General features: G+C 40.3%; 6 protein-coding genes across 15 annotated transcripts; 2 read left to right on the top strand and 4 right to left on the bottom strand.

Moving 5' to 3' along the window:
* The first annotated feature begins 5,376 nt into the window (after positions 1-5,376).
* zswim6 (zinc finger, SWIM-type containing 6) lies at positions 5,377-41,207 on the top strand. The gene is made up of 14 exons (XM_026355110.1): positions 5,377-6,004; positions 27,548-27,904; positions 29,708-29,856; positions 29,967-30,117; positions 31,228-31,407; positions 31,872-32,048; positions 32,134-32,280; positions 32,440-32,568; positions 34,140-34,400; positions 34,817-34,952; positions 35,472-35,629; positions 35,809-35,972; positions 36,057-36,138; positions 37,178-41,207. The coding sequence occupies exons 1-14, from the start codon at positions 5,578-5,580 to the stop codon at positions 38,038-38,040; spliced, it is 3,381 nt and encodes a 1,126-aa protein (XP_026210895.1). The 5' UTR covers positions 5,377-5,577; the 3' UTR covers positions 38,041-41,207.
* Positions 41,208-62,265: 21,058 nt separating this feature from the next.
* Positions 62,266-70,926, top strand: LOC113159375 (kinesin-like protein KIF2A). Its single transcript, XM_026356024.1, has 21 exons — positions 62,266-62,386; positions 63,306-63,400; positions 64,034-64,153; positions 64,329-64,383; positions 64,479-64,598; positions 65,501-65,601; positions 65,775-65,870; positions 66,248-66,302; positions 66,578-66,740; positions 66,816-66,906; positions 66,986-67,049; positions 67,139-67,230; positions 67,432-67,574; positions 67,672-67,876; positions 68,210-68,320; positions 68,395-68,462; positions 68,580-68,669; positions 68,881-69,025; positions 69,163-69,264; positions 69,445-69,580; positions 70,185-70,926. Exons 1-21 carry the CDS (start codon positions 62,326-62,328, stop codon positions 70,268-70,270), a joined length of 2,199 nt encoding a protein of 732 aa, XP_026211809.1. The 5' UTR covers positions 62,266-62,325; the 3' UTR covers positions 70,271-70,926.
* LOC113159374 (membrane-associated phosphatidylinositol transfer protein 2-like) lies at positions 70,391-106,607 on the bottom strand. 4 transcript variants are annotated; one of them, XM_026356022.1, is made up of 27 exons: positions 106,265-106,607; positions 92,064-92,276; positions 86,765-86,979; positions 85,794-85,915; positions 85,386-85,619; positions 83,857-84,204; positions 83,273-83,368; positions 83,078-83,182; positions 82,918-82,982; positions 82,593-82,683; positions 82,151-82,304; positions 81,869-82,058; positions 81,651-81,770; positions 81,275-81,486; positions 80,731-80,906; positions 80,441-80,611; positions 80,188-80,328; positions 79,867-80,028; positions 78,948-79,096; positions 78,717-78,833; positions 78,332-78,448; positions 78,095-78,243; positions 77,837-77,986; positions 77,544-77,727; positions 77,337-77,465; positions 77,070-77,163; positions 70,391-70,463 (listed from the first exon to the last, which is right to left on the bottom strand). In XM_026356022.1, the coding sequence occupies exons 2-27, from the start codon at positions 92,139-92,141 to the stop codon at positions 70,411-70,413; spliced, it is 3,822 nt and encodes a 1,273-aa protein (XP_026211807.1). In that variant the 5' UTR covers positions 92,142-92,276; positions 106,265-106,607; the 3' UTR covers positions 70,391-70,410. The 4 variants fall into 4 exon arrangements, 3 of the variants coding, with proteins under 3 accessions (XP_026211807.1, XP_026211808.1, XP_026211806.1); XR_003298619.1 differs by lacking the exon at positions 70,391-70,463 and adding an exon at positions 72,385-73,075 and having other exon boundaries at positions 73,874-77,163; XM_026356023.1 differs by lacking the exon at positions 70,391-70,463 and adding an exon at positions 79,513-79,764 and having other exon boundaries at positions 72,385-77,163.
* Positions 106,608-107,332: 725 nt separating this feature from the next.
* On the bottom strand, positions 107,333-122,387 carry LOC113159018 (M-phase phosphoprotein 9). 2 transcript variants are annotated; one of them, XM_026355470.1, is made up of 24 exons: positions 122,297-122,387; positions 120,556-120,818; positions 120,175-120,322; positions 118,579-118,668; positions 117,986-118,491; positions 117,347-117,509; positions 117,119-117,191; positions 116,762-116,865; positions 116,264-116,380; positions 115,707-116,179; positions 115,428-115,577; positions 115,156-115,243; positions 114,614-114,829; positions 114,178-114,225; positions 113,981-114,045; positions 112,057-112,158; positions 111,485-111,718; positions 111,215-111,396; positions 110,697-110,963; positions 110,289-110,409; positions 109,801-109,892; positions 109,257-109,456; positions 108,808-108,876; positions 107,333-108,243 (listed from the first exon to the last, which is right to left on the bottom strand). In XM_026355470.1, exons 2-24 carry the CDS (start codon positions 120,780-120,782, stop codon positions 108,142-108,144), a joined length of 3,837 nt encoding a protein of 1,278 aa, XP_026211255.1. In that variant the 5' UTR covers positions 120,783-120,818; positions 122,297-122,387; the 3' UTR covers positions 107,333-108,141. The 2 variants fall into 2 exon arrangements, with proteins under 2 accessions (XP_026211255.1, XP_026211256.1); XM_026355471.1 differs by having other exon boundaries at positions 111,239-111,396.
* Positions 122,388-125,443: 3,056 nt separating this feature from the next.
* On the bottom strand, positions 125,444-128,583 carry LOC113158122 (cyclin-dependent kinase 2-associated protein 1). Of its 2 annotated transcripts, none has more exons than XM_026353825.1 (4): positions 128,445-128,583; positions 126,456-126,556; positions 125,757-125,883; positions 125,444-125,653 (listed from the first exon to the last, which is right to left on the bottom strand). In XM_026353825.1, the coding sequence occupies exons 1-4, from the start codon at positions 128,470-128,472 to the stop codon at positions 125,586-125,588; spliced, it is 324 nt and encodes a 107-aa protein (XP_026209610.1). In that variant the 5' UTR covers positions 128,473-128,583; the 3' UTR covers positions 125,444-125,585. The 2 variants fall into 2 exon arrangements, with proteins under 2 accessions (XP_026209610.1, XP_026209609.1); XM_026353824.1 differs by lacking the exon at positions 128,445-128,583 and adding an exon at positions 127,783-128,032.
* An 862-nt stretch (positions 128,584-129,445) lies between these two features.
* On the bottom strand, positions 129,446-143,910 carry sbno1 (strawberry notch homolog 1 (Drosophila)). 5 transcript variants are annotated; one of them, XM_026354907.1, is made up of 33 exons: positions 143,608-143,910; positions 141,718-141,837; positions 141,524-141,622; positions 141,195-141,422; positions 140,945-141,080; positions 140,128-140,243; positions 139,910-140,006; positions 139,532-139,692; positions 139,029-139,162; positions 138,796-138,886; positions 138,549-138,710; positions 138,277-138,412; positions 138,090-138,195; positions 137,859-138,012; positions 137,584-137,766; positions 136,590-136,687; positions 136,349-136,500; positions 135,978-136,187; positions 135,714-135,884; positions 135,452-135,621; positions 135,216-135,347; positions 134,783-134,918; positions 134,571-134,683; positions 134,399-134,470; positions 134,212-134,311; positions 134,034-134,108; positions 133,793-133,939; positions 133,502-133,596; positions 133,321-133,407; positions 133,070-133,207; positions 132,909-132,985; positions 132,167-132,360; positions 129,446-131,979 (listed from the first exon to the last, which is right to left on the bottom strand). In XM_026354907.1, exons 2-33 carry the CDS (start codon positions 141,835-141,837, stop codon positions 131,837-131,839), a joined length of 4,233 nt encoding a protein of 1,410 aa, XP_026210692.1. In that variant the 5' UTR covers positions 143,608-143,910; the 3' UTR covers positions 129,446-131,836. The 5 variants fall into 5 exon arrangements, with proteins under 5 accessions (XP_026210692.1, XP_026210695.1, XP_026210694.1 ...); XM_026354910.1 differs by having other exon boundaries at positions 140,128-140,228; XM_026354909.1 differs by having other exon boundaries at positions 140,945-141,077.
* Positions 143,911-144,179: the final 269 nt, after the last annotated feature.

Below are 144,179 nucleotides of genomic sequence, written 5' to 3'. Positions count from 1 at the left end.
AGCTATAATATGTTGGTGCTAACATGATGTGTGGGATCAGTCCACTCTGCCTAGCCCGACTTCTCCCTGCTCTAGTGTGCACATGTTTATGAGCATCTTTCTTTGTTGCATTTGCACAAGCGCACACCTGCGTGACTCGCTGCAGTAGTGGATGATTTATATTGTATTTGCGGGAAAAATCTGAACTATGATTGAAGAACATTTACAACTAAGCTTGTCATTGTCGTTTTGGAGAAAACATTAGAGATGTAAGAAATTTAAATTAGATATGCATGTGTTTCCTTTCAACTAAATATTCATAAAACCCCCCTGTGTCAAAGTATGGAAAGGAGCAGAGTGGGGGAGGAGGTAAAGGTGGAAAAACTGATTTCTTTTTTTATTTTTCTCCCCTCCTCCTTTTTTATGCTCTTCACATCCATTGGCTCCATCCTTTCTTCATTTTTCACTTCAATTTCTTTTCTCTCCCCTCCCATCCTCTCCTGAGTGCCCTTTATCCCCCAGTCCTCTGCACTGTCTCAACACCCTCCCTCTCTTCTCTCTCATCTCATCCCCACGTCCCCACCCCTCAGCGTTTAGTGATTAATGCGAGTTTTAATTGTCATGCTCACTTTTATGCTCATTAAAGTGTATTATGCAGCAGTTAGGGTATTAAAGTTAAGCGAGAAATTTCATGCATACTGATGAGAATGCAAACGAGCCCCAGCTTGAAAGGATACCGTGGCTTGTATTGTGCATGTGTGCGTCTGATTATCCCCAGGAGTGAGCCAGAGTGTCATTATCGCCCGTGCTAGCCATCTTAGCAGAACAGAGACACCATCCATAGAATTCGTGTTAATGGGAGTCTTAAGTGTTCTTTATGCATGAATACAGGAATAGTATATAGCATATGATGCTTTATGTTCCAAGGAATGCTACATGGGCTTTATTTAGTGAGGTACAATATGTTCATGTAGACATCTAAGTCATCTGCATAGGACAAAAAGGCACAAAGCACATAAGTAAAGGTTTAGCACCAAAAATGTGGTCTCAGTCCAAATGATGTAGAGAACTCTGGTGAGAAAGCATACTAAATAAAAAACTGGACCAAAACCAGAAAAATGATTTCAGGGCATCAGATGTTATGTAGTTTTTAATTTATTTCATTTGTACGCCCAAAACTTGCTGCAGGATGAATCACAGACAAACAAGGAGTCCTGACTAAGTGCAGCGCCTCACAGATATCTAGTTGAATGGAGGACGACCAACCCACATTGTGCCAAAGGGGTGCAATTTTAAACACATGCCTGCTGTCATGGGGGCGCTCTTTCAACAAATGCATCAGTGGAATGTACAGTGAGAAAGTTCTCACCTGTTTATGTTTTACAATATTGAGTCACGGTTGATTAAATTTTTTTTTTTTTGACAAGAATATATAATCCCAATTCCAAAAAAAGTTGGACACTATATAAAATGGTAGCGACAGCTTTATTTTATTTTTAATTTTTTGCCTCTTCTCCATGCATTATGCGTGTTGGTGCTTTAATGTGGAGGGAAGGATAGCAGCAGCAGCAGCAGCAGCAGCAGCAGCAGCATCCTGATGAAATGTATATACGCCAAGACCCTTATTACCATAATAAGGTGCTGAAATTTAAATGTAATACAGTGACAGTGAAATACAACTTAATGCTGAAAAAATGAACAGGAACTCAGTTGTTAGAAGGTGGCTCTATCTTACCCAAGACACTGTCATAGAGTGTGTGTGTGTGTGTGTTGCTGTCTCCTTCTCTCAGACCACCTACTGTTACCACCATGCTGAGCGAATAGGCTCAGTCATTACTGCGCTTCTGCTGCGCTGTCTGCAGGGTAAAATGAGACAATGGCAAAGATTTTCAACTGGGGGGCCTGAATCATTTACACAGCATGAAGCGAGTGTGCTGAAATGAGACTGCTGATAACTCTGTCCTGCAGGAGCAGCAGGTGGTGCTGTAACTGGAGAGAAATGGGAATAAAAAAGACAGAAAAACTCATTACAGTGACAAACAGTGTGTTTATGCACGAATAAAACGGTTTAAAATCAGGTTTGAAATGTTCCCCTGGTGCTGATCAAAAAGAGAGCTGAGATTGTTTTTATTGCTAAATGACACATGCGGTATTTCAAGTCTTAGCGTTTGAAAAAAATAAAATGTCATTGTGTGTATGGGATGTTAGAATATCTAAGTTTATATTTGAGCTGTAGTGTTTTCAAACCTCAGTGGTACTGCAACAATATTTTATTATTATTATTAATAAGTTAAACTTTATATGTACAGCACATTTCGTACAGGTTCATGCAATTGAAAGTGGTTTACAGCTGGCTGAAGAGTTGATGATAAAACAGGAAACGATAAAAACAGTCTGAAGACGATAAGCTTAAAGGAAAAATGTACTGTAGAGGAAATAAAAACTAGATTAAGGTAGCACTTAAAAACAAACCCTGACTAGAACACAAAAAATGGATGATACAATAAATAACAAACAAATTAATAAATTTGAAATTGGTAGACAATTTAGAAAAACTAAGATTAAAGCTTAATGCAAAATTCAATTTATTTATTTTTTTTTGTGCAGGTGATTCATATTATTTTTTTTAAGTGACATATATGGTGCTGATTTAAACACCTGATGGAGTAACCTGCCACACATAGGAAGATTTAACTGTAATTCAGATCCAATCTTATCAAGCCACTAACTGGTCGTTATCAGTCATTATCAAGCCCACTGATATGAATTAGTGGACCACCTACTGACCTACCAGTAGGACAGTAGGTGGTTATCATTAATAAGTGTGTTAATTAGGAGACGTCTGTGCTATGGTTATGTCATGTCTTTTAAAACGGAATTACCAGCAGCAATGTAATTGTAATTCAGAATCCGACATCTCTAGAATTTCTGACCATTACGATATCTCCCACTTGGCAGAAAGAAAATGAAAGTGTCAACCAAATTGGTTCCAGAAGAGCTACAATCAATTTTATAGCTCTTATACTTAAATTATTGTTATTGTGCACACATGGCTCATGATTTGTGCATGTATGGTAGTTTGGCACCATAGTATTGTTCACAGTGGAGCTGGATACAAACGTGAACGTAAACCATCAACATAAAAAGACTGAATCTGAGAAAATAATTGAACCAAAAGTCACTTAAAGTTTTCGTCCTGTACTTTACTGAACTGAAAGACTCAAAGTGCTTGAGGACGTACTGGTTCCTAGATGGCACTATGTCAGACAATGAATGTCTAAGGAACATTTAGAGGGTATCCCTTCAAACTTAGCGCAACTGTCAACTTAAACTCAGTGATGAGCTGATTAGAGTTTGGTGGCCACAGGTCAAAGTTACAGGTCACTGTGACCTCATGTATGTCCCAGTCTTGTCAGTTCTATATCTCAATAGCACCTGGAGGGAATTTCATTACATCTTATTAGAATCTGAGTCTGGACAGACATGAATGTAAACTACAATGTCGCTGGTTAGTGGAGACAACCACAGCACAGTTAATATGATGACAAAGTAGCTTTGGGGACAAAACTCACACAAGCTGTACTTTTTACACAATAACCACATAGTGTACTGTGTAGTTCCTGACATGATTCTGAGGTCCTTGTCCAGCTCTCGCCCTCCTGAATCATCCAGCCTCACATTTATGCATCTACTGAACCATATTACACCACATTGGCGTCTGTAATGCATTTCGTCTGTAACTGTCTAGGTCACATTTTTCAATTTAGCTCCCCCTCAGGCAGTGAAACACCAGCGAGACCACATTAGCTTCTCTTTCCTTAGAGCTCCTTAAATAATTATTTTTTATATTAACACAGATCAAGACATTCTTCCCTGGGTCCCCACAGTTTAAAGTGAAATACATACAATTATTGTAAAGAAAACAGTGATTGACAAATCAGTACAAAGAAACAGGTGTTGACAGAATAAACAATAAATGTAACATAAAATTCCCATGGAACGCTTTCACACTATTTTCTTATCGTCTCTTTTACTATTGTCAAAGGTCATCTAATTAGGGACTACAGTAGACCTGAGACTCCAGGTGAATGCAATTAACCAAGGGATAAAACAGAAACCCAGCAGTGGAACCCCCCCCCGAGCAGAACGGGTCAAAAACAACATGACCACAATCCATGGTGAACGCTGTCCAGTTGGCCTGAGGTGAGAAAATAGTCAGGTTAAAAAGAATAACTACAAGTGTGTCAATACTGGTACCACTCTCCCACCATTCTCTTGCATATGGAACAGCAGCTAGTTAGTTTATTTCTTAGCATTAGTTTATTTTTCTTTGTTCATATAGACAATTTTAAGTAGTAACTGGGCAGTACTGTGGGGATCTCCGATGTATAGGTAGGTGGGCATGTACAGAACCAGCATGCACTTGGACAGCATGTGGTTTTCTGCTGAACTTTGTTTGCATGCATTAGCACAAAACGTTTGAAACTTGTGTAAAAAAAACAAAACAAAGCAAGATGAAGTACTAGAAATACTACACTCCGAATATAAGTATATCTTATTTTTCCTTATTTGTTTGACAAACTGTTAAAAGTGAAAATGATGGTAAAATCAGCTGTTTTCTGGACTGTGGATCAAAAACGGCAGTCGGTAACAGTGGGACTGATTTTTAGCAACTATATGTAGTGAGAGAGGATTAATCTATAAATAATACATCAGCATTTTATTAGTTTATAAGGATTTTTATACAAATCTAAACCAGCAAAATGTAACTAATGCTGTAAAATAAATGGAATGAAGTAAAAGTAGTAAAAGTGTATTTAGTTACAATAATAATGTATTTGTTGATTATATTTTGTATTAATGTTAATATGAACAAAGTGTCAGATACTGTAGATGTGCAGTAAAAGTATACAGTAACAGAAAATGTAAATACATGCAACTACCTCCTAATTGTACCTGCAGTACTTGAGTAAATGTACTTCGTTACTGCCCACCTACATAATGAAACATAATCTGCAGTTTCAGCTTTTCTGCTGTACATTTATTTCTATAATGAGCCGCGTTTCCTTTAAACGCTCCCACATTCCTGAAGACCTCTAAACGTCACACAGAGGGGCGGTGCTGCGTTCACTGCCCCCTCCCCCCATAACCACGAGGCTCCGGTGTTGACAGGCCAATCACCGCCCAGAGGCACCCAGCGTACAGCACGGCTTCACCGGCCCTCCGCCTCACAAAGCCTCGCCTCCCCGGCTGTAATATTAATAATCACCCGCCGGTAAAAAAAAACAAAAATCCCGGCTGGAAGCAGCGGCGGTCGTGATTAAAACGACCCCGTTTTAAAGCCCTTCAGCCGGGTCTCAAACGTGGCTCACAAAGGATTAAGGGCCGTGCGGGAATTCCGCCCGGACCGACTCCGCCTCCCCGTAATTTGTCAACAAAGGGGTTTGACAACCCGGGGAAGATCCGCCTCCATGTTCCCTTAAAAGGATGATTTGGCCGGACACGGCCAGCCGTCGAACCGTGGGTAACCTCTTTCCCTTCCCGATCCAGTTCATATGGTGCGTTGACTTCCTCCGTCGCCGTTAAAGCGGAGCTATCATGGCGGAGCGCGCACAGCAGCCCCCGGCCAAGCGGCTCTGCTGTCGACCGGGCTACAGCGCGACGTGTAGACAAGGCCAGCGGGCCGCGGGGGCGCCGTGCGGCGGATCCGCTGCCGCTCAGGGCGAATCGAGCAGGACCCAGAGCCCGGAAACTCTCCTGGACATCGCGGCGAGGAAAGTGGCGGAGAAGTGGCCGTTCCAGCGGGTGGAGGAGCGCTTCGAGCGGATCCCGGAGCCCGTTCAGAGGCGGATCGTGTACTGGTCTTTCCCGAGGAGCGAGCGAGAGATCTGTATGTACTCGTCGTTCAACACCGGCGGGGAGGAGATGGGAAGTAGCGGGGAGAGCGGCGACGAGACGCGGCTGCCTTTCCGACGAGGCATCGGTCTCCTGGAGAGCGGCTGCGTGGACAACGTACTGCAAGTCGGTGAGTGTTGGTGACGGACCCGGGGAGAGGGAGCAAAAATAGAACCGAGGAAACAACAAGAAGACTTAGATTAAATGTAATTTATGTGAATAAGTGGAATAATAGGAGCAGATAAAGTGACAGGCTTTGGCAACAAAGGGGGAAGCAGTGAGGCGACAGACAGCAGCCACAATGGGGGTTTAAATCAACAGGGTGCATTAATGAGAATGTGGGACTGGGGCATTTAAATCCTGTTTTGCTCGGGGGCAGTTTGAATGTGCCTTAATAATAGCTGGGCCTTTTAAAGATTTAACAAAGACTAGTTTTGTTGAAAATCCAGCTGTGTCTTTAACAAAAGAGGAATTCCCACATTTCCACATCTTAACTCCACCAGAGAGAAACTTTAACAAAATAAGGAACGACTTAACTTAAGCTACTTTAAATAACAATATTATATCACATTAATTGATTGGCCTAAAATGTAACTTTGGTGGGATTAAAGCTTAGTTTTCATGCTTAATACCACAATTTATTTATAGATCGCTCACATCAGATACAAGCTGAGCCCCTGAAACGCTGCCTGACCTCTTTTTAAATCAGTTTTAAATGTGCTGTTGAGTAATATGGGAAGTGCTCCGTGTTGGGTTGGGTCTCAACTGTCACAAATTGCGTTTGAATGAATGTTCTGCTGTTCTGATGAATAATTGGTACGTGCACATTGCGTCTTTGGCAACGTGCGTGAGGTTTGATTAGCAGAGGGAAGTGAATGCATGTGAACAACTTGATGTAGTTTTACATTATTGTTGCTAAATAGTGGATTATTTATGTGTTTCAGTGTGGGGTGACTGTTACATACACACGTGCACTTCTTCCTAATGGTAAAATGAGGGTGACCAGCAGCTACTGTGTGTTGGTTTGCTTAAAACTCTCTTAAAGGCAAAATAGGAACAAGCACCTGTGTCTGCGTGTGCTGAAGTGATGGTTCCTTGTGCATGACGACTTTTATCCAGCAACAACATGAATCACACTCAGATTCAGAAATGTGTTGGTTTTTATTTATGGTGTTTAGTTGCTTTTTTACGTGCTTTAGAGAGCGCTGCCCTCTTTGGGATTTTAATTGCCCGGCACACATATCAAATACCCTGCATTCCTATTGTGAGTTTGGCACTTTGTTCCCATTTTCATGTTCATTTGTGTCTTTCAAGCTTCCTGTCTCCTCCAAAAGGGAAGGCAAACAAAAGCATCTTTTCACTCCCTTGTTAAGTAGAAGAGATTTGGAAGGAGGAAGCATATTGAGCACAACGATTCTTTTAAATGGGCAATGATTCACACCACTCTGCAGCCAATTGTTCAGGTTTTTTTTGTGTGTATCTGTAATAAGGAGGGGGTGAAAAAAGAGATGACAGAGAGCTCTTTGCTGTGAGAGAAGCAGACTGAAGAGATGATGATAGTTTTCCGCTTTTATCATTCCATGGTCAGCCAGGAGTCTGTGAATGTGTTGCAGTCTGTCACCTGTGAGTCGGGACACCTTCGCAGGGAGCGTTGAGGACTGTAATCCCATTACTCTGCATGGTTAATTTGAATTGTAATGCAATCTGAACACTTGGGTTGCTGTGTGATATGTCCCTCTCCCCCCACCCTTCTCACTTTTAAATGCAAGAGACTCATTTGGGCTTTGTGTACTCATTGAAGGGCCACAGGGAATACACACACACACACAATCATTCCAGCCTCTGTCCAGCTTCAATGAGAGGCCCATATATTCCCACATTTTGGAGAATGTTTCTGTAGCAAAGAAACAAAATCTGGGTTGTTATTCCACAGAGTGAGGGGAGGGGGCTTGAGCTGCATGCTTAAAAAGAGGAATAACAGTAGTACACACACACACACACACACATACACATACAGATATAGGGAGGGTTTCTTGGCTGATTGCATCCCAGCTTGGAATCTGCCGGAAAAATAGAGCCAAGAAGTGATAAATAAAAGATGTAATCTCCCCACGTGTGGGCTGCACCAGAGCAGGGAGGTTTTCTCACAGCAGACCTTGAGGAAATGAATTGGCACACATTTGCCCCCTCCTCCTCTTACTTATTCCACAACAAACCCTCACTTGTAATCAGGGCAAAGATAGGAAGCCATTTTTTTTCTAAACAGAGAAAATATTGCAGGTTTAAGGAGTTACACTCAAGTTATGCGTTTTTCTCGTATCGCCGTCGTATGTGGAAACTGTGGAATCTTTGGGTTTTGATTAACTACAACTTTAAGTGCTTTTTTTTTCACCACACATTATAAAGGACAGTGACCAATACCATTTTCTCGTTTACTTTTTTTAAACTCTCAGAGAAAGACTGTCATCTGGTGTGAGGTCACTTAAGTGTGAGTTTCATGCCAAGAAGCAGCTGGAAACACGAAAACCTTTCATCTGATGTAGTTTGCACTCGAGGGCTGCAAAGCAAAAATACATCCTGTGTTCAGAAACAGTGACTTGTACTAAGATTTCTCGCATTATTACAATAAAACAATGCTACAAAAAGCAGGAAAATATCACCACTAATGGAAACTATATGATAATTAACAGTCAGGGAAGCGTCATGACTGAAATCTGAGGTGTAGAGAAACACGCTGACATTAAAAGAAGCTTTGATCACCACAAGCACAGCACGACTTTTCTGTTTGCACAGGTGAATATACAGCCTAGGCTTTCATGTATGACTTATTGGCATCTGTTTATAATCCAGAACAAGTTTCAGATGTTTATGAAGCACTTTGTGTATTGTATGGTTAGTTATTAATGTTGACAGTTAAAACAAGGAAGCAGAGCATCACATCACATCAGCTTTATGATGCAAAAGTTCATTAATCATTTACAGCTGCAGCTAATAATCTCTTCATTATCGATTCATCTGATTATCAATTTAACGAGTAATTGTGCGGTCTATAAAGTGGCTAAATGGCAATAGGCATCTGTTGTAATTTTCTAAAGCCCGTGATGATGTCCCTGAGTGTTGCTTCGTCGAATTAATAGTCCAAGCTCTGAAAATGACTGACTTGGAGTCGCATATAAATCAAAGCAAACTGCACTTTTCCAAAGCTGAAGATCGTTTGACGTTTTTGTGCCTAAAATTACCTAAATGTTTTTTAAATCTTGTTCAAAATGAGGGTGATCCATGCAGCCGACTAGGTCATTTGTATTTTGAAAGCATCCAACCCCAAAACACTTAACAAAAATTGAGGCATGAACTGAACTATGGGGTTAGAGCTCTCAGTTCACAGTGCTCTACTTTAGCGCAGTGTTGCACAATGATGCAACACTAAGAGTTTTTGCTGTTTATCCTGAGGGGAATGTGAAAGTCTGCAGAAAATACGATCACAACCCTTGCAGCAGCTGTTGAGACATTGTTAAAAGAAAAAAACAGAACAGAAAAGTCAGATCACCAAATTCATTTGGGTTCATCCTCTGGCGACTGTGAATGTGTTAAATGTTTAATAGCAACAATACAAATGGGTGTCACGCTTGTATGAGGTTGAGAACTGCTGATGCTGACATCAAAAGCTGCTCCTCTCGACACTGGAGGCTTCACCTTAAAGATGACGTGGACGTTCATACACATCAGTTTGTGGGTATGTGTGTGGGGGGGGGTGCTGAAGTATAGGTTTGAGCTGAGGAGTAGGCTTCAGTTACACGTCGAAGTATAGGCTGCAGTGTTTGTGTGTTAGCTGTGCATGGTTATTTCAGTCGGAGAATCTGCACTGTCTGTCAAAACAAGAGGGGAAGAAATTACAGATGTAAACTAATGTACACCACACAAGTAAATATATAGTTTCTATATTTATGTATGGTGGGAAAACATATGCTGTAATATGTTTGTTGCCTGTTTTTTTACAGTTAAGTCACTGTTAAGCTGCTTACACTTTACATGGGGTCAAGTTCATACCATCTCTATTCGGCTGATCCTCTTCCATCTGCTGCATTAGGTCAAAATGTCACTGAAACATCAATGCTGTTAGTATTCAGTTTGTTGTTGATGGGAAAAGGGGAATCCCTTTGTTCTCTCGTTCGTCCTTTTACCTTCTGGATTAGCCAGGAATTAAATTAACTCAAGAAAGGAAGCGAAACGTGCCACAGTTAGCAATTACAATACTTTCATTTGTCATTTATTGATTGAACTGCATCTGATTCATGAGTTTCGGCTTTGAATTTACCATCATCCACCTATCATAGATCATAGGTACAAAATGCACTGTGCATAAAAGGTACTAAGCTGCTGTATTGTGACGAGCTGCACTCATCATCCTACTTTAAACAAATCTGGACATAGACATTACATCCATTCTTAGATTTTGTGGGTCTTGTCTTTGCCAAAGATGTATTATTATCTTGAATGTTCATGATGGATAAAGACCAGTAAATATATCTAATTATTAAACCAGAACCTGCTTAAGAATCTTTATGTTATTCTCTTCGCTTCAGTATCGGAGTCGTGCAGTGATGGTTATCTGGACAGACTTTGTTCCACTGTAAACTGAAGCTGCTGGTGGCTTATTCTGCATAACTCTAATGATGCTAGTTTGACATAGTATGAACAAATATAGGCTAAAACAAATGTGCTTCAAATTGTAACCTACATCTAACTTAGTGACTCCAAGGCTGCATTATACTTTACAGCTGCCAAACACTCAAATTATAGGAGCTGTTGTTCCTCAGAGCATGATTATGTAGCAGCACAAAATCCTTTAATATGAACTTTTTTTGTTGAATGGGGGTGTTACAGGGGTGCAGTTTGTCCACATTTGATCTGAGGGGAGAGTCACAGTGTCAGATCTAAAACCACATTTTTCATTTATAGAAGGAGATCTTGTGCTTTACTGCACCTGAAATAACTGGATCTTCATCAACATTACTGTCATTTTGTACACTGACGTGCAGAATTTGAGACTGAGTCCTCAAGTCTGCCACGGGCCTGTTGCTTCATCCACAGAGAGCTGATAGGGAGTGATGGTCTGCTGTCAGCACAGTCTGTGGAGTGTAGCTGCGTTCTCTCCAAGGTCTTGTGAATCTGTAGTTTTCCTCACATTTCATCATGTGATGTTTCAGAAGTTTGTTTCTGTGGTCAGATGTGAGGTTGGGTTTGGTTCTGCTGCAGTCTCGACACAGTGTCACCACACAGTGAAATCTCACTGAGCCTCTGTGGTGCACTTCTGCATTCACTGGAATGAGACCAACCCGACTCCAGCCAAACCTTTGCCTGTTCTACCCTGAAAAGGACGTTCTGACTCGGTGATCCTTAGACGAGGCGCCGTGTCCCAAGACAAGTGCTACTCCCTCTGCAGTCATCATGACGAAGAAGTGCTCAGACCATTTAAAGTAAAAGTACAAAAACACTTCATTCAGATTCTTCAGAGTCCAAATTTAACAGACTAAAAATACTCTATAACAAATAAACAGAACAACTCTTTTCAGTCCAATCAGTACTTATTTCACTTCCTGTGACTGACTATATTTATATAACATTACTAGACTGTTAGAAGATTGTTATAGTTTGATAGTTTAGTCCAGTGGTTCCCAACATAGGGATCTGTCCCCTCTGAAGAGTCACCAGATAAATCAGTTGTCAGATGGTTAATGTTGAAGGAAAGGGGGGAAAAAACTAAAGTCTCTTCATATTTTTGTATTTTTCTTCAATATCTTTCAGTCGTACAACAATTTTACCTCAAAAAGCACCGATTGACAGTTTAGACTTTTTAATTATGTTGTATGTTTAACAAAACAGCAGTGCTTTGTCTCCTGCTGGTTTTATTTGACTAAAATTAATTTCTTTCCATTTGAGGAAGGAAAAAGCAATGTGAAGACGTCACTTTGGGTATTGGGACAGTTTTGTTTTACTTCTGACAAATGAGTAATCAGGAATATACGGTTTCCAGTTGGCTAAGTGGCAGTGACTGATTACATTTCTGTGAGAAAGGTCCTGTTCATGCAAAAGTTTCATGAGCTGAATTAAATCACAGAGCAGCATTAATTTGTCTTATCTCTCACACACTCGCTGCCCGCTAGCCCTCTCATCTGCAGTTTTATCAAGAATCAATGAATCTCTACACACCTACTGAATGATGCAAAGCTTTGTAAGTATGTTGGGGTGGAGCACACACACACACATGTACAATGTGCTCAGCCTTTTAGGCTGTTGATCAGCATTAATGGTGTATGCATAGCACCTCAATACGCTCCCGCTCTGCAAGATCGATTTTTATTGGAGCTACATCAGGCGCAGGCTTTCAAACCAACGCTTGGCTGGATTTTTCAGAGAACATCTATTGGCAAAACCTGCCATTTTGAAAAATGTTTTTTCACTTCGGTGACCGTACCAAGAACGAATCACACAGATTATAAGAGAGGCTGTTGATGTTGACGTTCTACAGTAGAGTCAGCTTTAGTTTTACCATTGCTGGTTTAAATACCTATTTTCCAGGTATAAATGGACCACAGATGGTTTTGTTGTTGGGAAAAGGACTCAGCAATTTCCTAAAAACAGCTGGAAAATTGTAATCTGGAAACGTCTCAAATAGGACAGAGTGACAGTTCTGGGGACCATTTTCAGTGGCGGATGAATCAACATTTAGTGTTCCGGATTGTATTTCTGCAGTAGGAATGTGCATGAATCAAAAGTGGTTATTCGATAAATTTGTAGACGAGATCAGAAATAATACACTTGAATAATAGGTTCCTGTGAGGAGTTATTTTGCCATAAATTATAATCAGTTGATTAACTTTGGATTTCTTAATGGTTGGACAATTAAAAAAAAAAAGGGAAGTTAACATGGGTAATTTTCTATATTTCTTTTGTGCAAATAATCTGCAGATTAATCAGTAATTAAAATAATTGTTGGCACAGAGGAACAAAACAGAAGGCTACAGTCATTGTTTGCATTGGTGTATAATGGGATTCATTAACAATAACATAAATGCTGAATATCACCACCCTTATTCTTTAAGTGTCAGTACTTAGCAGTTAAAACGTGCTCATAATCTCTTAGCACAGCTGCTCCCAAGCACACTTTCCTCATCCCTCAGTGTCTCCCTGATCTGTATTCCTGTGCTGTATCCCTTCTTCATTAACCTTCAGCTGGAGGAGAAGAGAGGCGGTGGAGCAGAGAGGTGGATGGAGGAGGGGAAGGACTAGTTTACCTTTGTCTGCCCTCAGTCAACTCGATAAATCCTGTTATGTTCTGATTGGCACGTAGAGCACATAACATGTCCTCCAATCCTCATATTGCAGCTGACGTGGACGACTGACTTTATTAATCCGTTTGTTTCTTTGTCACTAAACACGGTGACACACAAGCAGCCAATGAAGTGTGGACGGGGGCGTCTAGCAGAAAGCTAATTTCCTGGCTATGCTTTAAAATGAGATTATAGCACACAGCTAGTGTAAAGACACCCAGGGCTACAACTATTGCAACAGTTACTTTCATTATCAATCATTCGGTGAATTGTTTTCTCAGTTAGGTTTCCATCACTTTAAAAATGCTACACGCAACCAGATTTGCCTTTTTCTTTATATCGTTAAACACAGAAAAGCAGCAAACTCATTACCTGAGATGGAATTAGGGAAGGTTTTGCATCATTTATTAATGATTAATCAGAAGTATTCAACCAACTGATTAACTCCCTAACCGTTTCACCTCTAGATGCCCCCTTTTGTAAAAACAGTGCTCTCTTTTCTTGGGGATGTCTGGGGAGTTTTCTGAAACCCCCTCACTGTTACAACAAGTCAAAACCTGCCACCGTGCTCACCTCATGGGAACCCTGGGCCTCACGGGGTGGTCTCTGCAGAGGAGTGCCCTTCGGACCTCCACTCTGCAAACACAGCACTTTAGTTAATAACAAGTAAAGTGCTGCGAGCATTTTAAACATATTAGCACTGCTCTCATCATCACCGACAGTCGGCGTTGATCATCACCTGTGTTGATTTCTCGATTGTTCTTCTTCTCATGGAAAAGAGGCTGTAACCACACACAAAAAGAGGAAAAACAAAATTAAGTGTTTGCTTAAGGGCCTGTGGTGAGTGGTGCAGACTGAATGAAGAGCCCGAGCTTTTGTCTTTGCAGAGCAGGCAGCTCACCTCCCCCCAGCCTGAGTGTTATTCAGAAGCTGCTTATGAGCAATGCTTACCTTTTAATGGGAACTTAAAGGTGTCATCCATCAGAGGCTGTTACCTTATAGCTCACAGCCAGGGCATGTTTAAAGAAGACTGATGCTCTTCTCCTCTCCTCGGCTCAGACAAAAGAAACACGTCTAGGCAGTTAAAGAAATCCACACAGAACAACCAAGTCGAAGCTGTGGATGGTGAGAGAGTTAAAAATACTTTGCATTCACAGCACAACAACAAATCTGTTAAACCCACATTACAGTGGGGGTGGCTTTTTGCCACAGTTTAGGGAACCACCACGGAAATTGACAACGCTCCTACTTGCGAAAACATCACATGTCAGTCAACTGTTGCAGCGGGAAAAGCCCCTTCAGACAGTTTCCACTATTTTAGTCGCATCATTTTAGGTTGCATGTCTCCTCTCTACTTACTTTTCAGTTCAAGTGCCTACAAAACGGAGCTTTAAGGGTTAATGTCTAGACTAGACTGTCTAGAAAATACAAATATCTGAATCAGCTGGACCAGACTTTAACGTCCAGTTGAGCCCACATATGACTGCAGCAGTTAACTCAGTGATTCATGACGGTTCTATCATGCGACTGTTGCTGCTTTGATATTCTGTAAACAAAACAGTGCAGCATACTTTTTGTGTCATGTCCCACCTCCTGCACATCTGCAATCACCACCCCTCACCCCCTAAACCAGAGTGTTTTACAGTAGGTAGGTGAGAACATGTCTCACGCAGACAATCTGCTGCATGTGTGAAAGTGCAAAGTACAGAGTTCATATGAGAAAACGGCTTTCATAGATAGTTTGGTCAACTAGTTGCTGCCATACATTTTTAATTTCACAACCATCTTCAGATGTGGTGACAGTGAAGACGAGCACTTTGTAGGGAATTTTCTTTGGTTAGGGGATGACGTGTTTTTGGTTAAATTTTAGTATCGGCATTGTTCATCGCGTGTGAAGTGACTGTTGGATTTTTTTTTTTACCTGACCTTAACCCAGGACTGTGAGTGCCTGAATTCAACCATTAGTAATTTTATTAATGTTGGAGTCCCCAAACTGGAAATTCTGCAAGATCCGAAACATATTTGTAATTGCAGTTTAGTTGTATAGAAACGTAATGTGTAGAAGACTGGGCTGCATTTCTCTAACCACTTGGACGCGCCTCTGAAAACTCTCCCCTACCACTTGATCCCAAAGAGAGCTGGGGATACCCTTACTTCTACAAGTGAGCGTGCCAAATAGAGGGTTAATACCAAGAGGAAAGGGGCACGGGGGTTTATTGGGATTGTGGCTTTAAATACATACAGTGCAAGATGTCTGTCTACATGTGAGCCTGCTCTGCCGGATAACACCCCTGCCATCTGCTCCCAGTAACTAAACGCCTGAGCTTGTTAAGCCCAGGCAGAGAAATCATCAAAACGTTTGCTCATCCAAATTCACAAAGTGCCTACACTGTGTCATGCAATGTAAAGCTTCCACTCTGTTTTTACTTGACTGGCTTTCAGCTCATTGCTCAGGGATCTCCTGTCTGCTTTCAGTTTATTATACTCCCTCTTTGCATGCTCATCCCCTCTGTGTTGTATCTGTAATAACAAGCAAATGATCTTGTTTGGCTGGTCCAGTAGTAGCTGCAGGCCTTTCCCCAACCTCCAGCATAGCTCAGCGACTCACAGACCTGTCGCTGCTTCCGGACAAGTGCTTCGACATGTATAGCGTGTTGAAATTTAGACCAGTGAAACCAGCTTTAAAGGCACATGCTGAAACATTTGGATTATGTATCCATGGTATAACGATTTCCAGGCAAACTGTTGCACAATCTTCAGTATAAACAGTTCCTTAATTTCTGCCTGACTTTATAGTTTGTTCAGATTTAATCATTAGAGCTGGAACACTCCACTTTTCCATATGATTTGATTTTATAAAATAGATTTTAATCATTCTACTTGACAGTCACGTTTTAAAGTAGCTCCACGTAACTCATTCACCTCAGATTACACAAGCTCTCACAAGTCCTGAAAATCAGCCGGTATGTTTCTGCACATACAGGTCATGCCTGGCATGCGAGTACAAGTTGAGTCATTGTTTTCATCTGTTAAAGATGAGTAATGTCAGAATGTGAGTGATGGAAACGGGATGCACTTGTATCGACTGGGCTCTGAAGCCTTTTAAAGCAGGGAGGGGCGGCGAGAGAAGGAATGAGTGAGCGAGTGCTGCTGCTGTACGCTGAGTTAAAATGAGGGGAGTAGAAAGCATGAAGGGTGGAGGAAGTTTCAAGTTCTGCAATCAAACTTCGATATGTTCTTAAAGTATCAGAACTACTCAATCTGCATAGAAACCATCTCATCTGCTGCTGCTTTCAGTGTCATAGCTGCTTAGGTGGAGCCAGTATCCAGTAGTTTATCTACAGTGAGATTAGTTCAGTGGGGGAGATGCCACATGGGTCTCATGATAAATCTGGAGGCATCATGAGAGTTTTAAAAAAATTATACTACATGTGCAGTTTTTTTCTTATTTTAGCTGTTCTGTGTGAATTGCTGAATCATTGATGAAATTAAATCATGTGGAGAGTTCAGTCTGTGAAATGAGGTGGCATCATTAAATGTTTTATTTTCTCCAATATGCAAATGTTTGCAACTTTGATCATTTGACAACCTGTCAAATTGGTATTTTTGCTTCAGTGTTGGGGAAGTGCAGAGTTTCCCAGAGCCCATCCCTCTGCTTGTGCTTGATCATCATAGTTGTTGATTAATCTTGTTTCGATCGACTCATCAGCTCACTGATTGTTGCAGCTCTAATCACGGCTCAGTGTGAATAAGCTGTGTCTGTTCGGGTTTGAGGTCATAGAGATAGGTAGAACAGAACAATCCCGGGTTTTATCAGATCATCAACAATCAAATAAAACTTGGAAACGTATGTTCTGTATGTGTATTTGTTGAGCAACTACTCCAGCAACATGCCCTGGGTTTATCTTTGTCTCTGGCTGACTGAGAGCGGCCGTTTAACTGTCAGTGTAACGTCATGCCTTTCACAGAAAAGAATAGTTTCCTACAGCGTCACAGAGGAGGAGGGGCCCGTCACTGTCAAAACAGGATGCAGGTCACATCTTATCGTGGCAGAGCATCAAACCAGATTTACACACCCTCAGCCTCTGTTCTGTTTGGGCCAAACAGACAACGCAGCTTGCTCAACATTTCAGGAAAGGTGTGACTGGGTTGGAAGATAACCGATACTATAATCGTGCTGAATCCTCATTCCACCCTCCTCCACGCCGCGCTGCTCGTTCTTTGTTTGTACACACGGTTATTTTGGTTTCTCTCACATTATCTGGTTAAACCAACCAGCTCCTTCCTCCGTGCATCTCATTTGCCAGCTGGAGCTGCCTTCCTGTTCAGCTGCGGTGTGATTCGTCACTTTACCTCACAGTTGCTATCCATCCTCCCCGTGACTGACTGCTTCACATGTTGAAAACACACCTTCTAACCATGATTGTACTCACTGGCTGCTTTCTTTCTTACTAATTATTAGCACATAATCTGTAAATTTGCTTCAGTACTGCACTTAGGTATAATTTTAATGTATATCTGTATGTCTTCATTAATGCCACATGATATTTTTAGTCCATGTTCAGTTTGGTGGCAGATATTATGCTTTTTACTTGTCTACATTGATTTAAGAGCTACTTTCAGTTCAGCAATCAACTAAAAAAGAAGCTTTATTGACATATGTTCCATATTTTCTGCTCTGAATGTTAAGGGTGTGTATAAATCCTTCTGAAAAACTACAGCTCCCATGAGTGCAGACGCTCATAAGTTAGTTTTCCAGAAAACATCCACAACACTCGACTTTCTAATGTCTTCTGTCTAAAACTAAATGGTCTAACTGACCAATTCAGTACTGCATAGTTCATAGTATATAGTTTAAACTGAATTATCTGGACTGTGAGTCAAACAAAACAAGACACGATGAGACATTTTATTCTTCTAGTAGAAATAGTTGTTATATAATATGTGATAGATACACGTCGTAGTCAGACTGTACAATTTCAGATTTGTATTAAAATAAAAACACATGGTCATCTTATTTTAATATACATTTATGTTTAATTGAATAGAAATGACATCAGTGTCTACATGTTTACTACTTTGGTGCATATTCTTGTGCACTTTAATGATTCTGACATTTGGAGCACGGAGGCCAGTAGACAAATGATTGTGGAGGGCAGTGTAAATTGAAGTACTACAAACTGCAACAAACTACTGTAAAAAAAATGAATGATTTGTGAAATTAATCATTGATAATGGGAAAAATCTTTAGTTACAGCAGCTCTAACCCAGTATAATCAATAAATGTGATGAGTGTTAACAGGATGTTGGTCTGAATGATCAGTCAGATGATCAGATCAGTCTTTTGGTTCTCATTTTATTACCTCTCTGGTCTCACTTTTATATTTATATGTATGCAAACACAGAGCGTGAATAGTGCGATGTGAAAAGACATTTACAGGAAAGAGTAAGCCCAGTCAGATGTGGTCGGTTTTTAATACCATAACTGTCGTAAAGTCATTTCGACCGTGTAGACGCTGTACGTGTGTTTGTTTCAGTGACATTCTTTGGGCTCATTAGGCTGCAAATGTTTTGACAACTTAAAAAGAGATGTTGAAAACATACGGATGCATGTGCCAAGTTTGACAATGCTCGGATGTACTTTGAATTTTCTGCTATCTGCCATCCTGCCCACAGGCAGCTTCAACATCAGTTTCACCACATGCTCTCATAAGCCACACACTCACCACACGTCATGTCATGTCAGGCTGCTTGTGACCTCAAGGAAGAAACGGATGGTAGTTTTGGAGGTCAAAGGTCACTCTGGTGCTCATGAAGAGAAGCCTCTGCTGGCTTGAACTGCAGTGTGCAGCAGGTGTGTGTTGGTTTGGACAGATGCAGAGTAGCAGCCTGCACCGTAAACACTATCCTGCAGGGTTTTCTTTGTCTTTTGTGTCATTTAATTTGCATTAAATGTAAAAACACTGCAGGTTTAGTTAACATTTTATAGCTCAACACCTCCTACGCATTGTATGGCAACATATGAGACAATATTCCATAGCATTGTAGATGAGCGAGGAGCTTTTACTATACCCAACTGCTGTTGGTGCGTCTGGCAGTGACAGATACGTCGGATAACAGCTGAACTACACGTTCACCAGAAACTGACTGCTGCCAGATACTTTATATACTGTACATGTGTGATCACACAGTTCAAATGACAAGCGAAGGGGGTAGCTCAGCAGCCTAAAAAGGCTCTGGGATCACTGAGAAGCAACAGAATATTGAATCTGGGGAAACTAAACTAAATAATATTGTCTTAGTGAGCCTGTCGGTGCAGGGAAGTGGTGACATTCAAGTGAAAACAACATGCAGAAAACAGCTGGAGTTGCACCACCACGGTCCCACTGGGGCTGAAGAAACATTCAGGTTACTCTGAGTTAATTCGATCCACTCGGAGACCAGATCTGTCCCAACGCATTTGTTCCCACAGAGTCCTAAATGAACTTCTCCCATCGGCCTTGTGTTGGCCTGCTGCACCGATGTGCTGCCTTTTCCCACATCGACTCTTCTTTCTGGTTATTTTGGTTTCTCAGCTGATCGTGGGATCAAACATGTGGCGTAAACAATTCACCAGTCACCATGTACCTGCTTGTTTTATTTGAATGCTACGAAGTTATTCAATCACTGTAGCACAAGATAATCTACAATTAATAAAGATTTTGTAGATATTTAAAGGTACAGTTCAACATTTTAGTTAGTTTAGCTTAGCATAAAAACTGGGGGAAACAATTAGCCAAGAAATAGTGCTGCACAGAAACCCATAAAACTACATTTTGACATTTTGAGCATTGTATATAGTTTTTAAATAGCATGTTAATGATCTTTAGAGTGGATGTTAGAGCATTTATTTGTTTTTACCTTTACACGTCCAGGCTAGCTGTTTTTATCCTTTATAATGAGCTAACATATCTTGTAATATTCGTTATTATAATAACGTCATTAAATCGTAATAGAATATTATGACGTATATTTGCCTTTTTCAGGTTTAATTTAAAAGAACAATCTCTTCCACACACTCACATCTGTTTGGTAAAATGAAACTGCAGCGGCTAGCTTCAGTTAGCCTAGCATGAAACATCTCTGTTCTTTTCATGCATATGATTCAGAGGATATTGACAGGTAACGCCGCTGATGTCTTTGAAAATAAGATTGAATAAACTACAATCAGATCAACATGGAGGCACAGACTAAAAGCCTTGGTTTGATTTTATTCGTGTCTGTATGGGATTCCCGAGCTCATTAGCAGCAGCAGCAGCTCTGGAGTGGGAGAGCAGAGGCACTGGTTGGCCTGCTGATGGTCCTCAGAGGATAAACAAATGACTTTCACTGAGCACATTGGGAACACAGCACTCACACAAATGCTTTTAAATATATGGGGAAAAGTCAGAGTGGAGGAAATCCTCTTCTGTCCCTTTAGAAGCTTGTCAAACCTCTGATGGACGTTATTTGTCTTAATGACACGTTGGTGTAAAAATGCTGAGAGGCTGTTTCTGTCTGTGATCCTCCATCGACGAGTTGGTTTTAACAGGGAGTGTGATTTAAACTATTTTCTGACCTATAACAGTGAAGCTTGAGTAGTATTAGGAAAGTCTACTTGAAATATCAAAGTACAAATACACGTTCTGCAGTAAAACGTCTCCTGTGACATTCTTAGATTGTATCGTCAATGTGTAGGTGGATCAGATTTTATAGAAACTACTTTTATAAACAGTTGGTTTAGTCCAGTGGTGCTCAACTCAGGGTCACGACCCTCCAAAGGGTCCCCAGATAAATATCTAGGAGGTTGTGAAATGATGAAGAAATGATGGATTCATGTGTGTGTGTGTGGGGGGGGGGGGTTCTCTTACTTTTGTTTTTAAGTTCTGCCACAAGCATTCAAATTTAGATTTTATCATTATTATTATTTGTATTGTTTTAATACTGTGTGATTTCACTCATTTTGTGTCTCAGATGTATTAAAATTAAACCATATGAGAGGTTTAGAATTAGAAAATGTGTCGTTGCAGACACATTCTGTATTTTACTACAAGTAAACTAAACTACTTTTAATGTAAAATCCTAAATTGACTGCAACGTAGGCAGAAACGTTATATGAAGTATAAAGTAGAATAAAACACAAGTATTCACGTATTCCAACAGTAATACTGTGTAAACTATCAACCAGACAGGACTTGTGAGTGTGAGTACGGTCTGTCCTGGTGTCTGTAATCGCTGTGTACACAGCGTGGTCACGTGTACGTTCTGCATCTGTTTGTTTCAGCAGTCCATTAAAACCAAGGCTGAATTACTAAGAGTAACTTCCCCATGGACTCAGAACAGCTCAGTCAGCAGCAGGAAGTGTCCCGATGCTCTAACCGCTGCTCTTAGACACAAAATGTACACCGTCATCTGTGTGCTACAGATGTCCTGAGTGTCTGTGAATGCACCATCATTGCAAAAATAAAGCTATTTGTCATTTTTCCAAACCTTTGTCAGACAGTTTGTTTAAAAAAGCTTGAGTTTAGCTTTGTAAATATATTTTGCAATATATAATAGTGTAAATAAGTACATTATATACTGTAGTTTACTTCCACGACTCCCTCACATGACACCTGTTTTTATCATCCTCATATCACAGGACATACAAGCAGTAGCATCTCTGAGTGCTTTGATAGCTGTGCTGGTAATCAGTTAATGTACTGTTGCTGCTCTGTCCTCTGATAGAAACCACTGAGAGGTTTCTACTAGTGCACTTCTACTGTTAAGAGACTCATCTCTCTCCTCTCGCTCCAACACTGAGTCACTCTCTGAGTGTTGTGACCAGTTTCCTCCCGGTGCTCGATTCAGACCAGACGGACCTCATTGGAGCCTGAGTGGCAGCAATTAGACACAAATTTCTGCCACGGACACGTTTTTATTAGGTGGTGAACTGAACATTGTAAAACAACAGAGGAGCTGTTTCCCTGTCTGAGTTACGAGGCCGCTTGTGATTTCTCAAGGCAGCCTCTTGATTTTGTGACTGAGCTGAGGAATTTGTGTCCACTTGGACAAAGAGGACTCCTTCCTCCTTGTAGTATTTCAGTGCAGTTTGTTATTTCTGTTTCAAATGCTTGAGATTGTCCCACTAGAAGACACAGATAACGTTTTTTTAAAACGAGTCGCAGTTGTTTTTAGGGAGTGCATTGATTAGTACGTTCATGCTGTAAGAAGCTGTTCCTGATTTCTTAAGGACAAAGATTGACCCAGTTAACTCAATTTCTCAATGACCTCGTTTCGAGTTCACATGGAGCTGCACCAGCAACACTTCCTCTAAACACTCCACATGTTTAGAAGTGACCCTCAGCCTCATTTGACTGTTCAACCCTGAAACATTGTTGTAGTGCAGCCCTGTACTATGGGGTGGTTTTGCATCTCTTGGTGGTACTTTTGTGTCTCTATTTGGTAGAAATGTGTTGGTTTTTTTCTTCTCTTTTTGCTCATTTTGCGTATCGTTGTGTATTTTTTATACATCTCCCGTCTTGTTTATGGCCCATTTAAGTCTCCCTCTGGTAATTTTGCATTTCGCAGTGGTTATTTCCTGTTTCTTTTTGGTTGTTTTTTGGCTTTTGTGGATATTTTACATCTACTTGTGGTGAACGTTTATTTCTTTTTATGTTCGATTTACATCTCCTAGTGGTAACTTTGTATTTGTGATTATTTCATTATGTTTGTGGTCATTCTACATCTTATTTTGGTAAAACTGTGTTTCTTTGTGTTTATCTTGTGTCTCTTCGGGGTTTCTCTGTGAATTTCTCCCTTAAGCTCTGTGATGAGGTATTTTATCCTTTAATTTATTCAGAGACACAAGTCTACTTATATTTCTGATATTTGATTAGAATTAGGTGAACACCAGTAGAAACCCAGTTTTACATAACGAGTTACCATGGGGATGGATTGTCCAATCAATGGCCAGAAACACGTTTCGTCCTGACTATTGTCTCCTTTAAATGGGAATACCCTAAAGTCGCAGGAATCAATCAACATTAGCAACGATACCATAAACTTCTGTAAGTGCAATAAGGAGCTGAAGAGAAACTCGTCCTATGGAGGACAGATGGTTATCAGCACACCATGGCTATTGATTGGTTGTTTACTTCTTCTTCCTACAGCCCCAGAGGTGCCTCTGCATCTCCACGGGTGAGAGATTAGGTCCTCCATTGTCATCAGAAGTGCACACACTCACAAACACAAAGCACACCTTGGCTGAGAAGCTCTCACTATGCCTGACTGGCCACTGGGCTGAATGGCTGACTGGTGTGTAGGCTTGTGTGTAATGTAGTGAGGCTGGGGGGAGGGGAGAGCGGGGGGGGCTGTCTGGCTTTTGTGTGCTGAGAGTGCTGTTAAATAAAGGCTTTGGACACATAGCTGAGAATGACCCCCTGCAGCCACGGTTTCAGTGCACAGAGCCTCTGGCATGAAGGTCTCCTCAGGCCGAACTCTGTAGGGAGCTGAGCTACTGCTCTTTCACAGGCTAACGTCCTGGCCTTGTTCTCAACCACAAACCCCCCCCCCCCCGCCTTTCCCCCTCCTCACTGAGACATCCTCCTCACTGAATCCTACAGAGACGACTTAAGTCGACAACCTCAGGCTTAATTGGGTGAAGTGTTAAATCTCGGTTTCAAGGCGAGCGTATTATCAGGGAATCAGAAAAGGCTCTCGATGTGGCTTCTTCAAAAAAGATGTATTAAAGAGTCTTAAATGTAATTTACAAGCTTCTTTACTTTAGATTTCTTCTGGCTTTGGATGGTGCTGTTGTTGAACATTGTTTATAGTGTTAACGTCCCGGATGCTGGTTATAAAGTTTCTGTATGCGATTGCTCCTGTCTGGTTCTTATGTTATACACCAATAAAATCAAAGCAACAGTGGATCTTACTGCAGGAAGATGGAGAAATAGTAACCATGTCATTGAGGAAATATAAAAAAAAAAATCACACACTCACAACTTTAGCTTTGACAGCACACATTCACCGTGGCATCGTTTCAATCAGCTTCTGCACCGTCACAACATTTATTCCTGTTCAGAGTTGCATTCATTTTTTGCCAAGATCTTGTTTTGATGATGGGAGAGTCGGAGGCTGCACAAAGTCTTCTCCAGCACGTCGGGGTCAATCTGGACCCATCAGACCACATGACTGTCTTCCATTGGACAGTTCTTAACCCAGTTGTAGTAGTTTCATTAGATGTTTCATTTGCTTGATACCAATAATTTGACCTTTCTGAAACAGATTAACCTGACTAACCAGATTAACTTCCACGACCACAGGATGTGTCTTCTGACATTATTGTTATCCTTAGTGCATCAGTTAGTGTTAAATAACTTGTTGCCAACAGAAATATAATCATCCATGCAGTAATTATCCTATCCGATGGTGACTTTTTTGGGATGGGCAGTCTATTATATCACAATTACATAATTCTATAAATTGTTATATGGCCAGTTTATTATGTAAAACTAATAACCCAACAGTCTTCTAATAACTTCTCTTTCTTAAAGGTGATAAGAAATAATTAGATTAAGCTGTGTGATAATTTTGCTGAACTGTGACAGTTTATTTTTATATTTCACACCTCTCTGTTTAATGCAGTACAGTTCAACAACAACACTAATTACATCCTTCTACATGATTATACGAGTGAGTCAGCCTGATAGTATTCATCGTTATACATCATCACATTACGAAGTTTATTACAGCACACGCCTTTATTTTTCGATTTCAGGCTAGGCGTACCTAATAAACTGAAAGTTGGGAACGCATGATGATTAAAGGCTGTTTAACTCGCTGAACCCTGCAGAAACTGTGGGAGGGAAGGAGTTAAGTTAGGTTGCTATGCTGTGCACAGAGCTGTATTATGCAAGCTGTGAAGCAGACACACACACACACAGAGGAAGTGCATTACAGAGTGCTGAGCTCAGGGCTCTGGCTCGCCGCCAAGCACACACTCCTCGCACTCAGCTGAGGGCATACCGATTTTTCCAGCCTCCTCCTCCTCCAGCTACTCTCTCTCTCTCTTTCTGTTACGTCACTGGTTCAGCTGCAGGCCAGGCATGACTGGGGCAGGGCCGCGTAACGGAGAGCACCATGCATTTTTCTGAGACAGGATGTGGACTTGTGGTGATGTGATGTGTGATCCAGTGTGTGTGTGTGCCATGTCTGCTCGGCAGGAAAAGCAACAACAGTAATGACTGCAGCACCGTTTTCGCTATTTCTACACAGGTTTCACTCTCAGATATTGTCTGGTTCTCCTTCCGCCTCTTTTGTTTTTGCTCAGTTCGATATTACACAGCTCCACCACATATGCAGACGAACACCTACTCTGTTTACAACGTTGTTCCACCCAAGCAGAGGTGATATGTGTCAGCTATGTGGCGAGTGCCACATGCGTGAGAACACTTGAACAAAGTGGAAATCAAATGTCCCAGCTAATGTTCCAAGATGAACAGCACCGCTAGTGTTTTGTGCACATGTACAGGTGTTTGCCAAACTTTCAGGCTCTGTGCTGAGCCAGCGCACTTTGGTTGGATATCCCAGCTTAGAAAAGCTTTTTGCAGTCCACACAGATTTGTTCTGTGTTAAAACAATGCAAGCGGCTGCTGTGGTGTTGGGCGTGTTTGTACCAGTGAAACGACAACATGCGAGCTAGGAAATCCAGTTGGAGTAAAAGTATGTTTTTAAAAGGTTATTAGATTAGATTATTAGGCTCTATTCAACTAAACTGCAAACATAAGTTCATTTTGTCGGGAATGTAAAATTGAACATATCAGTAAAATGAACTAAGACTGTATATTTTACAACAGATTATCTGATCTGAACAGCACCGTCCTTCAACTGTGGACAACAGCAGGTTGTGAAAACTGTCATCTGCAAAGTGAACAGTTAAAACGTTGCTTTTATTCTGTTGGGAAAAGTAAACAAGGTAAATGTTCCATCAAAGATGAAAAAACACTTCCTGTAAGACGCATCAACCTCTGCACAAACCCTTGGATTAGCACATGAGCAGAGCTGTGGTAAAAAGCAGAAATACAGTTCTTATGTTCCAAAGTGGTCCACCATGAGCGTGCATGTGCATGCGCGTGATCATCCAATTTGGTGTCCTGCTGGACTAACCAGATCAAACTTTGTGGTGCTGTTACCTACTCTCACCCTTCAAAGTCACTGAGGAAGGTTGTGTCTTTTTATGCAGAGTGAAACTCGCGCTTCTGAACCATGACCACTGTGCATATTCTGTGTTCCATGGTGTTTGTTGTGCATATTAGTGCAAGATTGAACTGAGCACTTGACGGGTGGCAGCAGCATTGGATCGACACAGCAACCTGCTACCTCTTAAAATACTTTTTTATATTTATATTTACAGTGTGTATGTATGTATGTGTGTATATATATATATATATATATATATATATATATATATATATATATATATATATATATATAATCTTGTTGATTGATGAGGTCACTTTTTTTGTACTGTGGTTTGGCCGACTCTTAGACATATTTCGTGTTTTAACGTATTCCTGTTATTGATTTAACGAACTAACATACATGCTCCCTGCAGCGAAACTGAAGCAGACACTGTGAAATTTACAAAGACAGATGATAAACTCACACCGTTTGCATCAGTTTTCTTATCACCGCTAACCCAGTCAGAAACTTCTGATAATTACAGAAGTATTTTAGTCATAACGACTTTGCTGCATACTCATCTTGAGCAAACACACATCTCGTGTAGACTCAAGCAAAATTTAAACCTTGTTCCGTCATTCAGCTGCTGTGTTTTCCAGGGGTGGGAAATCCATTTACTCAAGAACGGTCCTTAAATACAAATGTGAGGTATTTTGTCATAGTTTCCAACGGTAAATACACGTAGAGAACGTTTAATATTTTCCAGCTTCACAAATTGTTTTTCCTTTTAATAAGTTATTGAATCATTTAAAATCCATTATAAATTATATTCAGTCATACATGATACTGTATTATGAATAAGAAATTAGAGTTTATCACTAATAAGTTAATAAAACGCCAGTGTGGTCATTTATCTTGTGAATTATTATTTATTTCCTACACTGAGAACTGTGAGTTCAAGAAGTTTGTATTTTTCTGTGTTTACCTCCACAAACACTCAGACCTGCAGGTTTTAGCTTCAGTTCTCTGTGTTGAGGTCTTTAAGTTCAAGTTGAACCAAACCGACAGAAAACGTCTTCATTGATGTGGAAATTTGCACCAAGATGTTTTCTGATCTAAGCTCAGATGATTAACGCTGATTATTTTCTGTTTCTGTGCAGGTTTTCATCTCAGCGGCACAGTAAGGGAACCTGCAACGTCCTCAGAGCCAGAGCTGCTCTGCAGCGTGAGCGTCAGCTTCGACCGCTGCAAAATCACAGCAGTAACATGCAGCTGCGGCAACAAGGACATTTTCTACTGCGCCCACGTCGTGGCACTCTCGCTGTACCGAATACGAAAGCCAGAGCAGGTCAAACTGCGCTTGCCCATCTCAGAGACTCTTTTCCAGATGAACAGAGATCAGCTGCAGAAGTTTGTCCAGTATCTGATCACAGTGCATCACACCGAGGTGCTGCCGACGGCACAGAAACTGGCAGACGAAATACTGTCCCAGAACTCGGAGATCAACCAGGTCCACGGTGAGTAGGGGAGCGCACACACACACACACACGCACACAAATGCAGGTTCCACTATTAGGTCTCATCGTTTCACATCAGTGGGCGTCCAGCTGACGGGAGAACGTGCTGCTGATGATAAACGTGAAGGAAACACTTTGTTTACACCAACTTTGTAGACTCTTCATTGAAATGATTCATTCTTTACACTCGAGTCACACTTTCTGTCTTTCACGTGCGCATCTGCATAATGTTACATCTGTCCCGGTGAAACTGAGCTTGTATCAGAGGTAAATTACTGTACTGTGCTGTACTTACAGTTCCTTTCTTGTCATCATGTTTTGTAAACGTGTTCGTCTGAGAACTAGTAGAAACCTTGAAATGGCCTAAAGTCCAACTTTAGCTGGATCTTAACCCTCTAACAGAATCAGAGGAGGACGAACAGAACAAAGTACACGATAAGTACAAACTACAAGAAATACTGTATCGTACTAGATGTGAGCAGTTTGTGAATCTCTGTACATGTTTGAGCGTCTTTTCTATTTTCACTGTACAAACAAAGACGTGTTTTACAGAAATACTTTAGGTACACTTTATAGTACATCTAATACACTAAGGAACTTCCTGCTATGGCCTTCTTAGTATACCTTTAAATACACTTTGTAGTACTTAGTTTTTATTTCCATACAGACGTGTATACCCGTTATACTATATCGTACTTGTGATATTTTGACGTGGTTTGTGGTACTTTGGCATTTCAGGTACACATTTAGTCGTACTTGCAGGAAGTTTCTATGAGTCATTATACTTGAGTTTACAGTACATCAGGAACCACCACAAACGTGACTCGAACAGTTAATTAACTACTGAAATTCTTGTTGACATCAGGGTTTTTACCCACTAGTTGTGGTAGTTTGCGTAATCTGATATCACCTCGAATACTTTTTGAAACATGCAAGATACTATGTGTTTTATGACAGGTATTAATACTTTATAGTTCTACAGTACATGTCGTAATTACTAAAAACTATCTAAACTATGTATTACTGAGTTTTCTTTTCACTCTGTGGTATGTATGGATGTGCCTCATTCCATTTTGTGTACATATACACAGTTTTCTTGTAGCATCATAAATATTTCTGCAACTTTAATCTACTTGCATACAGAAGTTTAAATACTGTATACATGTAAATATTTTGTACATTTGAGTCGATATTTGCTTTGCAGCCACTCGATACTTGTGTACTTTGGATTCTAGTTGCAGTTTGTTTTTCTGCTCTCGTGACAGTTCGTAGCTTTCTGTGCAGATCTATTTTTGTGGAGCCTTATGGATGAAATCGTCCCCAACGACGTGTGTTTAGCGTTCAAATGTGGGACGGGCTTTTCACTCATGTAGGCTGGTTATTGTTGCCGATTCTGCAGAGTTGATATTATTGATCAGTGTTTAAGCTTAGCCAGCAGAATATTAATGCATTAATGCAAAAGGTGAATTATATGCTGATGCAGGTGTATTCATGCCTGCTCCTCCCTGAAGACTTTTATCCACTGTATGATACTTTATTACTGATTTAATTTAGTCAAAATTAAGTATATTAGTTGCTGAGTCAGGTGAAAAATAGAATATGTTGAGCAGTTAAAATCAACTTATTTGCTGCAACTTGTTGAATAATGAGTTTTTATTTTCATGCTCATACTTTTACTGGATATTATTTCTGTACTGTAGTTTTGCTTCATCTACTCTACTACTAAGTACTTAATGTAGAAACTAATAAATGAAAATCTATGTAACTTGATTTTGTTGCTGACTTTGTTCCTCTTCGGTGCAGGAGCTCCAGATCCGACGGCGGGGGCCAGCGTGGACGATGAGAACTGTTGGCATCTGGACGAAGAGCAGGTTCAAGAACAGGTGAAAGTCTTTCTCTCCCAGGGCGGGTACCACGGATCGGGGAAGCAGCTCAACTTACTGTTCAGCAAGGTAACGACCCTCCAAAAGTGGTTTCTTCCATATTTTTCTAATAGAAGAAACTGATCTTGTCTCTCAGCTGTTTGTCACCACGTTAACCCACAATGCACCTGTCTCTGCAGGTGAGAGAGATGCTGAAGATGAGGGACTCCAATGGCGCTCGCATGTTGTCGCTGATCACGGACCAGTTCATGGGCGACCCCCGACTGGCGCTGTGGAGGCAACAGGGAACCACCATGACGGACAAGTACCGGCAGCTGTGGGACGAGTTGGGTACGAACACATTGGTCTCATGATGCAGTAGAACGAGTCAGTTATTAAATAACTCACTGGGAAAATATCAAATATAACTAGAACTAAACACACAGGTCTCTAAACGTCCATAAAGTTTGTTTCTTATTTTAAACGTTGACGTTCACGTTCAACTAAGGTGAATTATAATAACCAGGAAACCAGGATTCACAATGTTTCATCATGACTCAAACTTGTGGTGGAAATGAGCTTCCTTAGTTTTTGTTGTCTGAGGAACTGAAAGTCTGACCAGTTCATCCTGTGCCCTCCAATCGTGGGTGTTTAGCCGACTGCTAAACAAAACCAAAATAGTTAAAGTTAAATTCTTTAACTGCAGCACATTACATTACAGCTGAAGTAACTCGGGACAGTCACAGATTATCAGAAACGAGGCCCCCTGTGAAAACATCGACCTCCTTGGTGTTAGACATAAACTACAGCTACTGAAACTGGAAATTCATAATAAGCTGCTGTGATAAATATTTAATTCCCAAACTTCTACTCAGTAAATCACAGATGTGTCCTGCAGGTTCCGTTTCTCCGGTTTCACCGTTGTTCCACGTCTGTTTTTGTTGCTCTGCGTTTCGTCACTCCTCCCTCCTCGTGGTCGTCGTCCTTGCTGCAGCCTTTAACAAAGAGACGGAGGATAAAGCCTCTCGTCCTGTCCCATCCCCCCGTCTTCAGCTTCACCTCCCTCCCCCACACACACACACACTTCCTCCTCACCTCTCCTCACTTCATCTCATTGTTTTCTCCGTCATCCTTTATTTATCCTCTAACATTCATCGTTCCCCTCCTCCGTCTTCGTTCTATCTTTATTCTTCAAACTGTCCCCACTGGAAATTTATGATCTAATTAATTAGTAGTTTGTTTGTTTTTTTAAATTTTAAACACTGCGTGAAGCCAAAAACTTTGATTTCAGATATTTTATGCACGATGCAGCTTTATTTATTCCACACATTTGGTTTTGTAGGAAGGAACAATATGAGACAAAATTTAAATGATATTTAATGTATTTTAGTTATTTTGAAGTTTATATATGTTTGTACGACACACGGCATAATGTGAATGTGTGCATGCGTTTCTGTGCAGGAGCTCTGTGGATGTGCATCGTGCTGAACCCTCACTGTAAACCCGAGCAGAAAGGTTTCTGGCTCCGTCAGCTTCGCAGGTGGAGCAGCGTGGATGTCTGCCCCTTAGAGGATGGTAACCATGGCAGCGAGCTGACCAATCTGACCAACGCTCTGCCCCAGGGCCCCCCGGGCAACCCAGGTGAGATGACACCCATCTGAAGCACAGACATCACCTTCTTTTTAGTTGAAGTCTCCAAATCCTCCATCGGGATGTTTCTTTCTGCATCGTCTCCTCTTCTTTCTCCAACCTCTTCTGGTTATTTTATTTTTTTAAGTTAAGTTTGCCTCCTTCAGTATCGATGCCAACGATACTGCACCTTATTACCTTTTGTAGTGCAGCTAATAGAATGAGCATAAGAACAGAGCTGTTCCAGTCCTCTAATCTTGCATGTGCTTCCACTAAATCAGAAGAAACTGACACATTATTGTTTCTGTCAGGCAGCAATTAAAATGTTTCCAATGAGAAGATTAATTAATTGATGCTGCTTCATCTATAATCACCCAGCATTTGTTTTTACATAGACATGTTCATGTAATACTGAAAGCCACTGTTGTCTCGGGTCCCTCCTCAGTTTAACAACCTCTGTTCTTCTTCTGTCCCAGATTCACTGACCCGTCCTCACCGGACCGTGTTCACGCGAGCGATCGAGGCCTGTGACCTGCACTGGCAGGACCCCCACTTGCAGCACATCATCACTGAGGACCACTACACCAACTACTGTTACCGCCACAACCTCGACAGCTCCCTCTTCGACGGCCGAGGGTGGCCCCTGTGGCACGGTGAGGGAGCGGGTTTGATAAACAACGATTAAGTTGATGAGAAAAGAACAGTGGGACAAATGGAAATGTCTTTTGTTTCACGCAGAGCACGTCCCTACAGCGTGCGCCCGGGTGGACGCCCTCAGATCACACGGTTACGCCAAAGAAGCGCTCAGGCTGGCCATCGCCATAGTCAACACACTGAGGAGGCAGCAGCAGAAACAGCTGGAGTTCTTCCGCACTCACAAAAAAGGTCCGTTGACCGAATCCTCCTCTAGACTTTTTACTTTTCCTGTTTCTGATGTTTGACTAAAACATTGAACTTCTCAGGAACTCAAATGTATTTGATTGAAATACACACATGCAGTATAAATACTTCATTATCAACCTGTGTGTGTATGTTTTACTGCAGAGCTGCTGCATAAAGGTACAACATCTGTCACTAACCTGGAGGGCTGGGTGGGCCACCCTCTGGACCCCATCTGCACACTGTTCAGCACCCTGATGGACTCGGGTCGGGGCAGCGAGGATGGAGCCTCAGGTACACACAGATACACAAACAGTAGCACAGTACTCAGATCATGTTCTGCTGCAGGTAGAGAATAAAAATCACTTGACAGCATGTCAGAAATCGGAAGTGCTCACTTTTTACTAGTGTAAAAGTACCAAGCAAAGTAAAACTACTTAAGTATTATTATATTTTGCAAAGTAAATATAACCCTATGTACTCAAAAGTATCAACGGGCAGTGTATATATATCAAACAAATAGAGCTGGAGCTAGTTTTAACTACTTTAAATACAGTTTGAATAGAAACTAAAGGAAATTAAAGTACAGAGAAATAAATACACAAAAGCAGGATAAACGTTTTAAAATATTTTAATATTTAAAAAATGGTGTTGCAAATAAAAGAATAGAAAATAATAAAATGACTAAATACAGAGCAGTAAAATGTGAATTTCATCATTACTGCAGCTCAAGGCAGAGACAGGTTTTACTACTGTTTACAGTATTAGTATTACAGTTTAGTTGAGTGGTTCCCAACGTAGGGATCAGGAACCTACAGAAGGTCCCAAGACAAATTTGAGGGGTCGCCAGATGATTAAAAGCAAAGTCCTGATACAGAAATTTAAGTTTTGCCCGTTTTTCTTTAAAATACAGAAATCAAAGTAGATACAAATAATAACTAGAAAAAAATTTAAACATTAGTATCTCAAAACTGTACTTTCCACCACTGCAAACACACTGTCTGCAAGCTCACACACACACTTTCCTGCTGCAGTGATTGCGTCTTCCTGTCGGAGAGGCAGGCCCTCAGGTTGCAATCAGCAGCGATGACAGACGTGCTGATTGGCCTCCAGTTTTCCTCCAATAACAGCTCATGAATAAGAAATGCAGCTGGAAAAGCACTGCAATTAAAACACATTAATTATGCAGCTCAGTTAGACGAATTTCAATGTGCAGTAGCCAGGAAGGACGGAGTTCCAGTGTGTTTCTCTGGTGAAGCAGGTGAACTGCACAGAAACAGAAGAAAGTTCAATTAAAACTCTGCTATTTATATCTGAGTGTGTGTGTGAGATCATCAGGGACTGTTTACTCTCCTGGGATAAACTGTGAGGTCTGCCAAGACATCATTAAGCCATTAAAACACATGATTAGCATCCTCAAGAGAACACACGCTGGGAGAAAGGAACACCAGAGTGAACAAACAGATCAATGGATTTATCAATACGCTGCTCGAGCCACAGCCTAAAGGGAACATTTCCCTCCATAAGTCATGTCTCAGTGGGGACGAGCGTTTTATTGAATCAGAATTCAGGTCAGAATCAGCTCGCTGAGTCATTCTCAGTCTCTTATCGGCTTTTTTTAGGCAGTTTGTATAATGAGGACATGATTTGAACTGATTTAAATACGAGAGGTGGGAAACTGACGCTTAAACTTAATTAAAACTATTTGTGAACGACCTGCAAAGACCCACTTAGTCATGCAAACAAACATTTACGAGCGATTTACACTATTTAACAGTATTTTGCTGCCTTCGTCTAAATAGGATCCAAAATGGAACTACTGTTCAGAGCTTATACCCACCACCTCTCTCTGCTTCCTCCTCCAGGCTCATTGGGTGGAGGTAGGAGGATGGAGCATGCCGTTTTCCCAGTGCATCATTTCCTGGAGGAAGGAGAGTCGTTTGTGTCGCTGGCTGTAGAAACAGCCCTGATGGGTTTAGGGCAGCAGAGGGTGATGCCAGACGGACTTTACGCCCAGGAGAAAGTGTGCCGCAATGAAGAGCAGCTACTGGCCAAGCTCCAAGAAGTCAACTTAGACGAATCGTTGGTGAAGATTTTCAGGAAACAAGCAGTTTTCCTGTTAGAGGGTTAGTAAGACGCAGTCATTGAAAAGAGTCTGCTGGTTCATTCAGTTTGTCTAAAATATTGAAACACACTACTACAATCGTTACTACAAACTAAATAAGAGGCAGATCCATCATAAAAGCTTTTTCCCTTTGTCCTACATTCAAGCTCACATGATTTAGGTTTCAGGATGTTCTGTGATGCCTCTGCACATTTCTGCTGGTTGACAAAATGATTGTCATTGTGATGCACAACTGAGTCACAGTTCAGATCAGCAGTATCAGATTAATCAGGCTGGGAAACGATCTCAGACACAAGGACACGGTTTAGTCATATCTCACTGTTACGCTGCTCTTCACTGTAATCTGTGTTTTAACATTGCTCTGTCTTCATGTTGATTGTGTACGGACTGAACGGATCTTTGTGTCATTTCTTACAGCTGGTCCCTACAGCGGTCTGGGGGAACTACTCTACAGAGAGAGCGTCCCCATGCACACGTTTGCCAAGTATCTCTTCACCTCGCTGCTACCTCATGACGCCGAGCTGGCGTACAAAATTGCACTGAGGGCCATGAGGTGAGTAGAAACTCCTGGAAGTCTCATCTGGTTTAGAGGAATTTAACTGGGACGCTGTTTAACGACAAAACCTAATTCTGGTGGAATATTCACTAAATAATTCAACACTGCTGAAACAGTTTTATCTAACGTGTGAATAATAAATACATGCTGCTGGTTTCCTCCCTGACCGCCACAGGTGGCAACAAAACTTTATTTCCTCTCGCCCAACTGAAATCCCTCTGATTGTTATGATATGCAAATCTTCATGTATATATTTTAAATTCCTGACTTCAATTACAAAAGAAGAATATTTAACTCTTGGTGTCACAGCAGGGAGGCTGCTGCTTTTAAACCCCTCACAGTTCTCTGTTCATGCCCTGAGGCAGAGATCCACCTGAGTTTAGGGGCAAATATTGATTGCCTCAATAAAGGAACTGGTCTTTTGATAACAAATTTACCTCTATGAAATGTTCCTCATCCTGGACAGATCACTTCCCGTCTTTCCTCTTGTCTAATAAAGCTGTTCTCTGTGCTCAGGTTGCCGGTCCTCGAGTCCACAACCACCTCTGGAGACTTATCCCGGCCTCACCATATGGTGTCAGTGGTGCCCAGCCGCTACCCTCGCTGGTTCACTCTCAGCCACATAGAAACACAACAGTGCGAACTGGCCTCCACCATGCTCACAGCTGCTAAAGGTACAAAAACACAAGAAAGGTTTTTAGCCCAATGCAAATAATGTGATCATCTTCCAATTAGTGTTTCTTTTCATGTCATGACAGATGGTTCTTGTAACTACATTATTATTTCAGAATGGAGTAACTGTACATTTACAAATGTAGTTTAATTACTTTACCTCCATGTGTTGTATTTCCAGGTGATGCACGTAGGCTACAAACAGTGTTGGAGTCCATCCAGAAGAACATCCACTCCTCATCCCACATCTTCAAACTGGCCCAGGATGCCTTCAAGATCGCCACTCTCATGGACAGCCTGCCGGACATCACGCTGCTCAAAGTCTCCCTAGAGCTGGGCCTTCAGGTAAAAACACACACAACACAGAAAATAAGCAAAACAACCATGTAGCATCATGGAGGCTCTGACATAATCCTGTGTTTCTTCCAGGTGATGAGAATGACCCTGTCTACCTTGAACTGGCGGAGGAGAGAGATGGTGCGATGGCTCGTCACATGTGCTACAGAAGTTGGTGAGTTTTTTTAGTAACGTCTCCAGCTGACTTTTAATTAAAGAACAATGTCTCAGATACTGTGTGGGGGGATGGATTCATAAAAATACATTATGGTTAAAACCACGTCATGTGTAAAATTCATCATCACCACCCAATTTAACACGAAAATAAATTCATGACTATTACATAACTTGTTTTAGCAGCCGCTTAAAAAAGGACTGACGTTTTCAAAACGACGTGAGGAACTTTAAAGACAGTCCAGGTCAGGTTTATGTGGATTTCAGAGGTCTCTCAGCAGGAGGGTATGAATGAATGGCAGGGCAGTAATTATGGAAGACTGTAGGCTGTTGGATGATTAAGTGGAATTTCCCTGAAGTGGACAGGAAGCTGTGTCCAGAAGGGAGAACCCTCCTCCCACATGGTTTGTTCAGAATGTAGGGGAGTGACAAGGAGTCCCTGTTCCTGTGAGCACAGATTGAATTGATTCATTGAGAACAAACCAGTTGGTGCTGAAGTCTGGAGCCAGACCATACAATGTCAGAGACTTAAAAATAGAATAGTCAATTAAAGTAAAAGTAAACTGTAAAAACCCACTGTAACAGACATTTTGGAGACAAAGTAGGGACAAAAATACTGTGGGAGGCAGCTGGCTATGTTTTCTAAAACAAATATATACTGTTTTTTTTATCAGTCAAAAGTTAAAGGAGATTTTTTAACTTTTAACTTTTTAAAAGGAGCATTTAATGACTTACAAAGCTAAATAAAAGATTTTTATTGCCTTTTATTATCTAGACTGTAGTTTGTAAAGGCAGGACGGGCAAAGGTCTATATTCTGTTATTTTCAACAAATTCAATTGAATCCATTTCTTAATAGTCCCAAAACCAAATGGCTCAGAATAAGAAAAAAAAAGTCATGATATATAAATAATTAATAATTATCTTTAACTGCTGTAAACTAGTAGATGGGCCCAGGATGGAACCTTGGGAAACACCATAATCATCTTTTAAACAGGCAGAAGTACTAAATCTTAAACATTTCCCTTTCCTTTTTTTCTAGGTGTGTTTGCACTGGACAGCATCATGCAGAGCTGGTTCACCCTCTTCACCCCCACTGAAGCCACCAGTGTCGTGGCTACCACAGTGATGTCCAACAGCACCATCATCCGTCTGCATTTGGACTGCCATCAGCAAGAGAACCTGGCCAACTCCGCCCGCACCCTCGCCCTGCAGTGTGCCATGAAGGACCCCCAAAACTGTGCCCTTTCTGCTCTAACGCTCTGTGAGAAGGACCATATTGCCTTCGAGACTGCCTATCAGATTGTTCTGGACGCAGCTGCCACAGGAATGAACTACACACAGCTGTTTACAATAGCGCGCTACATGGAACATCGAGGTTATCCAATGAGGGCATACAAACTAGCAACGTTAGCATTGACTCACCTGAATCTCAGCTACAACCAAGACACACACCCGGCCATCAACGACGTGCTCTGGGCGTGCGCTCTCAGCCACTCTCTGGGGAAAAACGAACTGGCAGCAGTCATCCCCCTGGTGGTGAAGAGCGTGAAGTGTGCCACCGTCCTGTCAGACATTTTGCGGCGATGCACAATGTCGACGCCAGGCATGGTGGCGCTGCACAGTCGTAGGAACTCTGGGAAGCTGATGTCTCTGGACAAGGCTCCACTCAGGCAGCTACTGGACGCCACAATTGGGGCCTATATCAATACGACGCACTCTCGGTTGACGCACATCAGCCCACGCCACTACAGCGAGTTCATAGAGTTCCTCAGTAAAGCCAGAGAGACGTTTCTCATGGCTCATGATGGACACATCCAGTTCACACAGTTCATAGACAACCTGAAACAGATATACAAGGGCAAGAAAAAACTCATGATGCTTGTTCGAGAGAGATTTGGTTAAAAAGAGAATATAAAAACAAAACAATTGCCCTTTACTTGAGTGTCCTTTTTATCTTCTATGATTTGAGGTGAAAATCAACCTTAAACATTCATTTAAGTCATATTCCTAGAATTTGGGACTGCTAGGCTAGGCTAAGCATAATGTAATAATCAACTGAAGGAGTATTTACATGCACATCATGTATGGGTGCAAGGCTGTTAAAAAAGCGTCAGTGATGAGGAAAATAATGGCTCCACACCGACTCCAAGTCATAACATATACTCGGCAAGACAAAGTTTCAATGCCGGTCAGTCAAACTGCTTCAGAATGACACCACCCCAACCTTATTGATATACACACACTATAAAATTAAATAGTTTGGATTTTCCATTTGATGTTGAAGGACATTAGAAGATGAGCTAAAGTTACATCAATTTACATAATATATTTCCTGTGCTTGATTTTCTACCTTCTTGGTGTTTAGTGGTTTGGTTTGACTTTAAATTAAGTTTCTGGCTTGGAGTCACTGTGCAGGTTTAAATTTATTTTAAATCGAATCTAAACAAAGTTGGGCCTGTTGAGCTGTAACAACACCTAGCTTTAGCACAGACCCGATTTTAATGGAAAAACAGCCTGAGATTATGGGAAAATGTGTTTTGAGGTAGATTTTCTCCTCAGAATAAGTTTGAAATAGAAGAAAAATAAGTTTGCAGCGGGAGAGAACTGTGTTACCCTTTATATGTATGAACATGAGAGAGTACACGGAGAAGATACTGCATAACCCAGTGGCAAAATGTCCACTATGCACTCCTACGTCCCTCAGTTAATGTTCACAGCCTCAAAGAAAAGACAAACGGCTTTAAACCAAATGGAGAAACTCCATCTGAAGTGACGAGTACCTCTAAGGATCCAGCTTTACTCTCCCTTCCACTCCATGTGTTCAGCGGAGTGAAAGGAAAAAATTTATTTACTGGGTCGATATTTGTTTCAGGCTGATTGTTTTGGTTTCGCAGTGTTGTCTCAAACGTTGGCTATGCTTATTTTACACACATTTGTCACAGAAACAAACTCTCACAGTGCTTGCTCTTGTGGAAACTTGGCAACTGTCAACATACATTCTCAGGGATTTCTCTTTAAAAAGCAAACAAAAAAGAGAACAAAAGCATTTTATTGTCTTGTATATATGAAAGTATATGTCTGAATATTGAAAAAAATGTATATGTTAACTAATTTATGACAGAATATTCTATGTAAGGCACAATACTTGAAGCTGCAGTACTTCTTGGTTTTTGAAACGGGGAAAAAAAACATATCAGAAGGACTTCAAAATGTTCGCCTTGCATTGCAGCAGGGGTCAGTTCAACAGTACGTCCGGGCTCTGCAGACATGTAATGAACTGCAGACGACAGAAGTGGACAAGCAAAGTCTCCCGAACACAGACTGTGTGTTGAGGATCGTACAAACCGGGACAAAGAGAACTGTGGCGGCAGAGCAGAGACAACATTCAGCTGCGTCTCCATCTGCAGTGATCCGATCGCAGAACGACATCTTTTCTGACGGCTCGACTGTGTGTAGGACAGAAAGTTGGGCGACGCTTTATTTTAAGACTTCTGTTTTCAAGCTGATTTTTTTTTTTTTTTTACCTTCCTCATAATTTCATTTTTAAAATTATTCCTATTAACTATTAGAATATTTCCCAAAAAGTCCTTCTTGACTATAAGGAGAAAATTAAAAAAGTGTTATACTTAATTTTGCAGGTCTGTAAATTCCAATTTATTCCTAAATCGTGTCTTATGAGGCGGCAGGATAAACGGCCTTAGAATTTGGTAGTTCTCACTTACAGGTAACATAGTGTGACCAGGTGGTATTCTTAGGACAACAGCTAAGCTACACATGCAAAGCACGAAACAATTCAGCATAAATTAAGTTTCAGTAATAAAGAGTTCCTGGAGTATGAACTGCACATGCAAATATTTCTAGTAACAATTCTGAGGTATAGACTATTTTTACTTTACTTCATCACATTTCAAAAGCAAATATTGTACTTTTCACTCCACATTTATTTGACAGCTATAGTTAATTTTGCTTTAATGAGAATACAGAATATAATAAATTATGTATTAAACTCTGTAAAATACTCAGAATTAAAATTTGAATCCTAGATGTAATTCACAAACCACTGAGCAGTATATAAAGTAGTTAACGTTAGCTCCACCTGTTCCAGCTGCAACATTAAAGTAATGCAAATTAGAAATATAATAATTTACTACACAATACTCTCATCTTTTACTTTTGGTACCTGGTATACTGTATTTGACAGATCATTTTGTAGTTTTACTTAAGTTACACAGGACTTTAACTTGTATTTCTACATAGTAAAGAAATTATTTTGGATTCTTTACACATTATAGATACAACTGATAGTAATTATCTGAATTTATGCTGCATATTGGTTGATGCTGATCCAGCTGCTTTGGAAGTAACTTAGTTTTGCGCATAAACTAACAAATAAAAACACTCCTTCCTGTAAAATTAAAATACGTCTAATTTCTACTGACCTGACCTGTAAAACAAAGTGGATTCTCTGACAGACGGTGTTTAATAATGTCCCAATTTATTTTTTTAAACCACAACAACAAATAAAGCTACTTTAGGAAATTATAAGCAGAGTTTCCAGGAAAAGTAGCTGGAAAATACAGAACTCAAAAGAGTTTTATACTGTAGGTCTGACTGTTCAGCTTTTTTTTTTTTTTAATTATTACTTTTTAATTTCTCCTCTTTAACTCATTTACTTTCTCTAATTCCTCACACAAGAACAGCCTTCTTTCTTGCCTTGTCTTAATGCTTTAAAATAACCAAATGTGAGTTCTAACTACCAAACTTGTTTTCATAAACATCCAACTTGTAGTGTCTTTTATTTTTTAGCTGTGCTCGATCTGTATTCTGTGCTTTAAAAGCTCATTTCATGTGTTTTTCCAGTGTTGTCTCTGTTGGTAGCTCCTTTTTAGAAACAGAAGATGCTCCCTTTTATTTATTATGTTAGGTAAATGATTGTACAACCATGTCAACATGCTCATGAAGTTGAAACTAAGATTTGATACACTGATCGATTTATTTATGTAACTAAATCACTGTTTTATAAACTTGTTAATGAATCAACTTTTTGTTTTGATTAAATTAGTTTTTTGAGAGGATGAAGTCTATGTGTCTTATTATTTAAGCTCATATTTAATATGCTTGTATGTTTCTTTATTTTGTGTAAAAATACCTCAGAAATGTTGAATTAACATGCAAATTGTAAAAATATTTTTGATTCCAGCTTCTCTAGTGTGAGAATTTGTTTTCTTTGTCATACATCTCTCAGAAGCTGAATACTTTCTGCGTTTTGAGTGATGGTGGAACAAAACAACTGAATTAGCTACGCTGACTTTTGCAAATTTGAATTAATTGAACTTTTAACAAGTTGAATAATAGAAATAATTTTGTATCGCCATTTAGAGCAACTAAAAATTCTGAAATAATTTAAGTAAGAAAACACATGTGAATACTTGGTGCTACTCCCTATTGCTGATAACTATCTAATTGAGGATATTATGTAGTACAAACACTTCAGGTGAGTAATAAAAAGTTCAATACTACATAACATACTACTCATTACAAGCATCCGATCATCAAGAAAAACAAACTACTCGAATGCAACGTGACAACAGGACTAAGACATGCTAACGGATCATGTACAATACTGAAGTACATTAAATACTCCACCACATTTCAGAAGGATATTCTGTACTTTTACCTTCACTACATTCATCTGACAGCCGATATTCTGTAGAATAAGATTTTTCCTTCAAACTCACATGGCTTAATCTAAATAATTAACAGGTTGTCATCAATTATCATTCATGGAATCTTAAAAGCGGCAAACCCAAGGAACACAACCGGACTGTTTTTCAGGTTCTAACAGCATTTGTGTAAATCTGCAGGACAAAGGCACAAACATGGACCAAAGTCTTTGTTGGATTTGCCAGAATAGAGCAGGATAGAAAACTCACAGCATGGAGGAAGTCATAATTTCTCTCCTAGTACTCATTTTACTTCCTGAAAAGATAGTTTGGGAATTTTAAGCTTTCCTTATCCTACATCCTGTCTCTTGTCAACACCAAGCAGGGGTCTGTATGAGCAGGAAGCTCTTACAAAAAGGAAGTTTAGTTAAGGAAGCTAAAGCCATCCAAATGATGGAAATATGGTCCAAACTCAAAATAAATTTATTTTATTTTTCACGAGTTATTATTTATTGTGTTATATTAATTCAACCAATAAACTATAGCCATGATTATTGTTTAAGTTAAACGATGAGGATGATTTGGACCCATCCATCCATTTTCTGCTGCTCGTCTGGAGCTGGGCTGCAGTGGCAGCAGGTTAATCAGGGTAGTCCAGACATCCCTCAACATTTTCCAGTTTCTCCTGAGGGACCCTGATGTGTTCCCAGGCGAGATGAGATAATCTCTCCAGAGTGTTATGGTTCTACACAAGGGTTTCCTGCAGTACCAGATGGTTAGTGCCTGGAAAAGGAAAGCATCCGGACCATCTCAGCTGGCTCCTTTTGATGTGAAACTGCAGCATATCCTCTCCGAGCTCCCTCCAGGTGTCCAAACTTCATACGTTAGTCTCTAAAGGGTGGGCCTGGTCACCCAACAATACGCCAACACCTCCTCTCACCCAGTGACAGGCGGGATTGCCCCCGGCAACACTGCGACCCTTCACAGGAAAAGCCAAAACGATAAAGGATGGATAGGGTTTTTAAGTTTATCCAGCACGGTTAATATTTCCCATATTATTGAGTACTGGGTTGACAATTCGGACATTACTGACATTTGCATCTTACGAACAGCTCCTCCGGGTAATGTCCAGGGAATTTAATGTTCCACTGCATGCCTGAAAACGGCTCTTGACATCTGAACACAAAATTTCATCAGTTCATCCTTGAATCCAAGTGGACTGTGACATACTTGAAGAAACTCCCTCAGGAGTTCCTGAGATGTTGCGTTTACAAGAATGGGACAGATGGAAAGATGTCCAGAAAACATAATACCTTGGCTGAACCATCTGCAATTCGCACACCTCCACACAGCCAGAATTGCATTTCATGTTGTATGTGACACTTCCAAAAATAATTATTTTCAAAGACTAGTCGACCACTAATAACTAGAGAAGTGTTGACCTCTTAAATACCTTTTCTATCTGTAAACATCTTTTGATATTAGTTGATATGAGTTACAGCTGAATTTCTCTTTGAGGATTAATAAAGTATATCATGTTATATTATCTTACTTACACGGCAAATTCTGCACACAAAGATGATGCTTTAAAACCTATGTCTGATTAATATTATGCATTTTTCTTATTGTTACTAAAAATGTATACAATTAATTTTTCTTTGTCAGCAAACTCTGTTAGAAGTTTGCCCTTTACATTGTTAAAATGCCACTGCAGCAAACACCTGAGGAGACTGTAGACAGACCGGGTAGTCTACTCTTACATAACCTTCTTTTGTCTCAGCTTTGTTTCTTTTGCTCACGCTGCCATGTCAGAATCACATATGACCAATCAAACATTACATAATAAGTCGGTGAGGCAGGTTTCACAAAATCCTGAGATGAGCGACAAATAGGCTGCCCTGAAATTACAAATTTACAGAATTAAATTGAGGTATTTCGGTAAAGTTAGCAGATATAAATCCAGGTGTTGTCATGGCAGCCCATTAAAACACCTATCAGCATCATCGGAATGAACAAAGTGAGAAATCAGTTCAGGTGAAAACCTCTGCTGCTGTTATTGTGACATTTTATTCATGCTGAGGGTAATGAGTGTATTAATCCTGACCAGACCTCCATGCTATAAAAGATTCACGCTGACGTCATCACTAGTGTGTACTGAATGTTGTATATAATTAAGGTACAAATCATGGGGTGTAAATCATGTTGGGCTTTCTTTAAATCAACAAAGTAGGTAAATGTTCTGTCATCACATTTAACTGCTAGATGCAGATCATCCTCACTCGCATGGAGCTGGTTTGACTTTGAAAAGACAAGCTAACAATTTGCTTCACCAAATGTAAACTAGTCGAAAACAGTCCTAATCCGGCCAGGGACGCAGCACAACAGACACATATGTTAGCAGAGTCAAAATAAAACAATCTTTTGTATGCACGAAGTGAAAACGACCATAAAACAGCTGAATGAAAAGTTGGTTAACAATCAACAACACCCCGTGTTTCCAACAAAGATGACTGCCAACGTGCACGACAGCCTTGACAGTAAAACATATACAATTTAAAACAGCGCCTGAGAGTTTATATTAACTAAAAACATCCCTGACTAAGAGTCTGACCCTGGAGCAGCAGAGCGGTCGATCACTGCTGCTCAGTTTAGAGCCAGAAATACGAGGTTGGACAAAGCACCTTGGTGAAGATTACCAGACTGCACCAATCATCCATCAAGCTCAGGCCTGTCCTTGGAATACATAATGCAATGATAATCTGATCCAGTATGCAAATGAAGGCACAGTGGGGTGACTGCAGGGAGAGAAGCCCACCTGCCCCGCAACACAAGTAGCCCCTAAGTACAGATCTGCTGTCAGATTACAGCCTGCAGTGGCTTTAAACCTGAGAGGAATGTAAAATGGAACAATTGGGTTTACTGACATGGTTTGTTTAGTCAAATTGTTTATCTGCAGGTAGATAAAGCGATTTCACTTCCACATGAGATTAACTGTAGTTTATCCAGGGTGGTGTTTGGCTGTATTGAAACTGAACAGTGAGAGATGTTATGTTCTCAGCGGCTCCATTTCTAATCCACGTCAGAGCTGGTGCATGCACAATCCCATCGACTTAATGCACCGTGACTGTCACACCAACTTAGGTAATTAGACGGGGAGCCTGGCACTGGTAAAACCATATCAACAGACACATGCAGAGATGATGATGTTGTAATGGGAAATCCTCATGTGGGCGATGTTTGGAAGCACGTTTGTGCGATTCCCTTCACCCGAGACATAAATCTGCCTGTCACAGGAATGTTAGTTATAAATCTGACATGTCTGCAATGAGCTTTTCATCAAACTTCAGCTTTCTTCCGTCTTGGGAGAAACAGAGATGGTGTCTTTTAAGAAGAAGCACTTAAAATATTCAACCAAAATAAATGATAGCATTCACTACAACTGACGCATCTCTGCTAGATCTGCAACGTCAATTTATTATTTCATCATTTCAATTACCTGCAGAGTTCAACAACCTGTTAAAAGATTTCAGTTTCCAACCAAACAAGACCTTTTGTCTCTATCAAGATGCATCACATTTATGCCCTTTTCCTACAGGATCAAAACACAGTCAGTCTCTTTTCTCTCTTCGCTCCGTCACCTGTGCCAACAAGACGCCGTGTGGGAGCTGTTGTCATTTTCATTTTGAGTCCCGTGGCCCGTAAAGCAGAAAACCTTCATATTCACAGCTTTAAAGGGAATCCAAAATGTCACAAGCTGCAGAGATTGCTGTCCATAAAGTTTTCATAAATGTCACTGCCGATAGCAATTAGGTGTTTCCTGAAAGGGCAACTCTTCACAACAAAATCCTTCTCACTGAGGCACAGCAACATACCAGCAACATAATTCATCTATTTAATTTAGCGACTTCCATTTGCACAAGTAATGTGATTATTTTAAGATCTTCTCTCCTGATTTGTAGATATTGAGTTTTCAGTTGTTGTCCCCTTTTTTGTATATCTGATGCTGTTTTTTTTTGTTTTTTGTTTTTTTATCAGAACATAAGTTTAACAGGAATTCCATTTATCTATATAGAAAATTAGCTTAAGTCAAAAATGTAAACGCTCAAGACAAAACTTGAGTAGTTACGCTAACGGTCAGTTACACCAGCGGTCGTCTGGACCGACTGGAAATATCCTCTGTGGTCTCCTAGCAACAGAGCAGGCTGCTCTTCCTGTTGATTTGCATTAACGAGTGCTGCTGATAGCGAGGCCCTTTATCCCCAGTACCAAGTATGATCTTTTCACTGGGAACCTTTTCAGATGTTACCTGTACTGTGAATAAAAAGAAGAAGACTGTCTTGTTAACACATAAGAGTGGTTGAGTTAGTCTAATCGCATCTATTGTTTTGTAAAGAGGACACACATTTTGCATTTATAGTCACTGTAATGTATAGACCCTTAATAGATGGTTTATAACACTGTATTACAGTTGTGAGCACATCTAAATGTTTATTAATGTACAGCATCTTCAGGCAAAATATGATTTTAATTAACATTATTTTCTAAACAATCAGCTGTATGGATAATTTATGGCGTAGTTACCCTTTAAGTAATTTTTTTTCTGTTCATTTTCAATGTTTGACTTTTCCTGATATGCTGAAATACCAAAAAGCCTCTTCTCCCAAATGAAATGTGTCCACCTTTTATTGATATTTATGACTAAGGCCTGCTATTAAATACTAATTAATACCTCAGAGCTTGCTCCAGAGTTGTACCTTCCACATCAACCCTGTCAGGAGATTAATAGTCACCATTTATTCACTTACCTAACAAGCCCGCAAACCCAGCTTTGAATAGAATTAAAAGATCATTTCATCAAACTCATTACAACCTGAAAAGCAGCAGTCTGAATTTCATATCAACATTGCCCCTCCTGAAAAAATTCAACCATAATTCTTCACCACCCTATGTAATAGTGTCTGTGAGATTTACGATTAAGAAAAAATAAAATGGAATTAATACATTAAAGTTAATTTATATGCCTTTGTTAAAGCAAAGGAATTTCACCTAAGGGAATCTATTACCTTTATATTGTATTAAAGCGTGAGGGGTAGTTAATTAATGCATTTTACCACACCATCTCAAATCCAGGGGGCTGTTTGAAGACTAGTGCTAATGTTTGAGCATGTAATAATTCTTTACAGTGATTTTCCTCCATGGTTACAAGCTCTAAAGTAACCTGAGCCGTTTTCACATATCAACTCCAGAGTATGTCAAGAGAATGTGACATGAACGATGGCACACATCAAAATAGAGACGTCACATGATTAGAAATGACGCAATATGTATGCAACTCCGGTTTCATGAAAGAAAGAAGCGCAATCCAACCACAGAAAGCCTGGTAAATAGTTCCCATATTTTCTTTAGTTGTACTGAGCAAACCGACTAAAAGGCTACAACCACTACACCCGCTCGTGTGGTGAATCTACAGATTACCGCTTCCTGTATTCACACATGGGCTAAAACAGACATTACATGGATTTTGCACACTTTACACTTCGAGCTCGGACATTTGAATTCTCATATGCAGCTCACCAACGTAAAGTCAATAGGCTATAGAGAGCTGAAGTAAAACATCCAATATGTCTAATGAATCCTAGATGTCTGCATTGTAGATGTTATGGCTCAACAGAAGGTGATTAGATAGAAAAGTAAAAATAGATGTAAAATATTTTATAAAGACCAACTGAAACAATACCTGGAGCCACACTGCTCGTGGAACTAAAAGCAGTCAAGAAGCAGCAGTTACAGCTGCTACAAATATACCAGAAGAAATAAAAGTGCAGTAGAAAAAGTGTAACATAAGAACTTTTCTTGCTTTCTTCTGGATAACAATCCTGATCCCCTCTCTCTCTACTGAGCCCCATCCCTGCCTCAGAATAAGATCATGTATTTACTGGCTCCCTCTGTTCGTCAGCAGTAAAGTGTCACTCATGCAGGTTTCGGTGCCTGAATGAAGCGTCATCCACGGCTTGAAGAGCACGGAAGAAACAAAGCTTTAGTGTCAGCTTCTCAGGTATGGAGACAAAGGCAAAGGTGATAGAAGAGAAGAGAAGAGAAGAGAAGAGATGAGACTCTGCTTCATAAGGTTGTTGGCATGTGGAAACATAACGCTTCTCATTCAGGCCAAAATATTTGTCATTGTTCTCATTCATTCACAAAACGTTCTTCCAATAACCTTGTTGCTTATTGGCTTAACCTTACTACTAAACTGTAGAGAGGTAGCTCCGTTCTTTTTGGATATTAGTCGTTTGTTCCTTGTAACTCTGTTTATTATTATAATAATGAAGTAATGTTAAGGTCTTCAGAAATCCTATTTTGAACCACGACACACCTCTACAAACTTGTGTTGTCAAGTTTAAACTTTGATTTCTCTTCTTTAAGTGAGGCAGGGCCTCTTACACTCACATTTGATTGTCATCCTAATGATTGAAACATGAACTGTGAGAATTTGCAACCTGCAACATCATTTTAACAAGAATTTAATCTCAGATTAGCTTTCACAATTTAAAAAATAATAAGTTATATTTTTGTTTTAATGGTTTAATTTGGTTCCCTCCATCTCGTTTGGTGTGAAAATCTGATCACATTTTAGGTATATTTATGCAGAAATAGAGAAAAGTCTAGAGAGTTCACAAACTTTCAAGCGCCACTGTATATGATAATGGACACACATGTTTACGAATATTCTGCATAATCTGTATGCACCTAGGGAGTATGAACAATGGCAACCATGTGGATGCAGCAGTGGTGGTAATTGATGAATGGGGTGTTTAAAAAGCGGAATATGAATGAAGAAGAGAGAGGACCCTGAGGGAATATTCCACACCACTGTAATCAAAGCCTTGATAGTGTCCCCGCTTTTGACTAATGGTCCCAAAAAGAAACCTCTTACAGCCTGCCTGTTCTATTCCCTGTCCTCTGTGTGACGCAGATCTCCACAGAGATGCAAACGTGGTGGGAGGGGGAGTTCTGTCCCATGTTTCACATCAGCCCAACCCTGTTGTCTTTAAATACAGGTGGGATACCTGAATGTGAACACTAAAGGAATTATATTTTTAACTTGAGCCTGTTTTTGTGTCCCTGTAAATCCATTTCCTTTCACTATAATCTCTTTTCAATCTTTATGTAATGTAGTGGAGTAAAAAGCACAATATTTATTTTTAACGTGTTGTTTACACTGAATTCTACTGAACATCAAGGAAAAGGCAGCAAACCTCATCATAAAGTATAAGGTCTCAATTAATTAAATTTTTATGTGAAGTTAGTTTTGTACAAATATTGAAAAACTATTACCTTGGAAACCCTAATAGCCTATTTCATCATAAAATGCTAAATACTAGATTGAAATAAGTATATCAATTGCAAGAAAATGCATTCACATATTATAAAGCTTATGTTTTTGAGGTCCCTCCTCATTCTGCACTCTTGTTTAGAAGAACGTACCTGTTCACTGGCTGTTGATTTATGCAGTTCATATGAAGTCATTCTTCACAGGCCGGTGAAGGAGGACATGGAGACTCTGATGAAGGATGGAGGCCAGGAAAGTGCTAAGAAAATAGAAAGAAAAAAGCAAAATCACATTAATTAATGACACTCTACATAATGAAATGACTCATTCGAACATTATTAGAGCAACAATTACAGTGACATTCAGATCGACCTCCAGAGATGTTACAGAACTAGAATAAATAAGATTAACTTAACACCTTATGGAGACCTGGTGTTGTGTGTAGTATAAAAATAAAAATCAGATAATGATGTGTCTGTGGCCATCACACAGCGGCAGGACAGATCTCCAAACGGAGACTGGAAACAGTTTATTCTACTTATTTACTGGAAATACTGTAGTTTTGTGCAGATTTATTCATTGAATCTTGACTCCCCCTCATCGCACATCCCAATTTAACCCCTGATTGTGAGAGCATTCCTGAAATGTTGTTTTACTCTGGATCTAAATATTTCATCCAAAACCTTCCAAGTAAACGCCCTGCTGACTCTTTATCTGTTTATTCTGTATTATATTACATCCACATGCACCAAGACCAGTTAATGCTGTTGTTCTAAGACCAGTGCCACAATGTAAACACAAGTCTGAACACACTGTAGCTCAGTCACCTTTTCTCTTAAATGTCACCGCAGTGCAGGTTAGAAAACAATAACACACCTGCTCCCATGGTTAGAAAAGTACAGCATTACTCGTGCACATGGTGTGTTTGTGTGGCCTTTAGCGGGAGTCCTCAGAGACGTTACATTGACAAACCTACAAACAGTAATTGGGCCATTATGACTGCATGTGATGGTATTGATTCCACAGTTTTGGGTGCAGGTAGGTAATAGAGGTCTACACAGAGAGGTTCATATAGCAGGCAGCAGGGCCTGTGCAGTATTAGTATTAGTATATTAGTATATTAGTATTAATTATATATTATATTATAATTTTGACGCTGTTCATGATTCAGGTGTGTTGTTTTATCTTCAGGAAATTATGAAGATCCAATCGCAGGTCTACTTATTACAAGAACTTAAAATAATCCCAGTAAACAACTACTGGATAAGTAAAATCTTACAGATTCCTTTGGCGATTTTGAAAATCCAGTCGCCTGGAAATCAGGCGAGAGAGATCTCATCAGAGCCTCTGTGATGATCAAAATCAAATATTACTGAGGCTGGGTTTCCATGGTGATAACATGCTGCCCCCTCCGTGACATTTAGGGGTGCAGCATTAAGGGAGGCTCCCCTCCTTTTCCGTCTGCCTTCCTGGACCAAACGTGAGTAGAATAGATGAGTAACCAAGCAGCATCTTTACCACCTTTTCACCTTGCGTGAATCTACAGTGCTGTGTGCACAGCGCGCACCCCCACCCGCGTGCTGCACAGGAACAGGATCCTGCCATGTGTGGCAAACACACTTCCTGTACTGCAGAACACTGACGGTCCACAGAGAAATGCCAGGGCTATCGACTGCTTCCTCCACAGGGGCACGATGTGCAACCTGTGAGACCATAAAATGTCAATAGATATGAATTGTGTAAAGAACTCCTGATCCCCTAATTCAATATTGTAAAGCTTCACAAAAGGTCATACTGTACGGTAAAAATAACAATGTTTCACAAGCATTTCCTGTTTAGAAAGTATTGAAGCTGGGTGATAAAATAATTGAGTTGTGATTTTTAAGAATATTGCAGTTTGATATGCAGTTTTCTTAAAGGTTACTTCTGTATTATTCACTACGCTCTCTGCAGCCCTGTACAGCACAAGCCATGCATTTAGAGTAAAGTACATGCATTACAGCTCGCTACACTGCTTGTTCAGCAACTTTACCAAAGCCTTGAATTGATCCGTATAGATTTGCTATGTGAAAGGGCATCACGTCCTTTTCTATAAACTCACTCAAATAATTTTCTGTTGCCGTTTTGGACAATGTTTAAAATTATATTCACCAACACGCTGTCTAGTGATGACTGCCAGCTGGTAGTTTGCCCAGCTGAGCTACTAAAAGTTAGGGATTAAAAATAAAAATAAAAGCAAACTATTGACAAAAGTTTGGAACCACGTTCGTAAAAAATTCTTCTGATAAATTCTGAAGTCTGTTACTTTTATTGCAAAAGGGTTTTCTAACCTTTCAGTTAATCAGTTAAACCTTTAAATTAATAAACTTGCATAAAGAAACAAGGTGTAACTGGACCACAGTACTAATATACAACATGTATTCCTCATCAATTTCATTATATAAAATGTTTAACTGGTAGTCTATATTGCAATACAATAAAAATAAAATTAAGAAAAACTGACAGTTACTGAAGAAGACTGCACGTGGCGCCCACCAGTGTGCGCCACGTGCACTAACAATTCACCTTTTTTCAGTATTAACAGTCTTTTGCATTATTATATTATATTAGGTCAATTACAGCTGTTTCTTATTCTATTTATTATATGCTGGCATAATCTCTTCCCGTGATAAGAAATTTTTTGAGCGGTTCAGCCACAAGTCAGATGTGAATATCTCATTTGCAAGTTGGGAACTCAAACCAACAAAATGTTAAACCTGAATAAAATTTTTTTAAAAATCCCAACAGATGCTGGACAAGTAAAATGTTTTTGTCAGCGTGTTTGCCAGTTCAAGCAAATGCTGGAACCAAATGACAGAGGTCTTTTCGCTTTATGGGAGATATGATGACAATGCAAACTGTCCACCAAGATTCATGTTTGTGCACCCCTTAAGACCGTGTGCTACCATATTAGATATTGCAGATAGTCCAAATATCAATACTATAAAAATACTGTAACATATTAGCTAGCATTAACTCTTCAGAATGTTTCTACCACCAGATCCTGCTGCTTCACCTTCTGCCTGCTATAATAATCTGCGAGAGTGGTGTCATGATGAAACACACATTTTAATGCTTACAAGCACACTGCCCCGGGCTCTTTTCACAGCATCAGCCGGCTAGTAAAAAATCAAGACTGCTTCTGAGGGGTGAAGGTACAAACAGGCCACTATATATACGATATATCGTAATAAGGAAGATCAAACAACAGGGCCGAAGTACAGTACAATTATCAACATATGCATGTATCTTCTAGCCAGAGGCAAAACAGTACAAAGTTGGGAGTATCGACTTTTGAACAAGCTTTGTGATGTACACTTTTACTAGTGCAAACTATAATAAGTACCATGGCAATAGAAAGCCTGCAGATATTGTAATCCATCCATTCATTTTCTTAACCGCTTGTCCACTCAAGGGTCACGGGAGGGCTGGAGCCTATCTGAGCTGTCAGGTGGGGTACAACCTGGACAGGTCACTAGTCCATCACAGGGACAGCATATAGAGACAGACAACCTTTTACAATCACATTCACACCTATGGTCACCTATTAACCTAACATGCACGTCTTTGAAGGTGGGAGGGGGCCGGAGCACCCGGAGAGAACCCACACAGACACTACTAGAAACTAATACTTTTTTCCATTTATATATTCTGCTACTTTTTTGGTGTTATTTGAAAGACAAATCTGATCAACAGAACTGTAGAATGACAAAGAATTGCTCTAAATGGCTTTAATTCTACTAGGGCATGTTAAAAACCAACTGGAACAGAACAGATAAAGTGAATGGACTGTGCATGGGATGGGGGTGCTTTAAGAGTGTGTGTGCTGGAGGGCAGTATAAATGAATGCACAGAGGGCCTCATTCTGTCTGGTCCATTGTCTTAATTCTCGCACCATTCCTTTTTGCAGACACTGTCCTGTGATCAGTGAAGGAGAAGCTGTAGAAGCACAGGGTTCATGAGCAGTGAGTGTCTTATAGCACCACTCACTGGTTTGAAGCTGTAAATGCAGCCGCTGTGCATCTCAAATGTTTACCTCCCATGTAAAGGCGCTTAAATAAAGCGGGACTAAAGTCTAAGTTTCTATCCCTTATCTATGCTGTAATTATTGATTCATTGTATTTTCAGGATTTGTGACACAGAGGTAGATACAGAGCTCAATGGTGTCATACATGTGGCTGCCCATGCAAACAAGGAATCCTCCGCTCTAACGTAGGTTTACGGGAAACCAAAATCCGTCTTTGTGAAGATGAATTATTCCTCACTGACGATCCATGCTTTGATTTGTCCCCAACTGAACTGGCTGCACCGAACTTCTCAGGCACAACAACACATGCATTTTTTAAAAGATGGATCATGGAAAGCAGTTTGGAGTAAGATAGCAGCGACATATTTTGTGCTGAGCACACCATGCATATTTCATAGTGAAAAATGTTTTCTCTCCACCAGCTTTGTTGATGCATGGACTCGAGAGGGACTGAGCGCTGCTCCCCCATCAGATAATGTGAGAAAGTGGAGGCATTCGTCTGAGAGACTGTTGTTAATCATTTGCCTTCATACATAAATCACTAATTTAAATGATAATCATTTTAAAATAAATGTCCACTTTGCCATAAATGTATCATCCTGTAATTCTTTTTTTTTTTTGTTATTGATTGTTTTGATGATATTAAGATTGTTTAACTTCACAGTAATTGTACATGAAACCATAGTACCTCAGTTCAGACTGTCATTTTAAGACAAAGTAATGACCTTGGACCATTAACATCACATTACGTTTCTTCATGCTTATTTGCTCACATTAAATTTTGAGATCCTTCCCCTTTATCCAGCACTGCCTTTTGCTCATTATGTCATGTAAATGACAAATGATCAGTTAATTTTTTTAATGTCTCAAACAATATTTATTATAGTCTTGATTCTTTGTTTTTAAATGCCTGTCTTTGTTCAGTTAAATATCCATCAAAGGTACTTTGAGTAGAAATGACACAAAAATGTCATAAGATTGTAGATCATTAGTTAATACACCATAATTACCTAAAATCAGAAACTATCACTCTGAAACACACGTTTTAATAACTTTCTGCATTAATTTACTTCATAAAAATGATATTTGTGTGTTTTAATGGGACCTTAAGGTAGTTATGAATAAATTAATGTCAGCTATTATGATCTATAAAGTGTTTTAAGGGCATCTCCCCAAACAAAATATCTATCTAATATCTGAAATGATCTTTAGCCTTTATGGCAAAAATTAAGGGTTTATTTTCAGAGTTTTACCTCTGAGTTATAAGTACCCTGTTTGGATTTATAAATTTCCTAAAATATATATTTTAAGCTAAAACCAAGACAGACTCAGATACTATAATTTAAAATAGCTTAAAATATAATTTATACAGTATGTACCCAAAACATTTCTGCCAAGTACAACAATGAATCCCGGCTGTGGCCTGCCTCCAATAAGGTCCTTAGGCTGACAAACTGCTGCCTTGCTCCTTGTACCCTTGTAAGTCGCTGTGGATAAAAGCGTCTGCCAAATAACTAAATGTAAATTAATTTACTTCCAGTTTGTCAGATGATGGGGTACATGTGGGAGCTTATTTTTAAGTTAGATGCTCTAGATGCTGATGGAGTCCATCTAATGCTTTTCTTTCTGACCCAATACTCTATGTGGACTTGCTCTGTAATAAGATGCATTACAGCCGTGTGGCACAGAAATCCAATACCCCCAGCCGTCCTCCATCCACAAACCCCCTATCAATGAGGCTGTAAACTGGGCTAAATTCAGCGGAGGCTTGTCTCTGGCAGCTCTGAAATCGTATCGTTTTTACTTCTGAGACTTGTCAACACATTTAAAATTGATGTCTTGTCAGATGATGTTCCCGCTGTTTTAAACATGATTTCATCGATTCCTTTCTGCCAACTCGTCTGTTATCTGTAGCTCGTGTGCCCTTCTGTTTCACTGCTTGTCACTTATTTCAATATGTCTGTTTTATGGTGAGATGATAAAGCCATTATCTAGTCTATTCAAGAACTGTCAGACACCATTGCTGAGTGGGTAACAATTAATTTTCTCCAGTGACAATGCATCAGCTGCTCCCTGAATTGAGATTACATTTCTTTGTCAATTTTTATTTGAAAATGTATATTTTACAAACGGACATGTGCTGTTCAATTTGGCACACGTCGCTGTGCTCACAATCCATTTGATTTCCCTCAGTGGGGCCCCAGAGCTGTCAGCCGGCGACTCAGTGGGATGCTATCGATTGTGACAAACTGCAGCAGATGACAGCTGAAAGATGATGGCGAGCGATTGTGCTACACTGCTGGCAGAGGGGAATTTTGCCATTAGGAGCTCTGCATTATGTTTCACACACATGCAAATGTATGCACATGGTTATAGTGCCCTAAAAAGCAAAAGCAGCGTTACTATATTTACTATATTAGCAGCATATAAATATTTAGCAAGTGATTTAACAGTTTAATGTAGCTATACGGACATTTCAGGTGTGTGAGTGTGTAGTATTTTGAAGCAACTATAACTTTTTTTTTAATTTTTACAAATGTTTTTACTATATTATCAACTGCACTTAAAAGGGAAATGTTTCAGATTTTCAAAGCCAGATAAACACAGAGCCATATCTCTCAAAAATATACTGCCAACCTGTGCTGACAAAGACAGACACAACACACCTTTCCCCACCATTAAAATATTATTAACTATTATCGTCTGAGTGCGTATGTATGTTTCTCTGTGTAATGGCTACTGCAACACCTGAATTTCCCTTCTGGGATTAATAAAGTATCTATTGTAGTACCTCCCTTTATAGGTACTAAATCCATTTTGGATGTTTACATGCTTCTCTCGCTCTGTGACATGGGGCTTATGTTACAGTCATGTACGCTAGGGAACATAAATGCAGCCAATGTTATATCATAAAATGACTTATTTATCACCTACACATTTAAATCTCCCTTATCGTGGATGGTATAATATGGCACACCTCATGGTCATAAGAATGGTCAACATCTGACAACTGATCTCCGATATCATAGCTTTTATGAAAACATCTGAGTAGGCTATCGTGTGGTGAAAAACTAGAGCAATGATCTCCCTTGGAAAAGCCTAAAAAAGATGGATGTGCTTTCTTCAGTATTATTAGTATTCAATGTATATTGTGATTATTTTCAATATCGATCAACATGACAACAAAATACTGTGATACTATTTTTGTGTACCACCCTGTTCTACAACCCCGTGTAACCCGTCAATCAATGAATCACAACAACACATTCTTATCGTGTCAAGGTATCAGCCATAGTATTTTTGATGTCAGTCACACGAATCCATGTCGACAGCCAACCTGAAAGTACACATACGTCTCTGCCTCACTCCTATTCCCCTGGAGTTTCTCTCTCCTGGGCCAAAAGATTCGACTCAGGAATCTTGAATCAGTCCATGAAAACATAATGAGCAAACAAGGCAGTAGAGAAAGGGTGATAGACGAAGGATTGTGGGATTTTGTGCTGCACACAGTCCCACCACACACTTCAAAGAAAAGCACCCTATCCCTGGAGAAGTCTCTTGCTGCTCTCCCCCTTAAATACTGCAGCAGCATCTTCCCCCTCCTGCCCTCTTCCTCTTTTCAGTTTCTGCTCCTCTAATTAAAGGTCTCCGTCCTGCTCCCTGACAATCACTGCAGCTTTTCTGTTTCTTTACAGCCTGGATAAAGACACAGCTCTCATATATGAATTCTAAATTATCTAATTTCACATTCAATTGACCTACGCAGTTACACAAGGACATTGTTTAGCTGGGTGGACAGACAATAGCCTAGATTTTTTATGCATGAAAGAGCTGTGAGTGAGGGTAACGACAAGCATAACTTTTTTCTTCATTCAATCACATCAAGAGAATAGAAACGATAGGTCTAACTGCCAATATAACCCTAGGGAGATGTTGCAGCTCCAGTGAACAGGACTAAGGGCCCCATCGTTGCCAGAAACGATTACCCCCCCCAACCCCTTAAAGCTGCTCCATTGCCACAGACTCCACTGTGTAAATTAAATCAGTAAAAAGAATTTTAATTCAACTGTTTGAATGTCTCCTTTGTCCTCAGACGTTCAGCACGTCTTCAGATTTACTCACAAATTTGCTTGCTGGACAAATAATATTGTAGTTTTGAGTATTTTCTTTCAATGAAACTTTAATTTTGTACTTTTTACTGCACTACAGTCACCTAACATGCAAGTTAACACACCCAGACACACCCATAACATTTGTTTGTCACCCATGAACTGAAGAAAACTACAGCAGAATTTTGTAAATGATTTTAGTTTCCATACCACAGGTGAGTCATATAACCTGCTTGAAAAAAAAAAAAACATTGCCTCACTGCATTTTACAGGCACAGAAACAGAATAAGAAAGCAAATGCAAGTGGAAGAAAGAATATCCCAGACCCAAACTGAGTTCAAAGGATTGTCATATGCATTGTCTGCGCAAGTCATGAATTATCCATGATTGCAAAATAGATTGCTTGCAGTAGCTACACTACATAATATATTCGTATGTAAATAACATGGAAGAAATCCCCGGGAATATGCATGCACAGGCTGTCTGGATTCTGTATTTTGAAGCAGGCTCAGGAGCATGTGTCCTCTGACAGTCATGACTAGTCAGACTAGTTTGGTTGAATAGGATTTTGCATCCTTTTATAAAACCGTAACACCTCCCAAAATGCTGTGGAGATGCATAAACAGCATCAATAACAGACTCCAATTATAGGGAGAAAAAAAAGCGGTTAATCAGCACATAAAAGAAGCAGCTTTTTTGCCTATCTGAAATAAAACCCAAGGTAACGTCAGCTTATTTTGTTTTCTCTAATAACAAAAGCAGTGAATACTACTAGAATGTTTTGATTGAGAGCATTAACTGATGAACTGCAGCTCTAATTTGTTTTCACTGTAGCTTCCAAACTCTGAGACGACACCCATTTATTTAATCCTCTAGGAACCAAAGCAAACAAGAAAAAGTCTGACGAGGAGGCTGTGGTTGCTGGGGAAACAAGAGACAGTGATGGCTAACACCTCAGGGACCAGATGGACTGATGGGTAGCAAGAGGATGTGTCTGTTGGTGTTTGTAGAGGCAGATGAAAACAAAATGTGTCATTAATGAAAGAGTGAAAAAAGGGATGTGAAAAAGCTGAGAAGGCAGTCTTCAATCATCTCCGTGGATGGATGGTTGGTCACTGACAGTCACAGTTTACAGTGCGATTTTGGAGGGTTGTGGTACATGATCTACTGTGCATCTTTTCATTATTGGGTAATCTGCACGTCTATGTAACACCAAAACGCTGCAAAAAGCTAAATTTTACTTCAAAGTCCTGAATCTATTTTATTTCAGTAGATTCTTGATTATTCACTTATATTGGATCAATATGGAAGTGGAATGAACCGCTTCTCAGAATGTATCCTGGGAGTTTGAATTTACTCTACATCCAACAAGTTAGTAACATCGTTTCATTGAATAAATAATTTGTGTAACAATGCACATTTTTCAAATACACCAACACTAAAGGCCACATAAGTTTTTTTCCTTTGCACACCCAAAACCAGTAAAAACCTGACTAATTAGCTATATGTTTAAAGTTCAAGTGTGCAAAACAGTTGAGGCACAATATTAACAGACACTTACACTTAACATGGATAACATCATTAGGCCATATAACAAAGTAAAGATTATCTTATGCAGCTATGATTGAAATGCCAGAAGAACAGTTTGAGCACAGGACATAAAATGAAATGGCTGCGAGAGACTGAATTAGTCTTTATAATAAAGTTTTATTTTGTGTAAGTACACTTTTAAATATCACATATACTACAGTTACTTTTCACATAAAAGGTAATATAATGAGACAATAAAGTAATAGTATTAGTATTATTTGCCACTGAAATGATGTAGTGTAAAGTAGCATAATGTTTGTATTAATACCTAAAAGTTATTCTTGGGTCCAGCACTTCATTAAATGTACTTTTCATTTGTTGACTAGAAAAGCAGCAGCAGCAGTTTGTGTCCCTTATATATTAGGAACCATCGGTTTTATTAAGTTAATTAATCTATCATGTTGGAAAGACCTGAGCACTTTCCATTGCTCTAATGATATTTTCAAAATCCCTTTAGACTCTTCTACCCACAAGGAACAAAAATAACTGAAATAATTTCTCCATAACACGATTAATTAGAAAGTTTACTTGTTTCCCAAGTTGACAGTAAATGAGAGGCCGCCATCTTTGTTTTTAATCGGGATACAAGTTAGCTAGCCTTAAATATATATTTAATAAAACTATTAGCTGAATATTATAATAGTATTTTGGAGTTTGAAATATACCATAATAAGAACTATAAAGTTTTAAAAATATGGCCAGTAAATTAATTAGCTAACTTTCTGTTATGTTATGCTAACGTTAGCTAAAACAGGAGGTTTGCTAACACCAGTTTGACAACAAAGACAAGATAAACTCGACAGCTGCTACAGCCCACAAAATCACAAATTAAAGCAAAAAAACAAAAACAAACCAAAAAAAACCTTAAAGTACAGCTGATGTTCTCATAGGGAGAGAAGTTGTTGATGTTGTGCTCACCTGTATAGAAGCCGAGCAACGAGACCCGTTCACCGCAATTAGCTTCAGCTTCGTCAGCTTCTCTCGGTGTAAAACAACATCCCCGGTGTCCGGTCAACTTCTCTGGTCCCACTGTGACAAGGAATAATTAAGGTTACAACAGAAAGGCCTCACAGTCCTCAATGAAGGCCACAGACTGCACAATTCAAGATTATTGTAGGACGTGAGCACAGAACGCACCTGTGGTCACAGCATCATGGATGTGTTTGATTAAAGTCACTCGGCAGAAAATCATAATTCGTAAAAGCAAAGTGGAATTAATAATTTCAGTGTACCCGTGGTGCATATGTAAATATTAAACTCTTCGGTTTGGGTGAAATTCTCCTGTTGCTGTCACTAAGAAAACACCTGATCCAGCAATTAACAAGTCGAAGTCAGCGGATATAAAAAGCAAACAGTTAACTACGACTCCCAAAATGCCTTTCGGCGACAAACAGTGACACACAGCGCTAATGGTGGTTGCTAAATGTGACGATGTTAATACAACGTTACTCGATGTTGGCGAATTAAAAAGTTTCTATCAGTTCCCTTTTTTTTTTTAAATATCGACTTTGGGTCTGTTTCTTTTTTTCTGTTTTGACTTTGGTTTGTTCCTCTGATTCGCCCCTTCTCTATGGCAACCGAGGCTGAGGCTCATGGGTATTGTAGTATGTAACTCATTCAGAAATGAGTCTTGATCGATGAGAAAGAAAGTTTAAATAATTAAAAATGTTGGGCCAGTAGTTAATAGGTTATTCATAAGAGTCCCACATTTCAGTGTAAACAAAATTAAGGATATAATTTAATGGAAAAATAATGTGAACACAGAATAAAGATGTTGCTTTTGTTTTATAGCCTTTAAGGTTTTATTTGAAATTAAACATTCATGACTTATTTGTAAGTGCGGACAATAGGAACCAAAAAGCAATCGAGAGACAGACACAATGGTTTTGGTTTTCCTCAAATTATCTAACAAAAACCTTTTGTTATGTAAATGATTTATTGCAGGGAAACCATGAATGGAATAATGTTTTTTTTTTGGTTGTTTGTTTGTTTGTTTATTTTTTACTATAGGGAGTATTTTAAATAAATCCAAGTTATCAGGTGAATATTGCAAAAATAGTGCAGTTTAGTGATACTTTACTCAGTAGGGCTACAGACTAAGCTACTCAGTAAAATATATATCATCATTGCCATTTAGTTTCTGATACCTAATGTACCTGTGTTAGTTTTTATTTATAAAAGCACATCCTCACCAAAGCAACTAACCACTGACCAAGATTCAGTGCCAGTCACTGTCTCTGTTGGCTCTGTAACTGGTCTGTGCTGCCATCCTGTGTTAAATGATGGGAATTTACCAACAACTGCCCTCACTGTTATTTTCCAACATGTTGTATCTAACTAAACCATTACTCCACTACTGTATTCCTTCTGCTTCTGTATATTTCCATTTTAAGACTTGAGTTTAGGTCGTGTCTTTACACCCACTCTAGATTGTCAGCCAAAAAAACAACAATGCCTCTTCAATCTCAGTGTCAGACGGAGGAAATGACAAAACAGCTTGTGTTCATCATAGACAGGAGGGTGCAAAACCAGAGACAACCACTTGTTAAAGGTGTGTGTCTGGTGGTTCACAGTGTCAAATGCAACAGACGGGCCTCAGGCTTGTATCACCACAAGCAGTGACAACTAAGTCAAGGTGTTTGCTTTGAAATCAGACTGATTTGGGGTGTAGTAGGGTGTACTTTAAAAGATAAGCAAACGGGTGACTAAAAACAGCACTTAAAAAGAAAGGCAAGCTGGCATGCTTTCTTTAAAATTAACTAATAGGACATAACATTTACCCAGGTAATGCAAGGATATGTAGGATCGTTTTGCTGAACTGAGCCTGAGACTGTACTGCATTTGTTTTGTACTTGCCTTTTTTTTTTTTTTTTTTTGGGAAAGATGTAGAGAGTTTTATTTCAAATCAAACTGGACGTGTTGTAAGAATCGAGGTTAGAGATCAGTCAATCAATCAGTATGTCACATTTTAAACATTGTACTTTTGATGGGCAAATTTCATATACACAAAGCTAATTTCTCAAAACGTCTTCCAAATATAAATATCTTTTTTGTATGAGCAAAATATAAATCTCGGTTCTTTAGGACAAATAAACAAAAAGTGTATACACAGTGAGGAATATTATGATTAATCTGATTTCTGTATCCACTGATTATAAGTAATTTGTGTTTTTGCCTTATTTTAAAATAACTACAACATTTATAATACTGACTTGCTATTTCTTTTTACTTTTTATTAAAAAATGAATTTATAGATAAAACATTTGACAGAAGATGTGCTGAGAGCGATACCACCCGCGCATGCGCAGCGGCTGCGTCTCCTCTCCTGCGAGTGACCGACAGTGACCTCAGCTTCTGCTGCAGCTTCTCCAGCAACTTGGACCGGATCAGGACGCGCACACCAGATACAAGCATCACACAGAGGGAGCGATGGCCGGGATGTTCGGGAAGATCTTCGTGGGTATTTACGTGGAGATAAAACGGAGCGACGGTACGTTCACCCACCGACACCGCTCTCCATCCGGCGGGTCCGGATGAGAGGAGCTAACGTTACCGTTAGCAAGCTGCTGTATCACCATCATCTTCTCCACAGCCTTTGTGTGTGGTTATCGTGTTAAAGCCTGCAGATTAAGTGTTAAAGCCTGAAAACCTACAGAATCGCCCTTTATTGCCATGCTGCTGTCGACTGTCAGTCAAGTAGGCGCACGCTGGCCGGCTGAGCTGCCAGGCGGGCGGGTCCGTCCACCTGTGCGGATGTCCGACAGTGACTGAAGCGAGAAATGACACATGCACTGCACTACGGTGCCTTTTCTCCTCTTTCCGCTGCATCATGGCCGAAACCCCTCCAGTAAACGACGAGCTGCACGCACCACCCCGCGCTGCATCATCCAGCAGTGGCCTGTGATGGATGGATGGATGCAAAGATGCACACACGGGGCCTCTCCCCTCTCACTGCATCTCATCTCACTTGCACAAATAATAGCGTGTGTTGAAACTCGTTTTTTTTTTTGCTGTACAAAAATGGGTTTTTAATGAGTGACTGGGGGATGAGAATCCAAATAACCTAACAGCCTGCTGCTGGAATAGTGATGCATGCTGTCACAGTCACCTGCTGTAGTGTATAATGGGGGGAAAGTCTTATCATCATCCCTGTGCCACACCCTTTAGCATCTCAGTATCCCTGTTTTAGTGATAAATTGTCATTGAACATAGTAACAATGACATTCTTGCATGGAAATATTTGCAAATGATCCTCTCAGTCAGAGATGCAGCATCTTAGGTTCATGGCTCATTGCATGTGTTAACATCTGCCTGTGATCTACAGCTCAGGCAGCATGTACTAATATATCCTGACGCTGAGCAGGCCAGGCAACTCTTTACATCGTCTCTCTGTATGACTCGCACTGCAGGACGAATACACCAAGCGATGGTCACATCACTGCATGAAGACAATGAGAGCGTGACAGTGGAGTGGATTGAAAACGGGGACACCAAAGGGAAAGAGGTATAGCTGCGCTTTCAGCCACTAACTTTATTATGTAGAGGAATTCACGCATTGCTTTGCCCCTCATTAGTCTTCTATGATGTTGTTAAAGTGCCTGGAGAATAATTTATGTGACTTTACTGGTGAAAAATTGCAAATGAATGTTAAATGTTTATAGTGTTTTTAGATGTTTCTTGTCATGTTTATTTAATCAAATTCATCTTGATTCTTTCAACACTGTCATTGCTAATGACAATGTGAAAGAGGTCGGTGATAGTGATGAACCTAGAGACAATTATCAGCTCAATCTGTAACTCCGCTGGACTTTTTGTTTTTAATAGAGTTGAATCCCACAACTTTAGTGATTGGTTCACTCTCACAGCATCACTTTCATTAACATCACATTGGAGAAGGACTGTTTGCATGTCCAGCACAGAAAGAGGCGATTATAACAACTGATCTGTTTCAGTGTACACACGGGTACGTGATTAAGCTGAGAACCTGTACTTTAATGTGGTCTGATAAACATGGTGCACGGATTCTCTCACAGAGATACAACAGATATGTCATTTTGCTGTTTTTTAGGTTTCTTTGTTCTGTATTAACTTTCATTCTTTTAGACTAATCACTGTTGACACATTCTCTCTGCCTCAGATCGACCTGGAGAGCATCTTCGCCCTAAATCCAGATGTTGCTCCTGATGAGGAGATACCACAAAGTCCTGAGACTCCGCTTCCTCCCTCCAGTGTCGCTAAAACCAGCAAAGTCCCCAAGGTTTGCTCCTCACCAGCTGTTCTTACTTATCAATATCTTGTTTTTTAATTATATTTTTTTGATAATGAAATAATTTCACCCTGTAATTCTGCAGGTGTTCAGTGTTTTTGAACAGAGTCTGTGAAATCAGTTCATATTAATCTCTGTTCATGGTGTTTTTGCTTTTTATTTTCAGACCAAGCGGATTACAGCAATACCAAAGCCTGAGAACGCTCCGCGGGAGAACAGAGGTAGTTTGCTTTGGATGTGTGGACACCCTCGACCCACAATGTAAATCTAAGGAGCTAACTTGATATAGTGAATTGTTGGTCTGTGTGCTCCTCAGCTGCAGCAGTGGGAACCACCCGGGCTCGTCCCAGCCAGCACAGCCAGGCTGCAGAGCCTCCTCCACCCGCCATCACTCCTCAGCCTGCACTCAATCAGGCCCTGATACAGCAGCAGAATGGTAACACATAACCTGTATCTGGGATATTCATTAGTTATCTAGAAGTTATGCTGTTTGTTTTATTCTCTGATGGACTCTGGTCTCTGTTGTTGTTGTCTGGCGGAGAGTGTGTTGGAGAGGCGGAGGCAGTGAGGTCATGCTTCCACACAGCTGTGAGTGAGGGCCTCAAAGGCTCTTTCACAGCTTCTGGACGTGGACTCATACTACAGCGCTTGTTTTAGAGATCTGCTGTGGCTTTTAGAATTAGCATAAATACTGTATGTAAAAATCAGACAAAACACTTAAATCATGTAGAATCACTTAAAAGTCTGGTGTTTCTGTATTTTTATTGTGGACACATCTTATTATTCAGAGTCAAAACATCAGTAAACACTGATAACCTAAACTGTTTACTACAGGTGTGCCATATCATACTTTACCACACCATGGAAACAACGGTATGATTAACTTACAATCCCTAGTGCAAACAAGCCCAGAGTCTTGTCTTGTGAGCGAGAGCAGGGTGTCAGCCTCCAATGACGATTTAGAAATTAAAAAGTAAAGGAACCAGATTACAGAAGCTCACTGGAAAAGAACAAGAGTTATTCTTTGTTAAAATGTTGGAAAACTATAAGTTAGTTATTAATGTTAGTAAGGAAACTGTGTATGTATTTCTATCAGTAGATAACATTTATGCCCTCAGTACATACCAAATAAAAAAGTAATGTTATTATCGTTATTATTGATTAATCTGCAAAATATTACTCACGTCAAATGAAAATCTCACATTTCAAGACAGAAAGAGAAAATAAAGGAAAGTCCATTATCAAAATTGTTCCTAATTCATCTTCTGTAAGTGAGGAAAGCTATGAAGAGCTTGTTATTGTGATTATTTTGATTATTTGGTCGTTTATTTTCTCCAGCACGAAGAAAATCTAACTGCGTGAAGGAAGTGGAGAAACTGCAGGAAAAACGAGAGAAGAGACGTCTTCAGCAGCAAGAGCTGCGAGAGAAGAGAGCGCAGGTGGGGAGCAAAGACACAGGGTTGTCCGTTTATCAAAATCATATCAGAACTCCTGCAGATTGTTTTGCCTTGCATTTGTTTTAATCTGAAAATATTTATTTAGCTGTGGTCAGTGTAGATATTTAAAACTTTATACGTAAAACTTGACACTTTTGTTTTCTGCTCTGCTGCAGGAGGTTGACGTCAATTTACCAAACTATGAAATCATGTGTATGATCAGAGACTTCAGAGCCAGTCTGGACTACAGACCTTTAACCACTAATGATATGGTGAGTCCAGTTTCCAGATTCAGCCTAAGCTACTAAGAAGGATGTGTGACGCTGTTAATGAAGGTTTCCAGATGCAGTAATTAAGTAGAGATGTGAGGACATCTGGTCCTGATCATCAGACATCCACTTGTACATGTTATTGGAGGAGCAGCTTTAAGATATTTATATAGTAGATACGGTAAGTTGCAGACTACATTTACATTACATTTAATTAGAAATAAGGGACGAATCTTTAGCTAAAGCAGTTTAGCTTTTGTTATACTTGAGTTTTAATCAACTAAACATACGTTGAACACCAGAAGTCGATATTTAAAAAACAAACAAAAGTCCTAAATTCACGCGTAAACAACATTTTATCTGCACCTTTTGTTTTGCAGATCGAGGAGCACAGGATATGTGTATGTGTACGTGCACGCCCCCTCAATAAAAAAGGTAAGAGTAGCTTCATCTACAATCTACAGTAGTAGGTGTGGTTGGACAGAGAGCAGTGGTTAATTTGGGGTTTTGGTGGCAAAACAAACCAAATCTGCTCCTCAAGAGTGGGAGTCAGAAACATCTCGAGGACCAAGAAGCCTGAATATTGTTTTTACATCTATACTCGTGTCCAGACAAATATTTTTGTTGCCATTAAATGTGAATAAACTTTTCTAGCATGTTTACACTTGAACAGAGAAACAGAAGATGAGTCTGTTGCTGTGTCTCTTTAGAACTGACGGTGAAGGATTTAGATGTGATCACCATTCCCAGTAAAGACGTGGTGATGGTGCACGAGCCCAAGCAGAAAGTTGACCTGACGCGCTACTTGGAGAACCAAACCTTCCGGTTTGACTACGCCTTTGATGAAAACTCCACCAATGAAATGGTGTACAGGTGATTATTATTTTTTTAATCTATCATCACTGAACAAAAATCAGTGACGTGTTGCTAACAACCGTCTCTTCACAGGTTCACTGCTCAGCCGCTGGTGGAGACGATTTTTGAGAGGGGAATGGCGACCTGCTTCGCATATGGTCAGACAGGAAGTGGGAAAACACACGTGAGTGGTTTGATTTTACCTAAAGAAGAGTTTATGTTTTTAATGCTGGAGTCCTGTCACAACTCCTATTTCCCTTTAGACGATGGGAGGAGACTTTTCAGGAAAGAACCAGGACTGCTCTAAAGGGATCTATGCGCTGTCTGGTGAGTTTCCCCTTATACTTTATCTTCACTGCTGCTTACTCTGACTGAGTAAGTCTGACTCAGCTTTTTCTTTCTCTTTCTTTGTGCAGCCAGAGATGTTTTCTTAATGTTAAAGAAGCCAAATTACAAGAAGCTGGATCTGCAAGTGTTTGCCACATTTTTTGAGATTTATAGCGGGAAGGCAAGTGACCTTTTACTTTATTCAATACTTCATATCTGCAGCTTATATTTTTCACGTATTTGAGTTGAGATTTAACTACTTGACTGAGCTCCAAAGGTGTTCTGATGACCCAGAAAGAAGCATTATAGAATCCCCGATAGGTGCAGTGAAGCTGTACAGACACGAGGTGAAATACTGAACCAGTTTGTTTTTGCATCAAAGGTGTTTGACCTACTAAACCGCAAAGCTAAGTTACGGGTCCTGGAGGACGGGAAGCAGCAGGTGCAGGTGGTGGGGCTGCAGGAGAGAGAGGTGAAGTGCACCGAGGACGTCCTCAAACTTATCGAAGTGGGAAACAGTTGCAGGTAAACATAAGAGAACATCATTGTTTAGATACAGTATTAGCTAAATGAATGTTGTATGTTCCTAAATATGAAGGTTGTTTTTCTGTGTCTCTCTCAGGACTTCTGGTCAGACCTCAGCAAACGCTCACTCTTCCCGGAGCCACGCTGTGTTTCAAATCATTCTGCGTCGACGGGGGAAGATGCATGGAAAGTTTTCCCTAATTGACCTGGCGGGGAACGAGAGAGGGGCAGACACATCCAGTGCCGACCGTCAGACTCGTCTCGAAGGAGCCGAGATCAACAAGAGCCTGCTGGCATTAAAGGTCAGTATCCTGTGCATCAGCAGCTTTATGTAAAGGTTTCTTTTTCCATAAAAGCAGCACCGGATACCTGCATTAGAGTTAATCTTGGGTCCATACGGGGTTGAGGAACTGGTCTGGAACCCCAAATTCTGTTCAGTCTCATCAGGTCAAGTAGGGTAGATTTGTTTTGTCCAAGCAAGATCAAAATCCAGAGTGATAATACAGAACAGACAAATGCAGCAGTTTGTCACATTTTAGGATCAAAAAGCTGCAGATGTATAGTGTTGTTTATTTACTGTGCTGTGAAGTCAGTGCTCTACACAGCCACTGATGATGTCCCTCTACCCTTTGCAGGAGTGCATTCGAGCCCTGGGCAGAAACAAACCTCACACTCCATTTAGAGCCAGCAAGTTAACCCAGGTGCTGAGGGATTCCTTCATAGGAGAAAACTCCAGAACTTGCATGGTAAGGACACAGCATAACCATGTGATTAACTGTGACAACATGATGAATTGATCTGTTTTTTGTTTGTTTCCCAGATTGCAACCATCTCTCCTGGAATGGCCTCTTGTGAAAACACCTTAAACACGCTGAGATATGCCAACAGGTAGATCAGAATCCTGATGTTTTTTCTCTGTTAGTTTGTTCCTCACTGTAAGTAAGTGGAGAAACTCAGGCTAATTACCACCTCCTGTCTCCTCTTCTGTGTTTCTCTCGTTTCCAGAGTAAAGGAGTTCGGGATAAGTCCCTCAGACATCCCCTTCACTCAGAGCGGAGGCGGCGGGGGTCGCTCTGAGCTCTCCCCTACTTATGAGTACGGTCACTTCACTACATCTCAATTATTCTCTCCAATTTTACCTTTATGTCCATGTCCCACAGTAACACCCATTAAACCCTGACTTATCTTATTGCTCTGTATCACTGAGCTCCATTGTCTGAGCCTTTTTTAAAATATGAAAGTTTATTTCAGATGCTTCGGCTGCAGCTCCAGTATTTTAACTTGCAGCACTGATGTGCATTGACAGGGTCAAGGAGCTCACAGTGGACTCTGCAGCAGTGATGGAGAGCCATCAGGGAGGACACATCAACCAGCTAGAGGTGCTGGAGGCTCAGTGGGGCGTGGGGAGCTCTCCGCAGAGAGACGATCTGAAGCTTCTGTGCGAACAGAACGTAAGATAAACATCCTTCTGTTTAAAGGTCCTTTTAATGCACATCCAGTTGTTTTCTACACAGTGTTTGGATTTCAGGCTGCAGACCTTTTACTGTAAACCACAGTGTCAGTCATGTAAAGTTGTCGTGCTCTTTAGGAGGAAGAGGTTTCCCCGCAGCTCTTCACTTTCCATGAAGCGGTCTCTCAGCTGGTGGAAATGGAGGAGCAGGTTCTGGAGGATCACAGAGTTGTGTTCCAGGTATCACTGATTTGTACAATTTGTAGTGTTTCACAGATTTGAACAGCTGTCTGTGGCGATCACGCTTTACGAAACACTGACATAATTTTCTCATTTAACTGGCAACCAGATAATTTTTATATATCTAAATAGAAAATACATGTATAATCAGGACTTTAACTGCATAATGTGCTTTTACAGGAGTCTATCCGCTGGCTGGAAGATGAGAAGGTGCTTTTAGAAATGACAGAGGAGGTGGACTATGATGTCGAATCATATGCAACTCAACTAGAACAAATCCTGGACCAGAAGATTGACATTCTCACTGAGCTAAGAGGTAAAACTATGGTCCAGTCACCAAACGTTAAGCCCTAAGACATGCACTGATTTACACTCATGTGAGGGCAAATTAACATTGCAGAAGCATCGTCACTTTTACTGTAACGTCAAACTGTACAGAACAGGTTATCATGTTCACACACCTACATATTTATTTAATTAAATTGTAATTAGACTAATCATGCTGCATTTACCAGCACAGACTCAGCTCAACTATGTATTATAAATCTCCAAACTGTAAAAACCCTGTTACTACACACTGTTGATGAAACACTGCTGCACAACAAAGCAGCTAAGGTCAGTTCTGGACCAACTAGACGTACATGCATGACGTCATGTCAGAGGATCCCCAGAGGCTCTCACTAGATCATCTATGAGCCAAAATAAAATGAGGTAATGCCGGCTTAAGTAAAGGATCTGAATCCTTCTGCAGCTGGTGTTGAAATGACAAAAAGCCATGATGTTAACAAACAGGCAGATGAACGCAGCAGTGTTGCAGATATCATTCCTAAACGGGGCTTTAGACTGTTAATGGAATAATAAAACAAGTCTTCGTTTCCTGTTCATTTAATTGACCACCACTGATTTCTCTTCTCTTTCAGATAAAGTCAAGTCTTTCCGCTGTACACTCCAGGAAGAGGAACAAGCTAGCAAACAAATAACCCCCAAGCGGCCTCGTGCACTTTAAGCACAAATAAAAAAATGAGATTTCACTGATAATGTTGACTGAAGTGACAGTCTGTCTTTTAGGAGGTCACTCATGATGAAAGAGCTGATTCAGCTCAGCTGTGATTTTATGACTTACTGTCTCTGTACTCGTCTCCCTGCTCAAACTCTCTGCTGTACAGGCTGCCATCGCGTCCCGTCATCCATCCGTCCATCTGTAAAACCAAAGAGCAGACAGTCTTTGCTCTCCCTCCTACCATGAAGTGTATTTACAAGATTTCTGTATGTGTGATGAGTCACAAGTGCTTCATTTTGAACTACAACAACAAAAAAAGGTGAATAAATGAATTTTTTATAGAGTTGATATAGCTTATCACCAGTATGGCCAATTTTATAAACAGCTGTTGCCATTTTGTGCAATATTTGGGGGATTTTCTTCCTGTTCTTCCTCTCGTTTCAGCTCAGAGGTGAACAGGACATGTCCAGTTTGTGTGTAAAATGAGCCACTGTGTGTTCCTGTTGGTACTGTATGTGAAACAGGTTGGACTGGGACACAATAAAACAAAGAACTAACCATACATTACATTCATTGACCTATTGAGGGCACTATAATCAAAGAGAAAGGAGAGAGTGTCCAATACAGTTATTACAACAACAGATGACTTTTCATTTGCCATAATAAAGAAATGCTACTTCTTGTTACTGTACATGTTTTTTCTTAATTATTTACTTTTATTTATTCTGTGAACGCTCACTGACATGTTAGATTTGTTTTTAACAGTTTTATGGTGGGTTATGTACCCGATTCTTGGACTACACTTGTATCATACTTGTGTCTCCACACTAGTTTAAAAATTGAACTACAGTCATGAGTCGATTAGCCTAGCTTGGCATAAAGAATGGTAACAAGGAAAACAGCTAGCACTATCCAAAAGTAGCAAAATCCACCTACCATAGGTCAACAATTACCTTTATCATTAAAATTACCATTTATATAGGGTGTATAAAAAACAAAAGGAGACACTTTGGGACTGTGGCTACTCTACCAAGACGTGGACGGCTAGTCAAAATAACCCCAAGAGCACAACAAACACTCATTAATGAGGTAAAGACGCAACTCTGAGTGACAGACAAAGATTTGAAGGCATCATTGGAACTGGTTAACATCTGTGTTCATGAGTCTACAGTAGGTAAAACATTGAACACGCAGGGTGTCTATGGGAGGACACCATGAAGGAAGCTGCTGCTTACTAAAAAGTGAAATTAAAACTAAATTACTGCGGCCTGAAGTTTGCCAAAGAGCACATTGACACTGCACAGCAGTATTGACAAAATGTTTTTCGACTGATGAAACTAAGATTAAACTATTTGGAGAGAACTCACAGCTCTACATCTGGTGTAAAAAGGTCACTACATATCATCATGAAAACATCATCCCAACAGTGAAGTATGGGGGAGGAAACATCATGATCTGGGGCTGCTTTGCTGCATCAGGGCCTGGCCAGCTTGCAGTGATTGACAACAAAATGGCTTCAGAAAAACTAAACCCTCATCTTGGATGGGCCAAGTCAGAGCCCAGACCTCAACCCAGTAGAGCTGCACATTATCTTTGTTAATACTCTTAACTGAGATGAAGAATAGATCCCATTTTGTGACAAAGTAATGCAGAAAACAATCAAATTTCAAAAGGTTCACATATTTTTTTGCCACTGTATGTACTGGTTAAAATCATGTTGTGTAATTAAGACCACTTTAGGAGTACTGACAGGAGTATTTTAAATTTTCACAGGCTATCCATTTCTCTTGAGTTGATATGATGAGCTAGGCTAACTAGCTGCTGGATGCAGCTTTATGTTTAATCAGATATGAGTGTGGTATCGATCTTTTAATCTAATTCTTGATTATTACCAAGAATTGAGAATAATCAAGAAAAGGATAACTTGTACATTTCTCAAAATGCCCAAATAATCCACTTATAGACTACTTATGTATTTGAAAGTGGTCCCACAATGTTTTATTGTTGGTGTTAATTACTAAAACTAACTCCTTATCCAGAAGTGTCAATAATAGTGACCATTTCAAATATAGTTGTATATATACAAGTAATTAAACAGTGAGGACATAGCGGACAACGTAACTGTTTTATTAATGTTAAGCATGATTAAGTAGTTCCAATCTGGCTGAATGACGTCATGCAACAGCTTGTTAAACAAAGCTACTTCGTTATGGGGTTTCACTTTTTCATGCACCAACTGCTGACTGAAAAAAAAGAAAGGAAAACAGTACCGAGTTATATTTCAAAGGTTTTGTAAAACACTCCAGTTTGAAAAATAGGTACAGCAAGTCCTATAAAATGCTCAGCAGTTGTAAAGAGACAGCAGAGGTCGACAGTAACTTGAATACAAATGTTTTCACGACGTGTGAAACACGACTGCAGGTGGTGTTTGTGATTTCAGACTGAATTAACATGTACAGTATTGTAGCAAATTGTGCATCTGCGGTGATCGTGGTTATTTTGCCTGACTGTAATTAGAATAATATTGCACTGGTAAAAATAAAAAAACCCTTCCTGTCTTGGTCCATAGCCTTAATGACCAGCAAATCGACAAATAAAATGCTACATATTTCAAATATATTTCACCTGAAATTTCATGATCTTTATGTAAATAAATAACTCTCAACCATATAAGTCCTACATATACATCTTTACAGTATGTACACTGACACATCTATGACTCCTGAACAGACTCAGGATCCAAATGAAGAGACATTCAACTCATCAGCCAAACGGCTAAAGGGGAACAATATGTTTGCATCCAAAAACCTGCTCCCCCCCCCCACAGCACAACAGAAACTGAATGCAAAGATAAACTTGCAAAATAGCTTATTGTCCATGATTTCAGCAACAGCCCAAGTACAAGCTTTGTGTTTCTCATTTGTCTTTCTTATACATTAGATTCAAATGGTGCAGTCTTCCCCCAAAACCCAAGTAAAAATTCAGCCTTAATGCTTTCAGTACACATATCCCCATCTCGTTATAATAAAAGGTTCAATAGACTCTAAATCAGGGGTTTTCAAACCATTAGACATGAGGCAAAGATACAGAATGAGGTGAAAAGGGACAGACACAATATCAAAAACAAAAATTATCATAACCTTCCTAGGAGTCATAACTCAGTCAACCTATACATAACACACTTAGAGTTTGAGAATCATTATCTTCAATGTTCATCACATGTAAACATCCATAAAATGTTCATTTCCATCAACAAATCATGTAAGAGATGCTACTTAAAAATTCAGAATTTGCTTAAGAATCAACACATTTTAAAGTATTCTTTTAGTTTTAAACTAAAGCTAGTTCAGTTCACTTTAATTGGTGCAAATTTGCTAAAATGTAAACAAAGACTTAAAAAAAGAGGCCTTAACTTGTAACTCACTGCCCAACTCACTGACTCCATGACTAACATATTATGCCTTCAGTTCACTTTTCCCAAAGCATTATGGGAGATGTAGTTTCAATTCATAAATCATTATTTATCTTCTAAATAATGTAATATGAAGAGCAATTATATGAGAATATACAGGCAGGAAGATGTGTCATTGTCAGACATTGTCAGAAAACCCCTGATCTAAACACTTCTCTATCTACTGTTTGGCACATTTACTTTACATTATTTTCATATCCTAACAAAATGTACAGATGTGTGCTTACCTGCACAAACCTTATACCTGAAACAAATGTGTCATGCACTACAGAGGTGTTCATGTGTAGCAACATGAGATGGTAACTACAGTATTTTTCCACCATAAACTAGTGCAAAAAACAACAATGAGGTTACAAAGTTGATTAACTACAGTATTAAAGAAAGAATTTGGCTTTTGTGGTGGATTGAAGACATCACACAGAGTGCAAACAGAGACACTCTGGTGTAGTTTGGAAGCTGGGCGTAAAACTACAGCATTGTAAAATTAAGTGAACAAGAGGTATAATCACTCCAAACATCTTTACTCTAAAAGCTTTCGTGGGTTTAAATTCATAATTGTCAAGTCTGTCTTAAAACAAGTGCCCATTTAAACTCTGAACCAGTTTGTGCCACCTCTTTCTACTGTTCCTGCTGACTGTAATGGCTCCTTCCTAATGCACTTTCAATCTAAGTGATGGGGAAACAAAATAGGTCCTAGAATTAAGTCATGGGGAACACCACAGGAGATAAAAGATATAACCTGTGCTTATGATTTAAATCATTTTAAGCTCTTACTCTCAATGCATTATGAGATGAAACACAAGTATAAACACTTCCAGGGTCTAGAGACAATGTGATATACCAAGACCAAAATGTTTTTTTAAATTTGCTTCTCCTAAAGTTTTATGTACATGTATTTGAACAAAACAAGGCTGTGTTGTCCCGTTACTTACACTGGGAGTGCATTAGAAAGCCATTTTTAACAGTCAGTATGAATGGAAAGAAGCAACAACAGCTTCATTGTTCATAAGGACACCTGGCTATTATTGTAGACAGCTTGCAGGCCTGTCCTTTGATGAGTGAAGGTGACATCAGCAGTAGAAAATCAGACTGTTTGTGCACATAGGTTGTGTATTTGGATTGGAGATGCGAGGTGCCTTTTGCATGAAAATACACAGTTCAGTAAAATGATGTTTGCTCTAATGAGGTTGCCGATAACTTCTCCCCACCTACATATTCACTACTAAAAGGATCAATCCAGTCTTTTCCACGTTCATGCGGAATCACATCTGGCCATTCTTCAGTGCATTTGTTAAAAATACTGAATGTTTCTGAGGACGTGGAAATCCTGCCCTTGTCCCTGCGAGTGTCCAGCCTTACATAAAATAGGCTCATCAGCAGAAACACCAGGTCCATCCTCCTACAAGCAAGAAGAACAAAAACTCCGGGGAACGCTCTCCCATCAGCAGCAGCACATGTGGGAAACAGAAAACCACCAACAGGTGGATCAGAGGTATTGCAAGCAGATGAATCTATAAAGGGATTGTTGCTGTGGACTGTACAGAGTTCAGTTGTTGCTTAAATGCTGCATGCCCTATTTTCTGCTTTCTGTTCCATTTGTGGACTATGTTGTTGGATATTAAGGCCTTGGACTGAAAGAGATAATGCTGCAGAGTCTTACATGTGTTAGAATGAAAACTGGAGAAGGAATTTGAGTATTTGAATAAGTAGAACGTACTTATTCAAGTATTTCAGTAAGTATAGTTTATATACTGTACATACGTTTAAAAATAAGTATATTATATATACTTTGAATAAGTAGCACATCATTGATGAACACAACTTTTCTAAGACAAGACAAAGCTCCTTCTCCGATATATGACACTGTTTCAAATCCAGCTGTTACAGGTCAACAGAATCATTATTAATTCAGTAATATTTATCTCCGGAGACACTTTTTGTTTTGTGTGATCAGGTTTAGAGATATCAATCTGTGTCTCTACTCTAATACAACAGAGGTGAATAGATTCTGTTCATGGTGATCATTGAACAATGACAATTCAATCTGCAGTAATAAATATGTGTGTACAAATGAGCCAAATGACCACGTTAGTTTTCTTATTTATGTAACAACTTTTCCTCCTAAATTAACATGTTCTTTTTTCCAAAAGATAAATTTGCAGGTAGGTTTCAGTTTTGTCTGAAACGTCTTTTCAAATTTCCCTAAAATTGCAGCAGTTGCCGACCCTTTTATAACCCCACTGTGTAGTTTGTATGGTCTCGGCCATGTTAAATTTTTATTTCGCAGTGTAATGTGTTTAGCTGGAGGTGATAACATGTCAATGATGTGTCTGCAGTATTTCATGCTGTCACTGTGTGGCCAAACACTATCACCAATACTTAGGGACTATTTCTATTCTACTTGTTCTTCTGCAGAAAATACGCCCCAATCAAAATCCCATTCTCCTCTGCTGTATTAGGGTGGAGGCAGAAATGCTAGAGACAGAGTTGTATGCATTTGTAGGTAAATGTGAAAATGTGTTGTGAAGAATTTCTTTTGTGGTGTATTTTTGATATTTCTCTACTTATTTTCAGTCTTTGCTGCGCAGTGTTGTGTTTGAAGCGTGCCGTTGAGCTGACGGTTTTCATCATGACTTCCGAACCCGTGCTCGACTGTGTGAAGATGAATCTTGCTCTGCAGTTTGTCCTGAGCTCATGCGTGTGAATGTGTGGATGATGTGTTGTATATGTGTGTGTTTGGGAATGGGAGGGGTTCCCATCATACCAGATTAGTTTAAGGCTTACAACATTTCATTTCATCCTTCCTCGTCCTTTTTAGAATTAGTGATGTATCCTAGAAAAGTGTTACTGTAAAAGAGTCATGCTACAGAACTGTCTTTTGTTCACTGGATCCCACTTGGCCTGAGTCCACTCCCCCTGCATGGATCCTTCTTTATACTTCCCCCTAATTTCTTAAACACAAACCCTGCCTCCACTTCTTCTCCTTCACCCTTTACCTTCCAGTCCAGAGATCATGGTGGCTCAGACCAGGTCCTTCACTAATACCATAGCTCTATATCAACCCTTATTTAAGGCCTGCACTCCCCTCCTTGGTGCTCCCGCTGCGGCCCCAGCACCCAGCAGCTATACTCATACTCCTCTGGGTTGCTGCAGAGTGACCGACTCGTTCTCGCTCCATGTCGCACTGGCTCAGCGTGCGCTCAGGCCGTCCCGGCTGGTTGGAGGAGCCGGTCCCGGCCCCTCCAGGCTGCTGGGATGAGATGGTGCGAAACAAGTGGTTGCGTTTGCGGAGGAAGTCTCCTCCTGTTGCACCCAGAGCAAAGCTGCCCTTACGGAGGACCATGCGGGTGCTGGCGGACTTGGCAGGATGAGACCGCTGGTTGTACTCCAGCTGGGACAGGTGGGAAGCATAGCCATCTGGGATGAACTGGAAGTAAAACACAATCAATTAGTTTGGGTGCATCAAGCCTTATGCTAGAAAACCTGTGCCATAGCTGAGCTCAAACACCAAACAGATTTTGAGGCCTACTGAAAACAGCTGACGAAACTGCAAAACAAGTTTTACAATTTAATTGCATTGAAACATGAAATATTTTTCACCTGGCACTGGTTTTGCATTTTCTTCGTGGGCCTTCCCACGATGTAGATATGGGACGGAGGCAGGCCGATAGACGTGTACACTGAGATGTCTTTAGTGGAGCCGTAAGCAGCAAAGATCCTCATATGGGCCTAATAAAGGAGAAGTGTCAGGTTTTAAAGGCTTCAGTGATTCTGTTTCTATTTTACCTCAACCGCTGGCATTCTTACCTCGCCGAGGAGGGATTTGAGGAAGTTGGCCTTGTGTCGGAGCGGGTCGTGAACCAGCCCGTCACAAAACGAGACAATGCCGTGAGGAAAGTTATGCTGCGAGAGCCACGCCACCACACGCTGCTTCTGCATGTCAGGACGTCCTGTTACGTATACTATCAAATACCCCAAGTCCTGCCAGTACCTGCAAAATATACAAACTATTAAAAGTGTATAAGTAACAACCTATAATAATCACTAGTATTTGTATATTACTCCAGAATCACTCCAGAGAGTTGGAGTATGATCCTTACCTCACTACGTCCACAGCTCCAGCTCGAACCTTGGGGTCACTGCCCATTATGGACACGCTGGCAGCAAATGACCCGTCAATACTGAATACCACAAACTCTGTTCCCCGTGGTACGATAGTAAGATAGCTGTCTGCAAATGTGTGGTCGCCCCTGGTAGAGAGAAACATGGAGATATGAAGAGAGAGCAGCTGTAACAGGACAAAGCCAATTCTCTCTGGGATTAAATAAATTGAATTATAAACTGCAGGTTTAACATACCTGACCACCATTTTGACAGGATACACCCCGATACCAAGCCTTTTGTTCTCAGGTATATTGTAAGAGACACGACCGCTGCTGTTGGTGAGTTCTGTGTCAAAGTAAACCCATTCTCCAGAGGGAGGCTGAGTCATGATGTGGATGTCAATCTGAAGGCAAAAAAAAATAAAAAAATGCTTTAATGACGCGGTGGCTGACGTGATTTTATTAGTTCATCACAGGTGAATGTGTCGTTACCTTCTCTCCAGTAAGAGTGACCATGTCCAGGGGGCCGTACATGAAACGTCCCGTCACCGCCTGGGCTCCGTCCTCCGTGAACACAGCGTCATTCACACGGTGATTAGCTGTCACGTTCTGACACACAGGATACGACAAAACAGGAAGTCAGATCAGATTTTTCAGAACATGACTAATTGTCTTTTCTCAAATTTACTTTTTTATTTCAACTTCTTCTGTCTTACAAAGTAAACTTTTATTATTATTATGTTTACTTAGAGTAAAGTATTTTAACTAAAATTACAGCTTGAATATAAATGATTTTTTATTTACAGTGTGAAACACAACTAAATAGGAAGCAGTTAAAAATATGTTATTGTATGTCGAGAGCAAAGAGAGCTCTTACTCTGATTTTAACATGAGTCCTCTTGCGTAGCCACTTTTCTCGAGGTTTGGACGGCGTGAACTCAGACACTTCTTTACCATCCAGCTCCAAAATACTGGAGTTCTCATGTCTCATCACCTGCAAAGAAAATTACTTTCAAATAAATACCCAAGATCAATTTTTACATACTGGACAGGACATTAATTGTGCAGTCATTGCACACAAAAGATAAGAAAGACTCCTGCTGTGTACCTGTCTGAGCAGGAAAGACACGACATCTGTAGACTCCCAGTAGGAGGCATGGAAGAGATGAGGCAGAGCCACTGTTGGAAATGCTGTCAGAGCGTCAGGACAGTAAAGAGCATAGTCCATCCTCTTACTGCCCCACCACCGAGAAGCAACTACAACAGGGAGGGAACGAGGACAAAGAGACAAACACCGAGTTTAGTAAGCATCTACTGTTGTAATTTATTGGTTTCCACTGCTCATGTACGCACAAACAGTTCAGGATGATCATCAACCGGAGGAAGTGACACGAGGCACTAGACTAGAAGGCACTGCAAACTCCAAACTACAAATCAATACAGTTAAGAAACACACAAGAGAAAAGTTCAGAGTCTATGAGAAACTTGTCCCAGTAGTTTTGTAAATAAAGCCCAGAAGTGGTTCTCATGAAACTGAACCGAAGGATTACAGGTCTCTGAAGTGGTTCCACCACTGAAGGACTATGTGAAAGAGGAAGATCCCAAAGGAGGAAGGAAAAATCTGGAGACTAGCATCCTTCCCTCATGTCCTCTTACTACAACTCCCAGTGTACCTTGCTCTATGTTCTTCAGTGCCCCAAATGACGGGGGGATCGAGCTGATGTCAGAGGTGACATCTGTGAGGTCAGAGGTCATGTTAGAGCTAACGTCCGAGCTCTGCTCAGACTCCACACCGTTGGGTCTCGGGAACACCTGACGGGTTTTTTTGCGCAACCGAGGTGACGAGTTGTGAGAAGCAAATTTATGGTAGGGTAGAACCAGCTGGTATAGCAGCCTGGGCCTTTTACTCAGGCTGAGTCTGTGAGCTGAGGGGCACGTTTGGAGGGAGGAAATGACAACGTCAACAAATGAATCATCAGCTTGAAAACAGGTCACACACTTAGGCTAGAGGTTAGAGGTTAACTTACTCGTGGCGATGTTGGAGGCAGTGTAAGAGTCGGCTAAGCCCGACACCTGACTGGCTAAGCTGGCCTCACTGGCCCTGCGATTGCAGCGAAGGTGAGGGACCCCTGGTGATGTGGACGAGGGGTACTGGCCATCGACTAAACTATGTGAGTGAAGAGGATCCGCTGTGGAGACAGAAGGGAGTCAAATTCTTTAATGACAACAGGGAAAAGGAAGGATGAAGAATAAAACCTGCAATAACTAACACATCTGGACTAAAGACAGAACAGGATTAAATCAGGTGAAACAAAAGAGGAAGAGAGAAGCAGCTGACAGATACACACTGTCCATGTGGAGCTGCGAGGTCTGTGTGTTGAGGACGGGCACAGGGATCGAGGTCTCGCTGACGGTGTTTTCCAGGCAGCGGTGGGAGACTCCACCGCCAGACTCCAACAGAAGCTGAGGGTTACTCTGCATGGTATCAACTAGGCAGAAGAAAGAGACATAAGCCTGGATGACTCATGAACAGCAAAAACTCAAGCATATGTGCTGCAGAAACATGAATTATGATCAGGATACGTGAGTGTTGGGACTCACCCAAGAGAGCTGAGAGTCCATCACCCAGAGGAAAGCGCTGGTAGCGGGGGACACTAAAAGGAGGCAGCAGGTGGAACCTCTTCTCCAGGAGAGGCTCGAGGCGCGAGGCCGAGGGGTCGGCTGGATGAAATAGGTTGTAGACCTGCTGACAGGCTGGACGCAGAGCCGATACTGCAGCACGGAAAAAGAGACAACAGACGGAGAATGAGACGGGTGTACAGGGCAAAAGGAAAATTATCAGAGAATAAACCAGAATGAAGCTGCAGAAGCAGGGAGAAAAGCTTCCTCACCATCTAACGAGGGCACCACAGTCTTCCTCAGTGCGAGCACCAGCCCCAGGGGAGAGCCGAAGACGAAGAAGTCCGTCACCTCAAAGTCGAACTTTCCCAATGAGCCTCCCTCCAACATGGTGCTGTTGCTGGAGCGTCGTGATCCGGGCTCCCCGTGGAGCACGCTGGAGTGAAGACTGCACAGATGAATCAAACAAACAGAAACATCAAGCTACATCTACAGGCAGATGTTTTTTGTGCTGCTATCAGAAGGAATGAGTGAGTTCCACGATGAATGTCGACATCTAATCACCTAGTTGGTATTTTCTGAATCACACAAACTCAGTTCTGCAGGTTTCTGTGGTCATGTGGCCAACGTGGGGGCCACCTTACGTCCTGCACCTAACTTTACAGACACAGAGTCTTAGGGTCAGTTTCCTGGACCCATTAGATGATAGAAATGCTGCAAGTCCTCTCAAGATGAACCCAGATCAGTGTTTCAGAGTTTGGATACGATCATTCCTATACATACAAACAGCTGACATCATCAGGACTCTGACCTCACCTGGACAGGAAGGCCTGGTGGTGCTTGATGGTGTCTAGCTCGTACGTCGACGAGTCGCTGCGCTTTCGTGGAAGCTGTTTCTTTGGGTCGTCGGGACCTGAGCAGCGAGGAATGTCGATGTTGCTGCGACTGAGATGCCGACTTCTTTCGAGGGACGGAGAGGAAGGAGACACGCTGTTTATGACGATACCTGGAGAGAGAAGGTCTGTGTCCTGAGAGAAGAGAACAAAAAGAACAGGGTCAGACTTGATATGTAAAAATATTTAGAGTCAATCACCACTTTGTTCCGGACTGAAACATCTCATCTAGACTGTGGTGTTCCTCCATCTCCAATGACATCCACATTAAATTCCCCTCTGAGTGTTGAGACTGGTACCTGTACACTGATGGCACTCCCGCGTCTGCTGCTGTTTTGGCTTTCTGACACGGTCACAGAGCTGCTGCACAGAGCATCAAATCCCAGGATACCTCCAACACAGTCCCCGATAACACACACCTGCATTAGAAACATGAATCCACACAAACAAATCAGCTCAATCTGAACATGCATCACCTTAAATCTGTGGACGTATGCTCCTTTAAACGAACACCGACCTGCCCGTTAAATGATGCTCCTTCTAAAGACTTGATGAAGTCACTGTACACCTGATTGGCTCGTAGGATGACCGTTGCCACTGCGTCTTGATATTGAGGTGCAGAAGTAGCCAGAAGAGGAAGAGCAGCCAGCGGGATGTGGTCCTGACTGCTCGACAGGCAGCCCTCATCATAGCTGTAGGGGCTTAGACTGCAGAGCAGAAAGGACACCTGTGTTTAGTGTCTGTTGTGCAGACATTACAGCAGATTAAACGCTGTTGAATACTCAAGAGAATCTCTCACTTGGAGACCAGGGAGAATGCGTCGACACACACAGCGGGACAGGGGACCATCCGGATGGCGATGCGGCCCAGCGCTGTAGGATAATGGACCCTCATCACGGTCTCAAAAGCCCCATTCAGTGTGTTTACATCTGCCTGTTTGCTGTTCTGTTCACCTGCAGCCAAACAAAAGCAGAATATGACCCTAGATCAATGTTTCTAAGTAATGATTTATCCGAAACAGGTAAAATTACCACAGATTACCTGACAATAAACCACAGTTTATATGGTAGAGGTGTTTGTTTCCTTCCTCCTGTTATTCATCTTGAATTCTCCTTCATTACTGAATCTATTAAGTTACCTTTAGCTCCCAGAACTTGAGTATTTTTCACATAAACTATGAATTGATTACATAAAGACATGCTTCATGATGAAGATGTTGCAGCATGCAGTTGCTGTCGTACCAGAGCCGGTGTCCAGAATGTTTCCTCCGTGCAGGACCAGAACCAGGACGTGGATTTTGGACGGCTGGAGACACTGCTGAGACGAACACTCCTGCATGAGGAATAACACAGTGTAAATGGGGAAAGTCATTATCTTCTAACTTCTGAGGAAATAAAACTCAGCTGACGCCAACAGTGGGGAGAGGAACCTCATTTCACTACACTAGCAGATGACTGAAAGTTAATTTAGCAGGACAAGTATTATCTACAAGCTATTAATGGTAATTACAGGCGTTGGTAAGAGATGAAATTGGAAAATGATGAGAAAACAGTGAAGAAGCTGTACCTCCATCTGCGTCTCCTCGTTAGGCATCACCGCAAACTCCCCGCCCAACTCCTGATACAAAGCTCCTGTAAATACAGAACTCGTTCACTCATGATTCTTAAAGAAAACATCTATGGGTGAGCTTCTGTCTGAAGATGTGGTTGAACTGAAACACACCGACCTTGTGCTTCATCCACCTCTATAGTTTCTATTTTGTCCATCAGATCGTTGGAGCTCCATTTGGTGATCTCCTTGGGAAACATCTCCTCGTTGTCAGAAAAATCCTCTGCAGCACACAGAAAAGCTCAGATATAAAAACCCTGTGGCTAAAGTCACACCAAGGGGAACGTACTGTATTTTATGCATTATAGTTTACCATGTGCATCAAAGAATTCATCATCTGTACTGTCCTCTGAGTCTCGGGCGATGCTCTGCATCCTCCACTCAGAAATGCTCTGATGAGACGGACTACCTGTAAACACCCAAAACACACGAGGCTCTGAGACGTCTCCAGACGACCGATTACTTATAATAATCACATGAAATTAAAGGGGAGGATAGTGATTCTGACTGTGTTTACATATCCATGTATGCATGTAAAAGGATTCACACAAGTTTGGGAGAACGTATGATATAAAGTATACTGCATGTTCAATGCAAAGTGACAATTTAGTTTCTGAGATCTGCAAGGACGAAGAAGAAGCAGCATTAAGAGGCAAATAAGAATAATGGGTTCTACAAAGTGGGACTAATGGATCACCTTCACTGGAAACAACAAGGACGCGCTCCTGTTAGAATTTACATAAAATCCAACGTGAAGACAGAAGAGAAATGTGCTGTGATATGTGCCGTTATAAAACATCAACACAAACAGCTCAATAACTCTCATTAATCACAGGAACATTTTCAGTTTGCCTTTTATCTCTCTGTAATTTAAAACAATAAAAACACGATGCTCACCTCCCCTCTTAGACGACCTGTTGGAGGATTTAGAGGATGTTGACCACTGCTTGGTGAGCTCCCCTCGTGACTCCAGTGAGTCCCCCAGCTTCCCTCCTCCTGCTCCTCCTGCTGCCGTCTCTGCAGCCGATCCCACAGCCTCAGCTCCCTGCTCCTGGTCCTGGCTGGCGGAGGAGCCGTTGGTCTCCGCGCCCCCCTCCTCGTTGAGGCTGTACTGGGCCATCTTCTTAGCCAAAGCCAGCTGAGTCTCCAGCTCCAGCTGCCTGATGTCCTCTATGGTCAGGCCGTACCACTCGTCCTGCCAGCACCACGCCTGCCGATGGGCTCGCACCATCACTTTACGAAGCCCTGGAAGCACATTAACAAGAATTTACTGACGTGTGAATTTATTTTAATGAGGAACCCTTTGTTTCCTTGACACAAATCAAAGGATATATCATAAAGGTTTTGTACATTTCTTCCATCGGTGGTCCTTAGTATCACTTTAAAAGGACAAACAGAGGATCGTTTGATTACAATAGCTATTTAAAAAAAGGTTATTTACGTATGAAAATACAATTCACATAAAAAGTCATAAAGCCCGATGCTGTGGATCGTGTCAACGAGACGATCTGTCCCAGGATATTAACTGTTAATCAATGCTTTCCACTTCATTGATTCCACTAATGACAGCTGGTTGTAAAACCCTGAACCTGACAATAAAAGTCTAAAATTAGCAAACAGACAAATAACCAGTGAAAACGAGTTGAAATGAGTGAAAATTGCTTAAGAGATTATTAACAAAGCTTCAGCTCAGTCTAGAATAAGGCTCGTCTCTGTTAGAGCTGATGTGTAATGATGTTCACATGAAGGTGAAGAAAATATTTCAGAATAAAAGCCTCCAGTAAGTAACTACAGAGGATATTTGGATAAAAACAGCTTCACGACAGCACGAGAGTGAGAAAAACATGAGGAAAGTGAGAACGCTGTGAAGACGGAGCAGCTGCTGCTTCACCAGCCTGGGAACTGATGCAGTGAGAGTGAGCGGAGCGCTGCAGGAGTGTATACAGAGTGTTATGTTGCAGAGGGGAAACAGATCAGCCCGAACGCTGGCAGGAAATTAATCCAGACTGCTCTGTTATCTTACGGAGCCAGACACTTCTCTCTGCTCCCGACTCACAAACACTTTCTACATTTTAAACCAGTTTGTTTATTAGTGTTACCTGTCTCTTACTTTCCCTCATGTGAACTGTGCTCATTTCTTTTCCAATGTCTGTTTTTACCTGATACCTAATTAATCAGCGTCAATCAATTAATTAATTTACATCAATCAATGTAAAGGTAACCTCTGTTTTCTGATTGACCACACGAACATGTAAACAAAGACAGGAATATGTCGTCTAATCAGCTTGGGACATCTCTACTCTGAACTTATTAGTATTAGTGCTTGCTTTTCAGGATTATTCCAGACCTTTCAAGGTTGTCTACAGTATAAATACATATATACAGTATGATAAACACACACACACCTTCTGCCACACTGCACCTACCCACATCGTGTATGAAGCGTTCGATCTTGGACTGCATGCCCCAATATCTGAACTCCACTTTACAGAGCTTGTAAGCACACATGACGGGGGTCTGACCAAGAGTCTGGTTAATCTCCTCGATCCAGTCCTCTGACAGTGGTCCCCGTTTGGTCTTGACTGACTGATACAGCTTCGGGTCTTCCTCTGCCAGGTACTCATGAGGAGCGATGTAGTCCTTTACTATGTCTATGGGGTCTACAGGGAGTGCAGAAGGATTAAATGCAAACGTGATATCATGCCTCCAAATGTGTGTGAATTTTAATATTCAGAGGCTCAACACAAGATCTTACGCTCATCACTCGTCGTCTGTATGTTCACTAAGATATCACTGTGTGTGTTTGATGTTTGATCGACCAACCAGACACATACCTACAGTCCTCTGTCTCTTTTCAGCAGAAGACATGTTGAAGACATCCACTTGATTTCCAGTGTCTGGTTTATAATAGGTCTCAATGTCTATAGAGAATTTCTCCACAAAGGGACAAGTGTATCTGAGAAATGAAAAAGAAAAATGATTTAAAAAGGAGAAATGCTTCTCCCCAAAGCCCCGCCCTACATCCTTTAGTCTTATGGAAATAATTTATCTCAGTGGAAAAGCTGTATATTAGAAGAGCTGCCTGCAGACGTTATATAAAGTCCTGATCTCAGAGCTTCAGCTGCACCAACCTGCTGCCAAGTACATCCGATGTCGGTGGTGTGAGAGAGAAGCTGAACTTTCTCAGACACGTTTAACAAGTTGTCAAGAGTTGGCGACAGCGTGTGCAGTGAACGACTACTCAGCAGAAATGGTTCCAAATAAAAAAGGCTCCATCAGCAATATGAAGCAAATGTTATTTCATTCATCAAATGTGGAGGTGTTTTATAAAAACCATTAACATTTTATCACTGAGAGGTCAGTGTGTCTTCTGTAAATGATACCAGCTGCCGAAAAACACTTAAAGTAATGGAAGTTTGAAGCAAACGTTTTTCCAGAGACTTTGATTTTAGTGTTTTTCCTCAAAGTCAGACCAAAATGTTTTATTTTCCATTTTTCTTATCTTGTTAAAATTCCTCCTAAACATGAAGACTACAGTCTGTTAAACTACTGGAGTCTCTGAAGTTCAAGTTTAAGGAAGCTGCTGCTGCTGTTTTCTCCTCTTTGGGATCATTTTGTGTCTATTTTCATGTGCTAGCGTCTCTTTTTGGTTAATTTACAATAGTTTCTTGTAACTCTGGACACTTTTTGTCTCTCTGTATGATTAATAATTAAACTAATGAGATGAAATAATAGTTCATTAAAACTATTCTACTCATTAAATCAGGTATTAATTAAGTCATTGAGGTTTTAATGACTGTCTCACCGGGTCCGTGTGTAGGGGTAGGCGTTCCAGGACTCCTCCTCCACTCGAAGGGCAGCTTGAGGCAGGATGGCACAGAACCAGGATGGGATGTGTTTGCCGATGTGATACACCTTGTGCGTGTACTGACCCGAGCCTCCGGGGCCGTCCTCGTACGGCTTGTTCTCCAGGATCTCCACCCCGCTGCCCTCGCCGCAACTTTCCTCTCGGCTCTTTTTCTGCGAGGAAGTGGAAACAGGGTCTGATGAAACTCATGAGAAAGTGATTGATTTTAGATAGAATGATGTTGTCTTACAGCGGTGAAATAGGTTTTATGGTAAAATACTCAGAGTAGATGTCTTGTACTTGCACATAGAAGCAATATGCACATAATGAAAGAGGCTCTTTGGGCTTGTTTTGTGTCTCTTTAATTATTTTGTGTTGTTCTGTATTAGCTTTGTGTATTTCTTTGTACTTCTTCACCTTTTTTACTTCAAATTTAAACTATATTAAACTCAGCTCTGGTTCCCTGACACACGTCATCCTCCTTCCCCTCCTATATTGTCCAATTAAAGCTCTGCTCCACCTACACATGGCTCCTGTCTCCATCATCCTGGACGGCTGATGCCTCCTGTTATTCTGGGACAGTGTTAGCTTATAAACCCACAACACAACTATCTTCATAGTACTCAGTGCATGAAAGAGTAAGAAGTATACACATATGAGTCCATCATTTTGCATAGAAATCATAAAAGATAACAACAAACTAAAAAATGTGACCAGAAGCGATGACGCAGCACAGTCCGAAGTTTGACTCAAATTATTCTGTACATAATGTATTCAGCTCTCAAAGTGATGATTAAAAAGCAGTTTTATTCCTTCCATTGCAACGTGCTGCAGGTCGGAGGACAGCACTATGTAGCTACAACTCATCGTGATCATTATTAACAGCAAGAGTGGGGTGCTCGGGGTCAAGAATGAGAGCTCAGATTGAACACGTAGCTCTCACTCATGGAGACTTTAGTGAGGTGATATCAGTAATGAAGGTCAGAGGAGGCAAACAGCTGGAAAATTGCTGTAATCCAGCAGGTAATGTAATTTAGGTGAGGAGCTGAGGGCTTTAAATTACCCTCCTCGTGACTATATCCCCTCTGCTGCACTGTGCTGAAGATCTGTATCAATAACAGGCATCTTAGAGCGGAGAGATAAAGTGTCGACTGTCCAGCTTCATTGTGGGAATTCGGAGGAAGTTTATGGATCCTAATATAAGCAGCGATGACTCTAAGACGTTAAGTCAAAACTAAAATCTTGCACAGTCGTCCACACAGTCAAAGCCGACCAGTATTTAATATTAAGGTAACGTAAGGGGTAAAATGGAACTGATGATTCAGTCAGTGGAGTTGGTGTTTCCATCTCATTGTAATATAAACTTCAGTTCAACCTCTGCTGCTCGCAGTGCTTTGATACACTCAAAAACTACTGAGATGTGCAACTAAAGTGGCTTTTCTAGACCAGAGGATGCTGCGTCTGCTGCTGACACACAACTGATGAGGCATGAATGAAGGCAAGTGTTAGAGTCTGCAGCCACTGCTGTAGCTGTACTGCAAGGCTGCACATTAACACATCCTGCTGCATCATAACAACAAAACGACATCTGAACTGCATTAATAATTAGAACAACACGGATGCAGGCTCCAAACTATTGCATAACCACTAAAACCCATCAGCATGCTGACAGTGTAAGTGACATGCTAACGCTGATGTTTAACCACCATTAAAATTGATTTTGCTGCACCATCATGATAAGTGAGCATGAACTGTGTACTTCTTCACTTCACTCAACAAGCTTTATGGCTTCGTCCTCCGTTAACCGCTCTGAACTCCAGACACTCGGGCTGTATTTGATCATATAGAACTGGGATAAATGCATTTTGATCTGATGATGGTGTTGGATGGAAAGTTAGAATCTGAGGAAGATAAAGTTTAGAAAAACCATCAATTTCTCTAACAGTTAGGACAGTTAGGTTGCTGACAGAAGAAACTTGATGAGAGGTGGTGAAACTAACCCATGGAGCCCATGTCCAATTTGAGAAGTACTAGCCCGGCAGACACTGTGTGGACCACGTCTGTGGAATTATAATGGGCCCAGCTTCACTAAGGGTCTCATTTATGCCGGGCCGAGCTGTCTCAAAATAATTTATGTGACACCACAAGGTCACAATAAACCAGAGGTACAGAGCTGCCTTCCTCAGGTCCACGTTCAGTCCTGCTGGAGCAACAGTAGAACCTCATGCATCAACATTATCAACCCCCCGCCGTTAGCCACTCGGCCGTTTATCATAGGTTGTAGCTGGCGACGCACAGCAGCCATGTTTCAACCTGTCACGACACTGGTTAAATAAAATGCTGCAACAACAAATTTAAAAAGTGAAAACCAAATATCTCACATAACAGTTTCCATTCACGGCGGGGCAGGTTTTACTCTTTCAGGCGACTTGAGTACTTGAGTAACTCTGAAAATGCTTAGACCTTTATCTGGAGGGGTAATAAATCTGACATCAGGTACTACACCTCCCACAGAAGCGGGCTCTCAGAGGTTTTAAACGTATTTTTATATCTCTGCACATTTATTTTCCATTTGTAAACTAACAGCGTCACCTTTGCTGTCAATACTGCTCGACGTCTCTACGTTTACAGGCTACTCCCCCTGCAGAACAAAGGCAGAAATCTGTAACGACACAGTAATGAAGAAAAAAGTCACCCGGTGCGTCCGCGATGTGTCTTTAATAGTTTTTAGACATCAGCAGAGCTCAGTGGCACTAATACCACATATTAGGCTTTGAGGTAAGTATTGTCAGCTTTGGTCTTTGTGGCTTTACTTGTTCAATAATTCTAACTGGTGGAAATCCTTTTTCTTCCTGTACAGTGCATGAGGGAGCCATACCACCTAACCTGTATCCAGTATTGACACCTAGACATAATGTCCTCATGGTAATGCCGGCTGCACCATCATGCCTGTTCTCCACCTCTCCCTTTTCTCCCTCTACCCCTCCCTTTCTTTGAATGCTTCCTGCTCACATCACAAACAAATGATGGCAGCTACCGCCGCGCTGCAGCTGATGTCAACTGTTGCTGCGGCAACCCGGCTCTCAGCTGTGACGCTGAGCAAGAGGAGGTCCGTACGTCTGTGTGTGTAATACTGTTCATTATCAAGGAGGATTTTTTAGTAGGAGCTCAGGTTTGGTTGGAAATGTGAGTAAAGTAAAGGGTTCATCAATAGAAGAAGGAATCTGTTTAGGCATTTATATACACAACTCTATCACATAAGCTCAGATGTGTCCCAAATTCATCCTGCAGCATGACAACAAGCACAAACACACATCCAGATGCAGAGAATCTGTCTTACAGTTGTTGCATTTTTCATCTTCTGTTTTAAAAAGACTTAAAAACTAGAAAAATCAAATGCTTCTGCAAAAAGGAGTCACGTACAAGATAACATATTGAGTGAGAAGCCTGAGTCAGTTTCAGTTCAAGAGCTTCACATTTTTATCCTTAAATAGAGGAGGTGGTGACTCAGTAACGGATAATATTAGAGGAGTGAAATCAAACTAAAAATCAGAAATCAGAAAGTCAGCATTGAGCTCTCAAGCCTAAGAAATAAAATAAACTAAATAATAAGCTGTAAAAAGCTTTTATCAAACGCATTAATCTTAAGAACAAAACGTTCCCTGTTTTAATAATTTGACTAAAGCGTGTGTTCACTTCTTTGCATGTGTTTGCCTAACAAAATCACTAATGGGACAATGTTTTATTAATGAACCTTTAAGTGTGTGTGTGTGTATTTGCACAAAAATATTGAATGACACACAATCCACAGGCATATGGAGCACCATCTGGTCGGCAGAACAACACGCCCCTGTGACCCTCTACCCTACGTTTCTTCGCTGCTCCTGTTCTGGTACTGTGTGTATGACATGATGACACTTTACACACCGACCCGACCCAATACCCCAGCCTCATTAGAGTCCAGACAATAGAGCTTTTTAAATTTTCAAAAATCATCCATCATTGATTTAATTTATTCTATTTATAATAAAAAAGCAAATATTCTGGTAATCAATAAAATAAAATCATGTTACTATAGAGACATTTATGCACTGACGGCTCGTTAGCACTTCATCATTCATTAGTTGATTTTATTTTTATTAAATATATAGTGGAGTCTTGCTACAGACTGTGCTGCATCCAAACTCTGTTTGCAAAGTAACAAAGAAAAGTAAACATGAATTAACTATTTATGCTGCTAATTAATAATAAATTGAACCATTTCTGGTAAAATGTGACCATCTGGAGTTAATATGTTGAATTAGAACCACTAACAGAGCTAAAAGTCCTCATTTACTTCTGAATTAATTTCCCGATAAGAAGTGAACCACAGATCCACTGTTCTTCAATAGGTTCTGCTTTATTCAGTAGAATAAAATTTAGGTTTGGTGCTGTGTGTGTTCCACCACCTTTAGTTTCTTCAGAGATTATTTTTATTTGTGCTTCTTTGAAATGTGTCATTTCAAGTTGTTGCTGTTAATTATATGTTGTTCACAGCTACTTCTGTATTTTCCCACCTGTGTTTTCATAGCTAACAGCAATGAACATCATTTATGTGACAATCACACACACAGGTTGAATACGAGCAACAGCGTTTACACCCAACCGCCAGCTCTGCCTCCATCGTTAACTCGTTAGCCCACCAGCACTATGTTGGTGTTGAGCTAAGACGCCTCTGCCTCTTTACACAGAACTTACAAAGCTGCACTTAAATGTTTATTTCACACAGGCTCCAGCGTTGGCTGAATGTAAATGTGTTGTAAATGCTGTTTCTCCTCCAGTGAATGTGGGAGAGGCTCTCACACCACTTCACCTCAAGCAACAGAACAGCAAAGTGCTGTATTGCAGCAATCGGGAGTGTGTGTGTGAGGCATTCAGGGACCATACCATAATGTAAGTCAGTTGCATTATGTGTCGTGACATGTTACATGTTGCGACAAGGAAGCCTCTAACCTTCAACATATGAACTACTTGATTTTAATCTCTGTGCCACCTTCTAACACTTTTATTCATCAGTTCTGTTTGTCCACATTTATCCTCCTGACACACTGTTATTGGTGCTGTGTGCAAAGACATTAGGAGCCACTAGAAACTGAAGTCCCATTCACTGTGTGTGCAGACACATGCACTTGGCCAACAAAGTGACCATGGGATAAAAACAGCAGCTAAAGGTGAGTAATGAAGTAATGAAGCTGTCAGAAGGAAGAAAAACACTCACCTGGATCATGTAGAGCTGAGCAATGCGGTACTCCTCCACGCTCATGGGCATCGGGATACGATACTCCTTGATCAGCATGGTTGTGCTTGAATTGGGCCGACTGTGTGTATGATGTGTGTTTCCAGAGAGTATTAGAGGTTGTTGCTCCTCTACGGCTTCGCTACCCGAGCAGCATGTTCACACAGCGAGGATCGGAGTCATCGTTACTCGTCCCTGCATGAGAAGAACACAGAGTGAAAGAAAGAGAGTTACAACTCTAGTGTTAGTCACAACCCACAGGAGGAGTTAGCATGTTTGTCTCAAGGATTAAATCCCCCGTGCACAAGCCAACGCTTCCTGTGTGTGTGTCCAGCCGGTCCTCCTACAGATCTATTACAAGGTAATCCACTGACCTAGCAACATCCCCGAAATCCCCCAGCAACCTAAATCCCAACGCCAACTACACACTGAAGATTCAGTTCTGAAGTTGTGGTCAGTGTAGCTTTTAGATCCACAGAGTTCGTCTGCACACTTATTGAATACTGTGCAACTTATTTCACACCTGCAGTCGCAGGTTGTTTCCTATATCAAAATTAAATAATATAAATATCGGTTTAGTCCTTAAACCTGGATTAACTTTAATACTTCAGGGCAGCAGAAACAAGTTATGACAATTATCACTTATTTTAACATCCAGCAGCGTGACCATTCATTTGATGTGATGTTTGTGTCCACACGATGAATCTAAATCCAATATTCCATCTGATTTATTTGGGTCATTGAATCAGTTTAACTTCCAAATGCTCCAGTCTGGGTCTAACTGGGTCTGTTTGTTGTTTGTAGGTAGAAGGTGGTGTACAGAGGATTTTATGAAATGTATTTCATCTGAAAACGATGCAGGAAATGACAGAACACAATTAAAACGTACTCTATAGATCCATTAAGCTGAGCAGAACCGCATCAGTCCATTAATCCTCTGTATCAATAAGGGACCTTTTACATTATAAAATTATTTTCATGTTGTCATTTCATATGTTATCATAAAAATACAGATAATAGCAGCTTTAAAGTTTGCTCATATATATATATTAATATATATTGTCATATATTAACTGAATAACTATTACACATGACTCGATGATTCAATTAGTATTTTTCTAAATTCAAGTTTTGCTTTATAAAATAACAGTAACCTCAATAAATGACAGCTACTATCTGTTATAAAACAAGAAAATAGGTCAATACAATACAATTTCCCTTCAATACCACTCCAGATTGTGATTTATTAATGTTTTAAGACCTTTATACATAAATATAATCTAACATTTGTATAGTGTGGTACTGCTACTTCAGTCTAAGCTTTGAATACTAATCTATGTGTTTCTCTGACCTCCCTCTGTGTCCACAAAGTAATCACTATTAAGTAGCAGAGCTCACCCACTCCCTAATAAACAGCAGTGCCATCTTTTCTTCAGGCATCAACACCCACTTCTCCAAACAGTAGCGACAGAGCGTGATGTTTGTGTGGCAGCTGTACTGTAAGTCCACCAACTAAAACACAGGCGTCTAGTTTCACTACAAGGAAACAAATACAACTTTTCTCAGTCATTTAAACTGGAACTTGAGTTTAACAAAGCAGAGATGCATGTTTACATCATACAATAATAGATATTTGTCCTTTCTTGTCAAACTGAAGCTCCCTGATTCTCCCTGACCTGCAAATTATAAAAAATCTCCAGGATATCACATATTTCCTGATGACTACACCATACATGTAGCATGAGTGACCTTTCTGCACAGCAGCAGCAGTGCTGGTGAGGCGTTCAGGAACAGCATAGACTGTAGGCTATCTGGGTTTCCAGAAATTAAAATAATTCATATTCTTCAGTCCACAACACCTGACTTCCACGAATAAAAAGTGCATCGCTGTGCATCAACCACAAGTGACCAGATCCAAGCTGCTCAACAGACACTGTAATGTTAACAGTATTTGCTATTCTAGGAGGACGGGGGGGTGTTGAGACTGAATTCTGTGCAATTCGAAGTCCTTGACCTACAGAAGAAATGCTATATATAGAGACACAGTAATGCTCATGAAGCAAATGTGAGACAGAGACAGATGAAAGCTGCCGCACAGACAAATAGAACGAAGCAAGATGATCTTTCCTTTTTTTTTTTTGCCTCCATAGGGGTGAGTCAGCACATCCAGCGCAGCAGTCTGAATTCGCTGAGAAAGAACCAAACAGGACGAGAATGGTTAACAGGGAGGATGTTACAGGAGATGATGAGTTGAGCGTTTTATCAGCTTTCAGCTGATGTTTTGTTTTGCAGCCCACACCTTTACTCATTCTGTGACAGTGTGGTGTCGAGAATGGAAAGTGCATGTGCTCGACTGGGCTCTATGCAAAGCTGATCTGTTAAACAGTGATGAACACAGTGGTAAACGTGACGCTGTCCCAACGTTTTGACTGTATTAAGCATCAAACTCTGAATATTATATTTCTAAAATACAGTTACACAGGTCAGTGAAAACACTTTTGTCACACAGGTAACGGTTTGATCTGATTTTAATCTTTTCTGACTCGTGTTCAATTCTTCAGTCAGCAAATGTTTGTTGTTTTACTGCATGAATGAGATCATTTATTATCATGATGCTGATGATTATTTCTCATCAATCCATCCAACACAGAAACAGGTTTTTATCCACCACCAGCTCGGTGTATTGCAGTATAGCGAGTACTCAGCCTTTAAACTAGAATATGAAAACACGGCTTGGACTTGGCCGACAACAACACTCTTCAATTATACCTTGAAGATATGATGTAATGCTTTTCACCTCCATATTCATCTTGTTCTCTGCTCCTGGAGTACGGCTCTATTCCCTTTTATTACTTTGGGAATATCCACTGCTGAATTCAACCCTAAGCAAAGATCTCTTGGGCCTTTGGCCAATTTCCCACAGAGATATAAAAACACAGCACATAGGAAATTAGCTTTCCCGCATTCCCAGTGTGTACGTCTAACCCATTAAACTGATGAAGTTAAATGGACCTGTGGCATCACTGTAGAAACATAAAACGGAGCCAATCGTGAAGGAAGACTGGTTTCTACAAAGTGTATATGAAGTGAAGTCTCATCTGCAGCACTTAGAGGGACCAGCTGCCCTGTGTTAAAGCCCAGTGTGACAACACGCTGCCTTTAGGAAAACCTACGTCTAAATTGCACCAGAGAAGCAACAAACTCAGAGGAGAGCAGCTCCGGCCTGTTAAACACGGCACCGCCTGCAAGCAGCTTGTTACCGACTTTCTGCTTCACCAACCCTCAGAAGAAAAAGCAAAATAAAGCACTAAGCCCATTCATGTTCAGTGCAGCACCAAGGCTGGAACTGAAGCTCTGTCATGTGTTGGCGTGTAAAATACTGCACCTACCACCTTTGCACACACCAATTATTAGATAAATTAATCCTAACCCTTTACTTTGGTTTAGTCAACATTTATTATATTTTCCACGTGTTACTTTGGTGATTTGTGCAGTTTATGGTACAAATATATGTACATTAGTTCATGTTTTTGTGCTATCCAGATGCAATTTGCCTCCCACAGATTTTAAAGTCTAAAATCAAACAGATCAGCATCCTCCTGCCTCTCAGAGTTTTTAAATCATTAGAAACACCAACGTTTGGGGTGTGACCCTCTGTCAACCTAGTTTTTTGTGGGGCGTCCCACATCATCAGCACTAGTCGGGCTATAAACCGTCAGTAGTGAGCGAGAGTGGTGTGAAAACAGTAAGTAAACGACGCTCCATCGTTTATAGTTTGTACATTTCCATCATCCTATGTCTTCTTCTGCTTTCCCTTTTTAAATCACGAATACGGACTACTGCCCCCTGCTGGTATAGACAGTTATATCCTAATAACATTATTTGGCTCATGCGACCTTCGAGTCCCTCGTTACCTCTTTATGCTTCGACTTTCACATTAATTTATTTGTTCCCATTAGCTTGTTCTTTTGTGTCTTGACTACGTTATTATCCTTTTTAAAGTGCTGTGACACTTACTGCACTTTCATAAATCTTCATCTGATTTAATAAAAACAACTCCTCTTATTACAAACATCACACAGAAACACACATTAATGCTAGGTAATGTTTTATTCATGGAAATCAAAGCTACTTTAAAATCCTCAGGACATATTGGCCAGTGAATCATAATCAGGTACACCATACCATCCTGTCTGTGTAGTAACTGAACAAAACATCCCTGCTCCATCTGTTTGTCACACATCACAGTGTGATTCACGTGATTCACTTCCTCAGCAGTGAAGCGGAGACAGAGGAGATAACTGCACTAACTAGACCCCCTGACAGGGATTTGTCTCTGCTTTAAATAATCACAACACGGATTTGAAACACACCGCAGCGTTCACCACATCTGAGCCGAGTAAACAAAAGATGCGATCGTCCTCAGAAACACTTCTCCATAGGTCGTCTGTGCAGTTTGTTCCAACCCGAGCTACAAAACATTAAAAGAGAATCAAAAACCACGTAGGAAGAAACTGTGGACGGGTGGCTTTCAAGACCATAACGACGTAATTATCAGTGTACCCCAGGTGAAAAGGTCCTGGAAGCTAAAAATGGATTTATTTATATTAAGTTTACCACATAACAAAAGCACGTTGACATATCTACAAACCATAAATTCTGTTTTCAAATCAATCAATGAGTCGACCAATGGATAGGCCTCCATCAATTTAGTAAACCTAGACACGGCAGCTCTCTGGAAACTCGCTCACTAAAAGGTTTTCATCAAGCGTTTCCACATTTTGCTGCTCTACATTCACAAGCTGCAGAAGAAGCAACGCAGCATCCAGGCCGACAACCATCGATGTTGATCTCTGACCATAAAACCTTCCTGCAGTTCACTTCAGAGTCTCCCACAAGTCTCCTGGAAAACTCCAGTTGAGATTTAACTTCTACCACTCTCCTATGAACTTCAGCTGGACAAGAACCGAGCCAACAAGTTGTATGTACATGCATTCAGTGATCACCAGCATCTGTTGCTAAAACACTTTAAAGTAATAGATACAAAACAATAAACACATTTAAGTAGTATCTATGTAAAATAATCTCTATTATGATTGATTTCCACAGATTCTCAAATGTGCAGCACATCTCAACGTCACCATGAATCATAAAAAGCATAAAGTTGCACCTCAAGCAGAAGCCACATGCAGGCCCTCCACCTCACGTGTCTCCGTCTGCATATTCATCAGTGTGGACGGGTGTGAGCCACAGTCCAACAGGCAAGAGTCCATGTTGCCATCATCCAGATTACCTGCGTTTTGGTAACGGTGCAGCTGAGTAGGAGGGGAGTGGACGGAGAATCGCCTCTGAATGTTTCTGTATGTTACGCAACAAGCACAAGTGAGAGAAATCTGATGTATTCCTTGCAGAAGAAACCATCAAGCTACTGCTACCCCACTGATCCACTGGGCAGAGGACTGTGGAACACTGCAGATCCTGATCCCACAGTCTCCCCCAGCTCAGGCATCTTTCCACCCCGTCCCTCCACTCCTCTCCCTTCCCTGCCGCCTGTGATCAGCTGATCCACGCCGGCCCCTGATCAGGAGGGGAGCTGTTCTTTTTAAATCCTCAGTGAAATAAGAGCAGGAATCAATTCTCTTCTCTCTACACCGCCTCCTCTACCTCCCCCATCCACCTCTCTCCTCCTCTGCTCCCCACCGCCGTCTCCACCTCCTCTGAGGAAGCTCTGTTACTATGGAAATGCATGAGGCTGAAGCCCGATTGGTGGAGTTTGTTGTGATGCAGCGAGTCAGGGTGCAGCCCCCCAGATTGATTACCTTTTTAATGTACATCGTTCTCTAACACGGAGCCAGAAGCAGCTTCCAACTAGTTTTATAATTGTCGCAATGCAAGCGTGAGACAGAGGGACAGGTTTAGTTTGTCTTTAATGAGGGACAATGAAACTAAATCTGAATATAATATTAATATTAACTCCTCGTGTTTTATTCTTAAACCTGGTGGTACAATGTACAATGAGCCTGACAGATCAACACCTTGTAAAAATGAAATGATTGAATACATTCGATTTACTGCACTAATGATTGTCACTGTTCATTAATTATTTTCTGTTACCAGTTTGGTATTTAAATGTGGTATTTTTAAATGTCTTATCCAAACCACAAAGATATGTATTTTACAAATTAGATACCAGTAAATAAACTGCTCATACTGGAAATATCTTCCGTTTAATTATTCGGTTTACAGCTCTAGTCTCATTTTCTAACATTTTACTGTAGAGCAGATTAAATTCAACGTGGTGCTTCACATAATCCTCAACACCTTAATTCAACATGACTATTTTTAAACGTGATACTAGAGATGCACTGAAAGTGACGCGACGTCGTGCATGAATCACTCATTACGTGAGGAAGATCACCTGCTCTGGTGATTATGCATCTATTTGCAAGGTGTCGTGACCGTCCTGCCTTTCCTGCTGTGTGTGTGTGTGTCTCACCTGCATTGGCCACAGAATTTGAATGAACCAGCTGAGCAGCTTAAACACACGTCTTCTCTTTTCACTGTTAAATCACTGTACACTTACAACTCTAATACGTCTGTGGCTACAACAGACATTTACTTAAATGGCCTGAATCTAGTGCTATCTAGAGCTCTAAATGTTAAATTTAAACCCACATGCAGAGAAAAATAAAAGCTCCCACATACGGTGATAAGCACATTGCTGTTTTAAAGGGATTTTGAGAATCCTGCTAAGAAAAATGATGAATCATTGTTAATGTTTGGGCCTCATTTTCCTAATCAGAGCAAATCTGAGCTTATTGGACTCAACTTCCTCACTCGATTACAATTATTATAGATGTTCATATGACTATTTTCACACTTACCAGAGCCAATTTTACAAATGTTGTAAATCAAACTTGCAGCACGAGCTCATTTTCACTTGTATTAATTTTAACTTGCTTAACTAATTAAAGGAAATAACACAAGACTCTAGCATTTGCATGAAAGTAGATTATGTGAGTCACAAATTTAGCTGCAAATTGCAAGTGACGTTGTAAGAGAGCTAAAGCAGTTCTGCAGGAAGAATGGGCTAAATTCCTCCTGAACGATGTGCAGGTCTGACCCACAGCTACATAAGCACCTGGTTGAGGTTATTGCTGCCAATAAGTGGGTCCTCAATATGAGGTTTTTATGGTTACTCCTGATAAACATGAAAGATCAGAATTGTTTTGTGTTATTAATTTAGGTACATTATATTTATTAATACTCTAAAAGGTTCACATACTTTTTCTTGCCACTGTAGTAGAGGCACAAACTGCAGCTTTCTCTCTGAATGACACCTGATGTGCACCGAGTGAGAGCTGCGAGCGTGGGTTACACTGTATGACTCACATGTCTACGCTTTATAAATGTGTCTTTAATTACACCCAGCCAACGCGTCTCTGTGGTTCTGAGGTTAAAAATATCCCACGGATAGAACCAGACATGTTCTATAGGGGATTGTAAAGCTGCTGGTTCATTTTAAACAGACATTTCATGATGAACCAGAAGCTACATCACAGAAGACAAACTTACACCTGGATTAAAAACCAGCCAGGCTAGAAGCTGAGAATGAGAACGAGCTTTGAGATTTGTGCAGCCCCGTGGTGCATCGCTCCGCTCGCTCCCAGCTTCTCCACATACATGCTCTGAATTAAATGACTTGTTTAAGGCAGCTCCACCTCAGCACACACACACTTTATCTGAGCATCGGCAGAGCACACGCTAACAGAATCAACCCCTGCTCTCTAAACACCACAGTCCTGCTACATGTGAACATCTGCTGCTGTTAATTTGTGATCTCGTCAAACACGTCTCTCCTCACCAGGCTCTGCTGTTACTCATCAAGCACATAACAAACAGGGGCCTCGTCTCATCTGCAGGTTTCTGTACATCGGCTCCTGTGATGTTACCGAGGGCATCTGTCAGCTGCTGCAGCGTGTAACCCGTTAAATTCCACAACCGATTTTAGTGTTGTTTTTACACTGGATAGTAAATAGTTCAATCATCTCAGCTGTAGCTTCCTTTTTAAGCTATTTTTCCCATAATGGACGAAGTATCTTTGATCTTTTTTAATTTAAATCCTCCATTAAGTAAAAACTCTTCTTTCAAAATCCAACCTAATACCTAATAATACTGTTACTCTACTCCACTGGTTCTTAACCTGAGGGTCACCAGATGAGTCTGAATGGTTGTGTGTGTCCCAACAAACAGTTTTTTCCCAGATTTTATTGGCTTTTCTAACCTATCTGGCATAATCTGACTTCAGGTACTTGAGTATTTCCATTTTATGTTCCCTCTACTTGTACTTTACTGTCAGTCAGAGGGAAATATTCTACATTAACTCCACTACATCTCTTTGGAAGCTCTAGTGAATGTGAAATAAGCAACTGTTTATGAGTTAAACCTAACAAAGCATTTTAGCTTTTTGCAGAAATCATACTAGTAGTTGGTGAATAGTAGTAGTAAATTATCTCATCCTCTGTCTGTAATGTCACTTTGCACCAATTTAGAAACAGAAAAGAGAAGTTTAGAAAGAAAATGTCTCTTTGGTTAAAACTTTTAATGTGAAAGTGCATCAGCAGCATTTTACTGTTACTGAGTCACACTCCACAGTCCGTAAATATCACACACAAAGCAGAAGTCTAAAACACCATTTTCACTGTGAATTGTCAATGCAGACGGAGAAAAGCTTGAATAAGACGGTTGTCAGACAGCACGTTATTAAAGATTAAACCAGCGGAGCTTCAGTTCATCCAAGCAGACAAAAGTTAAAGTAAAGTTTTAAAATGACGCATGTGGAGCTGAACATTGTTGTTTCTTATTCACGTCGTCATTAATCTTTCAAATTTAATGCACCACCCGACTGGAACTAACTCAGATCCACTTCTCATTTTTCTTCTTTTCTTTATTCACCTTAGTCTGCAGACATTATTTAATTTGGTCTGGCAGCGTTTCAGAACCTCAGTGTTTTGTCTACATTTTACCTGTAACTTGTATTTTAACATAGCTCTGGTACTTTAATTTAACCACTGATGAGATAAAAGCTGCAGACACAGCCGTGTGGTTTGTTTCTGTGATGTATTTATTGCCTAAATACACATATGGAGCTGATGCCGTGTTTTGAAACTATTTCCTGCCTCAACCCAGATTAAGAAATGACCTTTAATATATTTAATAATTCTTGCAGACAACAGAATAAAATGCAGAACAATATGAGTGTAAAAACAGGAAGTTCAAGAAGGAACAACAGCGTCAAGATCCAAGGAAGTCAAGCTGGTGGAGGCAATGTAATGCTCTGGGTAATGTACACCACCCTATGTCTGCCGTTTTAACTGATGGTAGTGAACTTTTTCAGCAGGATATTGTTTCCTGCCACGGTACAAAGATGATAAAGAGTAAAAGGAGTTGTGAAATGTGCAGGAAACACAAGTCCGATCCCCGGAGGCCTGATCACACAACTTAGAGGGAACTAGAGCAAACCTTCAGAATCAGGTCAGTTAAATCACGATCGAGCAGAGAGTAAAACAACCACATGTGGAATCAGAGAATCGCTAAACAGAGATTAAAGTGTAAAATGCACCAGTGGGACGAGATCTTCTGTAATTCATTAAGATTATAGTGGAAAGCAGTTTTCCCAGGTTGAGTATTTCCCCGAAGACGCCTGAGATCAGTGGTTTAAATAAGAGAAGCGATAAACAGAACAGCTGCAACAGGAGAACTCCAGAAATGCACAATATGATGAACATCACAGAGCAGCACAGAGAGTTTAAACATACCCACACTATCACAGAGCTGACACACAAAGACAAACAATCATTCACACCTATGGACGTGACTTTGGACTGTGGGAGGAAACCGGAGCAGCCACAGGAAACCCATGCAGGCACAGAACATGCAAACACTGCAGGAACATGCAAACTCCCCACAGGAAGGCTCCACTCGCCTCTTATAACAATAACCAGTCTATCAGCATTTGATTTCTCTTCTCGACTTCGTGTTCAGCGTCATGAAGACAATACAGGGAGCTGGAGCCGAGAGGCACGAGAAGATAAGAGGAAGCGGAGATGATTGCTTGAGGTTGGAAACGTAAGACTTCACATATACAGAGCGACGAGCGGGTGAGCAGGTGGACGTGGGGGAGGACAGAGAGGGGAGGGGTTGCTGTTAATGAGATATAGACACATGTAGATACAGAAGGACGCAGAGGATGACACTGGAATGGATTGAGGTGGGAGATCTGAACGGGGATGATCCAGCTTCAGGCCTCCGAGGCTGGAGAATCTACAGCCAACCAGAGGCAGAGGGTCCCTTTCATTTCTACCTATGAAGACAACAGATCTCTTACTATTACTCCCATTCTTAGAGTCTGACAGTAAAAGAACGAGTTTCTGAAGCAAACAGACATTATGAAACTCTTCCCTGACACGTTCGCTGTTTGGACGGCAGCGACGGTCCGAGCCTTCTACATCCATACAAGTAGTGTCCAGAACAAAATTCACGGACCTAATTGGTTTATTTAGTGCCTACATCCAACCCAATGTTACACCAGCTGCCATATCGGTGCCTCTGTAGAAACAGCCGCCACCATTTTGATGCATGGTGTCAAAACGGCTGCAGTTTGAACAGACGCCGTTTTCCTCTAACAAACACACGTGTGAGAAGGTTGAAACAAACGAGTTTTGAGTTTAAACACAGTCCAGACTCTGGAATCAGCTTCAGTGTTTTATTATATACAGTAAGTCTAACAACTTGTAATTATGTCAAAGTACAAACAGGAAGTTGTGTTCTGCACGCGGCCGTCACACTGGAGGCCTCGGACGAGGCAGCACTGATGCATGTCCTTTAAATCTGAGGAAACAGATACATAGATAGAATTACTTTTAACTAACAGTGACAGTCTAAGGGTCATGTAAGCAATGTGTTCTACTCCATCCATGCCACCGAATACATGTGTGTATTTGAATATTTGATGAGGATCCAGCGCGGCTCACTGGACCTGAACAAAACCCACAGTTTGTTAATTAGAGTGAGTGCTGAAACCGAATAATGAGCTTTATTTTATATTTAAAACGCTCCTGCCAGGACACCTGAGTGCTGCCAGTAAATCCTCATAATGTGAATTTGTTCTGTACAGAAACGTTATAAGAGAACTGAACCTTAAACATCTAAGATCACGTGTGGAGACAGTGACTTACTTTTTATTTTGTAAAAGGTAAAAACATAATCATGGTTTAAAGATATTTGCTTAAAAATCTTCTACAATTTGTATCAGGAGGGTAAAAGAAGAATGAAGCATATTAGCTGCACTACAAATATAAAAACTATAAATATCCTTAATAAGGATTTTATTCATGTCAGAACTGCTGACATGTTCCCACCTCGTGAATGAGGAGTTATAATAAACTGGCAAATTAGTTTACGTCCTTTGTGAAAGCACAGGAGTGTATTTATTAACAGAAATGTGCGATTACATACTGTGTTCAAGTCATATGTCAATGTTTAAACAGCCATGTGTAACGTGCACACACACAAACACACACACACACACACACACACACACACACACACACACACACACACACACACTATTCCATATGAGAGAGTGTGTGTGGAGCAGAAAGTGACAGACTGTGAGCCTGTCGATCTATTTGTGGAGCTGAGTTTCGCCCTCACAGGCCGAGGCGACGGGAGCAGACAGACAGGTCTTAATACAAGCACCCACACACACACACATACACACACACACACACACACACACACACACACACACACACACACACACACACACACACACACACACACACTGTGACGGTGAAGCTGTAATCAGTGGGCTGGAATCCCTCTGTTTACGCTGCTATAAATAGATTTCACACACTGCCATGACGTGGCATCTCGTGATAAGACCCCCACCACCCGTCTCCCTGCTCCCTCCTCCCCCCTCTCTCTCATCCAGACTGTCGCACCAAACGAATCACGCCGTTATTGGTATGCAGCCCTCGGCCCGGCTGCATGCCACCGCTGCTCCACTCCTTGAATCCCGTCCGTCTCCTCTCTGGAGAAGACGGGGAAACAAACGGGGCATGTCCGGGGACCGCGAAGGAAAAGACAAAAAGATGAGATGAACATTTCATGGGGTGAGATGAAGGAAAAGAGGAGGGAGGTTGGATGAGAGAGGAAGCAAGTGAAGGAGGGGGTGGCAATCAATACTATGACTCATTCTTTCTGCGGTGGCTACTTCCTAACAGCATTCATTAAAGCAAACTTAATCATTTTGGTCCAATAATCAGATCCTGTGAGGCTCCATCTTCTTTCACTCTCCGCCACCACACACACATTGAAATCATGCACAATGAACCAGAAATGGGAGGAAACAGCACCGGGACATTATGCCGAGGATCTGATGGTTGTGGTGATAGGGGAGCTGCAGAGGACATCTGGTCCTGGACCTGATGAAATCCTTCGATAACCCACAGAAAACCACCAAACCAGACTCAAATAACTCAACTAGAGCAATGAAATTCAGTACATTTAGGACGGTCCTGGTCCCCAGAGGATGAATCCTAACAACTACTGAACTATACTGAACAAGCAGTAGAGCACGTCTACGTCTGCAGAGGAGTCGTGGACCATTCAGATTTGTAAAATAACTCACAGCTCTCATGTGTTTCAGCCTTACAGCAGCTGCCAACGTGGCTAAAAATGTATTTTACCATGATATAAAACTGAAAAGCAGAAAATCTCCTTTTCTGACAGGCTGCAAGGCAAAGTTCAACAACTGGACAGAGACTAATGTAACTTCTCCAGAGGATGGTTCCTAACATACAGAACATTTCTGGGGAGTGGTTTTATACAGTATTTAATTAAATATGCAAATAAAAATGAATCCACGTGGTTCTTTAGAGACAAAGTAAAAGAAATAACAAACTAACAGCTAAAATTTCAGGATTATCCAGGTGGATTTTCAGCTAAAATTAAATGACAACGTTTAAATGTTAATATATTTCAATATATTATTGGATCCAGTTTGATGAATGTTGGATTCAGACAGCTGAAGGTGAAATAAGCAAAGGCCGGATCTGTCTTTGGTCCATTTTACTGGTGAAACGATTGCTTTGTTAATTGATTAATTGGCAGAATATATCGATGAGCAACTATTTTGATAATCAATTATCATTTACATCATTTATCGAGCAAAGTCAGTGTCCTGGACTTTAGAAGACATCACTTTGGACTCTGGAAAACCAACAAGTTACTGACTAATCGATGAATTAGTGGAATAAATTATGGAAATTAACATATTACCAAAATGTCTCAAGTCACATCATCAGTTTCTTCAGTTTCTTTAACTATTTTCCACTTAAAAGACGTTTCGATTTCTAAAACTGCTAAATCTGGTGCCGTTTCTGAGGCAACATTTTAAGAGAAGGTCTCTCTTGTTTTGTACCGTGCACACGTCAGGGCGTCATTTCCTGCTGCTGGTTTCATAAAGTTGGTTTTACACCAATAAATGGAGCAAACGACACAGTTACACCACCAGACTACATTTAGAAAGTGGAAATGTAACAGAAATGTGCACTGAAACATTTCAAACATGGAGGAAGGTAATAAAAAAAAACACTGTAGACATCACACCTGTTACTCTTTATATTGTGCTCATATTTTCACATGTTGTTAAGATTAAATTTAATCAAATCTCACACTCACAGAGCCTGTACATACATGTACATACATGTACATACATGTACATACATGTGCTCTGTGCTTCACCATCAGATGCACCGTTGGCTGGAGTGGAGGTTATTGTGACTGTCTAGGGGCCCAGCAGCAAACATGTTTGCTCCAGGTTTCCCCAGCACCCTAATCCAGTCTTGCTCACTGACACACAGCCATAGAACTGAACTGCACCTTTCTTATGAGCCAAACGTTGACATGTTGTGGTCTGTGCCACCTCCTGTTTGACTCGAGGAGATAAATTAGATCCAATATGTGCACCAACATGCACAACATGAACCCTGCTGCAGACACTCTGCTGGTTTGTTCTCGTAAACACGGAGCTACAATCTTCAGTGAGCTGCACAAACCGAGGGTGGGAATGAACAACATGAATGTTATGAGGTCAACATCCACCATCAGTGACTCACCTGCAGCTCCGAGTCTCTCTGCAGTCCCGCTTGTTCAGCTGGATCTCCACGGTGCAGGAAAGCGTCTGTGCAACATCTCCGTCAGTCAAATGTCTGTTTCCTCGGCTGAGGTGGATGCAGAGAATCGAGCTGATGGTGGTGGTGGTGCTGGTTATAATCTACGGAGCGGGTCGAGCGCTGCGCGTCCTGCTGTGTCCCCGCACGAGGCGATCATTCCCCGCCGCGCCTGCTTCTCAGTCCCGCTGCTGTAGGACGGATGTCACCGCTGCACCTCCATCGTCCGGGACACGGTCTAGCCCAGTCCGAGGTCCTGCTGCCGGTGGCTGATGATGATCTACTTACATCAAAGGACGTCGTCTGCAGGACTCGGAGGAGAAAGGCGCCCCCAGGCGGTGCGCAACTGCGCGTAGGTGTAAGGAAGTGAAGCGACTACGGAGAAGCACACAGGGGCTCATGACCCCCCCACACCAGAGCTCCTCGAGTCTTACAGCCCTAAGTGTTGTTTATAATTTACAGGTAACCACACTTTGTCCAAACAGGTAAATTTAGCCCAGGTGGACGCTCCGGGACGATTCGAGCCAACTGGAGGCAGCTGAGCTCAGTTAGGAGCCATGATCCAGTGAAAACTACATACAAACATACAAATGTCCCACTTTTAGAGATAATATAAAGTATTGTACCTAGTTTACTACATGTTATATTTAGAGGTGGTGACATATTCATTCTGTTACAATTAAAATTTGAACACAAACACGTGATAATTATGATAAATCTGCAGACATCACTAAAAATGCTTGAATTGTTTTGAATTTCCATTCTTCCTGTTTTCAACATCACAAGTTTGGTAATAATTAATATTTAAAATGCATTAGTGTGTTGAATGATGCTCATATGGTGTCAATCTTAATTCATTTAGCCTTTATTTCAAAATAAAAGCATAAAATAACCCCAGGATCAACGAATCAATCCTCAAACTCTGTTTCGAGAGGTTGATGAGAGTATGTTAAGCTGGATTAGGTAAAGGACAGTGTGTTCTGACAAGGCAGAAAAGATGAACAATACTTCCAGTCATATAAATCTTCTTTTATTGTGCAACAACAATATTATAGCTCCAGTGAAGCTCATGTCATTGTAGGAAAACTGCATGGCAAAGGAAGGAGTGCAGGACACGTCATGCACAAGCATCGAGGATTTGACCCTGTGTGAAAATGTGTGTCTCTACTGAAAAGATGTGCTGGTTTGGCTTTTACAAGTGGTTCTCGTAACAAATTTGGAAAATTAAGCAAATAAAGTGACAGGTAGATCTGGAAAATAAACATAACAAGAAAAAAAGGCGATTTGATTCAAGTAAACACGTTTCCTTCAAGTTCAATAATTTGGCCCAAAACAAAGAGAAAAACATGTAAAATGCACCAAAATCAAAACCTCTGAAGTATAAAAACATTCAATAAATACATTTGATGCCATGTCTAATGGAAAATGTCTTTTTTTCCATAAACATCAGAACAAAAATGGCAGTGATATTTCCCCAAGTGGATGAATGTCTGCTGGGAAGTCCCACACGTTAACACTGAAACACAGTTCATTTAAAAATCTACACCTGAATATGGCAAGTAAAACCTATCATAGTAATATTTTTGTGACTAAAAAAGTAAACGACTTTACAAATCTGTGTATTACTAAAAATATACTCCAAAAATTGCAATATCTTTCAGACATATAAAAAATATCCCAGAGTAGTAAGGAACATGTATAAAAAAGATGCTGTGGAGTTGCTGTACAGATGAGTTTATGGCACAGAGACAGACTGAAGGACAATCAGTGCTGTGTATAAAACCAAGACACTATGCTGAAAAAATGTAGAAGGACAGACATTGCTATATGTTGGCAGAGGAGCGGAGGACGTGGAATCTCTTCAGAGTCATGCGCAGGGATCCCAGCTCACGATTCAGCCTCTCCAGACGGTTCTCTAAGGCCACCTGAGCAGAACATTAATATATAAAATATAAATGCATCATCATGTCTTCCAGTCATCCCTAACAAAGCATGGGGCTGTCTGAAGTCTGACCGACAGAAAAAAAAATGACATGAGCACAAGAAAAAGGTAAGAAATTCCCTTTTTGTTGTGTATGTGTCCGTGTTAAGAACATGAAGCAGATTTTGCTGTGATATTAGCATCTTTTAGTGGTTTTATTGTTGGATCTGTGAGGTTCAGTACAGTTTGTCACAGTCATTTCAAAACTTATTGAGAACTGAAGGAAAGCAGCACTTCATGTTACTTTTCCTATCTGAATGACTTTATTGATCCCTGTGGGGAAATTCAGGATACACCGATGTAAGTGTATCTAAGATGTTTTCAGGCGTTGAGACAACTTGGTGTTAAAATATGTAAAATACAATAAGTAAAGTGTCAGACACTGTGAGTCCAAACAACAAACACACTGAACTTAAATTTTAAAACAAAGAATCAAATATAAAAAGCCAAACATGGGGAAATTACATAAAGCACAATCAATAATTGAATGATTTTCCTGGTGTCTTACCTCATCTAACCTGGTCTGCAGACTCACTCTACCGCCCCCTCCAGGCATCCGGCTCAAAGCCGCCTCAATCTGCATCCCAACAACACACACACCAAAAATAATAATGTTGATGAGACAACCTGTAGACGAGCAGCTCAAACACTTTGACTGGACCGGATTAGATTAGTCAGCTGAGAAATGTGATGTCCCAACACGAGCAGGACAGAGGGTGAGGGGGGCGTGGATATGAACTTTCTAAAAATAGAAGTCAATGAGGAGTGGCTTAAAAACGGTGAGCTCCATGTTATATAAGAGGTCAGGTGGGGATTAGAGTTGTTCTGCTGAAGCCTCTTTAAGCAGAGCCAGTGTGCCACTTCATCTGCTGAGTTCATGAAAAACGTCTGGTTGACAAGTGGAAACAACGGGTGTGATGTGATGAGCTGAGAGCGTCCTTCACATAAAACACCCACCTGCAGTTTCTCCTGCGTCAGCTCGTCAAACAGCTTCTCGGCCTCAGCCAGTGAGTTGAGTTTGTCAAGGAAAAGGGGGGCAGAGTCCTCGTAGGAGTCCCGCAGGTCAGGTCTGCTAGAGGCTCCCTGTGCCTCCCAGCCCAGCTGGGAGTTTCTGTCAGGCGCGTTCATGGGACCAGAAGACTCTGTCTGCTGAACGTCTGAGGGAGAGGAACAGGAATTAAATTAACAATCAACTTTTAAAAGTGAGAAAATAAACATGTTGAGGAAGTCCTGTTCATAGTGAAAAATGGATTGAAAAGTCTACCTGGGGGAAATCAGGCTTTTCTCATCCCCTACCCAGATTACAAAAAAACAGGTTTCCAGTTTACAAGACAGTTAAGAAAACAGCCGACACTTAAACTCTATCTATCCTAAAGCTGAGATTTTAAACAAAAGAACCCCAAATAAAAGTTCAACAATAAAGGTTTAAAAAGTTTTTCAAAAACTATTGTTATACTTTTCCTCTTTACTAGATTAACAAATATCTTTCCATATCAGTTACCATCTTCTCTGTCTGCTGACATAAACTGGAGTCTCTTTCTGGGACTGCTGCTGTGGAACGAGTGTCGTCTCTGGTCAACTTGTCCGTCCGACCTTACACACAAAAAGATGTTTTAGACATTTTAGTCATAATCAGTGTTAAATCATTACTGACATTAATACACTTCATATAGTTGCTGTGTATTTATCCTCCTAAAAGTAATTTTACCACTTGCTCTGAGACTTTAAAAAAACAAATCTTATAGGAAACAGATTGAGATGCAAAATCAGCAGTTTTAGGCCACAACAATCCCCAAAACAGTCCACGAAATCCTGTAAACACTGATTTATGCTCCATACTCACTCTTTTCGACTGAACGTAGTCATAATCTGTGTGGATTTATAAAGACCTATATAATAATTCACACACTTATTAAAGCCTTACTTTAATTTTTCATGCAGCTGACAGACCACTAATGCTACTACACCTTTATACCCCTACACTCTCACCTTCTGAGCAAGTGTTCCTCTCTTGGCATCATGTGACCGAAAGCAGTGGAGTAGTTCTCAGTGGGGCAGCGTTTAGGGCTGGACCTCGTAGACATAGGCAAGAGTAAAGTTTCTCTCTTTGCTGCATGAAAGAAAACGGTTCACTCTTAATTAATTTAATTTAATACACCAACACAACATTAATTAAAAACCACATCCTCCAGAGAGGTTTCATAAAATCAAGAAAGATGAGAGCTATGTTTTTACATAGTACAATTAATCTGACAGTTTTATCTGACAGTTGCAATTAATCAATGAATAAATTACATATCATTATGGTGTAATAATGTTAATTAATGTTAAGGAGGTAAATACTTTAAGAATAAATTAACTAACTAAGTAACTAACTTCACCATAAGCTGTACGTACTGGGTGTAGCTGTGGGTATGGTTCGATGAACTGGAGGAGGCAGTGAGGAGGACCTGTGGCCCTCTGGAGACAGACTCCTCTGATTCCTCAGCAGAGCTGGGGCTCTCTCTGCTCCAGCGCAGCTTTTCGTTCCTCCTCCTCCTGGGTCTGCTCCAGCTCCTCCGTGTTTAACCACATCCCTGTCTGTCTGAAGCCCGACTCGCTCCTGAATCAGTTCCTTGTGTCTCCGCTCCACCAAACCCACTGTGGTCCTCTGGCTGCCGATCCCTGCAAAGAAACAACACGTAAGATTCTGTGTTACATGCAGCATGATCATTGTGTGAGCTGTAATTAGGGGGTTTGATCTGTCTGTAATGAAATAACAAAAATATTCAGTACGAGAACAGGATGATGTAACAGAAGTCACAGTGTGTCTAAAGACAGACAAATTGTAAATCAAGTGTAAAGTTTAGGGAAAGACGATAGATACGAGTTTTAAATACATTGACTGAAGTCTCCTGAGTGAATGTGAGTCATACTGTGGCTGGTGGAGATGTTCTTACAGGGGGCCCGGCTCTCTGTGGCTCTGGTCTCCTCCAGCTCTATCAGGGCTCTCATCACGGGCGTCAGAGCGCAGGATCCATCTCTCCGACTGGTCTCCCGCTGGTTCTGGTCCTGGTGTCGGGGCTGAGACTGTTCAGACTCTGGAGGAGACGCACACCTGCAGGACAGAATTTCAGTAATTCATTTCTTACAATCTTTACCAACTAGAGGAAATATCCACAATTGTTAAAAAACACAAAACCTACCTCCAGCTCCCACCATTGGAAGAAGTGTCTACAGAGCTTCCAGCTCCTGATGACTGATCGTTAAATGTATACGGTGACTTCCTGTGGAGACTTGATTGGTTAGTTTGAGGGAACGTTGACTTTCTGCCACTGCTCAGCTGGTCAGATGGAGGACAAGGTGACTTCCTGCGGGTGACGTCTGGCTCTATCTTGCCTTTACTTGGTGACAGCAACAGGTCAGGATGATGGAAAAGACTGTGGACATGTTAAAAAGAAATTAAATAACTAACAGGGATCAGTATGACTACTGAAACAAACTTTCAAGCTACTGTATGTAGAATATCTTGGCTATTAGAGCTTCTTTGAAATTATTCTGATTGCACAGGTATTTGTAAGAATCGGTGTGTTAGATGGAGGTAACCTGTATGCTATCTATTAATTTGTATTTAATTAGAATATAATTTAAATATAAATTAATGATTGCATGTAAATATGATTCCTCATGAGCCTCTATCTCAAAATGAGAAAGACCCCCATAACTTAAAATAAGACTTTTAAAAAAGATTCCCTGCTTTAATTAGCTATGTCCTCACCCAGCCCCAGAAGGTTGTGTGCTGCTGTGGGAAGCATAACGTGCTCGGGCCTGGTTCTCGTGCTCCAGCTGCTTCACCTGAGACTCCAGCTTGGAGATTACTCTGAGGGGACGGACAGAGACACAAATCAAATCAAAGACATGTGCTACATAACGCTTAATGATTGTTAAAGTGATCGTTTTCATCACTACAAGCTGAATTACTAATGGGGTTTTCTGCATTTTGTGCTGAAGCTTTAATAAATGAGCATCATGAGCACAAAAGCCCTTGTTCTTATAGTGAATACAGTAATTAATTTAAATAACATTCATTAAATCTAAATGTTTTAGATTTTATTTCAACAGCAAACAAGTACAGAATGGTGGAGACGTCACAGAATACCAGAGAGTAGTGGACAGTTTTGTTGACTGGTGTGGACTCAACCATCTTCAACTAAACATCAGAAAAACAAAAGAGCTGGTGATGGACTTGGTGGACCTGGAAATCCTGTCACTCGTCTCTCTATACAGGGGGAGAAGGTGGACGTCGTATGGACAACAAAGAACTCAGCAGCACTGTACAAAAAGGCTCAAAGCCAGATATACTTTCTGAAGAGGCTCAGGTCCTTCAGCGTCTGCAGCACCATGCTGATGATGTTCTATAAGTCTGTGATTCCAGTGTCATCTTCTATGTTGTGGTCTGAAGGGGCTGCAACATGAAGGTGTCAGACACTAACAGACTAAACAAACTGATCAGGAGGGCTGGTTCTGTTCTGGGGGTGGAGCTGGGCCCTCTACATGTTGTAGCTGAGAGGAGGATGCTGTCCAAACTCCTCTCAATCCTGGACAATCCCTCCCACCCAACCTTCTGTAAGGGAAGGTGGAACTGACAGTTTCTTGTTTGTTGTTTTGTTCTCCTACTCTGCTCAGAGGAAAGTTCTAATGTGTTTTCTATATTTTCCCACTTTCTCTGTCTCTGATTTTCCTGTGCATTCAATTAATTAGTAATATTTAAGGTTAACAACAAATAGCTAATCTTTAGTTAGCTTGTTCTCTGGATCTCTACGTCTTTTTCCATAGCTGGCCTGTTTATTTGCATCTAATCCTGCTAAGACACTAATATTGATCCTTTACGAGCTGCAGTTTGAACTCTGTCTATGAATTTGCTGAATTTAGCAGACAGACTTTATCAGTGTGAAGTCTATGCGCTGCTTCCATTGGTGCCAATTTGCAGTCAAAGCTGAAACTGCACAGGAAAATTGCTGTGCAGTGTCAGCCAACACTATTATCTATTTTGGCTCAGACAACATCATTAGACTCTATTGATCAATCCTTTCTTTTCCATCTCTCCACTGTCAACCACTCTTCACTTCAGCTCTTTTGCAAAACTGCTGCTGCAGCCAGAGACAATGTGGCAGCGATAAGCCTGATGCTAATAATGAAACACAGCTACACTGCTACTGTATGAGTGCAAATACAAGAATACAAGAACTCAAAACACACAACAACACAACATAGGCTTAGAACTAAAAATTTGGTTTGGTTTGACTGATCATTTATATTTGGAGAAATAAATTTACCCCTATTGCTGAGAGTTAGACAACAAGTGCAGTAACATTACAAACAATGACAACTGAAACTGAGCAGATCATGTTAGTGTTACATAATGCAATGCAGAAAAGAGAGAAGAGTCTCTACAACCCCTGAACCAGCCGAAAAAGGGTGAATTTACTGTGCTTTTACATAGAAGGAAATGTGGCACTACTAAGTTGACCAATCACAGTTTTTGCTGCCCGTGTCGCCATGACATGTAGTTTCAGTTTGTACCTGAAGTTTAGCAAAAAGGCAAATAGCTGCGATGCTGAGTATAAACATGATTACATTCACAAGATCGTATCAAAAGCTCTGACCCTTGTTACTGTTGGTCTTGTGTTGCATCCACTCACCTCTTTAATTCTGATATCTGATCGTTGGCATCAACGAGCTTGTTCTCTGTTGACACCAGGTTGTTCTGATATAAAAAAAAAAGCATGAGGCTGAATGAAGACATGAGAATTATATATATATATATATATAATTAATATATACAGAATTATATATGACCACGTTTTAATGTTTTAAATTCTAGTTAGGAAACTATTACCTTCATTCCTTCATGCTCCTTCATCAGAGAGTCATATTGTTCAAGCAGCTGAGGAAACAAAACATAGAATGAACTGGGAAATTACACTTAGTCAGTCACTGGTGATGTCTATTAGGCACAAATGGCACCATGGACTCTTTCGGTCTCACAGTAAGTAAATTACAAGATGTAAATCAGTCAGGTCTGGCTAATACCCAATCCTATTAATAAAAGTAATTAAATAAAAAAACACCTCCACAGGTGCATAATAAATCCCCAAGATAAAGAAAAACATATTTCACGATCCCATGACCTCACAGCAGGGAGACAAATTTGGTGAGGATTAACAGTATCTACCTCGTCAAAGTAATATAGTTATAGTTCCTGTGCAAAAAAACAGACTTAAGGTGGTGATGATATGATTTGTTCTTATCTTATTCCACCCACTCAGACTCACATCTTGCAGCATCTTGTACTCTCTCTCCCTCCTGGCCTCCTTCTCATTTGCCTCCCTGCAGGCTTCCTGCGCCTCCTCCTCCAGCTGCCGCACGCGGGTCTTCAAACGCGCTGCCAGGGCGTCTTTCTCTTTGCCCGAGCGTTTGCTTTCTTCTAGTCGCTGCTGCAAGGTTTTCACAGTAGCTCCGGCTACAGCATAACGCTCTGGCCATTCTGCCTAACAAAGAAAAGTCACTTTAATATTAAGCAATGGAATAATGGGTGAATATTAAGTGAGCTGAGGTAAAATGAGAAATGTTTAAAAGTTTATGTCCATATAGTAACTAGTGTATTCAGGCTATGAAATATTTATCAATGAGCTTCATTAAATAGGAGCCATGCAAGTTTTCCAACTAAATTAATAACCTACAGAATGAACATGAGAAAATTCAAGAACAATTTGTAAAAGTAATTTTAAATATAATATTACTTTAAGTAGTATGTATACATACACACAAACTGCATTTCTAGATGAAAACAAACCAGTAAACTGAGGATCAATACCAGTTTTTTTCCCAGTGAGGTGTTTGTTGCCTCTAGTTCTTGAATGCGACTTGTGGCCTCAGCTAGAGCTTCTTCAAGATGCCTGCACCTGTCGATAAACAAAAATCACAATGGTACAAATTTAAAAAACTAAAATGAATCCAAAAAGAAGAAGACTTGTTCCAGAAGTCCTTCTGGACTTAATTTGAGCAGCAAAAATGCAATAAAGATTATATAAAACAATTAAAAAGAATAAAAACTCAATCAATAAATAATGTACGATAAATGCAAACCTCTCTGTGAGAGCCTGGTTGCTCTTTTCTAAATCCTGAGGCAGATCTCTGAGTTTGAGTTTGTCCCGCAGGATCTGGATCTCAGACTCATAATATGCTTTTAGATCAGCCACATGTCGAGAGTGTTTCTCTCTCAGGTTCTGCCTTAGTCTGAGAAAAAAAAGAGAAGAGGGTGAATTAAACAAGGCAAAAGATGATGATTGACTCCACTACTATCATGTAGACAAAACACAAATGGCCACTAGCTATCTCAGTATATGTCTACTCATGTTTACTCACAGAGAAAGGACAACGGGATCCTCTAGTGATGAAGCTCTCTCCATGTGTCGACTGGCTGCAGGCTGCAGAGTGACACCAGAACTTGAACAAGGTTTCAGGGTGCTGGTGTGAGTGTGACTTCCCTCCTCTTCACTGGCTAAGGGGACACTGACTTTATGTTGCTGGGTGGCTATGTGGGATGGCTGGGTGTTATCCTGGGAGGTAGACACAACTACCTGGGATGTGTTTCTCCACAAGCTTTGCAACTTGGCTGCTGAAGGTCCAACAGCTGAAACACTGGAGGTATCAGAGATGAGGTCCATATCACGAGGGTTGGGACTACCCTCCACCATGCTGTCGGGGGTCACTGTCCCTACTCTGTGGTACAGAAGGGGCTGAGTGGCGAATGAGGGGCTGCTGAAGTGAGAGGGTGAAGTAAAGCCAGAGGTCCGATCTGACTGCCGCATGTTACCTGCTGGGTCCAAGGTCAACATCTGAAGTAGAAAAAGGGGCAGTGTGGGTTAGAGGCCTCAGCCAGGGAGTAAACTGATTAATGATCAGTGAGTCATGTGATGTACCTGTGGCGATGAAGGACTGGATGTAACGGAGCCTTCCCAGTCTGAATGTTTGCCGTCTGTTCTTTGCCTGTTGTGGTAGATCTCTTTGAGAGACAGCCGAGGCTCCTGAGATGGAGTCTACAAGAGGAGGGGATAAGACATGTAGGTGGAAAGGAAACACAAACACGGCATAGTGTACATTTATTTGTATCCACACTAAAAGTTAACAAATGACTTAAAATCAAAGAGTTTGTTATGAGTGATCCTGCTCTGACACTAGTGAGCACAAAGACAACTTGTAGGAGACTGTGAGATGACACTGGTTTCTACAGTGGCATCATTTCTTGTCCTTTTAGCCTAAATGTCAGAAGAAGTTAAGTTAATGTTTTATTCCTATTTTTAACAATATGGATGGAAAATTATTATTATTATAACAGTTCAACCATTCATATTCACATGTACTGAATATAAATACTACTGCTCACAACGCTGTCACTAAACTGCAGTATTAATACTCACAAGACTCATGGAGGCCTCTTGCAGAAGGAGGTAAGCGTTGCTGTCAAAGTTGTCTGGTAGGGGGTGATACAGGTCATTCTCATTCAACCTCCAATAGGTGAGGCCTAAAACAGAGAGAACAGTGTATGAGATGTACTGATTATTCTATGTGATAATTGTATTAATTAATTATTATCTTTTGAGTTGTTAAACTGAGGCAACAACACCATCTTACTGTCACACATTGTAACTGCAACGAGACATCTTTCATAGAAACTTTAATATTCTGTATTATTTATTTTGTCACAGTAATTTTGCCCACGATTGCTTTGCACTGTCCAGGCCTTACTGCTGTGTGTTCTGTCAGTGAATTGTTACCTGATGCTTCAGACATCAGACTGTCACTTCTCTTCAGGGAGAAAGAACTGGACGTCGGCCCAGCCGGTCGATGCTAAAACCCAATAGAGATGAGTGGATTAGATTTAGAAGTAGGACAAACACAACAGAAAGGTGCATCACAAACAAAAACACAACACAATCAATTTAAACGATCCCTGCAAAATTTCTGCCCTAAAGCAGTAACTGTAACCAGGTATTAAGTTATACCTGGTCCTGGGAGTCTGCGCTCTCCAGGGGGATTGGTCTCTGGGATTCTCTGAGGCTGTGTGGCTCCTGGCACTCGGGGATATGTGATGGTGCTTGTCCTGCTTTGCTCTTCTTGGGCCTGAGTTTCTGCCTCTGCGCCCACGAGGTCAAAAGCTGGCTGGTGCTGGCAACAGAATAGATCTGGATGACTACAAATATAATTCCACAGAAACAACACTGACAAAATATAAGCAGTGTTTCTAAAGCTTTACCAAGTTAAAGACTTTTAGAACCAAGTATAATGCAGTTTAAAGCCTGTTGCACTGTTAACTATGGTATGACATTTTGATTAATTGTATTTTTTTACATTTATAGTTAGAGTAACCAGGTGAATCTGCATCTCTCCTTGGTTTTACACAGTTGTATAGTGAGTTTTGGCTCATTGTTTAGTGTCCAGACTACTGTTTTACTGTTTTGGTTCACTCTTACTGAATTCATTGATTTTGTTTTCATCTTCATCTTTATTACATCTCTAAAATCCCACTGTACCCTGTGCTAATTGATTGAGGGACTGCTCTATATACAGTAGATGGTGTATCAACCTTTAAAACCTGACTTAGGAGTTGTGGTTAATGTGTTTTAGAAAATACTCCCACATACCCAGAGTTTTGCTGCTGGTAGACTAATGGATCTGGTTTCTCTACTTCAAGACTCCTCTCATTGGAAAAATCCAGCTGGTTCCCAACCACAGTTGTTTCTGTGTCTTCCTGGAAGTTCGAGGACCAATGATGAGTCTCCCTTTCTCGACTACTACCCTCATCTTCTCCTGGAGACCCAGCAGCTTCCAGACCTGATTCCCAAGCAGACAGAGTCCCATAGCCACTGCTGAGCACTGTAGTTGCCCGCTCCTCCCCGTGGTTAACAGTGTCTGATCTGTGCAGTGGAGGTGAAGGGGAACTAAAAGGTGTGTGTGCAGGGGCTGCCAGGCTGTCATTGTCACTGGGCACATTTTTGAGAATTGTGCAGTCACTGGAGATAAGGGGGAAAATATAGTCCTTTGCGCTAGTGACAGTTTTGGTCACGGGAGTTGGAGAGAACTCTGTGTGTGGCTGGACCGCCTGGCGGTTCTGGAGCTGAACCAGGGCCTTAATTTCATCCTGAATCAACTTGGGGAAAAAACATAATTGTTTCACTGAATAAAGAAATATTCTAACCCAGCTCACATGGTCAGACATGATTAAATGCAGGCTTACCTGTATTTGGCACTGGTACTGTTCTTGCTGAGCAAGTATTTGCTCTTGGTATTGCTTCTCAACCAGCTGAAACAGGTGCAACCATCGGCCCTGTTGCAGAGCGTACAAAAGGGTAATGTAGTGTCATGAACCATCACCATTCACAGCAAAACATCACCGACAGTAAAACTGCTGTGGAGTAATCCTAAATGATTACATGAACTACCATACCACCTTAAATCATGCCCACACAACACCAGGTTATATGGAGAAATGAGGTTACTCGAGTAATCAAACAACACATTGTCATGAACCTGGTTATTATACATTTGTGCCTGCATGCAGTAGTTGAGTAGGTCCTATCTTATTTTGGAAGCTACACCTAATTAACATGCTTAAAGTTACTTCACTTGGATGTTTCACCTTCACTGTGCAGAGTCTCACACCAGGAGGCTGTTTTCTGTGCTCACCTTAAATCTCAGTTTCAAGGCCAAGATTCTGACAATCACAGTCAAGTGTGAAATTTACAAAGGTGTGGAAACCTGAACCCGTCCATCAGGGATATGAATGGGGATAACATGGATATTCAGTGAGGGAGGAGAGATTTTGCGTCCAGCAGTTAAAGCTTTTCACATTAACAATCTTCTAATATTCATACATTCTGTATTTCTAGGTCAGAGAAGGAGCAGCTACACTTTTTCTAACAGTAAATTAATGTTTGTGGCAGAAAAATACAACTTTCTGTCTTAAAACACATCTGGAGGGGATGTGTGACTGAGATTTTGTGTGAGTATGTTAGAAAGCTCACAGAGAAGTGTGAGAACACACTCTTCTTATTGCCAAATATTCAACTGTAAAACCCAACTTGACCAAACTTCCACAAGGGTCACCGGGATCCACATAATGTGAAGCTCAACATCTGCCCTTATCCACAAGGGGGCATGTGGAGCATTTACGAACATGCCTTCATGAAATCTAGTTGAGAGTTCAGGTTATTTTAATCCGCTATCTGGTTACGGTAGTCAGATTTCTCACTATTACTGCAGTAAGCTGAGAAAAGCTGGCTGATAAAATATTTAACAGTGTTATAATCTCACTCAACTGAACATATGCATGTTTGTGAAGGTGTGAGGGAGAAGTTGTGGATCCCTATAATTGTGAGACAAACTCCCTAAGAAGACAGATTGAGATGCAGATGCAACAACAGTCCTGCACCAATTTGACAATACAGTAATTTAAAGTTTCAAGAAGAGTGTTTTGGTCTTCAACCTAAAATTCTTCAAGCCTCAAAGGGTTTTTGTTTTGCAGCACATCACAATTGACGGTTCCCTGCAAATCACATCCTGTGTCTGAAACGATCAGCTGCACTGAGGTGCTGTGTGGGGTGTTGAGGTCTGTGTGTTTTGTCTTCCTGTCAGGAGTGATCCACACAAAAAAAATAAAAAATAAAAATGACGGCTCAAAAATAGAGAAGCAGCAGAACACAAGAACAACCGCCATAGCAGCTAGCCTTTACCTCACTTTAAACAACACCAGCTTGCACTTACTGCACTTACAATCACATCTGCACATTCTACAATAGCTATTGTCTTTTGTGCTCTGAGATCGTTTGCCCACCTCACAGTCCTTCCAGATCTCAGGGTCTGTCTCCCCACTGCTCTGGATCTCCTGCACCAAGGCCCTTAGGGTCTCAAGAGAGCTTGGGTTGATAAATGGGAGGTTCTTTTCTTGTTCAAATGCTTCATCTGTGCTCAGACACAGACTCCTGTAACAGAAGCATAATACATAAAACTACATCCTCTACCAAAGTTTGATAAAGTAAGATACACGGTTCTCCAGCCAGGATCAAATATCAGATTGGGCTGCACAGCATGGTGGATGCTACAAATATATATATATAACGAATTGGTTAAACTTGGAACAGGTAAATAAGCCAAACATTAATGAATTGTGTCTTTTTAGTTTCTATGTGCAGTTATGTGTTTAATGTTACTGCACCTGATCTTGTTGCATGCTGGTGTGATGTCAACAGGTCTGCTCTCCACAGCACCTCCTGTTGTTTTGGAGGTTGTGTGTCTCTCCTCTGAGACGGCCAGCCCCGAGGCTGATGTCCCCTCAGAGGACACCAAAGAGGTCTCACTCTCCTTACCCCCATCCCCGACATGGCAATGGCTCAAAGCCCCCGAGCTGGACACATCCTCAGAGATACTGTCATCTGTGGACATGTTTATGGGCCCATGCAGAGGGGGACAGTCTGACAGCTACAGACCAAAAGAGAGAGGAAACAAGAAGCAGTCAGCAGTGCTGCAAGGTAATGTTTACTCAAATGCTGTAAAAAAGTGTACTTTTTACTGCAGTACATTTATCTCATGGCTTTAGTTACTTTTAAAAAAGATAGGATTTATTGTAAAAATTCATGAAACTACTGGTTTATAAAATATTAAACAGTAGCTTCACTTTGTGCATTTGGGAATTGTGCTCAAGCATTTTTTTTATGTTTTACAAAACAAACAAAAAATGGAACATTTTAAATTGGTCTGCAACTAAACCTTATGTAAAATAGTGTCACCTGAAACAACTACAAGAGGTGCTTAAATATTAATGCATGAGTAATAATCTAATATAATATACATTGTATGATCACATACTCAATATGCTCAAAAGAGGCAATTTTCTCTATTGACTACTTTTGAAGTACATTTTCACAGTTTAAGTAGCAGTTTTAAGGCAGGTATTTTACTTGTAGTACAGCATTTATACAGTGTAGTACTCATATTTAAATTTAAATAAAAGTGGTAGATACTTCATCTACTACTGGTAATCAGACACAGTTCTCCCCTATTAAAACTTTAAATCACCCTTGTTCTCCAGTTGTGGAAATCTATTGTAAACACCTGTCAAAGCCAAAGAAAACCATTGATATGCTTTCAAATATCAATTCTCACTGTTTAATAAATACCTATTAGAATGTTGGATCAAACTTCACATTTGACAGGTAAGGTAGTCAATTTTCAATATTTAAGTATTATATTATTATATTAATTAATTAACCCGGAGAAGCTAAAGATTGTTAAAAATAATATTTCAAATTTGTCACATTTATGATCTACATGTGATTGTCACCACACTGAGCTGTCGACAAAACAGAAACAAACAGAAACAGAGATGTTCAAGCTAGTGTGACAGTGTTACGCATTAGCATCCACTTCTCTCTACAGTCCTAGCCCGTTTGTCATGACCTGTGTTCACAGTGTGTTAGAGCTTGAAAATATAAACACAATCTACACCTGGGCAGTGCAAGTTTGATTGAATGAATAGCTGGTTAGCTTAAGTTAGCCAACAACAACACAATCAACACAGGACAGACAGATAGCATTAGCTGCAGCGGTCAGGACAATTAAACAATACCAGCTAACAGTACATTAGCTGGTTTAGCTACGGTGTCACACAGCACTACTGATGCTGCAGACGGTTCAAGTTGCCCGTCAACTCCCGGGAGGCTGGGTCAGATAGCTGTCAAGCTAACGAGATAACTACAGCAACCACTGACAGGAAATGCTAATGGTTAGCTAACCATAGCTAGCTAACGTTAAGTTGTGCTAACTTGGTTTATTACACGTTTGTAAGCAGCGCGTAGGCAAAGCAGGAGGCGCGGGAGGGACTATAACGCAGTAACAAACACTTTGGAGCAGAAGCAGGATACGCACAGAGAGTGTACATCAAACAATAACGAACCTACCCGTTTATTTGTGTCTTTATTTCGTCCATATTTCTCTGTGAGTAGACAAGTTGGCTAGCTGGTTGCTGGTTGCTAGTTGCTGGTTGCTGGTTGCTGGTTGGCTACTGCACTGCAGAGATCGCTGGCTGCTGTAACGTTCGCAGACTGCGACGCTATTGGTCAAAACGCGATTAAAATACAGCGCTCTGATTGGTCAACACTTTCACTCTGTGTTCCTATTGGTTGCTTTGGCAAAGAGGCGTACACATGTGTTGGGACAAAAACTGACAGAAGAGAATTTTTTAAATATAAAATATATTAATATAAAAATAAATTAATATAAAAAATAAAATATATTAATATAAAAATATAAAATATATTAATATAAAAATATAAAATATATTAAAATAAAAATATAAAATAAATTAATATAAAAATATAAAATATATTAATATAAAAAAGAAAATAATAAAGAATAAATAAAAATTAATAATATATATAGAAATAAAAAAAAAATAAAAATGAAAAAATAAAATAGATTAATATAAAATATAAAAATATATAAAAAATGAATATAGTAATATAAAAATATAAATATATAGAAAATAAAATATAATATATATAAAAAAAAAAAATAAAAAAATAAACTATATAATATAAAAATATGAATATATTAATATAAAATATAAAAATAATATAAAATATATTAATATAAAAATATAAAATAAATTAATATAAAAATATAAAATATATTAATATAAAATATGAAAATATATTAATATAAAAATATGAAATATATTAATATAAAAATATAAAATATATATAAAATAAAAATATAATATATATAAAATAAAAATAAATTAATATAAAAATATAAAATATATTAATATAAAAATATAAAATATATTAATATAAAAATATAAAATATATTAAAATAAAAATATAAAATATATTAAAATAAAAATATAAAACTGACGTTCATAGAGGTATCTCTCTTTGGGTATTTAGGTTTTACTATATAATTAATATGGATTACCCACCTGCATGGAAATAAAGTAGTTAAAATTAGCTTCACCTGCAGTACTACTGATGTTTACTCAAGTATAGACTTAATAAGTAATTAGAACTCAGTAATATAATATATCATGCTGCATTAAGAGTAAAACACATATTTGAAATTACTTATTTACTGTAGCTTTGACTTTTTTTGATGAATAGCTGCTAATTGTAACAGAGCATTCTTTCACTGTGATAATTATACAGAAGTACGTAAGTACTCTCATTTGTTTCTCTGTATTCCCCCCGCTGCCAAAAACTATTGTCCACCTTTGCAGAACAGATTTAATGCCAAAAGTTTTTTGTACATCACTTTGAACAATATGTTTGTTATAACATTTTAGTTCATTTCTATACTGTACATACCCTTAACATGCACTCACCTAGCAGCTGTACAGATCGTCTCCATACAGGAGATTAGAAGCGACTGTAAATAGCCTACTGTACATCATGCCAAATTATTACAGGCATGAGTTGGACAACAGGCAGATGAAAATGCTGATGGCTAAAATGTACTATGCTACAGTTCACATTGGTTAAGACAGACTGCTGAACAGACCATAACTGCAGAGTACTTACAATCAGAGGCTACAGGAGTGTCTTGTAACCACAGCAGGAGCCAGAACATGAAATTCTGTCACGGTAATACCACCTTACATTACCCTCAGAGGTGGTAAGTAACTAAGTACATTTACTCAAGTACTGTACTTAAATAGAGTTTTGAGGTACTAGTACTACACTGGAGTTTCACTTCCATTCCATTTCAGTTCCTAGTTTTTGCAGAATTAGATTCTTATAGAAATCTATTTATAAAATGCTGATGTGTCTCCTGTCACTACACTAGTTGGTAAAAATTAGCACCACTTCCTGTTTTTGCTCCTCAGTCTGTAGGTAACAAATATTTTTACTATCATTTGAGAATTAGTCAAACAAATCTGGACTAGACTCAAAAGCAGGAAATTCAATATTGTTTAAAATACACTGTTTTCTTAGTGGCGTTCTTTTACTTTTGTATTAGTTAGAGGTTGTAGTGGAGTATTTTCCTGGGCAGTGCTGAGTTTGTGTACTTTAAAGCCACTATACGCTATAGGAAAGCACTAAAGACATTTAAAGTCACTGCTGAAAGTAGTCAGACCCCTTTAGTTTTTATTTTATATATATTTAGTTGCAGATGAATAAAAATGCAAATTTTGCCCATAAATCTAAACTTAATAACCATAAAGGCACATTGATCTTTTCATGAAATTTACAAAGAAATAATCAAAAAATAGCTCATGGTTCCTCACTGTACTCTTATCTGCATCCTATTTTTATGTAGTGATGTTTTCCTCGTTTTTAATCACACATTCTCTAAATTACGTGCACAGTGCTAGAACTTCAACATCTTCAGTTGCCATATTCGGTTTTTATGGTGTTTTCTGCTATTTTGTGCAACAACATTCCTCCTGTGGGGGCATTGAAAAGCTTTTCCTGAGGTCATGAATGTATAATACTGTGCAAAATGACAACCCAGTATGATTCATCCCCTGGGAACATGAATATCTGTGTAAATCTGATATCTGATATTTCCATGTGATCGAAGTGGTCAAGCAAACAATAGGATCATAGGCCTTCAATTAGCTGTTATAATATATCACTTAGCTCATCAGGGCTGGACGGAGAAAGCCTGAAACACAATGAATCACAAGGACAACCATATTGAAAATACAATTTATTACACTGAGTAATAAATACATACAAAGATGCAAGTAACAGCATTTTCCTTTTTTTTTTTTTTTATACCAAAACCGACCTTAACACGAATGAACCGGTGCATTTGGCACATGTCCGTCCCTCACTCACCCAGTCATGTGTGATATAAGGGTCTGAAAAACAGACCAAATACTATCAAAAAGAATCGTCTCCATCTACCCCTGTACAAGCCATGCAGTGTCTAGAATTAACCCACGGGCCCGTTCGCATGCATAAACCAATGTTTTAAATATGAAGTCAAAACTAAGATCCCAAAAGTGGGGCATAAAAACACATGATATCCTCTCATTTGAATTCCAATAACCAACACATGATTGAAATGATCCTCCAGAACTCCCAGGAGTGATGATTTTTTCCTCTCTCTCTCTCTCTCTCTACAAGCTTGGTTTCCCCATCCTTTGTTCATTTACTTCCTCCTCTCAAAGGAAATGCCATGCAAGTTATTTTTTTCATGAGAAGCACACGGTTAGTTCTTCTTGCAGGGAGGAATGTGTGTTGGTAGCTAGGACCTTGCGTTTCTCTCCGTCTCAGCCAAGCACTCGCGCACAAGCCCTCTGGCATGGATTATTCCTTTGACAGAAGACAAATACACATTGGATGAGCAAAGATTGAGTTACCCACAGTTTTAGCTACTGTGGATGTTCTACACTTAAACGTCAGGGTTTACAATTACCTCTTTTCAGTCTCTCCATTGCACTCTTACTTCCAGCATATGTGGGCCTGATCTCCTTTCCAAGCTCTTCTATGATGGCCAGCAGCTCTGCATATTTGTTCTGAGGCACTTGGCTACCGGTAGAGCCCTGAAGATAGAGCAAACACAGAAAGATAAGCCAGGTTCAACACATGACATGGTTTCTTTTTCTGTAAGAAGAAGGCAGTCTTTCATCAATCAGCCATCACAGTAGGAATAAATTCTTTAACAATAATCACAAGCAAACACTAATACAGCACTTAGAGGCTTTGTACTGTTGCAGAATATCCACTATGGGCCTAGATTTTAATACAAGTGTGTGTGAAATCAAGAAAACTTCACATTATAATGAATTCAGGTATCATTGCTACTATAAAAAAGGGAGTGTACACACTGATAGAAAGGAATTATACAAAGTCTGGTGCATTATTAAAGCACCAAGGCTGTTTAAACCTCTCCTCCAGACATATTTAAGTTATATAAATACTCTGCTTTGAATCATAATTTATGTCTACTTTGGTAATAATCTGTAGTAAGAGTACAACTTCTTTATTTAGTATTGTATTCAATTTATTTGCATGAGGTATTTCTGCCTCATTTGAAAGCATTGTTCAATTCTTGTGTCTTTTAGGAGAATTTCAAACTGAAATGTCTGTGTCAATCAGATTTAATTGTAGATACCTGTGAGAATCCCAGAGAAGGAGGTCCATAGTCACTGAGAAGAGGTCTGTAGGACTGCAACGTGGCCAAGTTCGCTGCTGAGGGAGACTGGAGGTTTCCAACTGTCAACAGATCAGATCAGTCAATAAGAGGCACGTCTACAGCACGTCAGTGTTTACAGTGATCGTCTGTAACTAACGATTCACATCCTTATCGATTCATATTTAGTGAACAGAACTTTAGAGAGGTCACATCTTTTAATTGATTCTTTATGTTTAAATGCAGATAATTATATCAATTACACTTAAATCTATTTCACTTTTCATGTAAACTTAAATTCATGGTGAAAAATAACCAAATACATTTATGATGGTGACTCTTAAGAGTAGCAATACTATGAGATTAAAAGTGTAAAGTCTAAATATAAAAGTATAAAAGTCCCAATACTGTGAGAATAAAGTCAGAACATTATGTGAATATAACACTTTTAAGAATAAAGTGAGGATTTAAAGTCAAAATATTCCAAGAATAAAATACATTGTGGATATGATGGAGAATAAAGTTAGAATACTGCAGCAATAAACTAAGAAAATTAAACTAATCTGAGACATTAACTATATTTGTCCCAGTTCAGACAAATGAACCCCAACAGTGACCCCACCTTTGACAGAGCTGCATAAAGACAAACATTATGATTTTATTCTCCGGAAACTAAAATACTCTGAGCTGAATCTCACAGAGCTGCTGCTTTAACCTCGACTCTAATCCCACATCACGTTTTCTGGCTTTAAACGTTTGAATTGTGACACATTAAGTCGCCGACTCCCCGGTGAAAGCACCGACTCTCGGCGGGTTGTGTCCCCCGCAGTGAGCGCTCCCCTGCCGCCCTGTGCAGCTGTAATAATGCGCCTCCAACACGAGATGTCCTCGAAGAGTCATCAAAAAATTCAGAGCAGATCAATCAGCAGCTCCGACCGAGGAGCATCATGGAGGAAACGGAACAAGGCTGGCTCAAGAAGACAGAAGTGATACATTTTTGTCACCGTGTAACGGCGTCCACCCGGCGGGACCAGGACCCCGGACGACGGAGAACCGAGCCTCGGAACCGTCTCCTTGCCGTTCCACATCCCGAGCGTCTTTGTGCGCCGCCTGATCTCACGGATGGCGCTCTTTTACATTAGTAATAATGGCGGATATGAATTAGCCTAGCTCCCAGGATCTGACCCTATATATATAACTGGACAAAAACTACAGACACGGTCTTTCTCCAGGTATTCTCCGAGATCCGGAATTTAACACTCGATTTAACGCACGGATACTTGGGTTTTCTCCCACGTTTTCTCCTTACCCTGGTTCCCAGAAGTTCCCGGAATGTGCTGATGGACATTGGGTTTATAAGACATTCCCAAAGACATTGTAAATTAAAGAAATAAAAATGACCCGAAATTCAGTGAAGCGTCTGTCTCTCACTTTTTGTTTACAACAGCGGCACCGGCAAATATGGCCGTCACTTTCTATTGACACCCACTGTGTCTCCAACACTGCAACTGGAGCGATGCGGGTTATCAAAGAAATCATTAGCACACGAAAACATTTAAACGGGATTTTCTGCCATGAAGCGCTGAATTTGACGCACGGCCGCACTCGCTTTGACGCACATTTAACTCGTTCCGGACACATTTTTGACAAAGTCGACTTCTAACTGCACTTTATTAGACTTTTGCAGAGGAAAAGTCCATTTTTAAAAAGCACTTTGGGCACATGTGAACCGCTTTCTCGTGCATTTTAAAGCGTCTTTCTACATTTTTACGCCACATTAACAAAAAGAAACTGAGGTTACAAATTACAATTTATACACATATACAGATAAATACGGTTTCTGAATGGAGACGTCTCTGGAAGTCACAGTTTGCATTGTTTAGAGTTTGAGTTTGGTTAAATGCTTTTTGTTTCATTCAGGTTTGAACAGTTTTCCTCTAAAACACAGAACAAAAGCTGCTTTGCTGATACCTGTCTTTGTCTGTGGGGGCGCATCCATTGCTTCCTGTGCAGATGTTGCATTAACAAACACTACTGATAATAGAAAGATAAATCACAAAGACTGATCCTGGTAATAATTATTTTCCACACATGTGGCTGCAGACTTGCTCTTCTTCCATTCACATGTGATCAGCAGGAGTCGGCTAAACTCTTTATAAGCTCTCAGCCACATGGTTGGACACACAACCACAGGGTCTGGCCCAATCCTGGACCTTTGTGTCATGACCCCTGATGCAGTGGGAAGGCCACCACAGAGGCTCACAGGGGGTCATAGTGCTGCAAAGTAACTAAGTACATTTACTCATCTTCCTTGAGTATTTTCATCTTTATACTTCTGCTCTTTTCAAATCAAATGCATTTTATTTACTCCACCAAAGTTCATTCATTTAACAGCCTTTTTTAGTTATTACCCCATATAATAATAGACACTTTCCATGTGGCTGTTTATGTGATTTAGATGTTAATATTTAAGATTACACAAATAAATGATCTCAAAATTGTAGAAAGAGCGACAGACTGTCAAGGTTTTTAGTTTATTCTACTCTTATGTTGCTTTTTTATTTTTACTCACAAATGCTAAAACCATAAAGTCTACTTTCTAAACAGGTCTTACCATTATCAGTGGTTTTCATTTACAGTACAAATTACAATTATTCAGTGTAGAAATACTATTTAAAGCCATCTTTAAGTCAGACTGTTCATTTATCTGCGATACTGAAGGAGTACTGTAATATTTCAGAGGCATTGTACTTATTGTACATAGTTGACACTGAAGAGTCAGTATAGATGTTTCAGGTGTTGTTTGGTATTTGAAAAATGTGATTTCAGACACAAATACAATAAAATAAGATGATTGTTTCAGAGTATTTTTACCATAATGGTCCCAACTTTCATTTTTTCCTGTGGGATTGTTCAGTAAGTTACATCAGTTGAACAGTGAGCAGTAGTTTTATACTGTAATAGACTCAAGATAGAAGTATACCAAGCTTTATTGAGCATTGCACTCATTCATGTACAAGTAATGTTGAATTTTTGTACAACTCTTGTCAGTAGTGCAACTCGTGCAGCGGTAAATGGGAAAGAAAAAAAACAAACAACAAAAAAAAAAAACAGTCATTCATTCGAGTGTTCAACGTCTGAGGAGCTGATCTGCCGTCGCATTTTACGGCATTCAGAAACAATATCACCAAGTCAGCAGCCTACGTGAGGGACATCTCAATGACAAAATGAAAACAGGAGTTGTTGACTTATATATAGCAGAAAATGAAGTTAACAGATTTTCAAACGGAGAGCAGACCTGATGGTCTCACCCGATCCAGTCTATCGTTTGAGATATGCTGCATGAGTTCTTTTACAAACTGTACAAAATGCACATTGGTATGATACAAAGACTTCTTCCTCATATTTCACCCGTCTATCAATGCTTCACTCAAAAACAGGAGAGACAGTTAAACATAACTAATCCACAGGTTAACGTGGTATTAGGACAGCTCACGTCTGTCCCTTCCAGTGCGGACTGAGGTCAAAGAGGCACACTAACAAAAGCAGTTACCCAAGATAACGAGCTGTACGCACAGCCTGCCACGGCGTGACATTAGGGAGCAGAGAATCAGAGTCATGCATTTTCAGATACACTGTAAAACTTCTTCAAATAGGGTTTTTGCGTTTAAACAAAAACACACCGACATACAGGCAGAGTGCAGTGACCGTTCTGAAACTGGCCTGAAAATCAAAATGTGGTCGTCTTTATCAAGGACATGCATTTCACATTTCTCAGAATTCCTTGTCTCCTTTGTTTCTCTCGCTGCGAACGTGTCTTTCTTTTGAACGACAGCGAGCAGCTCTGAGATTTGAACGAGGTAAAGTCCTGATGTATTTTCACAGACTCTCAGATCTTAACTGCTCTAATCAAACAGCAGGAACAGTTAAATCGTCCGTTTGTGTGACTGAGTGGATCAGCATCCTGTGTTGTAATAATATAAACACATTCACAGGAGAAGTTATAATTAACAACATTAATAAACTGTTAATTACAATTTACAACCACATAAACAGTGTTAATTTTTTAATACTGTTTAAAAATGCTAAGTGTTAATATATATATTATTGTATTAAATTCACACCGTTGTTTACAGACCCCAAAATTCACTGTATGAAAAACTTCAGTCATACCACCACCGTTTTACTTTTCAATGTTATCTTTTGGTAACATTTTCTTACTTCACGCATTGTAAATAAATGTGTGACACTAAGAACTAAGAACAAATCTTCCTTGTGGGTACTTTGTTAAGGTGCCTGACTGCAGAAGTTGTTTGAACATTCCACAAACACCTGGTTGTTAATGTTTTGATATGAACGCAGAGGAATTAAATTATGAGGCTGGATACAAAATGAGCCAAGGAACTCTGATCACATTAAAACCCATGTGCCCAACAAAGTGTCCTGCGATTGACGCTCCAGTCTCTTTCCCGCTACAGGAACTTGCCGGCCCGTAGCCTAATCTGTTTCTGCCTGGCTCTTCTCTGGGATAACAACAAAGAACAACAAGCACAAGTTCAAAGTTATTAATTCGACTGCCTGCAAATCTTATATTCAGCTTTTGTTGAACCAGATGGACCTCACAAACCTGCAACACAGTGTAGATGTGTTTTGGACTTTACTTAATAAGCATCAGAATAAAGTCTACTGGAACAATGTGTGTTTTTTTCTTCTTCAAAGAACCAACAGTTTCTCTGTGTTAGTGCTAAATAACGTCTGAGGAGTGACATACAGTTCTCATCATATATTACTATGGGACTGTAGTTAAATAGCTTTTTTCTAATGAATCAAAGTAGTTGGCAGACCTTCAAACATATAGTGGTTCTAATGCTCGTCCACATTTGGTTTGGACCAAGAAAAAGTCTTTGCTTCATACCAGGTGGACTAAACAGTTTTTAAAGCATGTTTGAGGTTGTGAATAACTCCCACAACAGCCACAGGCCAACATGCCCTTTAAATTTAAAGTCCGTCTTGATCCATATATGACAAATCTTCTCACTCTGAATGTCAGAGGACAATACATCATCCTTCAAATCTCTCTGGGTGAAAATTAGTCCCTGGAGATTAAAATTAAAACTGAATAAACCCTGAAATCTGTTCTCTGTACAACCACTGCTTTACATGTGAGAGTCAACACCGCTTGGTGTGATCTCAGACCCTCAGAGACGATGTGGGGGTGTGAGGGTGCAGAAGGAGGGACAGTCCTGAAGCCTGCAGTGCAGAGAGACATTAATGAAGCCAGATCCCTTTGGAGTGGGATGTGAACTCTGGGGAGGGGTGGAGATGGGAATCAAGCCCATGAAGCTAAGCGGTCCACCTCCGGACTATGTGTTGAGTGTGTGACAGAGACTTTGAGGGTGGAGCTGCTGCCGCTTCTGCTGCTCCTGCACAGCGAGCTGCTGGCACTGGTCTGATGTTGACAGCTTGTTTATTAATGGAGAGACACAGTTCGCTGGAATGATGAGTCCTGTGAAAGAAATACAGAGATGTGAGTGACTTATGAGCTGGTGAGAACAATGTTAACAGCAAGAGTTGGACATGTTGGGAATGTGACTGATACCAATCATACCAGTCATCATGCTAACTTGCTGTTTGGTGTGGCTTCATATTTAAGTGACATATTTATTCTTTACAGCAGCCGTCATTCAACTTACCAACTATCCTCTGTCCATCCTCTGTTCTGAGACGGACAATCTGCACCTTTACGTTGGTTCCACTGACTGGAGTGAGCACTTCCTCCAGCTCGTTCCACACACTGAGCACTGAGCCACACAGAACGTAGTATGTCCGACACCGAAGACCAATTTCACACTGTAGACCCACGGATGCTTTCTTACAGTTTCCTCGCCTGGGGGAAGAATTAAAAGAACAGAAGAATAACCACCACACAGATGACAGAAGCTCTTTTTTTAAATGCCAACACTACTTTTAAAAGGAAGGGGCCATAAATATTCAATAATTTATACGTAATCAACAACAGAAAAAGCAAAACAATGTGATAATTCATCTCAATAATCCAGTCTTCAAATCTTTTTTAAGGGCTAAATGACTTCCAAATCTTTCTGATCAAGAAACATTCCTCAAAGGAGGAAACTGAGCATTTGTTGGGGATTGGCAGAATAATCCACTTTTGGTCTCAAATAAATATTTGGGGTAGCAGGACAATATATGTGGGACTGAATCACAAAAACAACAGGATGAGCTCATGATAATGATGGAACACATCATTCCAGTTAAACAGTTCCAGTGATGAACCTTTTAGTAGTTTTTGGACAAGAATGGAGCTCTAAAGCAAAGAGGACTAACGTATCAGTTCATTGTTGTTTTGGTCTTTTAATTAAAAGTATAAAACATAGTGCATCCTCGAACAGATGTATGAGTGGGAAGTGCACGTACCAATAAGCATGAGAGCAGATTTTTGCTGACGACTTGTACTGGTCGGTCCAGTGCTGCTTGGCATCGTCCGACAAGACCTAATACAACAAAAACGTTGATGAATCACCACACTGAGCAGTCAGTGTCCTTTGCATAGCAATGCTAATAAAATAATGTGTAACCTTTTTAAACTTCTTCTTGATGTCTGCGTATGTCTCCAGTTTGAGCTGCCTGCCAGTGTTTGGTCTGTACACCAGGAACAGCCTCTTCTTAGTGTTGACCTCTTTGACCAGTATGGCTGTTTTCTTGTTGTTCCTCATCTGAAAACAAAATACATGTGGTTTCAGTCGCACTTTTCCTGCTATGATGAAGAATACCATTTACACTAAAAATGACTCTGGCTACTACCAAATTGCCCCTGATGGTTCCATACCTGTACATAGAAGCCATCATCTGGTCCATTCTGTTCTGCCCAAGCGTGAGTGGCTTCTTCCCACGACATCCCCCTCTCCACACTCACCTGTGAACAGAAACACACAGACAGAAAGTCAGGGAATGTTACTAGAACGAAACCCTATCCTAAATGGCACATAAATAAATCAATTTAAACTTACTGTGTACAGTTCAACGTGTCCTGATGTTGTATAACCCGGTGTAAGGAATTTCCTGCAGTCTACCTTCTTCACCTTCTCATCACCAGAGCCAAGATCTAACACAAAACAAGTGAAGAAAGATTTTACACATTTGATACCTTTCAATACAATGTACAAATGAAATCCACCCTTCAGAGCAGACAGATGATTCACTAAAAGGTCTTTGAATAATTAAGCATAGTGAAAACATCTTCTGTCCCAGTTTCCTTCTGTGTAGATGGTTAATGATAGCAAATATTAACACTGTCTTACCAAGAATTCCCATGTCATATCTGCCGTTCTTCTTGGCTTCCTGAATCACTGCTGCCAGTGTGTCAGAAAAGTATTGAAATAAGGCATTTTGCTGCTGGACCTCCATACCCAAAATACGGTTCAGGAACTTCCCAATGTTGTTATAATCTTTAAAAAACAAAACAAAAAGTATATAATTAAATTTATTTGAAAGATTAAGCATTGGTGTACATGAAAAGCACATCACATTTAATTTTATTACCTTTGTCCAGTGACAGCGTGCCAGATCTGTCTTCCACATTAATGAGGCCCACACCTATCAATCCACTCTGAATTTCTACAAATGAAAAATAATTATAGTGCAACAATTTGATTTTCCTTTACAAGAGTAATCAAAAGAGATTCAGACTAAAAAGGAACCATGTTTATCTCAGGCATACCTTTAAAGAAATCCCCTTTAAAGTCAGAAGGTGGAGACACTAGTGGAGCATCAAGCTTTACAATCGACTTCATCACTATTTCCAGAGCATTTCTGCCGTACTGTAGCAAAGATAAATGTGAGTGAGTTACAGGCAAATGAAAGAAACGACCTGAGCTTCTCTTTTAGACACAGTTTGATGCGCTTACTTTGTTGTCAAAATTAAATCTGCTGAGATCTCGAGTTTCTGTTGCTCTTCTGTCTCCATGAGTGAGAGCACCCTGTTAGAAAGAACATGCAAAACGCTTTAAGGAAATTTCCTTCAATAAATTTTTTACTATAATAAAATAACTCGTAATTAAGATTTCAGTGAGTGCTTACCAGGCTCTCCAGTCTTTTGGCAACGATGGATGCAAATCTTTGCTCTCCTGCAAGCTCTGATATGAGAAAGACATATTCTGGAGCAGTGACCTGGTTTGACCTGTGAGTTCTCCCTGTGTCCAGACAAACAGACGGAACATTGGTATGCTTTGAACGAGGCCGTTATTATATAAAAGAAATAGGGAGGATCCCAGAGATTAAGATCTACTGACCAAACTGCTGAATAGCTCTGTCTGCACTCCACGGCAGCTCTAGTGTCATGTGGACTCTGCGCCGCTGGTTCTTCACTCTGCGATCAGCCTGCAGCGATATACCTGAGCTGGCAGCTTCTGAGATGATGGCTATGTTCTGTTTAAAAGGAGAGACAACTAACATTACTTTTCATAAACAATACTGACATTAGACTCAGATTAAGTTTTGTGTTGAAATCAAAATTGACCAAACTCAACATTTTGTGAGAAGTGATTTTAGTATAAATTTAAAAAATGTACTATTAAATCCACCTGGTGATTGTAAAGTGTGAGATAAAAGTCACCTGTATATATTTATAGAAGTAAAAACAAGTATGTGTCACTGTGTGAGTGCCAAGAGATGATTAATTAGAAAGTGAAAACAGATAGTACTTGTGTACTACTCTGCCTTTACCTTCTCTCCGTCCATGAACCTCTGTTTCTCCGTGAGATTAAGGATTTCCACTGGGACATCCAGCTCAGAGCGAGATTCATATGTGATACTGCCATCATCATTACTGACTACGCGACCTTTACGGCCAGTCATCTGAAGCAGAAACAGAAAAAATTATGTACTGCACAATACACGCTTTTAAAAACAGTAACTACTACACATCTTATTTAATAGAGAACAGTCATCTGTATTTATACCTCTGCTACGTTATCTGGGCCCCCCAGTTCATCTATTAGCTCGTCCAGAGTGTTGGGAGGCAGGACCTCAGCCAGCTCCTCGAGTTGTTCCAGCAGTTCTCTCTTCATTTTCTGGGCATGTTCCACTGCGTCTTGACTTGTTAGGAAGCTATCTTGAGGCTCTGTTTTGACTTATGAACAAGTGAAAACAAATCTCCCATTAACCCTAAACGGCTAAAGCACAGGGCTGCATTTCTGCTTTTCCACGTGGTAACATGCTTACCTGGTGCAGGTGTGCTGGAGGGGTTAACACAGGAAGTGAAAGCGGGCCTGGTGGATCCCAGCCCAGATGCTAACAAGGCACTGTGAATGGAGTCTGGATCAATACTCTTCCTTCTCTTTTTCTTCTTCTTTTCTTTCCCTTTCTTTGGTTCTTTTCTGATAAGCCACGGATCTAAGGAAGGAAAGGCATGAAGTTCTCTGTAAGCACTGAACTGACTATAAAACATCTTCATTCAACATTTACAACCTCCCTTGGTGGTCTTACCATCTTCGTCATCATCATCAGACTCATCTCTGAACGGGTTGAAATCATCGTCTTCATCCGCTGAGCTGACAGATTTGAAGCTGTCGTCACTGTCGCAGTCTTTACCCGACTCTTTGTCTGAATCTTCGGACTGGCTCTCTTCGGAACTTGTCCCTGAAAGTCCACCGTGTTTGCGAGGCCTTTTTTTCTGCTGCTTTTTATTTTCTGCACCTGAAGAGATTTTCAGAGACCAGTGAACAACTGACATACATCCTTTAATCAGCACATAAAGGCACAAGACGTGCCATGTCTTGAATGTCATGAAGTTTTCTAAATTAAGATTACAGTTGAGTTTTTTAAAGCTTATTAACATGAACTAGTACTTTTATTACCTTTTCTCTTCTTGCCCTTCTGTTCAGTTTGAGCTGCAGTGTCACTGGGAGACGGGGTTTTCTTAGCAGAGAGGTCGATGCCTAGCAGGCTGTAAAGCTTCTGTCTGTCTGGAGCTGGAAAGTGCTTCTCAATCAAGGACTGTAGCACACCTCTGCAAGAAACATTTTATACAGTGACATACTGTACATATATTATACTGTTTAAATAAAAAGAGAAAAATCATCTGTAGCAAGTTTGTACTTTGCCGTTGACACAAAGTCGTTGAGCTCTCCTCCTCCTTCCTCCAAGGCCTCAAGTGTTCTCGCTTCTCCAGTGGACTGAAGACCAATCACCACACACTGCAGAGGAAACGCCTCATGAGTATTTAATACTGAGGACACCTCACATCACTGCTACATGGAGCAAATCAAATTACTAATGTATCTATAAATTCACTAAACAGTGGCTATAGGCTTCGATTACCTTCATGGCAGAGACAACCAGACATTTCATTTGGCCTAAATGAGAGACAGGCTTTTGCTCCCAGTCTCACCTGCTTCCCTCTTTAACTTAATACAAAGCCGCCATTGATTTATTGTCTTTGTATTTTGTGTTTCATATCCATCTCCACAACACAAATTTCATCAGTACACCAGTCATATTGTACTCACCACTGGTAGTACTTTTTTTTTTTTTTTTTAACATGGCTCCCATGAATGCAATTTTACACTTCCAACATATTTTCACCTTCAGAGTATGCTGTTATTTGCATACTCTGTACCTAAGTGTTAGGTTTCACAGATCGAAAAACTGGAATTGATAAAGAGACGTGGCAGGTATAGAATATAATGACTGTTTTCATTGTAGTCATATTTATAGGTGTTAATTGATATTATACAATATCAATATATTTTAGCCATTTTTAAATGATTTGTCAGAAAATGTATAGTGTACTTATAACAGAGCTTAATTAAGCACAAAATTACCAGCAGCTGGGATAAGGCACTGGGAAGACGTTTTCCTGGACTTAACAGTTTCAGTATGTGGAGTAATGCACACTTGTCTTTTGACTAAATAGACAATGTGATAATTTGTTTTGATGCAATAAATTTTTTGCACCAATGAGAAGAGTCCAGGATTATTATCAAAAATATTTGACTTGGTAAAGTGAGTGTTAAAAATTAAGATTGTTCGTTTTAATAGGATTGATTCAGCAGCCCAGATTAGATATTTAATATTTTAAGACCAGGCTCACCTTTCCATTCTGGACCTCTTCTCTGGCCAGCTGAACGACTCTGCGGACTTTGGATGCAATGCAGAGATATTTGAAGAACCTCTGGTGAGCAGACCAGAACTGACCCCACATGGACTTCTTCATGCGTTGCTCTGCATCCATTAGATTTGCAGCCTGCTGGAACTTCTCACGTGCACTGACCCACTGAAAGGAAAAGAAAAGTATAATGAAACCAATTAACCAAATGTGAGCACAAAATTTAAATGCGCATCTACAAAACTAATTTATTCACTTACCAGTCTCACTGATTTGTTGTACATGTTGATGTAATGCTGACTCAGGGGAACTTCCTCAATCTTGAAAGTCACACCTGTAAAACTCAGCTGTCTGGCTATGTACATCCCCCTTAGTTTCATGTCCATAGCTACGATCTCCATGGCACCAACACCTCTGAAATGAAGAAGAAATATTAAAAACATATAAACATGTTTGTTAAATTAGTGGACCTGAGAAATGTTCAAATGTACCTTCGCTCAACAGCTTGGATAAAGTTGCCAAATTCCCTGAAGGGTGTTTTGTGCCCCCAGATGCCCAGTCGGTTCATATAGGCCATGTTCCGTGGTTCAGAGGCACCTAAACAGAACAAAAGTTAATTATTCAGAGTGTTTGCTGCTTGTCTAATTTTACCATCACCCATTTTGTGAAGAAACTCACCGGTAGCACTTGCATACACAACCCGAGCCTTGGGGAGTTTGTTCTGCAGCTCCAACACTGCAAGACCCGTTTTTGTAGGTTTAGATGATCCAATTGGACAAACATTTTTCGCTTTGTGACACTCATCATAGACAATCTAAAAGTCATTTAATTAAGGACCATTGGATTCATTTTGCATACAGGGATGATAAAACCAATGCAATCATGATTTCATGGCCATTTTTGGAACGCATTGTGCCTTAAAAAAAAAAAAAGGCTCTACGAAAGGATACGACTCCATCAAAGTCCTCCCCACACCAGTGGAGAAGCTGTTCAAATCTGGTCTTGTACTTCCCTCCTGACTGGCTCTCTCCTATTAAGGAGGAGTACGTGGCGAAGATGACACCTTTCTTCACACTCCCATTGTGTTTTGATGAGATCTTTCCATATTTAAACTGAAATACAAAAGTGTAAGTCACTCAAACTTTGAGAATCAGAAAGTACACACTCACTGTTCTCATTTATGCATTAGTATCTTACCTTATTCAGTGAATGCACCTGAATGTTTTTGGCCCCAATATCCCTTAAATCCCGCTCAGCATCATATTTCAAGTCATTTGAGACACTAAACCTAAACAAAACAGACATTGAGTACATAAGATGAGGGCATATAGTGGACATACAAGATAAATTGTGGCGAGAGATATCTTTCTTGTTCTTCTCAGTGCCCAAAAGTATAATAAAATATAAATTAGGAGACTGGAGGTGTTTACCAAAGTGATCTCTTCCGGCCTAAAAGGTAATTTTCATAAATGACCCCTGCAATGGTCCGGCCTTTCCCGACACCAGCTCCATCACCAATCAGATAGGCAGCTCGTTCACCACTAGGGAGGAATGTCTCATGTTGCTGTGGTGCATGGAAACATGGAACGCACAATTAAAACTGTGTCTTTCAAAGTGAACACACAAAACCATGTTTAAAAACAAACATACAAAAGGTTATTCTGATGTTGTTCTGTCAACAAAAACACAGTGAGAACAGTAACGCATATCGTTTCTAGTCTAACAGGTGAAACAACTAAACTTGCTTCTGAACAAGACAAAGATTTGGCTGCAGATTATGCCTATGAGGGATGCTGCATCCAGGTATGTCACTGAACAAGACGTACTAAACTTAATAAAGCTTACTTAGACTTAATAAAACTGTATTTTATTAATTTTTAAATGTGTTTGACAAAACTAACACATTTTTGTCACAGTTATCAAATGTACCTACCTGAGCTGCATATGTGATGGCTTCTAGCTGCAGAGCAGACAGACAGCCACGGTCAATGACTTCTTCCGGGATGGACAGCCGGTACCACACATCTGGAGGACTAACGCTGGACAGAGAACTGGTCTCAACCACAGGATCAGGATGCCGTAAGCCAATCTTTACTGCATTGACAAACGGACTGGTCAGTCGATCAATTCACAAACAATGACTGGGATGTAATGTTTGAAAATAGTGTCATAAACCAAAAGTGATGTATGTAGACGTCCTCCACAAGTGTGGCTAAACCTCAGTGTTAACAAACAAATAAAAGCCACACTGGTCTTATTATCATAGTGTTTTGTAAAATGTATACTCTTCCAACTCAACAGTGACACTTACATTTCATTGGCATGTATTCTGCATAGGTCTCTGCATGACCCAACTCTTCTTCCTCTTCCTCCTCAGGCTCATCCTCTTCCTTGATACCTGGGTGTTTCTATGGGCAGATTCATATAAAGAGACAGTAGGTTCTTCTTCTGCTTTTAACCATTTCCTAAATCTAATTTGGGAACACTGAATATAGTATATGTTTTTAAAACTCCTATTATAACACTCACCAGAGCATGTGAAAAGTTTTGCAGTTTACTGTCGTCGTTAATCCATATCCTGGTAGCATCTTTACCCAGTACCTCCTTCTTGATTCCATTGTTAATGTCACCTGAAACAACAGAAACTACATATGTGTTAGTGATACAGTGGATGACACACAACTACAGTATAAATATTAAAATTTATACCTGGCTGGCAATTCCATCACCTCACAACCTAGCCTAGGTTTTAGGTTTGGATTTATTCATAAAACATCACACAGATCACCAGTTCTATAATGGCTCTGAAATTTAATTTTTAATATTCAAATTAATAATGTCCAAATGATAAATGGCCAACGAGAATATACAGGAATATAACTGGATAATATATAACTGGATTGGCAGGTTTTCAAATCAGAGTTGTCACACAAACAAACAAAGGGGCATCTGACAGAAGGTGACACCACAGCAGTGAATACGTACACTCAATCACCATGTTATTCTGAACTGAACCTGGGCTTAGCACAGGTGGACAGTGCTACCTAATCTAGAGGTAGGGTCTGAAATCGTATACTTCATAAAGCGCATTTATGACAATAAATCTTGAAAGAGAGTTAGAGCAGTAGTGTGAATTACTGAGAATTAACACCAACTGTAAAGCTTTTAGTGGATTATTTGGTTTTCATGACCTCATTTAAACAATATGGTCCTTTAACTACTTCAACATGTTTTAGACTTTGAATAGATGTGATTAAAAGATGCATCACAATGTAAAACTACTGTTGTTGCTTAACCCTAATAATGCCCTGTAATGTTTACATAGGTGCTCATTCAAATAACTTACTTGGACCTGTGGCTGTTGCTACCGGTGGAGCAATGTCAGGTGGAGGCTTAAGCTTCATCAGCTCCATCAGACTGTTTCCCTTTAGACCAGTGGTTTTCACATGGCCTGTTCTAAGAAGGTCTTTCAGCTGAATCTGCTAAGAAAATAAAATATACAATCAGCATAACAGAGAGAAATGCTTTTATCTCAGCTGCCCTGTTTTAAAACAATTTATAATGGACACTGAAAATCTGGGTTCCATAAACCATACCTGATCTCTGTTAGAAGGCACTTCTGTAGATGCTGAAGGAGGAATAATTGTGGCGGATGGTGCAGATGACCCTCGCAATGCTGAATTAGCAACATGGACCACCTTGGTGACAGTTATGGTATGTTTGATAGGATTTGTGACTGACTGTTTGGTAACAACAGCTCCTAGTGACGGCAACTGATTCAGCTGATTTAAGACAAATGTGGTGGTTGATGGCTGTGGTTTATGCTGTAGGAGACATTAAGAGGGGACATTGTACAAAAGTTTAGTTTCCAGCATAACACTGTGTCTTCTATAAGTAGTTAAGACAACATGTTAGGTAATCTCACCCTGATAGTAACGATAGGGACTGAGGGTGGAGGCTCAGTTCGAACAGTTTCCACTGTCTCTGCCCCAACACCAACATCCAGGGCACTGATGGAGACAGACTGGAAAAAGAACACGAATCAGAACATCAACGTAAAAATGAAAAATTTATAAACTGCACCTACTCCATAAGAACAAAAACTAAATGTTGTCTTACTTGCTGGGTTGTAGAGGGCTGTGCAACATCCTGAGAATCAACATCAAATAGGCTAATATCATTTGGGCAAATGCCACTCTCACTTAGGGCAGCAAGAAGTAAATCCTGTCCAGGATCCATCTGCAAGACAAGTGTACATAACCTTCTGTTAATTACTATGTACAGCGCTGAGTATACCTGCTAATAAATAAATCATACTGTCTTCCCATAATGATAAATCTGCTATCAAAACATTAATAGGTAAAAAATAAGGGGATTAATTGTTTTGGCATTTTTGCTTAAAATACATCAACATTCTAATACAGGTACAATAATCAAGAAAATCATATGCGAAGAATGATAGAAATACCATTAGTTACAACTGAAAATATAATATTTACAGTGGATATAGGTTAAAAAATACAACAGCGTCTGCTTACAAATGACCAAAATAGTAATGGGATAAAAAAAAAAATGCAGAAATGACAAAAACCACAAAATAGCTATTAGAAATGCTTCAATGAACCACATGTAAAGCAATTTTTTTGTGGCATATTTCTTCCCACATGTGGGAAGAAATATGCCACAAAAAAATTGAGTCTTAAGTTAAAAAACACTAAAGCAGACATTTTCACACTAGCGAGACAACAAAACATGTAGTGTTAATCTTTACAGACAATTATTAAAGTGATTTCAAACTAAGAAAAACATGAAGCCTACACCTCACCGTATCTCGTCCAACAACGCAAACCGAAAAATGTAGCTAGAAATGCAACTATAAAACATCCGACAGCATTAAATTCACCCCACAGTACGAGTAACAACGCAAGAATGAGTGTTTTCCATTTATCACATTAAGGTTTACACGCTGGGTCTGGTCTGATCCAAAGTGACCCAAAACAAGACACGTGTTTGCACTACCTTGCTTTCAACTTCCTGATCCCTCTGACTCAACGCAGCTTCCCCCGAACTCCTCGTTAGCTCAGCCGGTTAACGATTATAACACACTGAATCTACAGTATGTGGTGGTACCAAACACCTCACTGATACAACTTACAGTACGATACAGCTAATTTTCAGCAGCTAACCACTGACTGGCACAATGTCATACCAGCTTAACTGGCCTGGTTAGACCAGGGTGACACAGCTTAGCAGTGCTATTAGCTTCCATAACCGAAACCTTTAAGACACTTTCACATTCAAGTCAGTGACAAAGCAGTAAGGTGAGACAGCCATCTAGGTTACGAGCAGACTGACACATGCTAACTTAATACCAAACAATATAAAGCTACAAAAGTCCGACAGAAACCAAACAGCAGTTAGAAGCTAACGTTGTTGAGTTAACGTAACCACGGTGACTTTCTAGTAGTGTTACTCCCAAATGACAACCGTTCACACATGGCAACAACATGCAATCATCATCTCACCTTTTGCTTGTTGTGTGTCAACTTTGTGTCTAACTGTGTTGGACGTTAGCGAGGATTCCGTTATTATTTAAACACGAGTGTGTTTGCTAGCCAAGTTAGCGCTCACGCTGCTCAAAACGGATAAACGGTAAATGTTAGCAAGAGTGTAGCTAACCTAGTGGAGTCTTCACATCAAAACAACACATTCACACTCACTTTGGGTGCTTATGGATCTATTCCTAAAGTAGACAGACGGGCACGATAGCTAGGCTAGCTAACTGCCCCCTCACATTGTTGTGATGTTGCTCTCACGCAGTGTCATGTCGCTAGCTAACGTTAGCAACCAGGCGCGTTAACAAACGTTATCGCTGTCACCGCCTTAACACGAAAACAACACATTTAAATCCTTCGTGTGCGAGGAGGCTGAGAGAAATGTGTGCTTTCAATGCAGCAAAGCGTTGAATTAGCGTTCGCCTAGCAGCTCCCACGGCTGAGGTGGACTCACCTGACAGTCGGTCGGCGGCGCTCCGTCGCTCTGGGCTTGTTGTCCTCTCCGCCGCGCTCACGCCATCTTTTTATCAAACGCTCCGCCGCATGATGGTCACGTGACGTGCAGGCCCACAGCGGCCGTTTTTTCGGTCAAACTCCTCTCCCAGCGTCGGTCAAAACGGGCGTTCGGGCACCCGCGGGGCGTCCCTCGACGACAATTAACCGATAAAATGGAGAAAAGTGGCATTTCTAAAACGTTAGCACAAACGACAAACATAGCAGAGTCAGCGAGCTAATACAACATCACGTGACCCAGGGCGGTCTTCGCAGGAAGTGACGATGGAAATGTCTTCTTCTTCTTTCGCTCATGGCGAATTACAAACCAACGAAAAAGATTTATAGCGCCACCTACTGTATCACCGTATTTTTAAATCCTGTTCCTATTATGTTTTCCATACTACGTTATGTATTATAAAACAAACAAATGAATAATAATTTATTATCATTATCTGCTTTATAATGCCCTGGATTAATAATAATTTCAAATTCCATTCTTGTCTTGCATCATGCACTATTAATGTCTCCCTC

This window comes from Anabas testudineus, chromosome 12 (genome assembly GCF_900324465.2).
Source record: "Anabas testudineus chromosome 12, fAnaTes1.2, whole genome shotgun sequence".
In the NCBI taxonomy this organism is placed as follows: Eukaryota; Metazoa; Chordata; class Actinopteri; order Anabantiformes; family Anabantidae; genus Anabas; species Anabas testudineus.
Note: the sequence above shows the minus strand (reverse complement) of the source record. Positions and strands in the feature narration are given on the sequence as shown.

What these genes read in the sequence shown, in the direction of transcription:
- zswim6 (XM_026355110.1), top strand. Translation starts at nt 5,578, where the DNA reads ATGGCGGAGCGCGCACAGCAGCCCCCGGCCAAGCGGCTCTGCTGTCGA. An exon ending in GGGCCCCCCGGGCAACCCAG is followed by an intron (nt 31,408 to 31,871) that starts GTGAGATGACAC and finishes CTTCTGTCCCAG; the next exon opens with ATTCACTGACCCGTCCTCAC. An exon ending in CATGCTCACAGCTGCTAAAG is followed by an intron (nt 35,630 to 35,808) that starts GTACAAAAACAC and finishes TTGTATTTCCAG; the next exon opens with GTGATGCACGTAGGCTACAA.
- LOC113159375 (XM_026356024.1), top strand. Translation starts at nt 62,326, where the DNA reads ATGGCCGGGATGTTCGGGAAGATCTTCGTGGGTATTTACGTGGAGATA. An exon ending in AAAACTCCAGAACTTGCATG is followed by an intron (nt 68,321 to 68,394) that starts GTAAGGACACAG and finishes TTTGTTTCCCAG; the next exon opens with ATTGCAACCATCTCTCCTGG. An exon ending in CATTCTCACTGAGCTAAGAG is followed by an intron (nt 69,581 to 70,184) that starts GTAAAACTATGG and finishes CTTCTCTTTCAG; the next exon opens with ATAAAGTCAAGTCTTTCCGC.
- LOC113159374 (XM_026356023.1), bottom strand. Translation starts at nt 92,141, where the DNA reads ATGCTGATCAAGGAGTATCGTATCCCGATGCCCATGAGCGTGGAGGAG. An exon ending in GCATTCTCCCTGGTCTCCAA is followed by an intron (nt 82,059 to 82,150) that starts GTGAGAGATTCT and finishes TCTGCTCTGCAG; the next exon opens with TCTAAGCCCCTACAGCTATG. An exon ending in TGTCTTTCCTGCTCAGACAG is followed by an intron (nt 78,834 to 78,947) that starts GTACACAGCAGG and finishes TTTTCTTTGCAG; the next exon opens with GTGATGAGACATGAGAACTC.
- LOC113159018 (XM_026355470.1), bottom strand. Translation starts at nt 120,782, where the DNA reads ATGTCCACAGATGACAGTATCTCTGAGGATGTGTCCAGCTCGGGGGCT. An exon ending in CCAGTCCTTCATCGCCACAG is followed by an intron (nt 116,180 to 116,263) that starts GTACATCACATG and finishes TTTCTACTTCAG; the next exon opens with ATGTTGACCTTGGACCCAGC. An exon ending in CCTCACTGGGAAAAAAACTG is followed by an intron (nt 114,830 to 115,155) that starts GTATTGATCCTC and finishes TTTCTTTGTTAG; the next exon opens with GCAGAATGGCCAGAGCGTTA.
- LOC113158122 (XM_026353824.1), bottom strand. Translation starts at nt 127,849, where the DNA reads ATGTCTTTGGGAATGTCTTATAAACCCAATGTCCATCAGCACATTCCG. An exon ending in GGGAACTTCTGGGAACCAGG is followed by an intron (nt 126,557 to 127,782) that starts GTAAGGAGAAAA and finishes ATCTGTTGACAG; the next exon opens with TTGGAAACCTCCAGTCTCCC. An exon ending in CTTCTCTGGGATTCTCACAG is followed by an intron (nt 125,884 to 126,455) that starts GTATCTACAATT and finishes CTCTATCTTCAG; the next exon opens with GGCTCTACCGGTAGCCAAGT.
- sbno1 (XM_026354907.1), bottom strand. Translation starts at nt 141,837, where the DNA reads ATGGATCCTGGACAGGATTTACTTCTTGCTGCCCTAAGTGAGAGTGGC. An exon ending in GGTTCATGGACGGAGAGAAG is followed by an intron (nt 134,919 to 135,215) that starts GTAAAGGCAGAG and finishes CCTTTTAAACAG; the next exon opens with AACATAGCCATCATCTCAGA. An exon ending in GATTTAATTTTGACAACAAA is followed by an intron (nt 134,312 to 134,398) that starts GTAAGCGCATCA and finishes TCTTTGCTACAG; the next exon opens with TACGGCAGAAATGCTCTGGA.